Source organism: Melospiza melodia, chromosome 1 (assembly GCF_035770615.1).
Source record: "Melospiza melodia melodia isolate bMelMel2 chromosome 1, bMelMel2.pri, whole genome shotgun sequence".
NCBI classification, from domain to species: domain Eukaryota; kingdom Metazoa; phylum Chordata; class Aves; order Passeriformes; family Passerellidae; genus Melospiza; species Melospiza melodia.
In genome coordinates, this window is record NC_086194.1 from 48,787,127 (window position 1) to 48,931,305 (window position 144,179).

At 40.0% G+C, this 144,179-nt stretch overlaps 1 protein-coding gene and 1 long non-coding RNA gene across 2 annotated transcripts; one reads left to right on the forward strand and one right to left on the reverse strand.

The window, feature by feature from the left end:
• Positions 1-11,680: 11,680 nt before the first annotated feature.
• On the forward strand, positions 11,681-31,693 carry LOC134429767 (uncharacterized). The gene is made up of 3 exons (XR_010030644.1): positions 11,681-11,806; positions 25,537-25,602; positions 31,586-31,693. It is a non-coding gene; the product is annotated as an uncharacterized LOC134429767 (long non-coding RNA).
• Positions 31,694-34,255: 2,562 nt separating this feature from the next.
• STAC (SH3 and cysteine rich domain) lies at positions 34,256-106,261 on the reverse strand. The gene is made up of 11 exons (XM_063157156.1): positions 105,747-106,261; positions 82,402-82,678; positions 62,628-62,728; positions 60,373-60,454; positions 58,859-58,974; positions 54,455-54,536; positions 50,235-50,299; positions 49,235-49,323; positions 45,578-45,629; positions 45,315-45,452; positions 34,256-37,279 (listed from the first exon to the last, which is right to left on the reverse strand). Exons 1-11 carry the CDS (start codon positions 105,861-105,863, stop codon positions 37,181-37,183), a joined length of 1,218 nt encoding a protein of 405 aa, XP_063013226.1. The 5' UTR covers positions 105,864-106,261; the 3' UTR covers positions 34,256-37,180.
• Positions 106,262-144,179: the final 37,918 nt, after the last annotated feature.

A 144,179-nucleotide genomic window follows, 5' to 3' on the forward strand; every position in this document is an offset into this window, starting at 1 on the left:
TGGTTAGAAATGTTTTGAAACCCTCATGCCCTAGCCAGTTGGAAAAATGTGAGATAATGGCATTACTTTTCAAAACCTTATTTGAGGATCATGCTTTCTAAACTGCTGCAAATTTTTGCTCATTTGAAGCATTTCCTCTTCCTTTCCAATAAGTTTCTCAGTTAGCATCAGCTCTCGTTAACATATTGGAAGGATAGAAGGGCCATTGAATTGGCTAAAGTAAGCCCAATTTCAATTTAATATTCTTTGAATGCATTATTTTTAAATACCGAAGCCTGAGAATGACAGCATCATTTCCCCAAGAATTTTACCATCATTTCTCACAATTTCAAGAATCTTCACAAGAATGAATTCTCACAAGAACGAATTCTTGTGTCCATCAGGTGTTTTTATCATTTCATAGAAAATGCTATTACTAAAGCGTCAGTAACTAACAGATTAATAAGAGTTTGGGATGAGAGCTAGTAATTTGATGGATTGCTTGTGAGCTTGCCTCATAGCTGTGCAGTAATAACAGAAGGATGTGTTACTGGTACAACATCCCTCTAGAAGATCAGTAGGTGAGTTTAACAGTGTGTGGAGGGCAGGGTGATGGCACTGCCTGTCCAGCTGCAACGTCACCCATCAACAAACTCTGGGTGAAACTTCACAGGCAGGATTAGTGTTTCCAGGGATTAGCCATGGGAGCACTGGGTGCTTGCTCAGGCAGCAGCTCTGAAGGGATCAGGGTCAGGAAAATACCGTCTGCATTTTTAAACCTGATAGTTGTGTCACTCTGACTGACAGCATTGAAGTTTCCTGGTGCACCAGGATGCCGTGGGGAGTAGGAAGGGCACAAGCCATTTTGTGAAAGGGTTCTGTAAAGAACTCCTAGCCTGCCATCCCCTTTTTCTTTCTTTTTTCTGGAAAGTACATTATTAAAAAATAGTGATTTTTTCCACATTTTTGTCCCTGCTGGATGGAAACCTTCCATGTATGCCTTTCAGCACCTTTTATTTACTCAAAAAATGGGAGCAACTGCAAGTTAAAATCAACCATTTCTTGTTTCCAAACCGAAATGTTTCTGCCTAAACTCAAAGCATTTCTGGAATGCCACTCTTCCCTACATTACAACCCTCATAAGTCCAAACCCCTCTCCAGTGCCACAGTTATTCTCTGGCTCTCAAAGCTGCTCTCTAATTGCTATCACTTCAAGTCCCTTTAGAGCAGCAAGAGACACTGTAGGGAACTTTGGGAGCTATAGCTTGATCCAGCCAGCATAGGCTCTGGGAAAAAATAAGAGGGCAAAACATCCAAAACACACTTTCTCCTGGGTATCACTTGGTATTTCAGTTTGTGGTTTAAACAAATAAAAAGGGACTTTTTAAAAATTATTTTTGTTTTTTTTTTGTTTTTTTTTTTTTTGTTTTTTTTTTTTTTTTTGTTTTTGCTTGTTTGTTTGAGGTTTGATTTTTTTTTCAGTTAGTGGCTTTGTTAACTTATTTCCATGACTGAATTTTGTATGGAAGTACTTGTGGAAAACTACCTTAATACATACAAATATACATGCAGAACTTTGCATGTGCCAAAGGATGACAAAGATACTGCAGGGAAATGGGCAATGATTATCTTCCACCTTGATTCAATGTAACCTTCCTCTGATGAAGGCTTCAGAAACCTCTACAGGAGGAAGAGCAAAACTGGGGAAATATGACAAATATCTTGGAGTAGGGAGTTTTTTGGTTCCACTTTTATCTGAGCATGGTCAAGCCTGAGAAGCTGGAACTCTTTCCTAGAGGTGAGACAGAGCAATTTCTATCCTTACTTCATTTCTTCATGTTAGATAAACAAAAAAGACCAAAGAAATCTTCCACCCTGCTCCTCACATGCAGAGAAGGATTCATTTTGATCTTGTGTAATATAGAGGGATTGACCCTCTATCAAACTCTGGTTCAAAAATATTTCCATGAGGCCCAAGGAAGGGATTGAGAACTGGGATAGTCCCAGTTTGTTCCTAGCTCTTTGAGAAGGGGAAATCAGACAAACTCATTTGGTATTTTCATGCCTCTGCAAAATGGGGAAAGATACATTATTTAGAATGAATAAAGATAATTTGTGAATATATGAAAGGAGTTTAAGTTCTCTACATGCGAAGAGTGGTAGGACATGTAAGAAAAGTAGAAAAGAAACACTATTGTGCTTCAGTAAAATCTTTCTTTCACCCCTTCAATCAACTAACTTTGCTCTAAAATACCTCTAACAACCTGAGTGAAATCTTTAAGTGGGCTAAGTCACCCTTGCAAATTGACCTGTGTTCTTTGGAACAGAATGGCCAGTGACAGACAGCGATCTGTTGTATGGAGTAATGGGTGCTTGGTGCCCTTGGGGAAAGGAAAGTTTCTTAGAATAGTCAAAAATGTTTTCTGGCCCATGGTTTCTCAGCTGGAAAGAATGGAAGTGAAACATTAGTGACAGGACTAGCACAGTACATCCCTGAACACATTCCTGCTTCCTAGCGTTATTCCTGGTCAGTTTTCACAGGCTTGACTAAATACTGGAAGTTCCTGAGGAAAAAAGGGAAATGAATAAAGTCTCACTTTCCTCACATGCTCACAGCAGATGCTGAGTGTGTCTCTGTACCTTGCAGAAGGGTGACAGATCCAGCTCTCTCCCAACAGCTCTGCATGCACAAGTGCAGTGTGTGTGCTTGGATACTCCCTGTCAGCAGCTCTGTAAATCATCCATGGGAGCATCACAGGGGCTGTGAACTGCCTTGCTGCTGTTGCAGGAAACAAGCTGGAACAGCACCTGGACAGTGCCCTGATTTACAAACATTTCCTCTCTAGGCCAAGGACACGTCCACCTCTACCTCTACCAGGAGCTGATTTCTCTTCTGTCTACCCTCTCTTGGCTGTAAAAGTTCCAGTCATTGGTAGCTCTCGTTGTTCAGCTCCTGAAATTTGTTGCCATCACTGTGATGCTGTGGACCTTTTCTACATATTCATGACCTGAGCAAAGACAGAATGCACTGACACTTTCAGCTCAAGTTGTTCCTGCATCTGTACATGCTCACAGTGTTCTCTGTGACTCCTCACTCACATCTGTTCCAAAGCTAACAGGAATCACTGCAAAGTTATTCTTCAGTGAAGGGAAAGAATGCACTCGGTTTTCTCAATCTCGTCTCACACAGCAGTGCAAGGAATAGAGCCCCAAACCTGCAAAATTATAGTATTAAAGGCACACCCCTACTAGGAGTGGCAGGTCCAGTGAAGGCAGGAAGTTATTCCTCCAAAGAGGTTATTCCTGATGGCAAAAACTTCTCTCCTTTGTGTCCTATGGCTTACATTTTTTTCTTCATTTTCTCTAACGTGCGCCCATCTGACGCACTGACACAGTGAGCATCTTTGCTTATGAGTACATTTGCTCCCAGCCAAGGTCCAATGCAGGATAGTTGCATTTTTGAGTGTTTTCCATCAGGAATGGTTTCCCATTTTCACACTGGTGATTATATTGTGTGTATGGAGGTCATGATATACCCTGTAGTCTGGTATGTAGGGAGTCTTTTTAATCTTTGCTTTGTGTCAGAAATGCAAATGAATGAAGTAATCTTCCATAAAAAAAGACTTTTGGAAAAATCCTCACACCATTTAAATCTATCTGAATGTGCAAATGCACTACTAATCTGTGCACACTGCCTGTAGAGACAAGAAATTGTACTATTGATGAGTTAGATATATAGAGAATCTGCACATGCTCTGAGTAAAATGTCACTTTTAATTCTCGTGAAATAAAGGGTACTTAAAGAAGTAAGATTGTGCAGAAGATAAAATGATGCTAGATGGTGGCTAGATAAATCAGTGAAATATCAAACTTTGTGATCCTGGATTTTTTTTTAAAATGTGACCCTGACCATCTCCTGAGGGAATTGTTAGATTCAGAATATTGTGTTAGCTAGACTTTTGGTCTGACCCACTATCCTCACTCTTCTGTGTTTAATAGCTTCAGCATAATTGTTTGCACTTCTTGTTTGAAGAAGACTTGCAGAGTGTGAGCAGTCTCAGGCAAACAAAATGTGTCTATTGCTCTAGAGCACAGTTGCATTGTTATGTTAAATCATCTCCAACAGGGTGGGTGAATTTTTTTCCTTCCCAAAGGTAAAAGGGAGGCACTTTTGAAGAGCACTCTGGCAGAAATGCATAAAAGGAGTGGCACGAATTGCATTATGGAGATGATTCTTTGTCAGCTATGGAGGGTAAGCAGACAGCTGCCTAAAAATAACTGCCTAAATTTTAAATCATAAAACTTAGGAGAGAAGATTTTTTTTTTTTTTTTTTTTTTTTTTTTTTTTTTTTTTTTTTTTTTTTGTAGTGACATTTGTCAGGTACTCTCTTTTAATGGCAGGGAAAAATCCAGCACAGGTCCAAGATCTAAGCTGTACCATGTTATGGATACAAGATGAAGAGCATGCCACTCAAATAATGTTATCCTTTGTGTTTCTGGGAAGTATTTCTGGTTAGTTCTTGTGTTATGTCAAGTATTGCTCTTGCCCTGGTGTTGAAATTTGCTGAACTGGAGTAAAGTGTCCTTGGATATATCTCATCTGTAATGCCATCCCCTGAATGTCAGGGAGAGGCTGATGGTTGTTTATTACCCCTTGGGAAATTGCTCTGGCTAATTTATGTGTGGAGCTCTGCTAGATGGGTAAGAATGCAATCCCATCAGTCTCAGTGTGGAGGGGAAGGATTAAAAGACAGCCTCATCTGCTATGAGAAAACTTCTCTCTGACATCTGGGCCATTAAAGCAAATGACAGGTTTTACTGCAGTGTCCATCTCTTGGAGGGACATTGACAACTTGCTGCTTAAAACCCGAGTCACAGCAGAGCACTTAGGTGACAACTGAGACCTCGGCATCAATGGCCAATATTGATAATATGCAGCACAAACTCAACAGGAAAGGTGCAAAATGGCACAAAGACGTGCCTTCTTGAAGTAGGTCAACAAATAATGCTTCCTGTTGTGTTGTGCTCCAGGGAGAGAACCTTTTGCTCTGTGCGGGCTAAAGACAAGGAGGTAGAAGCCTTGCTTCTGTTTTTATTTATTCCTGACAAACGAGATTTATGAATTAGAACACTTGCTTCATTACTGAAAGGATCTATCTGCTCAGTGCCCTGACACAATGATTTCCTTCTGAGATTTTCTGCCCATGCATTTCCTAGCCCCATTTGTACACTGTCTTGTCAGTCCAATAAATCATTACAGATAAGTAAATCCTTCTCTTAACCTTCTGGGTTGATAGCATTGCTAACATTTTCTGAACATATATTAGTCCCAGCCTTTCTAAAAGGAAAGACATGTTGCTTTGTTGTGCAGCACAATAAATACAAAAGCATACTTGCTCCCCTTTTGGGTCAAATTGGTAGTTTTTAACCCTTTGCATTGGTTGCACTCAAAGTCTTTTAAGTGCTCCATCAAAGCTTTGAAACTACTTCTGAAGTGCATGTGTGCATCATCATATTTGAGTGTTTTATCACTGAATACAAATACTGAACAGTGCATTAAGCTTCTTAGCAATTTCACAAACTGTAAAAAAAAAAAAAAGAGAAAGGAGTCTGTATTTTTAAAGCTTTTGAACTCCTCTCTCTACTAGCAGAGTAATTTGGTATACAGTAACATGGCATTCAAAGTGCTTTAGTTTTATCATAGTTCTTTTGCAAAAAAGCTACAGGTCTGCAACATGATTAAATTAATTTGACTTAGAATAAGAAAATAAAGCCTGGAGGTTAATGCAGTTTCATTCATATGAAATGAAAATGGAAGTCAAACTGGACTGCAGAAAAATTGCAGCAGAGACAAAAACATTCTGTTTGGGAAAAAAACCTCAAGAAACATTACATTGCCTAAACAACCTTTTCAATATTTCTCAAAAAAATTTATATTTTGGGGTGTCAAATGATTTTTTTCTCTTCCATAATGCTTGAGTGCTCAAAGAGTGATAGGATTCTATTTTTCTAGCTCACTGAAAGGTAGCCACAACTTTCCTCCTCTGTCCAGAGAAAAGATAACTTGTTTTAATTTCTTTCCTATGACCTTTTAACAAATATGCAAGACAAATCTCTCTTGGCCACCTTTCACAGTGATATCTCAGCCCCTCCCTTTGAAGTTTCATGTCTCCTTTGATGTCTGTGAGTAGCCAGCTAACCAAGCTGTGACATCAGTCTGTGACATGAATTTATTCATGGAGACAGGAAGAAGACAGGAATACAGACATTCCCCTAAGCATTAGTGTTTTATCAGAAAGCCAACCATGAGTTTATCCTTGACAGTAAGTTGAAGTGAGGCCTTAGGTATGTTGATTACCTCTTCCTTTTTGCCAGGGATTCTTTTGCAGCTTCCTGGGCTCAGATGGCCCACACAGAGATGAGCTGCTGCAGCAGTTTGCCTTTAGAGCAGTAACTGTAAATCTGGGGGGGCAGGATGGCTGCATAGCTAACCAGGGGCCAGATTCTGAGATGCTTTGAAGGTGTGAGGACATAGCTGAGGTGATTTAATTAATTTCCCTGGCTTGCTCCAGTAACAAGGTACCACACACTGTGAGCACAGGTCACCCATAACGAGAGCAGTTGCTATAATTAGCTGTCATCATTCTGAAATACAAGCACTAAAAAAAGATCTCCAGGCAGGATTTTTTTCCCCCTCTTTTCTCCCTTTTTTGGCCTCACCCTTTCAGATGAATAGGTCTTCCCTGAAATACATCAAAAGACTGTCAAGCTATGTTCCACAAGGTAATGCAGCAGGTTTCTGATCATACTGGACTTTCCTAGCAGTGAATCTTTCAACCCAGTGCATTTTTTAAGGCTGAGACACATCACCTTATCTTTCTTCTTTCAAGGTATCCCATCCATATTTAATGTTTCCTGGGACTTCATCTGTATCCAATTTCCTCTGCATGTCTTGGCCTAAATAGTTGTCAGGTAGCTGCCATTCACGGGACTTTTATTCTATTTTCTGTCTTTTCCAATGTTGGGTGTGCCAATGCTTACACTTTAGGAGCAAAACTCGTCCAATGGTGTCCACAGAAGTTGTAGAAATGATATTTGATATACTCCATCTATCTTAATCTAATTGGCTAGTGATGAGTGAAGAACGTAAAACATGCAATGTTCACATCTTAGAGATAATTTGTAACGGAGGATGAGTATGCTTCTAAAAAAAAATAAAAGAAGTAAAAAGGTAGATATGTGATACCTCACTGCACAGGCATCAACATGTTCCAGAGCTTGTTGAACTCTGGGCAAGGAGCCTTAACAAGTGAAAGCTGCTCAGACTGTGGTGTTGCTCTTGCCTGTGATCTATCTACAGGGAGGAAATAAGCATTGGGTGCTTGAGAGAAGTGTTAGTTTCCTGTGGGATGCTGTGGCTCCTGATTGTCAGACAGCTAGCTAGAGCAAAGAAGGTGCTTGACTCTGTGACCTGTAGCTTTGAGCAGTAAGCATGCATTTAACTTTCTGGTGGCAGAGGAGATGAACCTCCATTGAAAACACAGCTATTTACAAACCTTATTGAAATTGCAGCAGCCAAAATTCTGAAAGTAGAGTAAAAAGTGCTCTTTACAGGGAACAGAAATCCATTCTACCATTACCCATAGCTAATTATTGCTTGTATTTTCTCTTTGAAAAGGAAAGATGAAATTAATGGCAATGGGATCAGATTTTGTAAGCTCTAATGCATGAAAATATCTACATGCGAGTCCTGCTGAATTTTACTGGAAAAAAACCCAGAAGTTATATAAGGCAGAAGTAATTCTGGAGAAGCATTAAATCAATGACATCCAATGAAAGTTACTGCATGCTACTTTCACTGCTCAAGGACAAATAAGAAATAGAGATCTGTTCTGCACTATCTGGGAAGGTCAAAGATGCACAAGACAGCAGTTGTGCCAGCCACAGCTGCAGAGATTTCTTGCCAGTGATGTAGAGGCATCGGGCAGGTGCCAGCAGAGTTAGAGAAGGGAATAGAGGTGCTCTGTGGAGGTAGGTACCCAGATGTTGGCCAGTGAGGCCTGGGTTGCCCTCCACAGCTAGAAGGAGAGAGGGTGAGAGGATGAGCTGGCAAAGCAAAATTCCTGGTGTGCAGTGTGCCTGACACTTGTGTGTTTTGGAATGTGGACTGTTTAACTGCCTGCTAGACACTCCACATCCTTCCTCTGGATAACAAAATGAGGTTAAGGTCTGGTTTGTACTGTCAAAGACTGGAGTGAGAAAATTTGATATTGGTACCAAGAAAAAGAAGGTTAAAAACATCTACCATTTAACATACGGTGATGTTTTTAGCTGGCATATTTTTTTGATGGTGGTAACTCAGATGTCTATCAAAAAGTGGAATATAATGCTCTCTAAAAATATGAAATCCTCAACACTATCATACTCTCAGAATTACATTACTAGTAGCACTCCACACTAACATAATAATTGCCATGAAGCTGATCACACATGCACTTTAATAATTGTTATTGTGTCTGCTCTGCTACTGCATCCATAGGCACACTAGGCTTATATTGGAGTTTTTAAATAAGTTTGAAGAATATTTGAGTCATTCAATGCAGACATGTTGCACTAACTGAGGAGGAATTTCTAATGAACTGTTTTGTGATAAAACTTGAAAGGTTCTAACAAGCAGAACATGACATTCACACTCTCTGACATAATTTTATAACTCCTCAAAACTTTTCTGTCATCTAGGCAATGGAGAGCACTGCTCTGTTAGTGTTTGTGTTCTTTATTCCTCTCCTAAGTGAATCTTCTGGTACTCATATAATTTTATTCCAATCTTTTTTTTTAGTATTTGAACTGAACAGTCCAGTAAAGCCCCAGTGATGGGTCTTGGGTCAGGCACGTGCTCTGATAATTTTGGTGCCATCAGCAGTATTGTGAACTCCTTATGCTTTTCCATTAATGCATCCTAATTTACTGCTTGACTGACTTAAACTCCTCCTCTCCACCCTCTGTTGAGGTTGTCTGTAGGACTCTTCTTTAGCACTGTTTTATTCTTATTAGCAGGCAAAGTCTAAAGTTGAAGATTCCCCTTTTTGTTTTGTAACAATAGTGAAAACCACTTGGGCTGTAGAATCAGAGGAGTATGTGACAGTGTGCAACAATCCAGAACCACAGAAGACATTGGTTGTTGCTCTAAGAACATATGAGGCTCTCTTTCACCCTTCCAACCTGTGTGGTTTTACCAGAATTTCTATTTCACTTATTCTTACTAGACACCAAAGAATTTCTCTCAAATGCAAAACATTCAAAACCCTTGGGAGACCAAATCAGGGATCTAATTTGGACATTGATCAAAGGTCATCCAGAAGAACCATCAAGTAACTATCTCCACAGCACTCCATGGAACAAAAATCCAGCAAAGATGATGGAAAAAGAATGTTCAACAGATTCTCCACATTTCCTTTCTGTGAGACCTAACTCAATGTCTTTCTACTTTTGTTAGCAAATTCTAGGTAAAGACAGAAAAAGAAAAAGTAATATAGGCATGGAAAAACTCCAAATTTCCCTCTGTTCCAATGGGTACTCAAGCCTATTTAAGACAAGGTTTTTTCCACAAATCACTTATTTTACACTCCAATAATGGAGCAAATACAGCTGCATTAGGGCTGTCCTTTGCCTGGGTGAAATAGTTCCATCAAGATTAGTTTGGGATCATATAATTTCAGTTTTACTGAGCCTGGGATGAAGGTAGGAGATTGTTTCCATGCTGCTTCATTGCACTGTATGGTCTTTGAGTTGTGCTCTGTCCCTCAAGCCGTAGCAGCTTCAGTCTCTAATTTCCCTTTCTGCCCTTGCTTGACTAAAGCTTGGCCCTGATTTAAACAAGGCCAAGTGCTGTCATTAATGCAGCTGCCTATTGATGTCCATGACATGGGTAGTTTATTCTGCAGATGGTATTCAGAGTGGCATTGACTTTTGGGTTGCTCTCAGCACCTCATCCATCAGCTGAGCACTGCATCAGCAATGCTCTGACACTTATTAAATTTAGAGGGTTTGGGATTTTTTAGACAGCTCTATCTGTCTTGGTAGCTTACAGAGAACATGTGTTTTTGTCCTACCAACAAAACAACTACTCTGTTTTTCTCTGCTTGGATGTCTTTGGGGAAGGAAAGGTCAGGACAGGATATCATTCTTAGGCAGAAGGACACAGGCCAGGTGACTGAGACACAAACCAGATTAGTGGACCCTATAGGACCCCTGTTTGTCTGTGTTGATGCAACAGAATTGTGGGGTAAAACTTTTAGAAGGTCTGAGTATGTCTCTTGATGACTTGACTTCAAGGTGAAGAGAATTTTCTAGAAACTGAGGAATGGAAATATTTGGAACCAGGCTGTAGAGCTGTAGTTTGCTAAGCAAGGAGCAGAGCAGGAGAGCCTTTCCTGTGATTTGAGAGGGAGCTGAGCTGGATCCTCTGTCTTAGGACAGAGCCTCTCAGGTTACTCAGTGACAGCTTTGCTCTAGAGATCCCCTTCTTTCCCTGCCTCTTTCTTTCCTCACGTGCTCCCCTTATTTCATTCAGAAATGACCAGAAGAACAACAGGAGGTCCCAGGCAAGTAAACCCTTGCTCACATCTTTGTGCAGGGCAGTCCCTGCCCCCCAGCCTCGTGTGCTGCTCCAGGAGCTGCATCCATCTGTTTAGCTGCCCTCTGACAGCCCATCTCTCTCATGCTCAGCCTCCCTGCTGCTCAGTGGCCTCACAGCTGTGCTGTGTTGGTCCCACTCTCATCACCAACAGATGTTCCCTTTCCAGTTTGCTGCCTGAGGTGGGAAAAGGCCACTGACACAGCAAAGCAGAGAGGGAGCCAAGTGATGTTATTCACTTGGGCCATTCCTGCCCCTCTTCTCTATGGACTCTGGCCAGTGAGGACACAGGGAGAGCTGTGACATGGGATCAGGAAGCCAATCCACCTGACCCTTTTTCTGCCTTGAACATGGGTTAGCTGAGGTCCAGGAGGCAAATTGCTTTTGATGCAGGCACTGGGATTGCTGTGAACAAGGAGGATTGTGGATTTCCTCGCACGTGCCAAAGCAAATAACAGAATCATTGCTCATCCAGACTTCCCAGCTTTTTTTTCCTGTCCCTTTATTCTGTATTTTGTAGGTTCCCCAAGTGGCCAAGCTTTTTCAGGTGTCTAGGTTGATGGGGTGGCATCACAGTCTGGCTGCAAGTGCCTCCTGTCACAAGGGTTTGCCCTCTTCCATTTAGTCCCTATAGAAATGAGCCTGTGTGAGCACGCTCTCAGAGGATGTGTCCACCTACCTAAAAATTCTTTGCCAGCATCAGTCATATCTGACAGAGGTGCATTTGTCTCAAAGTGTCCTACAAGGCTTATCAAAGTGTCTTGTGGAGGAGAGGGGTGCATTCACAGAGGAGAGGCTTGTGCTACACTGGCATCAGAGGGTCACAAAGGTAAAGAGACACTGGAAACACTGTTCATGAGTTTTATTTCTAGTATTTTTAGAGTGGAATCATTGCTATTTAGGCAAGAGGGGAATTTTCCTAATGACTTGCCTACTTTTTTCTGCATCTATTCATAATATTGTTTATAGTAGTTATTTTTGTTTTGGTGTTGCAGAGTGGCAAAGATGAAAGCACATATTTTCAGCGCTGTTCTAAAAACAAACACTAAAAGCAAAGCACTCACAGGCTAAAGTAATACAGGCCTTGCACAGCCCCCTGCAAAGATGAGCTTGGTTTAATGGAGCACTCAATCAGCATTGGCTGTGTATTATCTAAATACAGGAGTTCTGCAAAGGAGCCCACAGACTAAGGTATGTGTATCACTGGGATCTGCTTGAATACAGAAGCTTGGGAATAGTCCCCTCTTGCATTTGTCATCTGACCATTCACAACTTTTATTTTGTTTTTAACATTTAAGATGATCTATTGCATTGTGGGTTAGTATCTCTTCTATCTTTCAGGTCATCAAAGACCTCTACCATCATCTTTGGATTCTGTAGATGAGCCAGGGAGCACATGAGGCTCCTGATGGCTGGTGCCACAGAGCAGTCTTGAATTAAATGGGACATTAATGGGGTTCCCATAATCTGTACCAACATGCAAGAATGTAAAACTGGCTTTCTCTGAGTGCTTTGTGCATTATGATCTGTTATCAATTTTTCCATCTGCCTGAGCTATCCTCATGGGACCTCCAGCTCCCCAGCTCCCCTCCCTGCTGTACTGCTCTCACTGACTGTCAGGCTGGGCCATGTGGGATCATGTCCACCATGAAATTCCAAGTGTTTGGGCCAGCACCAGGGCAGGAAGGTGAGGACAGAGGAGGAGAGCAGGACAGAAGGTTGTGTTTCACTCCTGGCACTGGTGCAGATGTGCTGTGCCTCCAATGACACATTTTCTCCCTTGCCTTGCTGGGACATGCTCAGCTGGGTCTCTGGGAAGGAAGATGTGGCTCTGGGGATGTCTGATCCAGCTGGGGCCAAGGTTCCATGGGGAAAATGGGAGCAATGGGGAAATGAACTCCAACTCCAGCAGTGCTCACAGAGCTCAAAAGCAGCAGATTTTCCTTTTCATGTGGCTGCAGATACAATGTGTGTCTTTCCTTTTGCTAATTATAAAACAAACAGAGAAATAAACAAACATTGGGGATTTTTCTGATTCTCAGTTCAACAATTTACCATTTTCCAGTGGAAGCATATATAATTCCCAGAATTTGTAACCAGCTGTCTGCTATTTTCAATTTCCTTCCCATGATGTGGAGGTGCACCCTGCAGATGTGCTTTCATCTACTCCTTAAAGAAGTGAGTATATCTCACTGTAAATTAGCCAGACTTTTTGCAATTTGTCTTTTGGAAATGATCTGTAGTCTTTTTATATGTGGCCCTTAGCTGCAAAATCCTCTTAAATCTCTGTCAAATAGGTAATAATGAAGAGAATACATTTTTATGCAGCATGGACCTTCTGACTGCAGCACACAGTTATCTCTTACCCTCCAATGTTCCTGCAGTACAGTGAGCTGTCAATCATCAAATGACCTGATGAGAAAAAGGGAGACAAAGAAGCTGAGGAAAATTCTGGTACTTGAGTGAAAGTACATTTTGCCAAGAGATATCTAATAAAGATTGCTACAAAATGTGCTTAATGGCAAACTAAATTAGCAGTATATGCTTAATTTGGATCTGCTAAAACTGATGTCTTCCAAAGATGCATCCCTGCATGGAAAAATTCACATGCAGCAGAATGTCCCTTTTTTTAGCTGTCTGTGAAGGTACACAGCTACACCCTTATCCATCTCACAATGGACCTTGGTGTTCCCTTGGACATTATGGATGCTGTGGAGACCAGCCAGAGCACACGTGCTGTGCACATCTCCAGGGGCTCTGGGCAGCTGTGTTGCCTTCACCCAAAGATGTTGCAGGTGGGAGAGGCTCCAAAGGGGATGTGTAGAAGTCAACAGCAATGGGAGCATTCACTGGTGTTGGCCAGCTGAGCTGGTGGCTGCTGAGGACTGCAGCTGCCAAAGTCAGCTGAGGGCTGCTACGGGTAGGTGGGTATTGGCAAAAGCGTGAGGCAGACAGATGCTGACAGAGATGAGGAGAGCAAGCATGGATGTGCCTGTTCCTGGTAGAACACAGAATTTTAGAGGTATTGCAACTGGGCTGAATCTCCAAGTACCAGACTCAAGACAGTCTTATCTTCAAGTTGTCCAAGAAGGACTTTTGCAGGACTGATTTTGGCCAGTGAGTGAGGCAAGTGAGGGGTGTTGAAACCAGATCAGGCTGTTTGTTTTGGCTCAAGTTAAGGTGTCTTACTGTTAGTATGAAGGGTCACCCCACACCTTTCATGTCCTATTGGGAATTTCACTGGAGAAGCTGTGTTTCTGTGAGGATGAGCAGAGCACAAAGCACTTCAGACCCTGTCTTGTGATGAACGCTCAGTTTCTGAGTATCCTCAGGAGTCAAAGAAACTCTTCATGCCCCACACAGGTCCTGTGTGGGAATTGCCCTCTGTCATCCAAACCAGCCTGATTCTCTCTTGACAGGCTCCAGAAATAACTTGCATCTAGTCAGTGAAAAGGAAGATCAGGAGTTTCAGTTTCCAGGTGTCTCAGCATCAGTGGGGCTTAGTTTGCTGTTCTCAAAGTGTCATATAAAATGTTTCTCACTCACATGCAATATTTAATACATAACTCACTGCTTGTACATATGCCAGTAACCCTTTAGATTCCCAGAACTAAAATACATATTGTTTTTCTGACAATGTGTGCTGTTGTCAGTACCCTATTTTAATATTGTAGGATCATTCTGAAGTCTCAGGTCTGTGGAAAATCTGATTTCTGTGCTTAAGAAATCACTGAAGCAAGTGATGTGAAAGTGCCCACATTATTTCACGGGCATGAAAACAGGGAAGGAAAATATTAGCTCACACTTTGAGCCTTGTAGAGCAGTCCGCCTGTGGTTTCCTTCTCTCTGCTCACCAACCTGAGTCATCTGTAAGTACAAAGTAATTACTGTCTTTATATGGACAAGCCTCAGATCAATCTCTCTGTTCCAGACCCATCTGCTTGTGTCCAAATGGAATTTCAGCCTGTCTGTCTGGCATTTCCTCTCGATGTGTCACCCCCGGCTCCAGTTCAAGAAAGCTAAAACTCAGCTGTTCATCTTTCATCACAACTCTTAGCTGTTATCAACAATCCCTTTTGGGGCAGCTCTGCTGTTTGGTAGGTTGCCCATGTCTTGTATTTTTCCAAATATTTTCAGTTTTCTGCTTGGCCTTTCCATCTTCACATTTAGAAGATACTTCTTAAGCATCCAGAAGAGTGATATTTAATCTTTTTGTTGAATCTCCCAATAAAACTCTCTTTTGTTAGGACACCAAAAAGCCCTCAAAAAACCAAAAACAACAACAACAAAAAAAGTCAAGAACCTCATGAATAATTAAAATGACTTGTGCTTGTTTTCTTAAGCTGAGGCTCAAATAATTCAGATTATTTTTCTGAAATTTGCTAGTATTGTTATTTAAGCAAGAACTTGGCACTTGTAAAAGCAGTGTGATTTGGAATGGAGAATAATTCTATGATTTTCACTATAAATTCAACAACTGTTTAGATAGAAAGAGATTTAATTCTTTCTTCAAAGGCCTTCCATGGCAAGAATCTGATGGCAACAAAAGCGCAGCATCAGAGTGGAGAAAACACCAGTCCCCTATCTGAAATCAGTCCTTCAGATCCCTGCACTTAGCTGTGATTTGGCATCCTTCTCTGGCCAGGCAAGGGAGCTCTGCAGTTGTATTAGATCTGTGTCGCATGCCTCTGAATTTGTGTTTTTTCCTTGTATGGGGCTTTGTGGCTACAGCTACAATTTGCAAAGATCAGTGTTTTCTAATTCACTAATTTGCTTGTTGCTGTTTCCATGGTGCTCTTGTTTGGCAGGCAGGGAGCACTCCTAACAAGTGCGCTGAAGTCAAGCTGGAATTAATTTCTGCTTCTCTCTGTTTCCCTTCCTTGCCCCTCCAGTGGAGAGGTGTGGAAAGGGCCACCAGAATTATTTATTCCAGTTGGGTGGGAAGTAACTGAAACTGGAACAGGGACACTCCTGCCCTCAGCAACACACCCTGTCCCCCATCCTGCAGCAAGCATGTCCTGGGGCAAGAAGGAGGGTGAACCTTCCCACACTGACCTAACCCTGATGGAGGAGCTCTGCTGAAGGAGAGGGAAGGCACAGCAGAGGTGACAAGAAACACCTCAGTGAGGTAGGAAGGTGTGATGTTGGCCTGGGAAACAAAGAGGTGCCCCTGTGAGCACAGAACCCAGGGCAGGAGGCAGACACAAGCCCCTGCCACCAGAGTGTGGCTGTGCATCTTCCCGGTCTGAGGTGGGCTCCCATGAGTCTGGAAAGGCAACTAGACAACCTGGTCAAGAAACCTGTTTCATTCCCTCTCTTGAGGTCAGGGTATTCACCCCTTGCAAAGCTTATTTTACTAAATTGTAAACTGGTAAGTAGACTGCAACAGATCTAAATCCCTGTGCTTTCATTCTGACCAATATGTGTATTTCTCCTTTAGTACTATTTGCTCTGTTTCCTCATCAACCTTTTTTTCCTTTTTTCCTAAACTTGCAAATAGAATTTATTTTTTTTTTTTTCAATCAAACTTATAAATTCACTTCTGTGGTACACTGCCACAAGTGTCCTTGCTCTCCAAACCTCAGATATGGGCAGAATCTGTCTGGAAAGCTGTCCAATGGAAAAGAACAGCAGAGCCAGGGCAGTGATTATTCCCTCGCACTCAGCACTGATGAGGCCTCACTTTGAATCCTGTATCCAGTTCTGGAGCCTCACCACAATAAAGATGCTGAAGTGCTGGAGCATGTCCAGAGAAGGGCAACAGAGATGGGGGAGAGTCTGGAGAAAAAGTCTAATTAGGAGAGGCTGAGAGAGCTGGGGTTGTTTAGCCTGGAGAAAAGGAAACTCAGGGCAACCTTACTGCTCTCTGAAAATACTTGAAAGGAGGCAGTAGCAAGGTGAGGATCTGTCTCTTCTCCCAAGTAACAAGCAGCAACACAACAGCGCAGGCAGCTTGAGGAAATGGCTCAAGTTGCTTTAGGTTAAGATTGATATTAGGATAAATTTCTTCACTGAGAGGGTGCTCAGACATTGGAACAAGCTGCCCTGGGAAGTGGTAGAATTTCTGTCCCTGAAAGTGTTCAGTGAATGTCTGTGGCACTTTTGGACATGGTTTAGTGGTGGACTTGGCAGTGCTGGGTTAATGGATGCCCTTGATGATCTCAGAGGTCTTTTGCAGCCCTAATGATTCCACAACTCTGTGATTTTCAGCTTCATGTGGCTGCTTGCTGTTGTCGCCCAGAATTCACAGGCGCTTTGTCAAGTTTCTGTGCAGGTGACAGTGTTCACATCCAAAGCAATTTGATCTGACTTTAACAGTGAGATTTTGTGACATGGTATTAGATGCTTTGCAAAATCACTGCATATCATAGTTGCTCTTTTGCCATATTTCATACAATTTTTAAAATATTCCTTTGTATTGACTCTCTTCAGTATTCTGTTTGCCTGGTGTCTTCCTTTCCTTCCTTCCACTTTTCTGAGACCTGCCTTGTGGTTACTGGGAGTGTAGGATTCTCTGCCCCTCCCTTCTGCCTTCCTCACTTTTAAAAAAAAAAAGTCAAATAATAATGATTACATGATGCTTCAACTTGGTTAATAAATATATTAAGAGAATTTATTAAATACGGAGAACATGTTGCTAAGTCAACTCCACATCTTGTAGCACAAGCCTTAATTATGTAAATAATCACCCCACAAATAGTCCCTTTGGGTTCAACAGCAGTACATGGACAAGGGAGGATTTCTTATTAAACATTCAAAATTGGGTCCAATGCACAACATAATGAGACTATATTATGGTAATGATGCCTGCCAAGGTAAAAATAGGAGAGGCAGATGGTAGAGGAGAGAAAAATGCTGAATATTTATCCCATTAACAGTGTGAACCAGTTTGAGTCTTAAAATGAGGGCAGGGAGAGGCAGCATTGTAAATCTTTTCCCTTGGGGGATCAGTTTCAGTTCTCTTGGTCATTAATGGTCATTAATTCCATTAGCAGCTGTATCTCCACTTCTATTATGAATAATGCCACATGAATTCTTACTGTACAGGTTCCTATTTTCAATTTAGTTCCTATGATCAGATCTATATTCCAATTCCACGTTTAAAAAAGCAAATGGACTGTGCAGGTAACTGAAGCCTCCCATTAAGAAGCTAGCAGTATAGCCCTTTCTCTTGTAAATTCGATTTTCTTGACAGCAGTCTCTATTCTGCAGCTCCCTTCTTGGACAGAATTCTTTTGGGAGGTAGAGAAGAGTCAGAGAATGGCAGGTCTTTTCAGAATTTTTGGTTTCAGATCTCCTTGAAATGGGATTTGTGAAGTTTTTGTGATCCTCAGTTGATTTTCTGGGTTTGTCAGTGTAACTCTGTGAGTAACATGGTCTGTCATCTAGCCAAGGTAATTAGCTCTCTGTACAGGGAGTGAATAGGAAACCTTGAAATCCAAGCTCTAAGCAGAGTGCAGGATCAGTGTGAAAAGGAGCAGTGGGGATATTTTAATTCACTGGACTGTATCACTTCAGACAGCATCAAATAAACTGATGGTGAGAAACACAAGACTGAAAATGGGGTAACCTCATGGTATCCAGACCTCAGATGGAGAAGAGCAAGAATCTTGCCTTGTTTTCTTTCATGTCTTCATGGCCACTCAAATTCTTGGTTCTTCTCTCAGTTATCCCTTTTAAAGTGAGTCTTCTACCACCCCTGTGGTTATTGAAGGACTACATTGTCCTTCAGATGGGGAGGATCTAACCTTTTCTTGTTTCTGCCCATCATTCCTGGTCAGTTCTTCCCTTTCAACAAGCCAAGTGGCTGCACTGTGGCAGAAGCTCTTACAGAGCCACTTTCAAGTTTCTTTTTCCTATTGGACTGACTTGGTTACCTCTACAAGAGTTTGCTCCAGGTCCAGCTCGTGTAAGACTTGTTAAAGACTGAGGATGTTCAAGATGTTCAACACTGTGCAGTGGTTTAAATCCAGCAGTCACAGTGCCTGAGAAGAGTTGGAGTGAAAATTTTACCAGGATTTTGTCTGAGATGAAGAAAGTTAAATTGAAGGGGAGGGGAGTTAATAGGTGTTAGGAGTATTGCAACAATAATTAGAAATACTAGAAGCCCTGTGCAAAATAAATTAATTGACCTCATACCAAAGATTGCTTTTTAATCAAACTGCTTTTGATTCACTATGTTTAAAAATATATTATATAGCAAAAGGTGTGGATCTGATCATTGTAAAAGTACTATAAATAACTTTCAGTTCTTGGAAGCTGCTCAGTTTCCTTAAATGAAGTATTCCCATCTTATTTCAGGGAAATAAGGGTTCCCATTTATTTTTTTCTCTCTTTCTTTGTAAGCTAGATTTTCTTCTCATTTATGCAGATCAGTTCTACTGCAGTCAGAAAGGCTGCATTTTATTCAGAAGTATCAAATAGCTGCATTAAATGCACTTGATAGTAAAAGAAAGCTTCTGTCATGCCCTGTTTCTATTAACTTACACTCTCCTCTCCATGGTGAAATAGATTGATTTCTGCACATGGATTGTAAATATCAAGTATATTCTGCATTAACTTAAATTTTCAGGGATGCAGATTTTTTCCAAAAGCATCTTAGGGAAATCAGGGATGCAGTTAGATGTAGAGATTTATTGTGACTGAGTGACTTTACGTGGTCAAATTTTACAATACCAAATGTCTGTGCAAGGCAAATCCCCCCTAAATCAGTCCTCCTCTGAGACCTCTCGTGCCAAGATTAGTCTTAGAGCAAATATTCATTTGTTCCCCATCATCTAAAAACTTATGTGCTTTCTCAGTAGAAGAAGCTGATAATATTGTGGTCCACAGCAAGGCATGAAATTTGGCTCCCTGAAAGGATCTGGGAAATTGGAGACTTGGAAACCTTAAGGTGAATTGGTGGTTTAGAATGTTTTTCAATGCCTTGGTCATTTGAGACATCACTTTATCTCCCTTGCTTTTTAAAAATTTCCTTTAGTCTCCCTCTCTTTCTCTTACATAAAAGCAAAGGAAAGGGGTCAACAAAGGGCTATGGCTCAATTTCTCTATGAGGCAGGTTGGATTAAATGGAGAAATGAAAGAGCTTTGTGCCTTGTTTATCCTTTTCATAAACAGCTGAAAATTAAATCACACGTATTCTTGGTTTTCAGTAGCCAAAGCTGAAATGATAGATTTCCATCAGGCTTAGTTTGTTTACTGGTGCACAGGCTGCAATATTTGGAGGTCATGTTGCAAACAGACTTTGCCTTGAAACTGATGCATATCTCACACTCCTGTTTCTTTACAGTGAAGAGATGGAAAATCAGCATTTGAATTGAAGAATGTCTTGTATTTCAAGTAACCCTACCCTGCAGAGACTTTCTTGTCTGTATTTCAACAAGTAGCAGGGCTGATTATTATTACTGAAGGTTGCTGAGACAGTTGAGTGTTTGTGGATGTGCTCTTGCTTGTCAGAATGAAAGAAGAGGACCATGTCCAGCTCCCATTTATCTAGGCTTGTACTGTGGCTCAGAATGACAGGGATGTGACTGAGATATTCGGAATAATAAAATAAGAGGGTGTCAGCACAAATTGGAGGTGGGGGATACTATGTTGGTGAGGGCTCTTATGAACAAATTCAAGCAAATATTAAGATTTGAGGAGAGATGCAAATATGTACTCAAGATGCATATGTGACCTGTGGCATGAACTGAGCACATAAAGAAAATTCATGCTTATTCATAATTAAGATCCAAATTCACTGTTTACCTTCTACATGCCAGTGAGCTAAATGGTTATTTGTTATTTGTATGCAACCTTGTGATAGAACACACTGGTGGAAGCCCATTTGATTGTGGTCTAATTGATGTTAGTCCAGGGTCTCCAAGTCCTGTGAATAAAACAGGTTAAATAAAATTTCTGTTTAATTTTTTTGATGAAATAGCCTCTAATAGCATTTAGGCTAATTTGTGCTATCTCCTATAATAGACAGTGAAGTGTATTTATGGGTGGAAAAGCAGTCCTAGTTGACTTCCCTTCCCTGAATGCAACATTCACTCTTCCTCCCTTTCAGGAGTGAAGAACAAAGTGCTGTACAGCAGCTCCTTGGTAATATCAGAGTTCACAACAGTTATGTCTGCAGCCTGGTGAGGCAAGTTTTTGTCCCATTCGCACAAATGAAGATAAATCCCAGTTACTAAGGAAAGGCACAATAATGTTTTAATTATTTTTATTTTATATTCAGAAACACCTCTTTTAAAAGAAACATCAGTGTGGGTACTGCAAACTGAGCTAATGTGATAAGGGAGATACAAGACAAGATAAGCATGGTAACTCACAATGATCTTGTTTCCAGTCATGTTTCAAAGATTTCTGTCACTGTGCACCTGAAAAGAGACCTATCCTTTCAAAGGCTTTGGGTAAAGTTCTGGTCATGCTGTCAGAAATGTGTGGATGTTTCAGGGAACCAACACAATTCAAAGGACAGACATTAAAACACATTTTTAGCTATGTGGGACCTGCTTCCCCATTCCCATATGTTTAGCAGATCAATATTAGCTCCTCTACAGTCAATAGAGCTCACTGATGTAAAACTGCTGTGTGCATGTTCTTAATGATTCATAGTTTTGAATCCTGGCCAGTTCTATAATTCAACCCTCACAAAGGCAAACAACCTCCTGCCAATCTGCCCTTTCTTCTCTCATCCTGTTATTTGTGAGGCGTCTGCAGCCCATTAGCTGGCTTACTATGGTATTAATAAGTGATATAATTATTCATAGCCAGATCTGCTGATAAGAAATCGAATGCTCTGGTAAACAACTGACTCCTTTTTTTCCGTGACATCAACAACAAAGTCAAACAGGGTACTGGAAAAAGGATAATTCCCAGGACCATGCTAAAAGATTGCATAGTTACGTAGAAGAGGAGAAAATCTGCTTTCAAAGCACTGATCAGGAATGTTCTGTGTAATTTCCAGCAGACACCTGCCACCATGTCTTCTGCTCCCACCGGTGACACAGGAACTCATATGGCTGATCACTCCATGCCAGGTCTGGCCCCCAAGGGAACCTGTCTGGTCCCACCATCTTTTCCTCCCTAAAACCAGTGCCTCAGGGTATAGGAGAGCACAAGTTGGATTGTTGGATTAGTTTGTCGTACTTCCGTCCAATGCCAGTCCTACAAGTGCTTGCTGAGCCTCCCTGGCTGGGAGAGTGCTTTAGTGGGAAGCCCTTTGCATATCACAGGACTGGCTGGCAGGTGTCTGTCAGCACCCAGGGCTGCTTCTCCCTGCTGCTGACTCGTGTGCCAGTCATGTTGGCATGGGCACAATCCCCACAGTTAGAATATGGATGGTTTGCAATATGTGTGTGTTTTATATTAAATGTGCTTTACATTATTGGGGTTTCTCTGGCTTTGCTAGGGTTGCTCTGACACCCCGCGTGGCATCAAACCCTTCCCCTGCTCCCCTTCCTCTCCTCGTGACTGCTTGACTATTCAGTGGTTTTGAGGCTGAGATTAACTGTGGTTAGAGAATTGAAAACTCTGGTTAATGCTGTAAACACTTGTGCAGCTTTTCTTGACAAAGTAAGTGCCATCTTTGGTGTTCAAAATAATTTAAACTTCTTGTTCTTTTTTGTTCTTTGAATACTCTGAATAGGAGTAGGGATACTTACAGGGAAACACCTCTCAGTGATTGAACACCTTTTAATATTTCAGGTTAATAACAATGATTTTCAATGGTAGTTCAGAGGTTAAGTTCTGACATGACCCTTATACTGTCTGTCACATTTCCTGTGTTACTCCTGGTCTTGCAGTGTTGCTACTTTTTTGAGGCTACAAGCTTCTGTGCAGAATGAAGATAGTTTTCTAAGTCTTCTCTTTGTCAAACTCTATAATTTTTCTGGCATCTTATCCAATCAGTCAGTTACCCTTGCAGCTCAGAACATTTCAGAAAAATCTGAATTTTTTCTAATCTTTGTGGTCTTGGTGCTTTTTATGTCTTCTTTGGCTGAAAGAACTTGTCACTGGTCTTGGTCTTGCTCTCTGAAAGCAATAACATCAAGTGAAAAAACTCACTCAGAAACCATGTTTTTGATGAGTTTCTGAGTAACTGCCTTGCTGAAAGTAATTTTTGATGTGTCTGACATAATTTTTTATGCCTTTTCCAGCACTAGGTTTTTCAGCACCTAAATTGCAACTAGTTCTGTAGCTAGTATTCAACCTCTCTGTGTTGCCTGCACAGATAACACAATCTCCCTTACAGTGGGTCACATATTCATTTTTAAAATGTGTTCTAGGATCTTTTATTAAATCCCTAGGGCTTCCTGCTGAAGCATCTTTTGTGCTGGTGGGAAACCTGTGGAACTTACATTCTTTTCAGTGAGTTCCAGGATGTGACTGAAGGTCTGTGGTATCTCTAAAGGTCTGTCTGGGAGAGATCTTGCGTCTGTGGCCTGTCAGAACACAGCACGTTTGCAAGGGTCTGTTTACAGGTGATTCACCTCCTCGTAGTATCTCTTGTTTTGGCTTTCCAAAAAGATTAGAGATGTATTTGCCTAGTGCTGAACTGGAACTTCAGCATCAACATTAGCAGTTCCGTGGGAGCCTTTCAAGACTCTCAAGTGACAAGTGAAGCAGGATTAGGACCTGTTTGGTCTGAGCCATGAGCTTTTGACAGTTGAAACTTTTGCCTACACAAAACCCCAGTGGCACCTCTGGGACTTGACTCAATGGGGATGAAGGCCATCATATTGAAAGTAAGGATGGAGCACAAGTATTTTATTTATTCTTCTGGGATTCCACTCTTCTTCAGGATAACAGAGGCCATTGTCAGTGTTATTTTACTCTCCGTTGTTTCAAGGGTGGTCAAAGCTCAAGTGCTATGGGCACTGCTCAAAGAAAGACGTAACCTGCTCTGTTGGCTTTCCTGTGGAATTGATATAACAAAAGATGTCTCTCAAGTGGGAGGGTGAGTGGGTGGGCCAACACAAGATGACTTTCCTGGGCACATACATCCTGGCATTTCTGAGAAGAGTTTTAGCACTCAATTCTGAGTATGGAAAACAAGGAAGAACAAAAGGGCAGGTGGCATGACCAGTGAAAGGCTAAGGATAACAATGCATGAGTTGCCTGGATTTAGGTTTCAGTGTTGTGGCAATTTGGGCATGAAAGCTTATCAGCTCTTACAATAACATCTGATTATGTTTTTTCTAGAAGGATGCTTATGTTCTGGAAAAGCCATTATGAAGTTATTGTTTTATTTTAATTTAATTTTAAAACCATCCACCCTTTTATAACATCAGCCTCTGCTTCTTGCTACAGTGATAGTCATTTGGGAAAAAAAAAAAAAGAGGCCTGATAATTAACTTAGTTTTGTGGGTATATCTGCAGAGCCACTACAGCAGCAAGAGGTTAGAGAGGACTGTTCCTTCTCTTTGTTTGCTTTCCAGCTGCCAAACATGCCATCTCTTCTGTTCTCCAAAGGAAGAAGCAGAGGTGGTAACTCATGCTCTGCTCAGCTCATGCACTGTGCTCTGCATGTGTATTCCATTCAGTGTGAAATACTGCTAGTAAAAAAATCTTTTCCTTAAAAATGGGCAAAGTTTGTACAAATATTTATTAGTTGTAAGCAGTGCTTGAAGTCACACAATGCCATAAGAGACCCCACCTGACAAACACAAAGTTCATAGGAAGAACTTTGTAACAAGTGTTCAAGTCAAATGATTCAATAAAATACCTCAAACAAACCACCAAAAAACCCATAAAAATAATTGTGATGGTACTTGTACCACAGAGATCTTTACTGTGGGGTCAAATCTGGACTGCAGCTTTCCTCCCAAGGGAAGGTGTGTGGCTGTTCTTGAACACACCATACCCAGAGCAAGCAGGAGGTCTGCTCTGTGGGAATGGGTTGCAGTGCTGATTGCTGAATCACTTTGCTGTGAGTCGCTGTGGGTGTTTGTCCTTGCAGGATGCAGGGGGGGCGAGCTACCAAGGTCGGTGGTCTGGGATTGCTGATCAGAGGACTAAAGGCAAGAGGATGCTGGGAAAAAATACAAATGTTTGATCCTCAGGTACCAGCACACCTGCACTGGGTAGCAGGTGGCCTCGTGCTGCACATACAGTTATGTGACTCTTCCCTTAGGATACTAGAAAGATAAAGTGTGTCCACAGCCCACTGCTGGGGTTGGGTGACAGGCTGAAACTTATCCTGAGACATCTCATTTGTATGCTCCAGACATGTCTGTCTATTGAATTATTTATTCCTTTGGCTTTTCCACTTTAATTTCACTTTTCAGAAGCTCAATTTTCTCTAGCTATCATTCTGTATCATGAGTCATGCCCCATATACTGAGCAGTAATAGTGCATGCAAAAAGAATTGTACCAGCTAACACATCAGAAGAAAACATCGTTTTTGGAAAGTGGAATCTGCCATGTTGCAGCAGAGCTAGTTTCAAGTTCCCAATCTTAATGAAACTGCCACCTGAACTTTTTTTTCCCCTAGATTTATTTGCAGTTCTTCGAGATTTATTTCCAATTAATGAAAATGTGATTCATGTGATTACAGCAGCCTTAAAAGACATCACAGATCGTTGCAGAACAATTCCCCTCTGCAGCTAGCAGGACTGTAATTAGTATAATGTCCACTAAATGACAGCCCAGTGTGTGAACCTCAGTCACAGCTGTTTTGGGTGTTATCAGTCTTTCAAGACTTAGAATGAGCCAAGTCATGCATAAATGGTGTTTATCTTTGCATTGCAAATATGTCTGAGAGCTTATTATGAATGTCTCCAATTTCCTCAAGATTGATGCTCTAGATGAACCTGGCTCTGCATGCTTTAGCCTAGGAGCCGAACAGGATATTTATGCAAAAATTATTATTGCACCACATATTGAACTTTGAATAGAAGATTTATCAAATTGCTCTTTTATTCAACAGGATTTCAAAAGTCATGACTGGATTCTTCACACATGTAGCAGAGGAATCTCTTGTCAGCTCCAAGAGGTGGGTGGATGTCTTTTTATTAAGCCACCCATCTCAACTCAAAGGGGACTCTTTCAGTTGCCTTTTTTTTTTAAATGAAGGTGAACTTCATTACTAATTTAGTAATTCAATAGCAATTATTAATAGAGTAATTACTAATTTATCTGGAAGCCACCACTCCAGGACCAAAGTCTGCTCCAAGAGGTAACTTCCTAGAGGATCTGACCTTTGATGGTTGCATGCCAGAATTCACTAAGAGGTGGACATTTGGGATGCAGAGAAGATGCAAACTCCTCTGCCCTAGTTTAAAGGCTGTGAGTTATTCAGTAAGAGCATGGAGAGAAATTCTGAAAATATGGCTGTCTCTGAAATAAAATCTTAGTTCTGTTTCCTCCTTTCTTCTAGATAGAAACACTATCTAGAAGACATCATCAGCTGATGATATTTATGAATTTATAATTAATTTTTCTTCCTGGAAACTTTTCCCTTTCTCAAGTTTCCTCTGAGACCAAAGGGTTTTTATGACAGCTGCTCCAATGGCAAATTTGGATTGTGTCAGCAGCATAGTGTGTTTTCCCTGTGTCGTACCAGACCTTTGCTGAAAACCCATAGTCTCAACAGGGAAGAACAGCAAACCCTGGAAACTGACACCACATAACCCTGTAGCCCCTACATTGTCTTTAAACATCTAAGTAAAAAAGAAACAGTATCCATTGTCATGTTAAATTTTTTTAATGCCATTTTCTTATAGAAATGGCAATTTGTAGTAGCTGAAGTTGGGATTTTTTGAGCTTCCAACTTAGAATATGCCATCAGGAATTTTTTTGCATTTTGCTTGGGTATGGTACACCAAATTTATTTAGTAGAGAATGTATTGAACTCAATGAAGAGGTGAAAGTAACCCATGTGAAAACTGATTGCAGTTAAATTATTGCATGCTGGTCAAATCTTATCTCCCAATTACTTTTCTAAATGCAGCCTTTTTATTGCTGATCACGGCAAAAAAGATTTCAGCCCCAGTTGTTCTTAACATAAGACTTTTCAGAGGAAAGGCCTCATAGGAATCTTGTCAGTATTTTTAGATTGTGGGCAGGATTTATTGTGTTGTCCTGGCTCTTCAAGGCAGCCCATAGCCTCAGTTTTTTGGCACCTTCTTCAGAAAGGACATAAAAGCAGGAGGTGTTGCAGTCATTTTGTCTGCCCAGTAAAAACCCTCAATGTGAGTCTTCAGGAATCCTGGGAGAGGTGAGTGGTCAGCAGGAGCTTCCCAGGGAGACCTTTCCACACAGGAAAGCTTGCATGAAGAGAAGGCTGGCGGAATTGTTGGCAGCTGTGCCAAAAGCACAGGGTAAATAAAACCACCAAAAGATAAAAAGAGAGATCATGCAACCCAGCAGCTGCAACATTCCAGGATATATACCTGCAGTTTCTCCAGAGTCTAACTGGGAGAGAAAGCTTTGCCACAGATGTGCATAATGCAATCACTGCCTGAAGTGCTCTTCTTTGGGAGCCTGAAAGGTGCTGCTGTCTGGCTCCCACTGCTCCATCTGTGTAGTACTGACACAGCTAACATAATAAGGAGGAAAAGCAGAGCCAGATGTTTCCAGCTGAATAATTTAAAACAATAAATAAACAGGGATTATCACTATAAACTTTTTTCTCCATTCTTTAACCGTTTTTTTCTTTTTACCTTATAACTAATTTTCTACTTTCCATCTTCATCAGCTAAGTTTCTTCACTGAATTTTTCTTAATAGCAGTCCAAATCTGTTGCCTATCACCTGCTACTTACTTTCAAATGAAGAATCTGTCCCCATTTTACTCATTTCAATTAATTGTCATGCTTAAATGATCTTCTCCAATCCTCTCTAACCCCAAGGCTACTCCTATATGCAGTCTTGAGAGGTGATTAATGACTTTCCATTCTTGGAACCAATGTGAAAGACAAAAGAGAAATAAGACAACCAAGAAAAGACTCTCTTTTTTAACCTTTCTTTCACCTCAATCATTTCAGGAAGGAAGACAAGAAGCGTAATAAATGTTTCACTCTTCTTCAAGGAACATCAGCTCTGTTGGTGCCCGGTGTTAATTACCAGAAAAATATTTAAATGAGGGTACACAACTTAAAAAGATTAAGTTCTTTTCTCTTGTCAAGTTGGAGTGGCAGCACAAAATATATTTCTTCTGTGCCTGTTGACAGTGTTAACCCACCTTCCTTTAAGTTCTTATGCTGTTCCTCAAAATCTAAATAAGCTTAAGAACAAGAACAATGCTTTTTCTGTGTGTAACTTCAGAGTTAATCTAATTCAATCTACAGTGATTTATAGAGCACTAATTGCTGCCCAGTGTCTGTTATGTGGTAACACTTTGGAATTAAGAGGTACAAGAGTCAAAGTGCTTTACAGTCTGAACTCACCTTGTCCCATGCTTAATGGATTTTTTTTTCTTGTCCACTTGTTCTTAGCTCTCAGTAGCAAAGATGAACAGAGATCCAAACTTCACACAGAATACAATTGCTTTTGTGATATTCCATGCAAGAAACAGGGGATTAAATTGATTCATAAAGTCTTTCTTCCCTTCATCTTCTCTAGGGCAACACTGAGTGCTCAAACATATCCTGCCTATTTGAGTGATGATCTGTCATCTTGGGCATTTTTTCAAGTGCTTGACTGTGATTTGACAATCACCTGTGGCTTTTGCATGCTTGAAGGCTCCTTGTGCCATTCCTTCCATGGTGAGAGCTGCCTCCATTCCTCAGTGCCACATAGTCTGACCAGGTGAACACCAGCTGGGCCCTCCTTCCTACAACAACCTCAAACCCATGGTTAACCATATTATTCTCAGCCTGCAGTTGGGTAGAGAGTCACCATTCCTCAGCAGCTCTGTGCAAAGCTGGTAATTCTGGTTTGAGAATAAGGGACTTGTGGTGACATGAATGATTCACGACAGATTCTCAGGAAGCAGGAATGGCATATTTACTTAATTAAGAGTCTTTTATGTCCCTGTTTACAGTTCCTGCTGGGACTCCCACTGTTTAAGAGAACCCTTTAGTACGGCTTTGGTATCACCTGCAGTTATTTGGTTTGACTCAAACCAGTTCATTTAATATTAGTCTGTATCTGGTGTGCCAAGGGGTGGATCACATAAGCTGGCTAGCAGGTGCCACTAATAAAGCAATGAACCCTAAAAGTAACATCTGTCTCATCCTACTCAGGCTCTCAGATGATAATTACATCGCCAGCTATATTGCTCATTAGCACTGTCAGCTCTTCCTTCCTTGGCTCCCAAAATGGTGGGGGAAGGCAAGGCACATACCCCACCTGTGTGTGGATTTCCACTAAGCAGGTGTTGACTCCATCTTTTCATGGAGAGGCTCAGAGACTACAACATTACATTAGATGCTGCTCTGCCTACTTGTCAGGAATTTGCTTGACTGGCTGGTCAGAGACCAAGGCAACAGTGATTGATATTGCTTAAAAGAAGGTGAAATCTGACTTATAAAAGGGTAACATTTTTAAAAGCTGGCTATGAAGGTAGTGTTACTCTGAGGGGCCAGAGGGTATCATCCGAATCTTTAAACATGCAAAGACCACTACCTGGTGATGCTTGCCTTCAGAAAGGACTTTTAGGGGCTGACAATGTGGCTTCGTCTGGAGGTGGAACCTGGAATCCTCGCAAAAGAATGAGAGCAAAAGTGACAATTGTTATTACCTTTACCACCCAATCTACCCTGATCTGGCAGCAGAGGAGTTCACTCACAGAGCACTGAAGACAAGAGGCTCCTTTGATGCCCCTGGTCTGCTGCAGATTGTTTCATTAATTTCTAGCATTAAATGTGACTAGTGAGCTAACTCTATGAGGGGCGTAATGGGAGCACTGAAGCAGGAAGACTTCTTAAAGAGCACTCAAAACTCAAGAAATTAAGGTGCTTCCATCTCAATTAGCAGATCTCATGTAACTGAAGTCTGAGGGGTGAGTACAGTGCAGTCAGATGAAAAACTGTGTGTCTGCTCCAGCATCTGATCTCCCAGCTCATGTGTTAGGGTGATTGGGTTTGTGTGCTGGGAGGTGCATTATGTAGAGAAGCAGACTGTATTTTCACAAACTTTACTAATGTCACATGAGCCAACATAAAGGCCACAGGGATTTTTTAGAAACCACCAAGCTGTAGCATCATGGCCTGTGAATACAATATGGACAACCCTGGGCAGGTGCTGCCTGACCCCAGACTGCGAAGTAGTGCCTTCTACACAGCTAACATTGACCCTGCACTCCAGCCCTGCCGCAGGGCAGCTGAGACCTAACCTAAGAAAAAAGTCTGTATCTTCATAGATACAGGTGTGCCCAGGCTGACACCTTTTATTTGATCAAAATGCATGCAAATGTGCAGGATACAGAAGTTGTGCCCATCAACGTTTCATTCAGGCTAGCATGTCCCATTGTAATCCTGATGCTTGAGTGGAGGATCATCACAGGTTCTTTGTGATGTCTCTGGGGTCTTTAGGGAGCTGACCCCTGCAAGTGATGTGGAGGGTAGCACTGCTCTTGGTGCTGTAGTCTTCAGGAAGAAATGTCTTTCTTCCAGTCTGGGTATATGGGAGCTTTTGCACTCCTAAGGAAAACTGCAAAAAATGCCTTAGCATCCAATGAAGATTTATGTAAAGGAATTAAACAGATTTATGTTCTTTCCATAAAGCACCTGTGAGTTAGTTTCAGGATGTCAGTAAAGCAGATTTGCCTGCCAGTTGTACTAATAATACTGTACTTACAATAACCTCCAGAAGCCACAGGACTGTATGCATCTCTACAGAAAAAAGTACAGCAGGCAGTTTAAAAGCTGCAGGTATAATATGAGGGGTAATAATAGCTTACTCACTATTAATTTTGTCTTGAATATTTTTGTGCATTTACCATTTTATTTATATGGTAAAAGGCTACAAACCATATAAATACCAATAACACTAATGGAGGTCTGATCACACTCAATTCCACAAGTCAAATAATTCAGCTTCTCAGTACTCATCTAGGGTCTACTTATGTTTAAGTGGTCCACCTTGGAATTTTAAAGAACCCACTTGACCTATGTGGCCTTGCAGCAGGATGAATTGCAAACCAGGTGGCTGTGCTGGCCATATTCAGCCCTGGCTGAGATAAAGGTGTATGATGTTGGATAATATACACAGAAAGCATCACCTGTGACAGGAAGGGAAAAGCCAGGGAGGGGAGACCTTTGCAAGACTGAGCTGAAAGACACAAGGCAACAGCTGATTGGGATGTGGAGTGAATGAAAGAGAAAGCAAGAAAGGTTTGCATTCACTTTTCATTTCTTGAGCCCAAATGTGATGATACAAAGTATTAAAGAATGCGGACTGGCTAAAATCAGAAGCTGGTCTCCCATGTTTAGTATGACTCATGCAACACTTGGGCTTGGAGACACAGATTTGTTCCAAAGGCTTAAAATAAGATAGTTTCCCCCTTCCATACTTCATCACATTGAAGTGGACCCTGCGCTGGTGGGGATGGGGCTCACAGCAGACCCACACCCCTCTGAAAGAGGCTTTTTCAAGCAGTTCATAAATGTCCATGTGGGAAGGCTGCTGAGCCAGGGCCAACGCCAGATTTCCCTTTTTTGGGACAACTAGGTCAACAGCAAACATTTAGCAGAGCAGATGCTTTGGATAAGCCTGAAAGGTTTCTCCTGGCAGAACAGAGTGAAACTTAGTGGGTGTAAAATGAGGATAGCTTGTGAGAAAGATGCTGCAACCTGCCCAGACAGAGAAGGACCAGGAGCAGAAGAGGTGAGTGACACCTCTCAGGAAGGCAAAAAGAACCACCATTTTTTGCAGGAGGGCCACACTCCAAGGTTTTGGGGACTGCTGCTTTGTTTGGCTGCTGTTTTCCTTGGGATCATTATCATCATTGTTACTATTATTATTATTATTATTATTATTATTATTATTATTATTGTTGTTGTTGTTGTTGTTGTTATTGTTTTCCTCTCCTAGACACAAGGGCAAGCAGTTGGCAGCCAGAAGCTGAACTGTCATGACCCTTGAAATGAAGAATGGCTGGAAAGACAGTGGCTGAAATGAAGAGTGGCTGGCTGTATTGGCAGGGGTGGGCAGTCTCGAAAGAGCCCAGCGCTCTGCTTTGCAATTGTGCCCATGTTCCTGTAGTGCTGCCCTTGGAAGAGAGCAAGGGGTGGGATCTGCTGCCTGGGCCTGCCAGGGAGAGAGGGTTACATGGAACAGACAACACAAATTGAAGGTTTTGGTTAAGTACCACTCCTGCCCTGCTTCTGTTAAACGTTGAATTTTACTCACAGCTATGTCTCATTTTTTCCTGTTTGTGATGCAAAGCTGAAATAACTCTCATGGTCTCTCAGTTTTGTGTTGTCAGCCTCTGACCCTGTCAGCTGGAAAACTGCTGGTAGCATAGTAATTATCCAGACATTGATTTACTTCATTCTAATGAAGGTATACTTAGGTGTGCTTCTCATGGTGTGCTTGTGTGACTGATCAGCACATTTTAAAGTCTCCTGGCTTCCTCTCCTTCAGGTGTCCCAGGAGAAGTAATTCTTTATTTTCGATATCTCATTATTGTGAGTCACTGGGTCAAAGCAGCATGATCTACATGATGTTCTGACAATGTTTTCAGGCTGCCAATTTGTACATGGCATGCAGTCCTCTGTCTTTGCCTGATGAACGATGTGCACTTCAGAGCAGTGAGCATCTAGACTCTGCTCAATGTATTGCATTATTTCCAGTTCAACTGCTGCAACTCTGGCTTTATATATTACACATTGTCTGATACAGATAAAACTTCTAGACTTTGTCCATCTAGCTGCCTGTCTCAGTACTTACTGGGCACCATCCACTACTGTAACTTGGTGCTAAGCACAGTAAGATAAGGAAAAATTCAGTCATGACAGATTATTTAAGGGTATGTACTCTTGCAATTGGATTGATGGTAATATATATGACATATACATACATATTTATGCATGTGTTGCTTGTAGGTACATTAATAAAATAAGAAATTAATTTAGGCTCATTTGATTGAAAAAATTACATTATCGTAGGCAAGTGCTGTGCAGAGTTTCTTGGGGCACTCAGGAGATGGATGTACATGCTGACCTGCAGCAGTCCTACTAAAAATTTTCTGGGCCTCTTTTGTACCAACACTGCCAAGTGTTCATTCTCCAGGCACATAGCAGTTTTCTATATAAAGGATGGTTTTAAAAATAACTTCCATGTACCTCTTAGATCCAGATGCTCTTTTTAGCTATGGAAAACTCAACATTGTGATGACATATATTCCCACTGGGGAAAATATTTATTCTCCTTGCATTGCAAAATGCAGTGTGCAAAATCTGGATGATAATTTGGGACCGCATTTATTATGAAATGCCTCAAATATGAAATGAAACACTTGTGTTGGTCTGATCCTATTTGTCGTAGAGCAAAGTACAGGAGTATGCATGGGAATATCATTCACACTCCTCCCTCCTTATATTTTATGTGTTCTATTTAGGAAGCGACCCTTACCCACCAGCCAGCAAAAGAAATTCTATAAAAAGAAAAAGGGGAAAAATGCATCTCTTTCCTCATTTCTAACAATAATCATGAGCAGTACCTTCAGAGTTACTGTAAAAAGTACAAGATATGTGGTAGTCAGGTGTCATCTGGTACAGATATAAATAGATCAGACGAATGACATCATTGGTTTTTGGGAGAAAAGTAACACTGACGAGCCTTTTGCAAAATAATGAACTTTAGTCCCTATGGCATTCAAGGGTTCTTTTTTACTTTGGATTTAAATAGGATAAGATTGATATGGCATACTGCATTTATTCAGCATCCTTTACGGAAAGAAAGATGTCTTTTAAATGCTCAATAAATCAGACTTGTCTGCACATATTTAAAATAAATGAGTCGGGTTAATTTTACAAAGACATCTGTCTAGTTCCATTTTAGAAAACCTACATGGTCTCCAGTGGCTTCTTTAGAAGGTTGCAGCTCTTCCAAGTCTCCCATGACACTTTCTGCCAACCCTGTGCGTGCTCCTCTGATGGCACTGAGTGCTGTATTTAGTCAATCGAATCTCAACAAATAACTAGAAAAAAGGGCTGTAAGTATTTCTAAGGTATCCAAAGTTTGTAGGCATAATGTGGTAGTTCCACTGGGACAATGAACCCACAGCTGAATGGTGTTGTGCTGCAGCACTCATCTCCAGATGGAGTCACTGAGTCCAAGTGCAGGAAGAGGTCATAGTAAACTGTGATAATGTGTTATTTGCTGAAGGGAGAAGATGACGATTTGGGCAGCTCAAACTCAATTCATGTTGTTCAGCTGTTCTCAGCACATAGGAAAATATTCTATAGGCAGTTTTATGCTGTGTTGAGATGTTGAATGGCTAAAACTACTTTCTGATAAGCCAGAAACAAGTGTTCAGGGTGGCCCCACCACAAAACTTCCTTCTGAATCCACACGTTACATACATTGCAGAAATACGTTAGAAATGGTTTGCTAAATGTGGCAAGTGCAAGTGTTGTAAATTTTAAATGGAAATGCTCAGTAACATCTGTTGCTGATGGGTTTAGTGACTGTGCTTCAAGTTGGGTAACGAAAATTCCATAGTCTGATGCAAAAAAGCCAAGACACACACACTTCTACTCTCCTTCCAACCATCACATAGTCTTTATTAAGCAGAATATTAAATTAAATCTGAGCAGCATTTATCTCCTAAAATTCAGTTTTTCTTAACATATGTCATATAAAATCCATTCCATCTTCTGTCTGATTTTTAACTGCTTGCTAACACAGTACCTATTGCAAACTGCATATGGTAGTAAAAAAAGTGATGAGATACTTCTCTGGATTAAGAGTAAGGCATCCAAAATAAATTTGAGTAAAATGACCTTAATTTAGCAAAGTACTTCAGCTTTAAGCATGGAAATAGCCAATGAATCACATGCTTAAAGTAAGACTCATGTATGATATGTGCTTCTTGCTAAATTAGGCATAAATTACATCTACATATTGAATGGCAGCAAAAGCCCAGTAAAAAGACAAAAGCAAGCAAGCAAGCAACCAAAATCACAAAGAAAACATAAACATGAAAGCTTTGGTTCAGAAGCAATAGTTTCTCAGATGTAATGCAGTCCACATAAGGCCTGTTTTGTTTTTACTCAGTCACTTTATTATTTATTGCTCAGTATCAAAAGGAATAAAACTGACATTGATTAAAGGCCATTGTGAATTGTAGGTAATATTCATATAATTCTTTGAATAGTATGATGCACATTGTAGGGATAAATCAGAGTCATAGAAGACTGAAAAAGGGGGAATCACAGTATGACGCAATCATGTAAACAACAGCACATATGTATAGATTAATACAGATTTCCTTTTCTCCACTTGACAGGCCTGATCAAAAGTAGCAAATATTTCAGTTGTAACAAACATTTGAGTTTTTCCTTTGAATGGGTGAATATATATATAAAAAATAATCTTATAAAGCAGACTGGATTAATATGTCTCTACTGCTTTTCCTCTTGATCCTTAAGGATTATCAGAATCCTCTCCCACTGAGTTTATGAGTTGTTTAAGAAAATGAGCTGAGCAAATGTTGTTTGAAGTGGAAAAGAAACCCCTGCTGATATTCCCATAGAAGGTATCAGATACCTTTGATCAGCCAGGAGTTTGTTGATAATCAGTATGGACTGGTTGCATTATAAAGGGCCGTGTTTCAGCAGCTGGCAGCCCTGCAACTTCTTCTGCAATAAAGGGTGCATAGCAGCAGCAAAATATGTCTATAAGAGACTGAAGACCAATCTGCTCTGAGAACTTCTGGTCAACTGTAGAGTTCACCTGGATTTTCTAAGGCTTTGAGCAAATTCAGCAATTCAAATAGGGCAACTCAGCTACTGAGACCTGGGCTATGCAACACAGCTTCAACCTGACTCAACACATGGGAACAGGATCAGCAGCTGCTGTTTTTAGAAAGAGCATCAACTTTGCAAAGGCCTATACTAGCCTGGCATGCAGCAGCAGGATTTAGGACACCAATTTGTGGTTAGTCACAGAAAAGACAGGCATTTAGTTTCAAGCTAGTCAAAGAAGGCATGAATTCAGCAGGGAGCTTTAGGATAGGGCTTAATCTCTACGTCATAATACATGCTAAGCTGTTTAAGTGTATTTGGTGCAATTACATCCAATTAAATACTTGGAAATTAGGTTCCCTGTCTTCAAATATCATAGGCCCCTGCTTTACAACAGAATTGGCACCGACTGACTTGTGTAATTTAGTCAAGACTCCCAGGTCCCACAGACCGCTCCCTGAAAGGTTCCTGTGCCCAGAACACATTTGAAGATGGACAAAAGAGGGATGTCTGCACAGTCTCACCAGCATGGAAAAGACTCAAGGGATGATCATGGTGGTTTACACCAAGGAAAAATTTATGTTGGTGTATTTACTGCTGAATCTGCAAAACTTCTATTTAGCAAATGGAGAAGAGAGCTTTGGTGTGCGAGCACACCACCAAGACACTCAGTGCCTTTCTGTCACGAATTCTGCATTTTGATAATTACAGACTTCAGTCCTGTGTGCAGCCTGCCCTTTCCTAACATTTTCAGCCTTCCAGTGGGTTATATAACTGTTTTATTTTTTTATAAATAGGATTAATATATAAAATGTTTTAAGTGCAATAAACACAGAAAAATATAAAATGTTTCAAGCCTGTGGCTGTCTCCCAGCATTTTACCCATTTTCTGTATCACCAGATCAGGGTGAAGGAAACACAGAGCGATGCTTCCAAGCAGGCTTGTGAATCCAAGGATCAGCTATTTTTGTGACCTATGAGAGCAGCCAACACACACCCAACATACGCTGAGAGCTTTTGTTCATATACAGAGAAAACAAAGGACACACAAATTCGCTACTCTTTCCTATGGGAAGATTGCACAGAAAGAGAAAGTTGCCAGCTTCCAGGGCACAGTGCATTTCTCGAACTGACATTCACACGGTGTCTCCAAACTGATTTGTTGTGAGACTAAACACCAGGACTAAATGCTGAAACTCGGGTGGTATTGGGGACAAATCTGTAGAACCACAGCCACACTCTACTACAAGCATTGGACTGTAGTACGAGGACAGTTTGAACGGTATTTTCCCCCATTCCCCAAAATACACACTTCAAACAAGAAAGCAGTCCAACAGTTTTCTAAGACACAAGAACAGGACGCTAGTTTAGTCCTTCAGAACAAGCTGTCTGTCTCCGTCAGGGTTGTAGCAGCCATCCTGCACCAGAAATCAGCCCAGGCTTTGCTCTTCTCCCTCCCTTACCTTATTCCTGTTACAATTCAAGGGCCTCTTATTTCCCTGGTGGTTTCTGACTACATTTTCTTTCAAACATTCAACTTTTCATATTTTTTGTGTTGCTGTGGCAGTCTAAATGTCTTTTTCTTCGTGTTGTTGCAGTTTTCTCACAATTTCCCTGAACATCTGCAAGACAGCCCATCTGGGTTGACACAGTGTGAGATGAGGCAGACAGGCATTGCCAACAAAGGGCTCCCACTGCAGGGAGTGGGCTGTTGGAATCAGATGTTTTCCAAGACGTCTATGGGGACAAAGCCTTTCTTCTTCCCGCTGTATACCTTGATAAAGCCATCGTGTTCCTTTTCAGAAGTCACACAAATCTGAATACAAAAAAGGTATCAAAATGTTAAACTCTTTGCCATGATCAAAGACACAAATTATTCCAGGGTATGTATCAGGCAGGCTAGATATCCTGCTAGTTACGTCTATAAGTAGAACAATCCCTGTTGGACTCTCATTGCTTTGATAAGAATCTCAGACTCACATATTTAGAGACTTACCTTTCCCCTATCTCCCTGAAGTGCCACATAAGCATGAGAGATATCAAAATTGTTAAGGACTTTGTGGTGGATAAAAGATTTTGAAACTTAATGTTGACTTCAGCCTACTGCAATGATCATGCTGAAGCTGTCTGTGTATGAGAAAAATGGGTATTTCAGATCGTGAGCTATCTGACTCCCTCAGCACCTAATGGTGAAAAGTAATCAGGGGTCCTGGTAGCAGCAGATCTGAATGCAAGCATATTCTCTTTTGCATGTTAAAGGAGCCCCAGTACTTCTGAGACAAGCAGTGGATTATGATATTTACTCAGCCCTCACACCTGCCTGTTTTGGATACCAAAGTGTGTGACCCAAATCCAGCTCTTTGAGAGTGTTTCCATAACACCTGCTCCACAGGGAAGCAGTCATGAAACCATGTGGTCTTTATAACAGCACAAATATTACACTGTGGTAAAGACTTTCATTTCCTCCTGACCTCTCTCATCTCAGGCATTTCCACTTTAAGGCCCTTCTTGAAACATCTGGTAATGGCTGAGCCATTTGAAAGCCTAGTGGCACAGGCACATTAGACTGGGCACAGCACCACACCAAATAAAGACTTGTTTTCAAACGTCTGTGCCAAAGAACTATATATTTCCTATTAGTCAAACAAGGTTAAAATATAGCTGGAAAACTGACAGTCCTATTGAGACCACTCCACACACTGATTTCTCATGATGTCAGCGCCAGCCCTCTATCTGGACTAACACTCATCTCTGTCTGATAAGTATTTACAATGTTTATTTACAATAATTCACAGGATATGAAATGAACAAAAATAGCTCTAATGTATTCCTGGATAAATCCATTTCAGCATTACTATTATGGGTGACACCTAAATACCATGTCTGAATTCTAGGCCAACTTGTCCTGTTGCTGCATAAAATTTACTAGCAGCACTGATGCTGCCAGAAGGAAATGAAAAGTTATAAGAAGGTGGTGAAGCTGCTTCACATTTACCACTTCTAGTGTTTGTAAATAGGTAGGTGGATCTCTGTACCTGCAGACAAAGTTTTGGAAAGAAAATGGACTCATTAATTTTCTTACTTATCCTGCCTACTCAACACTAATGGAATTGGATCCCTGGGGCAGAATGACTGAGCACACCAACAGGGCTGACATGCAATTAGAAAGAATAATGTATTGTTGTTTGGGCTAAATCACATGGAAAGCGTGGGAGAGGTCTAGAATTGATGCTGTCTAGTTTAGGTTCTGTTGCAAAACAGCCAAGCTCATTTATGTCATGAATTCCCAGCACAGCATCTGCTTCCTCTGCAGTCCCATCACCATTCAAAACAGAGAGTGCAAAGCACATGGACAGTGAAAGATGTTTCTAACTACTGCTTTCTGTTGGTCTTTGTCCCTGAGAAAGAAATGATGAGAGAAAAGGCCTGCAATGAAGCACAAGACTAAGGGTGGCTAAGTATGGAAGACTATCCAAGTGTGGGAAGGAGCATTAGTTGCAAAGTTCCCCTTTTCAGTTGATCCCTACTGCCATGAGCCTTCGCACCTTCTCCATAACTAAAGCTGAATGGTTAAAAGGAGTGATTCACTACATCACTGCATTTTTCTCCTAACTGAAGATGTCTGCAAGACTTCTAGCTTTTTGATAGAATCCCCAAAATTATCACATCTCCAGCAGGTCTACATTGCTCACTAAACCTGGTGCATTTTTTTGCTTAACCTCTCTGGTGCTGTGCAGAACATATTGCAAGAACAGAGTGGTTTCCCCTGTTGTCTTGTATTGTCAGCAGAATGATTTGTGGATGAAAGAAAAATACTGAGTTTTTTGAACACTGTTTTTCTTTGTTTTTGGAGTGAAAAATATGGCAGATTTCTTCTATTTTCAGTGGAATGAGGTATTATTTTTTCTGTTTTTGCTCATTTGAGTGCTCCTTAATATCAATGTGTCCTGTGCTACAGTGGTAACTTCAGATCTTCACTGGGCATGAGGTGTACAATGCCTTTATGTGAGAACTCTACATTCCAATATCTGAATTCTCCCAAATTCCAGCTAAAATTCTCTCATGCTAAGACACTAAGCCTTGCATGTGCCAGACCCCAGATGGCAGAGTTTTTTCTCACTACTTTCCAAGGAAGGTTAGAGTTCAGGGGCAGAGTAAACTTGGCCACAAAATGTCACACTTTCATAATCCTGTGCCACTCAGGAGGTCTCCTGGGTCTGTGACAGCTGCTGGAACTTTGCAAAGCCCTGGAGCTGCTCCAAATTCTGCACTCTTCAGAGAAGACTGAATAAAATACCATCTATGGCCACTTCTGCTCTCATCCCTTTATGTATGCTGCCACGGATTTCACTCACAAGTTGTATCCTGGAGATCTGGCTCTTGATTTTCTTACATAGGTGTAAATTCAGAGTAATCCCGATGAGGACATGGTAGCATCCAGAGTTTTGGATTTCACCTGATGGACCAGCTGTTGTTGAGGATTAGCCTTAATGAGAGATGGCAAAGATGATGGTTGTGAAGGAATGAGGTGCCACAGGTACCAACAAGTGGTTATGGTTTTCTGAATTAAATTGGAAACTGCTTCAAATGGCAGCTACTCAGGCTGGCATGTTTTGGGTGGCAAGCTGCTGGCCTGACCACAAAAGTGAGCCACAGAAACCACTCTCCAGTGAATTTGGTTGGAACACAAAGGGGGATGGTTGGGATTTTCCCCCTGCACTCTGGCTCAAGAGATTAGTAGTGGAGTAAGCCACAGGGCAAGAAACCACATCTCAGGCTGTTTCTCACTCAAGAAGTTATCTTCAGAATTCTCTGAAAGTGGGATCTATAAAGTTACTTCCCCATTCTTTCATCTCATTAGCTTTAAAAAGTTAGTAAAAAAAACCCCCAAACATTCAGATTGTGACTATTGTCTGAACTTGTCAACAGCTGCCCTGAGAATTTTTTATCTGTCAGTCAGCCCTGAGCAGGTGGGGGAGATGAGCAATTAGGAAACTGTCCTTTGACCTGCATGGTCATTCCTGTTCTAAATCCTGTGCTTTGAATTTGGGCTTAAATGGCCAGTTCTCTTTGGGAGTAATTTTGAAATTGCTGTAGCTTTTTGCAGCTCTTCTTTCTTCCACATAATTAACCCATGTGACAGCCACAGACTGGTTCTGATGAAGTAGGACTTTGGTTATGAGGGCAGTACAGTTTCAAAAGCTATCTTGGAGCCCACAGAGAGTGCCAGGTCAAGAGGTCTGCAAGTTCAAGTCTTCTGTTTGCAAGAGTGACAGCACAGGGACACTGTGAGCTTCTGTATCTGCTGCTGCCAGTGCACCAAGGTCCTCGCCTGTGTGAGCCTTGGGATGGAAATGCTGAGCAGTTGACTTTCCATACCCATAGAGACATAGTGCAAATGATGATGAAGGGTTTTGTATCAGTTGTTTTACTAACTTTTGGACAGGGAACACGGTCTTGTTTTACCCATATCACCTAAGGTTTCAAAGAAGACCTGGACTAGACTGGATGATCTGTGCCCTTGTTTTGGACTCTTGCAAATATTCTGTGCCACTCAGCATCCCTGAATGAATGGGGACACCCATCCCTTCTCATTGACTGATGTCCATGAAAATCAGAGAGAGCTGGAAAACGACCCTGTTCCCTTTCAGCCTAGCTGTGAGGTGCAGCACTTAGAGATGGGGAGCACACGAAGATCTGCAACATCACTTTCAGTGATGAGTTTGCCTTTTAAGTGTTCTAATTTGAATGCATAAGTCACTGTGATGAAACTGGTTTCCAAAGGCAGCTGAGTAATGCTCTTAGAAGCTCAGCTTCTTTTACAGGATCACAAAAATATGGGGAGATAAAGTAACTCCTAGCAAATGAGGTGAAAAGCCAGGTAGAACAAAGCAACTGGGCTAATCAGAAGACCTGAGAGAGGTGGATTTCCTGGCTTTGTAGATCTGTCCTCCAATCCTGCCTTGTTATGCCCAGCCTTGTGGATATGAGACATTTGTAAAACACCCATCACAAAAAGTTGCACTGACTTCTACGTAAATTCACAGTGCACTCTGGATGAGGTAAAGAGCTTCTGATTCCCAGTTTGCTACAAATGCCATGGTTTAGGGTAATTTCTGTTGCTCAAGATCACTTCCACAATTTAAAATCAATTGTTGTTATTTAAATACAAAAAGCCCAGCTCTAAACTAATTTGTGTTAGTGTGACTGTAGGTGTCAGAGGCAGCCAGGTGTGAGGAGGATCTTTTTCAATGTAAAAACAGACATTCAAACAGCAGATTATTTTGAATTCTTTAAAAATAAGGATGATCAAACACCTTAAAGGCATTTTAAGAGATGCTTATCCAAATATTGATCATATATTCGATATTGTAATTTTTTTTTCTTTTGTAAATAGAGGTCAAATCAGAGCCTGTTGTCATGCAAAGAAGTATTTGTATAATGTTTGGTAATGAATTTGGGTAGTCTAGGGCAGAAGTTACAGGCTGGGGAAAATATTATATATATACAAGTGATGATACAATCGGAGTTGAAAATGATGCAGTTCATATTATTTGTGAGAACAGCTGGAAAGTGTGGAAACCCACTGAAATTGGTCAGATTTGGTTTCCTCATTGATAATCTTGATTTACTGATGACAGGGGCTATGCCTGCCTACATCCTACAGATCCCTGATCGAGCCTGGTGGTGCCCAGTCATTTTCTGAACTGGTTTGAAACTCAAAAATCAGCCAGTGAACCTTAAATTCCAAGATGCTGCCATCTCTGAAGCAGTACACTTTTTATCCTCCAGCCTGGGTTTCGTATTGTGTAGTGAAATTTTCAAGGGATCCTTTGTGAAGATTAGCTTGTGCATACTGCTCAAGATGGGTGAACAAACTGTGGTTATTCTTCAGCCCTCTCCCTGAATATTGGTTTTGCCAGAAAGGGTGCATGAAGCTTAAACTTCAAATGTTATTTCCATTTGATTTGAAACCAAATGATTGTAGAAAAAGTATCACTCACTGTGCCTCAAACTTTGAAAGTATCTCTGCTTGTATCTTAAAGTGGCTTTTTCTAGGATAGCCATGTAGGTTTGTTGATATGAATTTATTGCCTTTTGCCTTACAAGAGTAGACTCTTTACCCAGAAAAATTCATATAGGGCATGAGAGGACAGAGACCTGAAGAATAAACCATGGGAGGTATCAAGCAATATAAAGAAAATTATATTGGATCAGTTTTTCTCTTAGTGTATCATCCTTGCTTTCATTGTCAGAATGGTTCTGTGCTCTTTTTAGACCACATGGAAAGTGACTCAGTGAAGTAACTTTGCCGTCCTATAGTCACAGGGATTTATTAGACCAGTTAATGAGTTTTTCTAGCTAAAGTGAGACTTGACAGGAATAAGTAGGGATGAATAATCTCCCCTGCTTGCTAATCTGGAAGAAGTCAGTGCTTTGCACATAGTACACGTATTGCATTCACAGCAGTCTGAACACTGTGCCTGGAGACAGGTAACATGGCTGATGACATTCCACAGAAATTCCCAACAGACCAAAAGACAAACAAAAAAAATTGTGCCTAAGTTTTCCCAGACGTCCCATTCAGATAACTTTGTTTTTGCCATGCCTTCCCCTATTGCACCTCTCTCTCTGCTTCATGTGTAAAACAGTGGAGAAATAAAGGCCAGAAAATAAGAGAAATGGCTGAAGAAAGAAGAAAGGAAATTTGACTTTGGAAATATAAAATAAATTTTTAAAGTAAAAAATTCTCAATAACAATTAATCTTTTTTTTTACAATAAGAGTTTTTCCACAGTGAAGGCAGAGTTGTTTTTTATAAAAAAATATAAAAAATTGTGCCCAGTTTGGAGGGAAGCAGGAAGCAGATAAGTGTCCATGGCCTCACTGGGGCTGTCCCACTTGGAAATTACTCAAAATGACCTTCAAGCTACTTAAATGTCCCCCTTTTGCATAATTCGTGTGAGAGAGGAGCAGGATCTGTTTGCTATGCTCCTTTCCTCTCATGTCTCTGCATTCATGTGTTTGTGCAGTCTGATCTCTGCCCCCTGTTTCACAACAAATATTTATTTATTTCTTCCTCTGAAGCCTCTCCCACATGAGCAAGCAGCAGACAGCATTGATATTCAGCCTCAGTATTTGTGTGGGCTTGAGATAGAGCTGAAAAAGTTTTTTAAGGAAAGGAGGCAGTAGGGGTACAGGATCTATTCATCCCTTTCTTTACCTCCTGCCTTGCCAGGGAGGATGAGGCACCCTGACTCCGAGCTCCCTTAGTGATGCTATTGTGAAATAGGGACAATAGGATGGTCCTTGTGTTTAGATGAAGCTGCCAGAGCTGCCCACCTGGAAACTGAGTTTTTGTGAGAACTGAGGGAAGCAACTGGGCTCTCACTGCTTGCAGCAGCAGCCATGCTGACAGAGATGATCTGGTACACCCACTAATGAGAAGTGACACAGATCTTGACCATTCCCTCATGCTGGCATGCCATGTTCCAACACTACCATTTCCTACCTTTGCCCTTGTGTATTGCTTATTTTAGAACATAAAGCCTCCAAAAGCTCTTGTTCTGCTCTGGTAATATTTCTTTTTTTTCTGTGTGTACAGAGAGAAAAAAATTAAAAGAGATGTTGGGTAAAAAGAACGTAAGAACTTTCTTTCTAGAAACTGCAGAGCTGCCCAATGTACTATGTGTACAGGGGCAGCTAAAATATACTCTGGGCACTGTATTTCTGTGCCTTCCTTAAAAAGCTGTGTGCACCCAAGGATTGTTAGCACTTTTATGTTTTGCTATGCCCACAAATCAGCAGCAGCCAAGCTGTAAGTTAATATTATCCACCAGTGCAGTGAAGCATTAAAGAAGTTCTGTATGGAAAAATCTACAGCCCTCAAGTCCACACTGGTTCTGACTTCTTCTCTGCTTTATTAAAATCAGTGGCTGTTCAGGTTATGAGGCAAACCATTTCTGGTGATGTGACACAGTTGCCACAGGAAAGGGCTTTGCAAGGTGCAGTGAGAAAATCTACCTTTCTATTGCATCCAGATTTCAGAGAACTCAAGCTGTGTGTGCCCTTAGTATGTCATCATCCTAATTAGATGAGCATATGCCACAAACCTGTCCCTTAATGCAGGTTTTGGGTCATGGCTTGTGCCTAGTGAACCTATCCGAAGGACACAAAATAGAAGGAGTTGCTGAAAATACACCTGGGTGAATGGACCCTGCAAGTCTTCACTGTATGTATGTAGTACCTAAGCTCACAGGAGCACTTAAAGCTTAGAATAAATTACAGTCTGTAGAAAGGGTATTTAAGTGGTGACAGACACAAAAAAAAGGATTAAATACACCTTGCAACTGGATAATAAGTGTCACATTTAGGATTTACAGCTTTGTGTCATGCTGTCTTAACTCTCTTCCTGTTGAAGCAAAGACAATGGGCTGTGTTTAGATCTTTGGGTAAGTTAGGATCTGGAGAGGGAGGCACTATCTTTTATTAGATTAGCTCTACTAGTGGGGAGAAAACCAGATCATTTTTCTGGCACTCAAGGTCTACTGCTAAGACTCTGTGTTCATCTCTCTGAAGTCAGTAAGAGAATGAGAAATATATAAAGTAACACTATGAATGTCTGTGAAACTGAAAATTCAGGCTATGCTAGGCATCAAGTATGTGTTTGCACAAGGCAAACACTGCACTTAACTGGCTACTAGACACTGTTACCATTAAAATAATAAACCTTCTAAAACTGCAGTAAAAACATCTGCCTGTCCTCATGTTGCATAATTTTCCCTTTAGTCATTGGTAAGACTGCTGGATGCTCTAGTGAGTCCAGTGAGTGTCCAGCACAGAGGATCTTACCTGGTTCTCTTTCAGAGTTATCTGTCCCTGTTCCTTGCAGCCAATGAATGTCCTGATACACCTGTAAATCTTCTCGTTTTGCTGCACCCTCTGAACAAAGTTAGCAGGAAAATATCCAGTTCTGTCATCAATTCTCCCCTATGAAGGAAACATATTGATAGAAGAAGATTGTTAACAGCAGAAGCTCTAATACAATTTCAGTATTGAAAACAAGATATTTTTCCTTTTGGAAAGAAAACAGATATAAAGTGATTATCACATACCTTCCACCAGTCTTCATTAGAGTCTTCCAGAAGTGTGATCATATCTCCTGGCCTGTGATTAGAAGAGGAATAGGATGTAAGATGACTTACATAATTGTCATGTTGAATCAGCTTTCACAATTCCCTTCTAATAGGAAGGTGGTCCTCACATGGTTATTTTGTTTGAGTGTTCACTGAAGGTAGACCCAATAAGGTGGCAAGGCTTTCTTCAGTCACACATGTTAATGTAGAAAGGCAGTCTCTGTATCTTGGGGCTAGATCTATATTTTGAGACAACATCTATGGACTGGAAGTTTTGCTTCCTGTTTTTTAAGGAACTGTTTAAAATACAGTCCCTCTTTATTAAACACATTATTGCTTTATTTTAAGACATTTCACACTGTTGGGACACACTACTTCATCATCTGTGTTTTCAAGCTGTGATTGCAGAAGGAAGGCGACAGGAAAATAGATCTATTTTACTGACAAAGGCAATTAGTCAGCAGGGATATAATTCTGCCCAAGAATGTCTTTTTGATTTGAATGGGACATATTTACCTTTCTAATGTGTGGTGCTGAGTTGTAATTGCTAAGTATCAGCATCCAGCTGACTAGTTCCAAAGCAGAACTAGGAGAATAATTTGGCTGGAAACACTAATAGCAAAATTTGCTAAGATGATTTTGTGCAGGTAGTTGAACAGTTATTTGACCTTTTCTCCCCCACTGGTGGCACTTCATCAACATTCCTACATACTTATAATAGTGGTATGTTGTAGAAATTAAGTGGGAGACTATTTCCAAAGGGATTAACTCCAGAAAGCGCTGTCTGCTGGATAAGAGACATTTTGTGATCCTAATAAAATTAATTGTTGACCTCTAATTATTCAACCTTCCCTGTTAGGCTCAGTGTATTGTTGAGGTATCATCACAAGAGCCTGTAAGCACATCTGGAGCATCTGTTATGGTGGATAACAGGTCCAATTTAACAGGCTTTTTCAGAGATGCTTAGAAAATGTGGATCTGTCCAGCATGCAGCTGGAGGTGTGGTCAGTGGTGGGCATCCTTGGTCCACTTTCCAAGTGGCTATCATTGCTACTGACAGCTGGAGAAACAGGCATTTAGTCTTCTAACCGTGCAATCTGAAACAGGATTTTTTTCAAGCCCTCCTCGAGACCCTGCTTCAATGTGTTTGGAATAATTAAATGTTACTGAGGTGAGGAAGGAAGCTAGAGAAAATGGACAATTTGGTATTCCAGTGGAAAAAGATTTTTTTTTTCAATAGGAAATAATATATGAATCCTTTGCTGCAGTTAATATTTAGTATGAACACTCAAATAGGTAACAGCCATTGGAGCTGTTACACTTAAAGGAAAAACAATTTCAACAAGAAGGATTTAGAGAGCCTTGTCCAACCCATACTCTTCAGCCTGGTTCTTAGAAAATAACCCAGAAAATATAAATTTATTTGGCTGTCAGAGAAAGATGGCAACAGAACCTAAAGTCTCTCCCTGTCACTTGCCTGAGCACAGAGAATTTCAGGTTGAAAGCCTGTTGATTTTGTTGATTTTCTATTTCCTAGAAGAGAGCTAATATAAATGTCTTTAATCTCCAAAAAGGACTCAAAATAGAAATCCCATCTGGACCTGTTATTCTTGCACCCTAGATTTAGGCTGCTAATCTCTGATAGGGGCTAACCCACTTGGTTCTTACTACTAGTTGAAATAAGTGAGATCTCATTTTTTCTTCTGTAAATCACAGCTTTGGATAAGTTGTCTGCTCTACCTCAGTGATACAGGTTTCAGGAGGTGACAAGGTGCCAAGTCCCTACAGGGACTCCTGTAGGTCCCTTCCAACTATTCTATTCTATTCTATTCTATTCTATTCTATTCTATTCTATTCTATTCTATTCTATTCTATTCTATTCTATTCTATTCTATTCTATTCTATTCTATTCTCTTCTCTGCAGTGTCTGAAACATGGTGTTGCTTGTCTTCAGGATTCTCTCTGGTAATGTAAGGCCATCTCTTAGAACAAGTGTAGTACTCCAATGTCCTACTTTAATTATGCCAGAGCACTGGAAAATCCATCTGACTGCTCCTGCTGTTAGGGAAGCAATCCAGGTTGTGACAAATTCCAATTTCAGCTGAAATCAGGGCTACACATCTTCACTGCAGTAATCTGCCATTCACTGTATCCTCTCAGAGATGAGCTGAGAAATCTGCCCTAACTCTTCCTTTCAGCTCAGGTCCTTCCCCAGCTACTTGCCTTTGGTATGATGGAGCTGATCAGTGCCTGGCTGGTTCCCAGCTTGGGTTCCCAGGACAGAGCTTGACAACATTGCTCTACTGAACCCACCTCCAGCTAAATGGGAATTCCTGCAACAGAGTTGGATCCTGCCTGGCTCTGCAGTAACAAAACAACATTACCAGCTATTGGGCATCCCTTATGGAACAATGTTAACACAAATATTACTGAATTTCTGACCAAGGGACAAACAGCACTGCTGTGGTTGAGTACCACTAGTCTAAATCCTAGCTGGTATCCCTGGAAAGAGCCTGGTGTTCCATGAAAGAGAACGTTTCAGACCACAGGCTGCTTTTTCTCCTAAAATGTGGAAGAGGAAGATTTTGAAGGTTGATGTGTTTTCTGGATTTCTGTGTCTGGATGAGGATGGTAGTCCAGTGCAGGCTTGTCTGAGAGATTTTCTATGTCATGGAGGAAATGCACAAGATGGAATACGCTGCTAAAGAGCGGGATGCAAAGTGGAATCTTTCAAGCAGAATAGCTGGCAAGTCGCACTAAAGTTTGCCATGTATTGTGGTTATTTCCTGAAGAGACATTCCTCAATTAATGATCAGGAAATGCCATTAAAGCAGAATGATAGGAAAACTTGTAATTTCTGCATTACATCCCCCCCTTTAGTTCCAGAGCAGTGAGAAGGCACAGCTGGGAACAGGAAAAAGGCTTTCAGTGTTGGAGAGGCTGAGGAGAGGGACATTTCTCTATCAATTCCCTAAATTCTGTGGCACATGCATGATTATTTTGATACAGGGATGCCTTGAAGACAGGTGACATGTTTCAAAGTAAGAACTCCATCAAGACCATGCAAAATGTGAGCGGCATGAACAAAATAATTTCAGTGAAAGAAAAGATGTCCTTTTGCTTCACTGGGCTTGGATTGGACCTTTTAATGCAAGCAACTGATGCAGAACTGAGGAAGTAAGTGCTAAAAACAGCAATTAACAAAGTTATTTTGCAAAATTCTCACTGAAAACACTGCCATCCAGCAGCTGGACACCATTCTCTTTTTTCAGACACAACTGAATAAGAGGGAGGATCAAAGAGGACTGGTAAAGTTTTTAGCATTATCATGAGAAGTGATGGAGAATTCCTAGCTGAAAACTTCTGATTGAAAAACAAAGCAGCTGAGAACATTTTATAGCTGAAAGCCATCTTGCTCCTAAAGTGATATAAGTGTTTTTGAAACTTTTAATCTATTGTATCCTTGCCAAAGGAATTGGTCATCTGCTCTTTTTAACTGTAAGAACATCTTTGTATCTTGATGGCTTCATCTCTAAAAGTGTATATTAAAAATGTCAGAAGAAACTCTCCCTTCCTTAAAGTCATATATGACCATTAGTGCAAATGTGTAAAATCAATTAATATTTTGGAGTTTACCTCATCTCCAAGTCTTCATTTTCTTGTGGTACAAATTTGTACAAGGCAACATAGGTGTTCATTTGTAACGTGCTTTTATAAAATGGTCCCTTTAAAAAAAAAAAAGAGAAAGAGAAAATTTAAATATCTGCTCTGTAAAGGAATTTGGTTCACTTTGTTACAGACAGAGGAACCAGAACCTGATCTTACAATAAATTATCCGGAATCATCTCTCAGCTCTCACAGCTTGGAGGACTATGGCCCAGGTACATTGCAAGCCATTAAGGCAGTAACTATCTCAATTTAGAAAGAAGATTATTTGAACTCGAAGATCAAATTCCAGGCTTCCAAAGAACACAAGCAAAAATTTACACTGGTTGCTCTTTGGAACAAGATCTCAAAAATGAGCGTGTATTTTTTCTCTCAGTAGTACATATGGTAGCTCTTACGAGCCCAGTAGTGTAGTATTGGCATTATGTAAGGTGTCTAGTCTACAGTTCTCATTATGGATGGGGCTAGAATTGTACAGTGCACAGGCCCAAATTTAGAGCAGGAAAATCACTTTTTAAAAGTGATGTAATTATCTGAAGTTTTTTGTGTTTGGTTTTCAACAGAGAAGACTGGCTACTCTCTCTTCTCACTTTTTCCACTGTTAATCTGGGGGAAAAGAAAGAAAAAAAGGCAGCTAAAGCAAACACTAAATAATTTTCAAAATCAAATCTGTGATTTTGACATTATGGGAGTTCTATTGTAATTACATGGCCTGCACACTGGATCTTTTGCATTCCCAAATCAATTTGCAATAAGCAGAAAAACATAAGGTGATGACAAAGGATAAACCAAAATCCAGTAACATGTATTGCTTCCAGCTGTGGCCAGTGGCCCAGAAATGGTGTAAGAACATGACTGTCAGGTATCAGTGACCTATCAGACCTAGTCAACGTCCTCAGACAGCCATAAAAACAAGAGTTTTACATGACTTCCCATTACCATTGCGTCATCACAAAATTTATGCTCATACCGGGGAATGTATACTTTTTGGTTCTTCTCCAAAGTGTTCTGTGCCGTTTTCAGAGTATGTAAACACTGAAATAAAGAAAACACATGACATTTAAGGAGTAGTTTAAGACTCTTCACCTAAACAGGATCACCTGGATTTGTTAATCTCTTCCCTTTCTCCCTTATTTTCTTTGAGTCCTTGTGGTCTCCTCTGAGCCCTTCTACACTCCCAACAAAACCTCAGATGTCATTGGCACATGACACAATCTCTGTCCTCCAGAATTTACAAGTGTAACAAACAAACCATTTTGATCAGATGAATGCACACAAGTACCGCACTACGAACAGAACCCAGGTACTGTAAGTGCATTACTATTTAAAGCCCAGCAGGCTTTTTCTCACGTTCAGCACTGGATTGTCATGTGTAGGATAAGCAGTATTACCATTTTAAAGCACCTGCAAAAGCTGATGATAATATATGAGAAATATTGGGAAAGTTTGTACGCAAAACCTCTTCCTTCCCCTCTTTGACCTCCAACTCCAAGCATTTGATAGCCTTCTTTGGCCCCTCTCTCCACTAGTCCATGGAATACACTGGATACACTCCTTCTCTCTCTGAATTTACAGGAGGTAACTGAATTGTTTTCAAATCAGGGTAGGTAAACTCAGACACAGGCCTGTAGATGTAAAAATCTGCTTTTAAGTTACTAAATCAGAAACTCATAGAATAAGACAACAGTCACAGCACCTAACATACTTGCTAAGTAATCAGTTACCCTCTGTTGCAATTAATTAATGAGCTGACTGATACGTGTTCTCAGTTATCTCCCTAGAAAAAACACTGTGACTTTATCCTTTTGACTGAATTTCCCCTTCACATTTTTAAGAATTGCCCAGTGTTTCTTGCTTCTCGATAAGAATGTGATTTTTTTAACAGCTGGAATCTTTGAGCAGTTAGAACCATCAATGTCTTCTGCTACCATTTACTTCTATAAGTGTTTTGAGGAGAAGCTGGACTTTATAGCCTCTAACAATTTGCCAGTCTCCAAAGTGGTAGTATCAGGCGACTTGGGGGCATTTTTTTTTTGTTTCTCTGGCATACAGTTACATGACTTAGGGGAAAAAAAGAACAGAGAACACCAATCCTCTGAATTTTTCTCCTGCTTTTTCACTTGCTTGTCCTTTACTTCATTTACACATATTTCTTGGACTAGTCTACATGGTAGTTGACAACCTAACAGAGTCTGTGGAGAAGCTTTATGAAGGAAATAGTAAGGTTCTTTGATAGAAGAGAGTTGTACTTGGATATTGAAAAACATGACAGTGTTCTTGTAACACATAAAAGACAAGCACACGGCAGCCACAACATGAAAGATTTGGTACAAAGTGACAGACATTCATGAGCACACACATCTTCTCTGACAAAATGTAAGACAATGTTGTAGTCATAAAGTTCAATCTGTGAACGTGAAGAGAGCATGTGAGCTGATACCTGCCACGCTTAGGGTGAAAATGTCAACACAAGTTGTGTCTGGCTGTCCTGACCGCAGTGTACCTGAGGCCTCAATATGCTCCTCAACAAGTCCTGCTGCAAAGGACTCTGACCCTGCAGACTATCATAGATATGAGAATAAAAAGCTAAGAAATAAACCCAATTTACTGCATCATTAATATAGGGGTATATACACATCTGGCATCTGTATGAAGGGGTTTAAAGTGCTGCTATTACAGATTGGCAGGGTTTAAGTCCTACTCAAATCACTATGCTTTGCTTTTTATGTTCAGAGGAACAGGAGTTGGGAGGCAAATTGAAGATGTTCAGGTGAGAATTGAGTTGGGTAACCAGGAGCCTTTTGGACTTGCAAAAAGTCATTCACTAAACTAAACTAATAACTAAAAGTATTTCAGCCTCCTGTCTGGAGTAATTCCTGTTTGGTGACAGAAAATAAAGCAAGTTACTAATGTACAGCCTCGTGAACTGTGGAGCTGACCCAGCACACGGGGAGGGGGCTGAAATGTGTCCTTGTGTCCTTGTGTTGGCTGAGAAGCGCTCTTCAAAACTGGGCTTGCAGGGAGGATATCCCATATTTGATTCAAGGGGAAAGTGCTCAAATCACTGTTGATAACAGGCTCACAGATGTCACCTAAAGTACATTTTGGCTATTGGGACACATAGTAGGTCACAGCATGAAAGAGTCTAACTGGCTTAGAGGAGGCTGAAGGGCTGGAAATTAAGTATGCCATCTCGCAGTTGTAAACTGGGAAGCTTTGCTTCATGGGATTTATGCCAGGGCCTGAATGAAAGAATCTCCCCTTGAAGTTGTTGTCATAGGAGTTCTACAGGGAAAATTACATGGCCATGCATGCGCTGGGTCTTTTACCCATCTGGAGGTTGTCTTTTCTGCTGTTTCCCTTTACCAAAGAGCATCAAATGTACATTTTCCCAAATACTTATTTGTAGAACAGTATTTTAATAGCAAAAAAATAACAACACAAACTCAACTGGAAGGGACCTGAATCACTGAGGCATTAATGTGCAACCTCCTGATAAAGCAGCAGTAGACAACTGAAGAAAAAGGAGGCATGAGTCACTTTGTAAAAACATTTTGAATGTACTTATATTTTTAATCTATGTTTAGTTTGTGGTGTCTGGATGTTAATAGGAGGCACTCGAATCTGAAAGTCATAGAGGTATGTGGTTCATATCTCCATACAACAGAAATCCATCTATTAAAAAAAAAAAAAAAAAAGAAAGGAAATAAAACAGGGATTTTTACATTCTGAAAAAGATTTTACCATTTCCATAGCTTGTGCAAACAGTGCAGGCAGTTTATTAAAAATCTACCAAGAAGAAATTTTTGGAGTGACTGATGCATAATTTATACTCTGAGCCCCTAAAGGATGGATTGTAAAAAAGCCAGTGCTGATCAAAGGAATTGTTAATGTGCCGAGGAAGTTATTTGGAGGTTTGACACATGCTGAGTTTTTAAACTAATCTCTTTAAGTAAGTTCCTTGAATGCTTTTCTGTGCATTCAGTGAATACAGATTTCAGAGAAAAAAAGTTTCTTTGGGTTTCAGAAATGAAACTATTGACTTGCAAAGAAATAAAAAGTTATCTGAACATTCAAACAGGGTCAATTCAATCTCAAGTGGCCAGGATTAAACAATGTAGTGCAGACTGAACTCTCTATCTTTAACCAGGTCAGGTCAACTTGCACTTGCAAGACAGAAAACTTAATAAAAATTTCAGGAGAAATCAGGTAATATGGATGAGATATTCACAAAACAAGAGGAAGGAAATCACAGAACACCGTGAGGAGAGATGATAGGACCAAGAGGGGAGGAAAGGAGTAAGGAGGTGGCATAATATAGGAACAGACAGCTAAAGCTGGCCCGTCACCTACATGAATTGGCAGCAGTATGTATGGAGCACTGGGGGTACCACAAAGAAAAAAAGTTATGCTCGGTGTGGTTTGTTTTTGTTCTGTACATCTTGTGAGATTCAGCAAAACAGATTTCAGGTGCTGTTAGAGAAGTTGCCATGATGGTTTGGGCCTGAATTTGTGCTGAGCAACAACTCCTTCTGTGCATGACTTCCACTGCCATGGCTGAAATCAAGAACATGGTCACAAACACCAACTCTTGGTGGCTGAGATTTCATTACTAAACCCTTGATGCTATCAAACCATCAAACCAAAGCTGCAAAAAAGATTACTTTTGTACTGCAAATCAAACAAAGGAATTGGGCCATTAATATTACTGGTACATACTACAGTTGTACTGAGAAGATGCAATTATAATCAAAATTCACTGTGTTGTGTATTTGACAGACACAAAGATCTTTTATGATTAGTTTTTTGTCCCAAAGAGATTATGATATACAAAATTGTGTGGAAAAATCAAACATATGGGAAAGAAAGTATTTTTTTGGTTCCACTTTGCCAATGTGGAAGTGAAGCATGTTAAGTCTACAGTCATGACCATGAAGCAAATATAGGAGATAGGGAATAGACCTGAACCTTGTCCAGTTGCACTTTTGGACACACCACATTAAGGAAGGTGTTGGCTTCCATTTCATCTGAATGGCAAAAAGCATTCCCCAAATTTTTTGCACCAACTCACCCCCTGCTTTGGAAACCAGAACACTGCCAAAACCTGTCCATGCCATCACCCCTGCTCTGAAACAGGCTGCACATGGGCCTTTTCACCGGGGGGGGCTGTCCTGGCCTGGGGGCACTCACCGCTGTTGCTGCGTTTTCTGCTTAGGTCGAGGGTGCCTGCAGAGCTATTGCCTTCCTCAGGAACTTCTACCAAGTCAGCTGTCTGCAGGGACAGAAACAGCACATGAGACAGGATAAATCAGAAAAAGGGACCAATGAAGTGAAATAAAACCACAGCAAAGACCTTTGGGAAACGCAGTACTTGAGTGGTGAGAGAGCAGAGCAGAGTCAGGCTAGCGGGATGGGAGGAAACACTGGATATGATGATGCACAGCACATACCTACTGCACAGGGAGCAGTGGAAGCCCTGACAAAAAATTCCAAACCAAGTTTGGAGTCTGGAGCACAAAAGATTTCTGCAGTATAAAATAAAGTGAAAGTTAAGGAACAAAGGATTATGTTGAGCAATGTGCTTCTCTGAACAAAACAGAATGGGCACGAGGGGATTTGCAGATTCTGCAGGTGTACTAAATAGCTATCATCCAGGGAGACTGAACACTAGTTGAAACTACTGAATTTTAATATGGCAGTCCCAAATACATTATTCAGTAAAATAACTGTAATGTAAGGGTCATTTTAATTCTGTTAAAATGCTGTAAAAGAAAGAGCTTAGAGTGTAATGAAGTGGATGAAGTCAGTCTTTAAACATCTGCCCTCACTTTCTTTTTAAACAGTCATCTGGCCAGTATGGTTAGGGAAATTGAAACCTAAGTGTTGCTTTTAGAATTACTATGATTTCTTTTCTGTACCATATTAATGTCAGTCATGATTAGGGACCCAGTGTTCCAGGGCATAGGAAAACGTGGGATGACATAATCTCAAGCCTCAGAAGTATACTCTGCATACAGATTCCTTGGTTGGGTAGTCAGCTTCGCCTTGTATAGCCCAACTGGAATTAGGAGCTGCACCAAACAACTCTGTGCAAGTCTGACCTTAACAAAACTTCAGTCGTTGAACTCTCTACATCTTTGAAAACTAGAAAAACCCCAAAGATTGAACTTGAGTCAGGTGCTTTCTCTAATCTGAAGAAATGTAAATTTATTGCAAATCATCTTTCCCAAGATTTATTTTTTTTCCAGCTCACAAATTTCAAGACACAAGAAGGATTTAATGTTATTGTACGACACTTTACAATTGTACTGTACACACAGTACACACAAAGCTCTTTTGCTTTGCAGTCCTGTATCACAGGAACATTTCTGTTTTTGTTCAGGGAGCAGAATCTGACTTGTTTTATAGATTTTACATGTTGTTTTGTTCCCCTTTTACTAGTGTTGACAGCAAAGCTTTTTTTAGAAAGGGCTTTCACAATTTTATTTCTCCTATCTAGTACTTTCCTAGCTATTTTTCCACAAAGGAAACGAATGAACAAAGGGGTTGAAAGTAGATTTGTCCCACAGGTGTCTTGTGGCTATCTTGTTTCCCTTGCTGTTTTAAGAATATATACTTTGCTGCTCTGTTGCTCCTTGTTTTTAGACTCAGCCTTTTGCAGCAGGTCATGTTTATCTTGCATCTTGCCCAAATAGGCCACCCGAGGATGAGGAGACATTGCAATAGCAAAGTTTACACAGATCCAGTGCAGAGCATATCTATGGATTCTGGTTGCTGGGTGGAGAAGAGAAAGACCGGCTTTGTTGAAAGACTAAGTCCCAGCTAATTTTCAGCTCATTGCTCTCATTGCTACAATATGTTCCTCAGTTTTCACATTAGCTTCATTATTGCTGATTAGCAATTAATATTATTTTGTTAAGTTCTAGTGCATATGGGATGTGTAGTGACTGTCTCTTCAGTATTTACTTCATCCAAAACCTTCTGAGGCAACCTCATTTACCCTTAATGATTTTTCACTGAATGACTACGTGACAAATGGTCTAATAGAAATGATAGGTGCAAAGCTGCTTTTGAGAGGACCTGCTCCACAAAAAAACTAACAAGAACTAGATTCACATTTGCATCACCTCAAGTGCCTTTTTGTATAAATGTGGGTTGCAGAAGCACAGTTTTGAAGCAAGCAGTAGGTAGTAAATCTGGAGCATATGGCCACTTTCTTTTATGGGAAATGCAGAATCCGGGCGGAAAAATCAATGAGTACGTCCACACAGCTCAGTCATGTTAAAAATACTTTGGCTAGTTTAGAGGAAGGTGGTTGTCTCTGCAGAGAGTAGAGGCTGTCTACATGAAATGCATGCAGTATGGCAGTTTCATGGCTGTAGGGGTAAGGTACAGCTCCTAAGCCAGTCACCTTTGCTTTTCATCACCTTCAACAGGAGCACCTCTGTTGTGCTGACCCACAGCAAGGCCTTGGACAGCTTGGACACCACCTGCAAGGTGAAGTAGTATCCCAGGTGTCCCCAGGTCCCTGGTGTCCCTAGTTTGGCGACATGGCAGAGCCTTGAAGCACATTCCATCTCCCAGGGCTGGGAGTCAGCACAGCCTCAAAGCTGCATTGCTGCTTCTGCTTGGAGAGGAGCAAAGCAGCCCAGAAGTGAGGATCACTGGGGAAAGGTCGTAGTCCCTCTGACCCCTATTAACTACACATGTTTCTAAGGGCTCTGTGCCACATCCTTGTGCAGCCACTGGTCAGTACCTACTCCCAGGTCACACACCAGTTTTAAAGGTCCTCAGCTCCATCATTTCGTTCAGGGTTGTGTGTACCCTGTTTTTTTTATCCTTGTCTTGATCTACAAGCTTGTGCTGGCAAAATTTATGGTTTCTCAGGTCTGCTTATTCAATTCTCTAATGTGCTCTATTTCCTGTATGCTGACACATGTTACATTCTCTCTCAGCTTCAATACCCTGGAGAAATTCCTGTAATGAGCTTGCGTTCCCAATTCTACGCCTACACCCCACCTAGTTATGATCTGCTCCCTAGAGTAAGTTGACGCAGCATTAGTGACTTCTGTGCTCGAGTTTTCATTTATAATTCAACATAAACTTTATTGATTTAGAATGCAATAATTACATTTGTAGAAATTTTGTTTCAAAGGAAATTAAATAATTGAAAGAAAGAAATGTAATAATGCGACAGAAGGTTGAGTCACTTTGGGTTTAAAAAAAAAAAGGGAATTAGCAAATTCCTTTTAAGGCACAAATGGGGGTGGATAGAGGACATGTCCTTTAATAAATCTCTTGCAGACTTCATTTAGTTCTTGCTTGAGTTTGTTTTCTTTCCCATCTGACATGAATTGGTGCCTGTTTAGAGTCCACCTATACCACCTGAGATTACACGTGAGCCATGTGAATGAGCATGCATTTAAATGCCAGGGAAATGTTGTAACAAATATATACAGATATTAGCATGACTTGATATTAAGCATATAAATATTTGCTTTGAGACCTGGAGACCAACTCTCATCATGTCTCTATGCCCAGTGATTTTTCTTATGAGTGTGAGCAGAACAGGTTGTCAGATAATGTGGGCCAGATTTTTAGAGATGACAATCAGCTTTAGCCTCCAGTGGATTCAGGCGTGGTTTTCTTTTTATGGTTATTTTTTTTGAGAGGGGGAGGGATGGCATGGGGAGGATCTCTATGGAATAGAAGAGAACCTCAAACATAGGTGTGAGTGCCTGTTTATAAGAGGCTGAGAAGGTAGGAAATGTTCTTTCAACACCATGAAGGAGCTTCTGATCTTGAGGATCCCAATACTAGGATAAGGAAGAAACTGGCAATTTTTACCGTTGAACAAGGTATGGATATAGCAAAGGCATGGCCACGGGAACTGTCACTTCCCTTGTTCTCTACCTCTTCTGCCATAGTCCTTAGGACAGTGACTTTTATGATTGGAGGGAGTGAATGACAAACATTAAGGCTAAAACCTCCCTCTCTGGATAGAACAGCCTTATCACACCTGTCTATTTTTATTTGGGGTTTGGAGAGAGAAGCCCCGGTCTGTAATGCCTCCCTCACGATTCTGCACTGGGAAGGGGTGGAGGTCCCAGTCCCTTGCTTTGCTGCAGTAGCAGTGTCTTAATATTTTCTGGGCTTGTATTGGGATAATGTACTTTTAAATCTAGGTTCTGAGGACTCCAACTTATCATTATCATTTGTATGAAGGGCAAATGGCCATCATCAACAACGGGCACTATGCATCTCCTCCATCCTGACAGTTCAATTATCTCAGTTACCCTTCTAAATGGATATACAAAATAAAAAGATTAATATTTCCTTTTCCAATCTGATAAAAACAGTTTACTAATTTAATTAGTATTTTTCTCTTTTTCTCAAAAGTCATCTAAAAGATACATAAAACTTGAATTTGCAAAACTAAGAAATTTTCTGGTCCCTATATGAAGCTGAGAGTAAGATTTTAGGGTTTTTTTACGGTTTGAAATACAAGTTTTGTGAACTCTGACACAATCTCATGTGAATGATTATCTGTTGCTCCTCCAGAAAGAAAACGGAAGAAAGATGTGGGATACTTACAGAGTTTCTGTTGGGAGAGTCAGACCCACTTCCAGAACTTCCCTTTTTGGTTTTCTGGGCTAAGGAAGTCCCAAAGCGAAGAGTTTCATACACAGGGTCAACCTTATTTCCACAGGCTGCAACAGAAGGAGCAAAACATGCATCAGTCAATCAGTACCTTGAGGATATCTTCCTGCTTACCTTGGAGCAACACATGCCTCTACCAAGAGGTAGAGCTGTATGCTTAGAAACAATTTGAGAGACCATGCTGATAAAAAGTGAGTGTTGAACTTAATGGAATTGCTATCAATTTTCTGCTGCCTCTCTACTCCCATAAAGATCATCCTCCTCTCATCCTGGCTCTTCCATTCTCGGCCATCGCCTTGTCTCTCTTCACCCGCCATTCTCCTCCCCTAATCATCACTGGTGCCACCTATGTGGTGATAAAGAAGACAGATTACCAGGAGGTTCTAATCCATGTTTGTCTCTACCAGTGACTTCTTGGATTGCTCTCAACAGTGGCTTTCCCTCGTAGCTAGCCACAAAAATAATCTCCCATGGAAGAGAAATGGATGTCTTTGATGGAAACAAGAAAATTCAGTTCAAACTCTCTTCTACATCATGCATTCTTAGACCTCAACTTCCCTTGTGACACAAGGCTGTGGGCATGTAGAAAATGGTACATTTGTAGAGCTATGCACAAAGAGGAAAATTTTAGCCAAAGTACCGGGAAAGTGCAACAGATTTTGGATTTTGATTGGAGGAAAGCACATGTCATTTTTTAGCCAGAGTTTATTTGAAATGTTTCTATTACTTCTGATAAAAATGATGGGTGTTTTTGAGAAAGAGAAACTTAGATGAAATAATTGTAATTAATTTTTTTTAAACTGATGACAGTAAGAATGCAAATGTCCTCAGACAAGTAGTTTCAAGCGGATTGTTAGTTTTAGCTTTGATTTTTTTGCACTTCCAGGTCTGCCTGATTAGAGTACTGGTGCGGAAAAATATTTTCCAGAATAAACTTAACTTCTCCATTTCAAAATGTTTCTTTTCAGAAATTTGTTATTACAGTGAGGAGCAAGTAGTCTTTCAAGTACTCAGACAATGTGTAGACATGATCAATAAGGAAAAATATGAGGAAAGTAAGAAATATGGATGAAAAAGGACAGGAACCTAGCAGCATCCCTCAAAAGCTGGACCAGTGATTTGAATGCCCCCTGTTATTTTGATCTCCCTGTCTTTTATCCATTTTTTCCCAGCTCAGACCCTCATTTCAATATTTCAGCGCTCCTTCACTTCTAAGTTCCTACCTTGATCTCAGGTAGTTGTTCTGGTAAGTAGGGTAATTGCTAAGAGGTATGCACACAGGGTTTTGAGTGAAACACACAATGAACACACCCTGTCCTCTTCCAGCTTTGTATCTTTGAAGTGATCCTTTCCTGAGATGGCAGAAGGGCATCCAGTCACTGAAAGGAGCTGGACGGAGTCTTCCCATTGCCAAGGGAAGACTGAATGGAAAAGCAGTCAAAACCTACCAATAGGCATCACTTCTTTGATGCAGCCAAACTGTTCGTGAATGAGTAGCGGCGAGCTGTAGTACCGTCGAAACCCCTTTGGCTGGAGGGAGAAAAAGCAAAAATGAGTGAAGTGCATTGCTTGCCTTGACTGATGAAATAGAAATAGCCTCAGCTCTTTGGTTAATGGTGGAACATTGTGGTGAGGCTGGAAATTTGCCTCCTGTTGTTCAGTCACTGTGAGGTGTAGAGATCAGATGTTTATTTGATTTTTTTGCCTAGAAAAAAAATCATTTTCCTATATTTGTGTGGAAGGACAGGCTCATTTTCAGCTCTCTTTTTTCTTTTGTCTTACACAAAAGCAAAACTAATTAATTGCAGCAGAAGTGCTGAATCATTAGAGGTTCTGGGAAGTTTCCCTATCTTCTTATATATATATATAATGTGAATTTGCATTGTATTGTATTTGTTAAACATGTGACTATCCTTCCCCACCCTAACTCCAAATCCTCATGCTCCCACATACACATATGTGAAACCCAAGAAATTTAGAACCTTCCTACAGGTTTTTCTAAGGTTTTCTGCTGACTGACTGCAGCTTCCACTGTTTTTTTTTTTTTTTTTTTTTTTTTTGTCTTGTAAGGTCAACAAGCTCTCTAAGCTGTTATCAGATATTCTCATAGTGCCGATGTGTAGAAAAATGCACCATAAAAACTCAAGCTATATCATTAAAGAGTACCATAATATGGCAAATAATGGTGCCTATACCGCTCTAAAAAATGTATCTCAGTTCAGGCAAAATTTTAGGCATCCATTCAAAATTAATGCCTTCAAGACATTGGAATTTCACAAATGGTCTCTCCAATTTCTAATGTCTGCAGGCTGTGAGAACTTCTAGTCACACTGAGAAGTGAGGAAGATTTGAAGAGATATGCATATTTTCCATATCCTCTATTCAGTGTACATCAAAACCTGACAGACAACCAGTTCTTCAGGTAATGAGCTGCAGAAAGGACTGAAAAAGACTGAGGAGACTGATAGTCTTGGAGTCTTAGAGGAATAAATTCCAGATTCCTCAGCCTTTGTCTGCACCCAAGCTAAATTCAGAGCATCAGCATGAGCTCACAAAACTCCTGCGACTTTGCTGACAACTTCCTGATGTAAATATGGTCTCTCTTTTTTTGTTTTTGTAAACTAGTAACCACAAGAGCTGAGGCTGGAATCAAGACATGCACGAATCAATTAACATGGGACAATATTTGCCTTGTCCAGGGCTTGTCATTCAGCTTTTCACAGACCAACTTCCTATACCAGAATGCCTCATACTAGAATTATGATTATGGTTTAGATACAGGAAGACTTGGGGATGTAAACAACAATAGCTTTCAGTGAGCCCTCTTGGACAGAAAAGATCTTTCCAGTGAAAGATGAGGTTTGTAGCACTTTTGAAGTCAGTGCTTGTATTTTCCCATCACTTAACACAGTAAAACTGTTTGGTTTTAGCTCAGTAGTCTCAAGTGTCTACAAGTCACAACAAATCTGAGAACATCTGAAACATGAATCTATGTATTATTCACTTTTCATATTCCAATTGGTATTATTCCAAGTTCTTTTACCAAAAGTAACCAGAAGGAACCATAGTCCCATAATAGTCAACAAGGTGGGTTAGAATTGTCTCAGACATAGTCTACTGCCACTGCCAACCACAAGATTTTGCTGCTTGGAAGGCAATCCAGGCACTAAAGTACTGTGCCCTTACAGGGACAGGCTCCTCCCAGCCCCTCCTGCAGAGAGATTGCTTCAAACTCTGCTGTGTCTTACTGCAAAATATCCCTTGATTTTCTTTTTAAGGTGAATTACATTTTTTTATTCAAGCTCTAACTGTGGAGAAAACAATAAAACATAACTTGAAGGATTTTTCATTTGTTAAACCCTACTGAAATACTATGATTAATTCATAGCATTCTTTGAGAGGTTTACACTACAGCAAGCACTGTTGAAATCAAAGTAATTAATTTTGTTAGCTACCTAAATTTGCATTTCGTAACTGTATTTTCACATCCACAAAGCAGACTGGATTTGTGCCTTGTTTTTGTTTGCATCCTTGTGCAGCAGCAATCGCCCAAACTGACAGCAGGGCACCACCTGGCTTCGCTTTTCCCGCCTCAGTAAAGCGACCTGGTGTGGGTTCTGTTAATGCAGCAGCTAAATGCACACCTGGGGTTCAGGCACACAAAAATAGCTCCAGCACAAGCTGCCCTGGGCTGCTCACTTACCAGCTTGCCCATGCACCGCTGCTGCCCGATACTGTCGGCACACTTGTGGTGGATGCTCATCTTGCACGCCTTACAGCGCAGTCCGTGCTTAGCGTTCGTCCCTAGGAAACACACAGCAAAGATTGAATTAGACAAAATCAATAGTTTCCATCCATTTAAACAAGTGACCTGAAAGAGCTGATGGGGTCAGCTGTGGTAGAGCAAATACTGGCAGCATTCATTGCCTTACCTGCTTTTAAAAACGCACATTCGTACACCCATTTTCTTTACAGCCTCTCCATTTTAGGCATTTGTCCCCCAGGCTCTTTCCCAGGCTGTTGTTGCCTTTAGATTTATACTGGATTATGTTCTGCTATATGATAATCTGACCAATAGTGTCTCTGCCTCATGAACACCAAGCAAAACCCCTCTGTTATTTTGAAAGGTCTTGGCGTGGCTGTGCATGGCTGAGGGAGCCACTGAAGGAGCACCCAGGCTCTGGAGCAGCTCTGGGGAGCTGGGCCATCAGTGGAGGCCCAGGTTTTGTGGATGAAGTTAGCTCCAGGCATATGTGAGAGGGTTAACCCATCTCCTTTGCCATTTCCAACTCACAGGCAAACACATCCCTGTTTGTATGGTTTCTTTTTCCTGCATGGTTGCTCTGGATTAGTGTGCTGTGAGGATTTTTTCAGTTATAGTTTCTTTTCAATTACACATGCTCAAAACAATACTGACAATTGCTCCCAGGGACTGCTGCTCTCACCATCCTGGGCCAGTGCTCAGAGGGTGCAGGAAGGGCTCCTTGCATGTCCCTGAGTGGGGCAGTGAGGGTGCCACAAGCTTGACCATACTCTACTCCCTTGACAGTAGAAAAGTTACGTGCCACAGGTAGGGGAGCTACAGCAGAACTTTGGCCTTAAAGAAGCAGGATTCTCCCACTAGGCCAAATGTAGTTCTATATTAGCTTCAGTGAGGACCTACTCTTAAGTGACAGACCCAAGTCTGCTTGCTTCCAGGCAGGAACAGTCACTTTTATTCATACAACCATAACACTTCCTAAACTATGAAGAAGCAGCGATGCTGCAGCAACTCTTTTATCCCCTACAGGACTGTGTAAATGGAATGAGTAAACAACATATCTGTTCATTATATCTACTGTGAGAATTAGTATGAAATGAGGTTAATAAAAAACCCTAAAAACTCTTGACATTTTAACAGGCCTCATTAGTCAGACATGATAAATATTAGTCAGAAGGATCCTGCATCTGAAAGCACTCATTGAGTTCATTGGTTATGTACATGCTGCCAGTTTCATTCAGTGAAGTGCTACCTCAGAAAGAAGCATTGCGGGGAAGGTTTCATTAAGTTGTTGCTAAAACCCAAGCCTTGTGTTCCACTTTCAGAGGAAGAGGTGTCTGAAGTGGCCACTTGCAAGCCAGGTAAGGCAGGCTGAGGTAGCCATGGGTTGTTGCAGTGAGCCAGGCTCAGATGTTTTACCTGTGTGCTTCCTTTAGGACAGGGAACCAAGATCTTCCCCACTTCCCTCTATAGACTGCTGGAGTGATAGGGACTGAACGGGGTCGAGTATGGGGGGTGCCCCAGGGACTTCAAGGGAGTGGAGTCAGTGCCTGCTCCCCACTTGTTGCCCCTTTTGGCAACAGTGAGTGCAGACATGCTTTCTATCCTCTTTTTCTGAGGTCTTTTTTCCTAGCAAACACAGGATTTCTTAGAAGAACACATGCCTGTTTATTTGTTTCTTTTTCCTGCATGATTGCACTTGGATTAGTGTGCTGAGAGGATTTTTTCAGTTATAGTTTCTTTCCAATTACACATGCCCAAACCAATATTGACTTCTGTGGCTTTGTGCTTTTATTACTGATGATGAAATGCTGAATCACCCTTCCTGGTGATCAACAATTGGCACTGAAAAAAGAGTATTTCCCTCACAGTTTTTCATTATATTTACAGGGCAGGATGAGAAAAGGAAAATGACATCACAGTTGGCCTATGCAACACGTCAGCGCTTACACCAGGTCTAATTCTCCTCTCATGCTGCTCTGTACCAATGTACTCCTAAGATTTAGCTGTGAAGAGGCAGACAGGCTCACAGTCCTTCCTGCTGACTATGTTATGCTTTTCCAGCCATTCCAGCCAATGCTAACTTTATAAGGTGGATGTTGGTCCTTACATGTTATAACCATGTGATCACAGAAGATACACATTTGTCAAAACAAGTGTGCGCAAAAATGATGTGCAAAATGAATGTGAAGCATCTGAGTTGCTTTCAAAAATCAAACCCCCAACTCTTTCAGAATAGGAGTCTGTGGTCATGTGAAAATGAGTAAGACAATTACAAAAGAGCAACACTGTATTTCCATTGCCGAGTGCCATATTTTTATATCTGAGTAGCTAAGTAGTGACTTCAAAGAGAGGAAAAGTATTTCTGTCACACACTTGAGTCTACAAGAAGGCTAAATCAAATCAAAATGAAACCCCTGTAACTACCAAAAGCTCCAATCTTCAACCCATTTTCAGTTCTAACTACTTGGTTTACAGTGGAGCTAGCTTGGAAAAAACTTCCCCGCGTCTCCCTGCCTCCCACTGAGGAATAACTATGGAGCTTGGAGAAGAATCATTTATGCTGTATTTATGCTAAATCACCATATCTCAAGGTCTGAAAATGGCATTTCTACAAGAAACATCTTTTTTTCCCCCCACATAACAATTCTTTCTTCAGTTTCTCTTCCCCATTACACTAAATCACTCAGAGAACTATGGCTAAGCTGTTTCAAAACTAGTGCATGCCAGGAATCAGATAACTACATACTGGCAATGTACCTGACCCAAAAGTTTCTGAGATTCAGAAATGAGGCACAATCACAGCTCACATCACAGATAAGAGATTGCATTCAGTACAGGTGTAAATGAGACCAGGGTTTGACTCATTGCATCAATTTCTGGCCTCCTATTTATGCACACTTATTGACCATGCAGATGCCTGAATGGGGCAGGTTTTAGGAGATATCTGGTAGATTAAAATAATGAAAAAAGCAGGCAGAACACAGATCTTGAAAGGATGTTATTTAAAGCTGAATGAGTACAGTGACAGTTCCACAGTCATGCATTGGTAGAAGAGAGTTATTTCATTATGCCTAAAGTAGTGGCACAGGATATAGTAATGTGTTGAAACATTATTTCCCAATAAATTCTCCTGGAAATCATAAGAAAGTTAGGAATTTGGTCTGAACATACATTAAATACTAGAAAATAAGTGGTATTAATGACTCATAAAAGTAAAAAAAAATAAATTACAGTGACAAAGATAGTAACAATAATAGCAATAGCTACAACCACACAATAGAGACTATTTGAGGATAATTTTCCTTTGTTGCCAGAGGGTACCAGGCCTTGTTTGAAGCTGAAAGCCTCTCTGTGGCGTGGTTACTCCCACTGGGTTAATCCTTCTGTGGATTGAAGCATAGGGCAGGGGAAGGGTAAGGAGAGGGTTCACACATGAGCTGGTTAAAGCACTGTCTGGAAGGTGCAGTGCTCCAATTAGTGAAGTCTCAGACACTAACACAGTCTCCTCAGGGACATGTGCTGAGCACACACTGATGATCTGCAAGCCTGACCATCACTGTCTAGGTTGATTTCTGTCTCCTTAAATAGCTGATGGTTTGATTGCAGCCCACTGTGTATTCCCACCAGCAGATATTCCCCTATACCAACCTTAAAGCAAAGCTGGAAGCTGCTGATGCTCACATGCAGTAGTCACTGCTTATCTTAGCTCACCTGGAATAATTTCAGTCAGTGGTGGATCAGAAATATAGGAACTGAAGGCTTTACAATTAAGCTTCACTTGGAGTAACCTAACTACTTTTTTCTCTGGTTTTCATTCAAAGGGGAGTAAACTAACAGCTTTGATAGCTTTGCTATTACCTTCAAAAAGTAATCATCCCTCCTACCTTCTTCTCCAAAAACCCTTACTAAGGTTACTTAAGCTGGTTGGTAAATACAGAACAAAATTCTGCTCAGTTGCTTTTTGGTTGCTGTCTGGGGATGTGATTTTCACTATTTTTATTCAAGGCACACTACTTCTTCATTCACCAAACAGAGCAGACAATGTTTGATGAATGGGCAGTTCTATTCAACACCTATTTTTTACTTTCCTCAGTCAGTGTGGGTCTTTAAGCATTATCTCTTGAGTCCCATGTTACCTTATTCCAAATACAAAGTGATTAACGGCCTCATGAGTTTTCTTATGGGCTCACTGTCTTTGTCCCTTGCCAAAACTTGTATGAGATGGCTCTCATTTAGGGGAGTAAGGGGTAAAACTGTCAGAGGTTGCGCTAATGTTATTTTGGCCCAGATGCTGGTGTTTAAGTTATAAAAATTGAAAATTCTAAAAGTGGGGATTTAGAATGGAAATTACTAGACATGTTTAGCTGACTTATAGTGTTCATGAACCCTTAACGTGTCCTCTTTGGTCAAAGAAGTAGTGTCTATGTGGTTATGAAATTCATACAGAGAAAAAACCACACAGACATTAGAATAAATGTCCTCTGTGTCCTAGTCATTAATGTATCAACTATCTCCAAGTCTGTAGAGGCTGGTATTCCTTTTTCAAACAGTAAAAAGGCAAAACTGACAAAAGAAACAGTATTTCACTGGAAAAAAAGAGGACATTTCAGGCCAGAATACTGAGTAGGTCTTAAATAAACTTACAAATGAGGTTCTGCCCAGTAATTTTCTTCAGATATCAGCTAATGTATCCAGGCACCTAGGTCTGGAAGGATGCATTGTTTTGAGAAGCAGGTCATGTTTAATAACACCTCACTAGAAATACTCTGTGACTGGGTCAGCTCCCATTTGAATATCTAAACCAGAGGCTAGGTTTTCCAGAACAGTCATGGAAAATTGAATCTTAAACTGTTCTGATAATATGACCTTAAATACCACTAAAAGGACACACTGCATCACTTTTATAAATTTAAATCTTTTTTGGAGGAAGCCTAAATGGAAACAGAACACCTCAATATAGGTGAACGGAAATATTTGTAGGCAGAGAAAGACAGAGGGAACAGGGCAGAATTTGATTCCAACTCTTTTTTTCCTGTGTTTCCTTACAAAAGCAGTTTAGTAACTACTGTGCATTTCAGGAAAGTCACATTTTTCCTAAGGAACTCAAATGACAATCCGCTGGCTACAGACACACAAAGGGAGGAACCTGTGTCATCCCCTTTATGGCCACAGCACTGCTGGCTGATGCTTTTTGCCTGTTGTTCCAAGTCTCAACATAAGATTAATAACCGGAGAGGGAGAACGAGCCCTACAGCCTGGAGAAATTTCAAAGAAAACTGCAGATGTTGGTAACAACATGATGTTATACTGGCTGTATAAACATAACTATATTAGGCACTTATGCCAAAGTGGGGAAAAAAACAGAAAGGAGAGGATAAAAACGTTCAGGTCTGTAAAAGACAGAATGAGGAAGGGAAAGAGACACAGATAGGCTGTCACCTCCAGCTAATCTACCTATGGCCCAACCACTATTTTTTTATTATTCCAGCTGTGAGGAACATACCACTCAGAAATTGTTTTGATTTAAAACTTTCAAAAAGAAACATATTTAAAAAAACATAATTTCTATAGAACTTCAACTTCTGCTGTGGGAGGCTGATAAAAATAATGAGTGTCTTGCCCCTTTCTCCCTAAATGCATTTACGGTTGTCACCAGAAAGCTTCATTCATGCCAAAGTTTATGGGAAATGTAGAATTTTAAGCAAGCTGGGCCAGTATTGCAGCAGAGAAGGGTTTAGGATGTCACCTTAAAAAGAGGAAATCCCCGAAATGGGACTGATGCCTCTGCAGTTATCTCTAAGCCTTTGTGTACTCTACTGTCATGCCCCCTTCTTAGATTTTAATTAATTGGTTTTGCATAAAAGCTCTGATGCTGAAAGAGACAACTGTTTTTAAAAATTCCTCTGTAGCAGCTTCCTGCCCCTGTGGCTGGCTGCTGCTGGACAAGCACTTCTCCTTCTCCTGCTCTATCTCAATTAAGAGCTGTGAGGAGATCAGAAAATGGCGTTTTCTACATGAGACATCCAGATCTTTAAAGTTAAAAACCTTGAGCCTAATTCATCCAAACCACCAGGATGGTATGTAAGAATGAGCTGGGAAGTCCTTTTCTCACCCTTCCTCAGCCTCAGCTTCCCTGAGTGCCTCCTGCCACCTTGGGAACTACACTCTCTCCTAATGCCTGGCACCCTTCTGATTATATTTTTTTTAACTGATGCTGCCCCATCACTTTCCCACGCTGGCATTTTGGAGAGTACAGAGGCTCAGATCCTCACCTGTTCATCAGGTGAGCCATAGATCAAAGCCTGAACACAGATTTCCCCAGCCACCCTAGAGGCCTGAACACTGGAAGTCATTGCTGCCAGATACCTGATTGAGAATTTAAATTGAGAGTTATTCTTTAGTAATGACATTTTTTTCTTTATTAAGTGGTGGGTTGGATTTTTTTACAGTTAAATCCGCCACTTCAAAAAGTACAGAGCTTTGGGCATGTTAAATTTATATTTTCTTGGGATGAGGCACATTGTACAAAGTGTACAAAGTGTCCTGTTCCCATGAGTTTACCTTGTGCCACTCTAAACCAAACAGGGTGTGTAGAGAAGCTGGAGCTTGTATATTCCTGTTCTGTAGAGTAGGACTTGATATCCAATCATGGTACCTATCCTTTCAAATGAATAAATTTTAGATTATATCTCATTGAGAGGTGTGGGTCCATTTGAGTGCCTACCCCAGTTTCTCCATAACAATATCCAATGTTTAAATAGCAAGAAAAGTTGCCTTATGTGTAGACAGGCTACATAACAGTGCATAAAATTAGAATTGACTTCCTAGTGGCATAGTTTTCTTTAGAAATGACATGCTGAGAAAAAAATGAGGCAGTAATAGGCAGGTTTTTCTGCAAGACGGTTATAGAGATGAAAAATATCCCTGCTAAAATAAAGCCTTTTAAAAATTTGGCCATAAGAATTTTTTTCAAAATGCATTTTTCACATATTCAGCAGCTTTGCTATAAAAGTCTATCCCTGAAAGGAAATATCCACCTCCGCACTTCTTAAAATATCATCTCAGGTTTTTGATCATCTAAATGTTAATTAGGATGCTGGAACACCATGGTAAATAAACCAACAGCTATTACTGAAAGAAAAAGTCCCTGTCCCCTAAACACTAAACATGCTAAATCATGTCTAACATTCCGTGCTTTGAAAAAAGTGGCACTGATTTATTGTTACCTACTCTTCTGGATAATTTTCAAGATTGATGAACCTGTGCTTATAGGTCCTTGAACTGGGCTGCTTTGCTGAAAAGGAAAACATTCCAGAGAGGACAGGCATAAACTTGGCTATGTGAGGAGATGGTGGCAGAACTAAACAGGAGATGGGAACATGGAGAAATTAAGCTTGGTGTGTCAGCAGAGATGAATGGCTGATCTTGGTCCCAGTAGTATTAGTAAACATAGCATCTGAAGTAACTCTTCCTGAGGTGAAGATGATGAAAGTTAGATTTCAAACAAGATTTCCACTTTGACAGGCTCAGGTTATTTACACCTGTGTTGAAATGAAAAGTCATTAGTTGCAGCCTTTTTTTCCCTGTGTTTTGAATGCTTTGAAAAAGCAGTTGAATTTTGTAAGGCTGCTCACACGTGCCAAAACCTTTATCTTCCAAGGATATTGTATCATTACAGAGGAGCTGAAAAACAGAAACCAGAAATCTGAACAAAAAACTATGATGTGAAACGAAGACCAGGACCATGAGCTTGCTGAAAATGTGGGAAAAGAATTACAGAACAAAAGAACAGTGCGTCCTCAGCAAAGGGATTTGATGTCCTCTCTTCTCTGCTAACGGATTTCTGACATAAGCCTGCCGCTTATGTGGCTCCATCGTCATCAGTGAAAATGAGAGACTGCTATTTGCCAGAAGATCAGAAAAATCAATTAGAACTATAGGACGGTTAGTTCCCATTATATATATATATATATATATATATATATATATATATATATATGTGTGTGTGTGTGTGTGTGTGTGTGTGTGTGTGTGTGTATGTGTGTGTGTGTGTGGTTGTTCACTGGCCTTCTGCTGTTTCAGACTTACTGAGGGGTTGGGCCCTTTCCTCCTGCACTAAAACCATTCCCTCACCAGTGCAAGCTCCCAGTGTTGTTGCAAGTCTGTGTTGGCACAAACTGACTGGCAGTGCCTGCTGCAGCAATGGGCCTTGCATGCAAAGTGCTGAAGTGTGACTTACCAGGACAACAATTCCTCTTCCTCCCTCTCTTTTCCATTTCACAGTAGCTAGTGATAGAGATGGGAAATGGAGTAAGAGAAGATAACAGAAGATAAGGTAAGATGTGACACCATGTGGCTAAAATCTAGCGCTTGGTCAGGATTTGGCCACATGCACAGATTTCTGTTCCAAAGCCGTTTCTTCCCTTGGATCACACATAGCTAAGGAGGATCTCATCAGAAGCTACAGATGCATTGACAGCATGATTTGCTTGGACTAGAGGGAATTCAGGGCACGACCATAAGTAACTGGCTAGTTACACCATTTTGGTGGGATCAGTTTTCAAGGAATTTATTTCTACAGTTAGTCACAATGTGCTTCTACCTTTCAGAATTTTACAACCACATTTTATAGCAAAATGTGTTTCAGTTTCTTTTCCATGTGAGGGATATACAATCACAGAATCAACTAGTTTGGGAAAGACCTCTGAGGTCAGCAATCCAACCTATGACCTAACACCACCCTGTCAACCAGACCATGGCACTGAAAGCTACATCCAGTCTTCCCTTAAACACCTCCAGGAACAGTGACTCCACCACTTGCCCCAGCAGCCCCTTCTAATATCTGTTCCTGTTTTCTGTGAATTCTTTCTGATTTCCAAGCAATGGAAAAACATTCAAGTGAAACCTTTCACACCAAGTGCAGGCTGGGGGAGAGTGAGGTGGGGCAGGGTGTTGGTAATTTTTTTCCAGAAATAGCTACTGATTTCAGTAAGATCACACAGGCTGGACAGTAAAAAAACTTCATTTACAACTGTCAAAGAGGCAATCTCAGCCTTCTACTCTTATAACCTGAAAGAATTCATTACTTGACACATAGCCGTACTGGCCTAAAGCACGCCCACAGGTACACTTCCATAAGGCACCAATTAATAATTAAATGAATAAGAAAAACTTCTGTCAAGTGATTTTACAGAAGTTTATGTAGCTCAGCAAAGTAAAAAGAACATTACCTGCCCAAGGGTCAATCTGGACAGTGAAAAAAATGGGGACATTAAGCTGAATTTTCACTCTATTGCTAAATAATTAAATCATTCATCAAAATCACCAAAGATCTGCTTTTTAAGATTTTGTCAATCAACATGAATAATTCAATGCATCACTCATAAGATGTCCATATTTAGACAGTATTTACCTTACCAGAATTCACCCTGGCTTCTAGTAGGAACAAGCTAAGCCAACACAAGCCATAGATCTTATCATCTACATATGATTTGGACCAGCATGGCTATGTGGTTTGTTGTCCAAAAATCTTAATTAATGTTGACCATAATTGGGCTACCACTATCAGGGTAGTGAAACCCAGAGGGACAGCAAAAGGCTTGGCAGGCATTGTGTCTGTTGTACAATTGTACAGTGTACAAAGCTGTAACATATAGCTGAAGTCCAGCAAAGAGCAGATCAATGTGTCAGAAGGTACTGGCACAGAACTGAACGTCAATACAGGTATTGAGATTTAGGAACTGTCACTGGCAAAGAACAGGTGAAATTGTGAACAGAACAGGCAGCAGGTAACTGCTGTGTAGGTGCATGGGTGAATGTATGAAACTGAAACCCTGAACTCTCAGACAAGAGGCTGCTGCTTGCAAGCTGCAACCACTATTAGCTGCTGGAAATGTTGATAACACTCTGACTAAACAAAAGCAGTGTATCTCAAATCCTGCAATTAATAAAGAGACAGGAGACCAGAGCACTAGTTAAAAGGCTGATTATGTGCTGTTCTTATGCACATACATTATTTAGACTGGAGGAACTGTAAGCTTGGTTTCCAGAAAGAATATTTGGTGCCAAAAGTTCCTGAAAGAAAGAAGTGTTCTCAGAAAAAAGAAGGGAGCCAAAGGTGAAGATCCTGGCCTGGGGTGGGATCTGGGAAATGCAGGAAGATCCTGTAGATGAAGAAGCCACGGACATCAATGTTGTACATCAGTGACAGACATCAAAGCCAGGTGATGCCCGGGAACTGTGCCTGAGATGGGCAACTTCAAGCAGCATCACAGCAGGAATAAAAAATGACTTTCTGCCCCAATGTCACTAGTAGTGACCCCTCCATGCAGGGAAGGGGAGACTTAGGGAATGAAAGGCTGGTGGGGAGGGAGGAAGTTAGTGTAAGAAAAAATAAATAGGGTAAAATCTGTAATGTCATTGTTTCTTCAATAAAACCTGGTACTCAGATGCTCTCCACATTAGAATTTTTAACAGTGTATTAAACACTGCAAGAAAGGCAATATCTCATCTGCTGTAAACAGATATTATAACCTGAGAGAATTCATTATTTGACACACAGCAGTACTGGCCCAGAGCACACCTACATGTGGCACCAATTACTATTTAAACAAATAAGAAAAACCTCTCTCAAATGATGGACATAGCTAACTTCATGCATGTTCTAAAGTAAACTCCAGTGAAGCCACAATTTTCAACTACATGTCATTTTTAACTGAGCCTGTCTTCAGAATTAAAAGCCAGGACTCATGTGTTTGCAGCATCCTTCAGTGTACAAGATAAACTTATGTCAAGGGGGAAAACTGCTCCGTATTGTGTATACCTGGAAAAATGAAATTTCAGCAGATCAGATAAGAGCATTGGTGAAGTTGCAGTAACTTTCACTCCTATTACCAAAGCAGGAAAACATGGGATGATCCATGTGAGCCGCAAGGATCACTGCTCTCTGAGACATCCTTCTATATTAAGGACAGCAACAAGCAAATGTGGGTAGGCATTTTACTCTACATGATGGCAGTGTGCTATTTCTTGCAGAAGCATTTCTGTTAAGTGCCTCCTTTTAAGATTTCTGCAACTCAGAGTAAGGTAAAGCTTCTAGTAATTTTGCTTCTGGATAATGCTTTTGTCAGCTATTCAGCATTGTAATTATCCACATAACAGTCACACTCTGGTAGATAAGGACTCTAAAGAGAAAAATTACGTTTTTACAAGAAGGTCAGCTTGAAAGAAGATGCACTTAATTTGCTTATCTGTAAACACCCAACATCCCATGTGAGCTCTGGAAAAGTACATAGCAGGACATAAAAACCGCACTTGCATTCTGCTTCATCCCTTGGCCTTTAAAAAACCTTGAGCTTGCCATTATGTTCTTCACTAGAGCTGATACCAGGAGCAATGGTACCAGGAGCCTACTCACTACTGAATAGGGTGTTTGGTGGTTTTAATGTATTTTTTGGTTAAAAATCACCATGGCTAACATATTATTAAAATATTAATTGTAGATATGCTAGAAATGCTTGTTGTTCTCCATCTAATTAAACAGCAAATGTTGGTCAGCATTTTTTAAAGTCTGTTTTGACAGAGGGATTAACTGCAGCTAGTTTCATATTAATAGCAATTTCCCCCAAATTAAAGTGAGCTTGAAAACTATCTTGTAACAAATGTGAAACATGTCTGATGCTGTTCAAGGACAAATTAGAATTTATAATATATTTCCACCCTCTTTTCTCAGCTAAGCAGTTCCTGATTATCCAATTTACTGATAACATTCTTGCCTCATCTCAGAGGAGGAAGCCCTCCCAGAGGATAAACAAACTAAACATTTTCTTTTCAATATTTGCTTGAGAGCATGTTTTAACTCTTTGTTAACAAAGAAAAGTAATGATTTGATGCAGGGATAATGTGTGGCTGCCTGTAGCATTTCTACAAATGTGGGACTGCATGAATTGGATACTTTTCCCCATGTTTATCAAAAAATAGAAGTAGATGGAGCACATCTATACTGCACATACCATTTTGTTTCTATGTTTTCACTTCTGTTTATTCCCACTTTATTTATTCTAACAGACAGAATATCCACTGTTGGGAAATTCTGGAGAGTCCAGATTATATTACCTATACTTGACTGGTCCATAACTAACAGTTAAATGCATGCTGTACAGTTTGAGTAAATTAGTACTTCATATTTCCAGAAGGCTTTTGTTTGGCCCTTCTTACAGGGCTCCACTCAGAAGTGGAGAGGTCTATGCTTATGGAGACATATTAACTCAAGAAAGAGACTGTAGGATAAGCCAGGTTCAATTTCACTCTAATAGGGTAAAATAATTATTTTACACCAATTTTTAGCAGATGTGTGTTAAAAAAATACAATGTTTTTGTTTCCCCTAAACCTTAGCACAGCAGAGGGAGATGACTTAAACAATACTCACACACTGACTCTCAAAAGTGCCCACAGCCATTCATTGTCATCAACTGAAAAGGAGTGTCCTAAATCCAGGAGTAAATTCAGTGGAAGGAAGGAGGAGGTAGAGGCAGGGATTGCAGACCACCTAGTAATATATGGGATGGCACCTGGTACCAGTAATTGAAAAGGTTACACAATGGCCCTTTTTCAATGAATCACAGAGTGACTGGGATTGGAAATGTCATCTGAAGATCATTTAGTCCAATTTCCTGCTGAATCAGGTTCTACTAGAGCAGGTTGCACAGGATAACGGCCCAGTGGGCCTTGAATATCTCTGTAACATGAAACCTCACAACTTCTCTGGACACCCTGGTCCAGTGCTCTGTAACTCTCACAGTAAATAAGGTCTTCCTCATTTTCAGATGGATCTTCCTGCTTCAGTTTGGACCTGTTGTCCCTTGTCTCTCCCAGAGCACTGCTGAGCCTGGCTTCATCCTCTTTCAAACCTCCCTTCAGGTACTTTTGGACATTGATGAGATCCCCTCTCAGCTGTCTTTACTCCAGGCTGAACAACCACAGCTCCCTTAGCCTGTCCTCTAAGTGAGATGCTCCAGGCCCCCAATCATCTTCGTAGCCATCTGCTGGACCTGCTCCAGGAATTCCATGTACCTCCTGCCCAGGGAGCCCAGAACTGGACACAGCAGTCCAGATGAGGCCTCACCAGGGCAGGATCACCTCCCTCAGCCTGCTGGCAAAGCTCTTCCTAGTGCACTCCAGGATACAATTGGCCTTCTTGGTCACAAGGACACTGCTGGCTCTTGGACAGCTTGGGACTGTTATCCACAGGGACCTGCAGAGCTGCTTTCCAGCAGGTCAGCTCCCAGCCTGCATTGATGCCTGGGATTATTCCTCCCCAGGTGCAGGACCCTGTGTTTGCCTCTGTTGAATTTCTGGATCTTTCCATCCATACAGCCCTCCAAACTGTCCAGGTCTCACTGGGTGTCAGCACAGGACTCTGGGGTATTGGCTGCTCCTCCTGGTTTTGTAACGTCAGTGAATTTGCTGAGGATGCATCCGTCCCTTCATCCAAGTCATGGATGAATGTGTTGTACAAGACTGGACCTGGTCCCAACCCCTGGGGAACATCACTAGCAATGAGCCTCCAACTGGACTCTGTCTCTACCATTCAACCAGTTCCCAATCCATATTAACGTCCACTCATCCAACACTTCCTGAGTTTGCCTACAAGGATGTTAGGTGAGACAGTGCCAAAAGCCTTGCTGAAGTCAAGGTAGTCAATATCCACCACTCTCCCCTCACCTACCCAGACAGTCATGGCATCAATAGAAGGCTGTCAGATTGGTCAGGCAGCATTTTATGATTTTTCCTCACAAATAAAAAAAAAAAAAAAGGATTCAGCAGCTTTTGAAAGTTTCTTTCAATAGGGAAACTCTTAATAATAAACAAAACAAATTTATGCTGTAGTAGTAATAATGTCTCTGGAGGATAGATGTGGGAAGGCTTGGCTGTGACTACACAAGCCCTGCTCCAAGGGTATGTCCCCCCTGGTGGAAGATCTTTACCCTTCTCTATAGGGCACAACTCTGTTCTGATGAAGTGGCAACACAAATTTCTTCCCTCAAGGTCATCTGTGTTGAAAGATGCTAGAGAGACTAGGAAGAGTGGAGGGCAGGACTGAATGAACAACATTATTTTTATCCTTCATCCTGCAAGATAAATAAAAATGTCTTTTTTTGTTTTTTCCAAGATCTCTGTCCAAAGAGCCTTCCAAACTACCACAGCCTTGGAAAAAGCCAGTTACAGTCATGCTTCCAGGAGTACTTCTACTTTGTCTTGCTGCCAAAAAGTGATGATCAATCTGTGACCATTTACTGCACCTTTGTCTACCTGGATAATGCTGGATATAGGCAGGTTTGGACCAAACCAGAATTCCTACTTCATGAAATGAGGCAGCAAGCTTAAAAAAAGTCAAGCATATTTTTTAGGAGAGAGCTGATCAGACTGGAGGCAGAAAGCACTGTGTCATAGTTCCTGTGAAATTTTTCTATATTTAATAAACATCCACATAAATTACAGTTATATAAACACTTCCTCTAACCATGGAGTTTTTCCAGTACTTATTAGTCGCAGTTACAGATAGTCTAAGAGAAGAATTTCAAATGCAGAATCTAACAGAAAAAGGCTTCATTGCTTCAATCTAGACCTCTTTCCTTCCTTTTTTCCTGCATTTGAAAAGCTTGCCCAATTTATCAACTTTGACCCTAACTTTCTGGAGGATTTTACAATACAGCTTTGGGGATAAAAGTGGTTGAAATTTCTAGCGGCCACAACTGCACAGTGAAATAAAGAAATACGGGTTGTTTCTAAAAGATGAAGTGAGAAAGAATTATTCATGGTACTTTTTTGGCTGTCTGAACCTCCAGAATGACTGGCTAAACCAGAACAGACGGTGGTAGGAGTGAGTAAATTCTGAAGGGATAACACAACTTCACTGCTTAAGCACTACTGATTAATAGACTGACAGGAAGCTATGCTACAGCCATGTCTTGGTTTTATCTTTTTTACTTGCTTATTTGTTTTCTCTAACTGCAATCTGGTTAGCTCCCCAAGAGGACAGGTACTGAGTTATTTACCTCCAGAGCTGCAAAGGCTCAGAGAATCTGCATACAAACCAGAAGCCCAGCTGCCTTGAGAACACCTATAAATGCATATAATTCAGGGGTGGCATGACCCAGAAGGACCTGGTTTTGACTTACTGGACATTGCAAACCACAATTTTTTCTGCTCTTCCTGCAAGTTTGTTCCAGGCAAACATGCTCCAACAGGTATGCCAAAAAACCCCAGGTGTTTGATTAAAATTTTGTGCCATAGTTAAGGTTAAGAACGGAGTGAAACAGTTACATATACTTTGGAAACACAAAGAAAGATACAATAAAAACAGGGATATATTTCTTTAAAACACAGCTTTGAAAGATTGACTACAAAGTAATATATTTTTAAAAGCAAAGCACTTTCTTTTTTTGCTTCATTACTTATATTTGACTTTGATGGGAATACATTAATTGCATGTAATATGCTTGGAATATGTGGAAAAGAACATTTTTTCCATGTGAATCATCACAGGAAATGATCTGCAAATGAGTAAAACGTTGAGAATTCTACAGATGGAGTTTTTTCTGAAAAATGCACAATGTTTTACAACTCCAGAGTACTGACATCATGTTTTCTTCAACAGCAAATTGTTACAGAGATGACTGATGACACACCAGAGACTGAAGCAAGAACTGGCTTCTGATCATAACAACATAAGACATAATAAGATAAGACATAGGACCATAATCTGAAGCAACATTAATTTAAGAGTATCTATCTTCGCTGCAGCTAGGTGGTTTTGCCTCCCTTAATTTGCCATTGCCAAAGCTTACCACATTCTTGCTAATCACAGAAAATGGTAGATAAGAAGGTATCTGAGGTATCTGACATGGTTTTCTTTTCACTGTGATGTAAAATAAAAACCCCATAAAACCAGTGTCTCCTAAATGATGATCTAGTAATACATTCCACAAGACACTTTGATTTTCAAAATGTTCCCTTGCTGGAGTTAGATATTAAAATAGTAATAAATACTACTACTAAAACCAGCAAATTAATGGTTTTCTAAAAGACATACTGTGAGAGGATGTTCAAGGGTGGATATGTTTAGGAAAATATGTAGCCCTCAATGCAGCTGAAACCCCAGTCCTAAACTAACCGATGCCAGGCACTCGCAGCAGCAAAACAGTGAGTGGGAGAAAGGAGTGCAGAGTCTGCTCCAACACACTATTGATTTGCTCTGAAATTATGTGAATTATTACTGTTGAATTCATTATTAGGAATGATGATTTTATTGGAGAATTGGATGCTATAAGAAAGCCCCATTAATGTAAAATGGATCCTGCATGCACTCATCAAAGCTCCCTCAAATGTGAAATTTCCTCCATTATTTCATTCAACAGAAAATTGCTGCTTCTGTATCAAATTTTTCTTCTGTTTACTGAGGTGGAACTTGAGTCTCAGTCTAGTACAATTAATAGGAACAGTCCAACTCCTGCCTTCTAAGTGCGGTATGAAGCACACTATTAATACTCTTTTTTCTTTTTTGAAATCACATCAATAAACAGATTTGCTTTTGAATATGTTGCATCATTGTACTCTGGGCTGCATGAAAAACATTTGAAAGAGTAAGTTTACTCATTCATATATATATATATATATATATATATACACACACATATATATATATATATACTGATTGCACTACATCCCAAAGGCAGTATTTGGCTCCTAGTGCCCAGGGATCAAAGAGAGATGATGCGTGTATTTTTTTCTAGTAAGATAATGTTTCAAGTTCTTTAATTTTGCTGTGAAAAGAGCAGCACAGGGAACCTGCTGCCTCTGCTCCATGTGTCCTGCTCACTCTGAAGCTACAGATGCATTCTGCCACATGAGTGAGACCGAAGCAGTCGCTGCATATTCATGCTGTGCACTGTTTTTTACGCTGCCATGTACCAAACAGAGCTGCTTAGTTCATGGATCAGAGTGCCATTTAAGGTGAGCCTGGAATTATTCTTGGTGGCAAAATTAAAGCCATCTAAAGTCAAGACACAATTTTCCTGGAGTCTTTCCTCCAGCCTTCAAAACATGTATCTGTCTTTGCCTTTATTCTCATCAATGAGGAATTTAAAGTCATAGACTCATTACTCTTAAATGTCACTGCCTGTGAAAAACGCAAATAGAGAGAACAAATCGGCTCCATGTTTCAAGCAGTCAGAGTCCCTGAACAGAAATGAGGCTTTTTCAGTCTGTCTTTGGGAGCAGGCTTGACAGGGTTCTCTGAAAGCAGCCTGTTTTGCTTTTCTATTCCTATAACCCACAGTTGCACAACCTATATGGATTAATTGAACAGCAACCAGTTAACATCGAGATTTACCATGCTACTTAAATAACAATACAGCAAAACCAGGCACAAATGCAGTAAGGACCAAAAAGAGAAGACGGCAGGAATAGAGAAGACGTTTGTCTATGAAAATCAGGGCATCTACAGTCTAAGGCATCTTAACATCTTCTCTGCCTTACCTCCAAGCAAAGATGAGCTGGAGGAGGTCAGAGCAATTCACCTGACTCAGACTGCTACCAGACAAAATAGGTCACATTAGTTTCTTCAGCAATTATAAGAGGCTTCTTGAGCTAATGAAGTGGCTAAGACACAGAACAGAAAAACAAAGCCCTCAGCAGAGAGAACAGAAAAAAATTCAGAAAGCACAGGGGGTTTAAGCTGATGTTTTGAAGCCTAGAGCTGTGCTTCAGGACTTTCCTATTCCAGGCGGCCACAGACTGCCCAGCAAAGGAGAAGGGCAGGAGTGTTTATGAACTGGATTTACTCTCTGCAAAGTTTGCTGCCAGCAATAATCCGTCATGAGCAGCACTATTTTGAAACACTAGTGCTGAGTCATGCAGATTTGTGATGATATTTATCTCCATACAACTTCACAAGAAGCTGCCAGAAATTCAAGGAACTTATATTTGCAGTATATATTTGTGAAAATAAGCTTTGATAGAATATCCATCCACATTACTGAAGGAGACAACTCCTGGGCCTTTCCCATATATAAAGTTATTTCAATTAACTACTTTTCCAGACTTCCTGTCAAATTCTGGACCGTGAACTTCCCTGATACTGATACTTTACTGCTTCTCTCTTTAATTTATTTTACCACTTCAAGTAGAAAACAACCTTAAAAGATTGGAAAAATGACACCAAAAAAAGTGATTAAAATTCCTTAGCTTCCTTGGATTCAGTACAGCTGTGGTGAAGTGAGAATATAAGTTAATTTGTAGAAGCAAGATTGTCTTGCATCAATTTTAATGTTCTGTAGACAGCTGCCTTTTCCAAAGACCACAAATTCCTCACAGAAGTGGGGAACGCTGAGCACCCTCATTTGAAAAATGTTGATCAGTCCTATCAGCATCTTTCAAAAGCTTACCATACTGTTACCTAAAAAGCAGTGACTTCCATGCCAGGGGATGTAAGCTTCTGACTGTAAGTTATACAAATTTTGTATAACAAGTTTTACAGACAATATTTTGTACTCAAAGGCCTGTACTACTTCTACATGAAGCTAAATCATTAGCACATTTACCTCCCTGTCCTGCCTAAAAGCTTGGAAGTTGTGTCACTCACTTTCACATTGGTAAATTGCCACTGAATTTACTCCTGCTCTACAGTGCTGGGACAACGAGATGGTAAGCAAGCAGAAAGACCAAATCATGTGCACAACACAAGCCACGAGGATGTGAATTTCCAGGATCAGATTGCTGAATAGCAGCTCCTGCAGCTTCCCACTGTGGTAGCCATGCAGGTACTTGCACTTCTCTTTTGACCTCTCCTTGCACAGCCCCATGGATGATCAGCATGAAGGCTGGCTTTTTAGGTCTTCACACTGCACTGAAAATTACCTTACAAGCAGGGCTCAGCAGGGAGGTTTTTTTCTGCACACTAGAGACAATAGCAAAATTTTCTCCTGTCTGTCAGTCAGTCAGTACCTGGCTGGAACTTCCGTACTCATGGACTGCTTCAGAGAGCAGATAGGCCTATCTTTCAAAGGTATAAAGTTAGTGTGAGGTTTTGTGCATAGGAGGGATCAGGTAGAATAATCCCAAGAAAGTCTGCAGTGTAAATTCAGTTGTTATATTTGGTTTTTGACCTGGTCTCCCAAAATATTCATCCTAGACAGCCAACACCCACACCCACACAAGCAGATAAGAGCCTGCCACCCAGCAGATGCTACTTCTTGTCCCTTAAGTGACATGTGGGACAGCTGGGGGAGGTAGGTATGGTCACCACAGTGAAAGGGAACTGGGGGTGATGCAGTGCGTGAGGGCAGACGTGAGGAGGAAGAAAGTTAAAATTACTGCTGTAGGAAAAAGTGAGGATAGTGCACACACTCTCAATATGGATTTCTGCTGCTTCTAGTGCAGCATACAACTTGTGCTTGGTGCTCAGTATAACCTGGATGACAGAAGAGTTTGATTCCAGCTGAATCTCTCACCTGTAATTTGTGATTATGGTATGTGTCCACAAGGCAAGACATCTGTCAGTAAATGTTAGCCTGTGGCAGATATGACACAAATCCAGAACCTCCCTGCATGAATATTCTCAAGGAGACTTCTGGGCTCACAGAAATTAGAGAAAGGTCAACCTGCAACTTCTAGCAGGGACACACATGAGATTTTAAATAAACTGTTTCTTACCAACAATCATATGGTTGCAGACATCACAGAAGGTTGGTTTTTTGAAGATGTGCTCCTGGAAGATGTGAGTCTTGCTGTTTTCTGGCAGCTGTTGGGCTCTGGTGGGTGAAGATGCCTGGCTGTCTGAGTTGGGGAGCTGCCCAGTGCTTGTGCTCACCTCAGGCATCAAGTCTACTTGCAGCTTCACATCACTATTAGTCCTCTGGAAGAAATTGTCTGCACTTTTACTCCGCAAGCTTTTAGTCTTGAAGGAGAGGGATCGCTTCAGTTTCTGCAGCTGCAACAAATAAACCAATTATAATTACTATCTTTTCTACTCTAAAAGCAATGCAAGGCTCCTGGTTTTGGGGTGTGTTGTTACCAAGTGAACTTGGGAGATGCTGTTAGACCTTAAACCACCTAAACAATAAAACTGACCTTAAAATTTAACCAGCAATTTCTGAGCAGAGAAAGCAGATCCTGATCAGAAACAACCTACCCTACATATGTTTTCTGATGGACAATAAACTTGATAGTCTTAAAAAATGTTTCTTTTGGTCTTTATTTGCAGGTACAGCAGCAAAGAAGTATTGCTGAAAGTTGTGGGCATGGGAGAATACACCCTTTGTATTCAAGCGTGAGGGAACTTAAGAGTATTATTCATCCTCTAAGAGTACTTAATCAGTCTGTAAAGCCATTACAGGAATAGCTGTTAAATGGTGGTACATGACAAGTGAATTCAGTGAATATATTTGATATACTTAAAGTTCTTGAATTTGGCAGAAACAAAGATTATATGCATTTTTTATCATAGATATTTAAGATTATATGCATTTGATTAGCATTGACTAAGAAATTCTACTTTATTTTTTTAAGGACAGAAGTCTTAACAGCAGTAAGAGTGTAATTAGTTGGCCAATTGATAGTTAATGCATTAATTAACACTAGTAAACACACATTCACATATGTTCTTGTATGTTGTATTGTATTGATTGTCAGATTATCAAGCACCACAATAAGGCATTACTTAATTGGAGTTGTTAACTCAAATTCTTTATCTGTAAATTCTCTTGTGCCATATCAGCCATCGTCTCATTTTTCATGCTCTTCCCCAGTTTTGTATAAGGCTGAGAGGGGTTCTGGATGAGTCACTGACATGATTAGGAAATTACCCACACGAATTTGTGGGTTTGTCAGCTCCAACATCCCACAAGGAGGGGCCAGGTAAAAGGAAAGGCAGCTCTGAGTCTGCTTTGTGTTTGCCCTCTGTGAAGTGCAATGATTCTGTATCACCTTTCACTCAGCATTATTCAAACCACTGCAAAATAATTTCAATCACCGCTGCTATTCTCTGGGTGACTGTGATGTAACAACTGAAATTTTCCATGCTGCTCGGGCTGTCTGTGGTAACCAGCAGGAATGGTTTATATTAGAAACTGTTTATGTTGGAAGCAATGATTATTTGGAATCATAATTCACACTAATATAAAGGGAGGGAGTTTACATGCTTTCCCAAAAAAAGCATGGAGCTGGTACGTCACACTGACATAGCGGCCTCAGAGTGCTTGCTCTCCCTAGATTCTGTTCCTTATCCATCCATTTTCTTTATGATGTGGCTGACAGCACACTGTTGGAGAGGAGAGTCGAGACACTGGGGGAAAGCATCTCTTCCACCTTCAGAAGCAAGCAGCTTGCTCCTGGAGAGGGAAACACCAGCTCTCTACCCAGTGTTTCCCAATAAAACCCCGGAGTCAAATAAATGGACAAGGAGCTGCTGTTGGCTCCAGTTAACAGTGTTTGGGTTTGCTACATGGGAGCAAACTGCATTCTACTTCCTGAGCTGTTCCTTCACAATGGTTTTGGGAGCAGGGAGGCATCAGAACCGGGGCCCATCTCACATGCACCTCTCTGCACCCACAATTCACTCAGGGTTCAGAGGAGGAGCCCTGGATCCAAAGGAAGGAAATACCTATTTGCAAGAAACTCTCACTCTGTAGGGGAATGTGAAAATAAGAGCAATTAAGTAATTAAATGCCAACTATGAGGTAAGTGCTGTTTATGGTTTCTGATGCTTTTTCATCTGAAGCTTAAGCCATGGACTGACTGAGCCTAAAACTCACTGTAAACTGCACCATGAGAATGTGAGATCTTCCCTTTTCCTCTTGGATGTTAAGTTACTAGCTCCTGAAGTCACTGAGGTTAGTCAGTTCTGAGATTACTTCATCTCCCCAGTGACAGCCAGGAACTCAACAATAATTCACCTCCTTGCTCCTGAAACATTTCTCACTGAAGGCAGACCTAATTAGAGTAGCAAAACACAGAGAATTACAATACCACAAGGTGACTGAAATGGCATACGTTATTGATTTGCCATCCATTTCTACAGTGCCACATGAAGCTAATTAAATTTCAAAATGCTGTTCCTGCCAGAGAAGGAAACCTAAGCTGTGCAATACAGTATTTGTTTTATCATGAAACAACAGTCCTGCTAGTTTGGATACTGAATGCAGTACATTTTAAGAAGCTTTGCATTTACTATCCTTATCCCATTCTCCTGTGCACAGCCATTTACCAGTTGAGGGATCTACCAGCAGCTTTTCCTCCCCCAAGCAGAGAAGTCAAGTTTTCAAAAAAGAATAATCCAGCATTCAGGCTATACCTGCCCAAACTTATGGATAAACACTAAAGGGTATGAAACTGTGGATTCTGTGCATTCCCTCCCAGAATGTTCAGAGGACACATCCCCAAGAATGAGTTGAGCAAGTTACCTTTACATATTTGGGAGGCACCTCTGCAGTTCTGCAAGCTGATAGCCCTTTCTGAAACTCATTGAGAACCATCCTGGCTTCCTGTGGTTAAATAATTCCCAGACAAGATGAGCGTCCATTTCATTAGCCAAAATACAGATTTCATGCCCATTTGCACTCAGACTGGAAGACAGCTGCACGTGTGGCTTCCGTTGCATACCTAAAACACGAGTGGAAGTCTGGGACTATTACATCCCAAACAGGTTATATGTGTGGAGAAGTGACTTGGAGAAAATGAAGAATATTGGCAAAATGTAGCATTTTGCACAACTAATTACACACCTCTACTGTTAAGAATACCTCTCAGATCAGGTTTTATTCTCTTCATGCATATTCTCTTCATACACAGGCTGGCATCAGGTTTTAAGATCAGATCCAACTTTCCTTTCTCATATTAGGCTCATGAGAGAATTTGAAATAGGGCAATGGTATGTGATTGTTTACTTAGGAAAAGTTGGCCCAGGCAAGGGCAAGGGCTGGTTGTTATACATATTGTATAAACTATAAAACCATAAAAGCTTAAGTAGTTATTAGACTACACTTGAGTAAGCATCGCTTCCCTTACCTAAATATCACCATCTTCTCATTTTGAAATTTGCTGTGGATTATCCCCATTCTTTTATTGCCAGATTTCAAATGCAATTAAATACAGGTATGTAATATATGTCTGGTTTTGGTCTGCTGTAAACTGAGTTAAAGCACTTGTGATGCTACAGCTGCTATAACATTCCCCTGAAGTGGGAATAAAATCTTTCAATAGAGAGGAACGTATGCAAATTTTAATATTTACACTTTATTTCTGCAGAGTGAATGAGTCCAAAGTTAAACCTTATGAAGACACATCACAAAACTTTGCGAAAAAGCCCTGCAGATGGGTTTGTTCTACACTCAATACTTCAACTTCTCAGTGAAAAAATCATGTATTGAGACTGAAACAACCCCTAAACCAAGCACAAGAAGGCTTTAAGAAACATATTTGAAATAAATCTCCTAAGACTTTCACATTTTCTCCATTGTGAGCAAGGCTGCAATTTGCTTTCATTTAAATAAAAATAACATTCTCAAAAGCACAGGAGGTTTTCTAGACTCGTGGTAGCATCACGAGACTCCACAATGTTGACACTTTAGGAACATGAGCCCTTAATATTAAAGCCAGGATGTTCCTGTGGTTTGAAACTAGAGTAAGGGAAAAATCTTTGTTTCTGGTTAAAAGCTTTTTATCAGCCACACAGATTCACAGTGACTGCACATACTAACCCCACAGGCAAGGTAGAGATAAGTGCAATAGCTCAACCTCAGAGCTTGATTAACCTTTTTTTTTCCTGTATCTTGCAGCACAATCTCAATTTTCCTCCAAGTCACTGAATGTTCAAGCTTCAAGGGATCAGGAAGCTCTGTTATCAGCACTCCTCCGTTCCTAATTCCCCTATACTACAACTCTTTAGCTGCTGTAAGCAGAAAACAGAAGGCAGTAAAAGAACAGCTATTCAAATTCATTGCTAGTGTTAGCTACATGCCACTGCTTTTGCTGTGAATGGGAATTGCACCTGCCCTCACCAGGACTCTATTTGATGTAATTGTTGGAAGCACCCAATGCTTTTCTACAATTTTCATTTAAGAAGTTCCCACGAAAATCGTAAAGATGTGATTTGAGCTGTTTCACAATCCCTAGCTTTGCAATTACAAAGATACGCATCCACCCCGCAGAGTACTTTATTCAGGCTCCTAAGTGCTCCCTGACATCTAGGAACAATTTTCCCCTTGATTCTCCAGCTTGCCTACATTAGCACCCAGCTCAGTAGAAGAGGCTGGGAGGGATGGAGCAGGGGCTGCTGAGCACCCAGCGTGCACACATCAGGTGATTTCCCAACAGGCTTGGTCTTGTTGCCCTCTGTGTCACTGCCAGCCATCCCTGGCAGCAGCAGAGGCTCCTGGGCAATGTGGGGCCTATGGGGAGACTGTTTGTACATTTCCACTCTTAACTACTTTCCAGCATAAATTAATAAATGAGTCCTATTTATCAACCCGAATTCACTGACTCACCATATAACCCAGCCCTTGTTTTCAGACATCAGCTGTTTGCTATATTGCTACTGGACTACCAATAAACAAAAAAAAAAATATTGCTTGCTGTTCTCTATCCCTTTCTTTACACTGGTGTAACAGTATCATTAGATCCACTACAAGTAATTCAGGGTATTAACAGAGCTGGAATGAGCCATCAAGCCAGCTTGAATCTTGCAAGCCTTATAAAATGTGGCTATTTTGTTTAGTACGCAGACTAAAAATGCTCTGTCAACAGATTTCACTCTGCTGTGAGATAAACATCCACCTTCTGTAAGGAGCCATTTTTTCTTCCTTGCAGCTTCTTAGAGCAAATTTCCAAATTATTTGACTCTCATATTGGTTTAAAAGAAGGACTTCAACACACATGGTTCAGATGATGTTGTGTAGATTTGCTAGAGACAATGTCAGGTACAGGGGCTATGACCAAAAGGGACTCAGACCAAAAGTGTTTCAAATAAGGGAGAGAACAAAGCCTTGATGAATGGCATCTCCTCTACTGAGTACAGTCCATTTTCTGGGTCAAGGAACATTCAATTTGTATTAGCAACTCTCAGGACATACTTCAGTTGTTTACTTGCATTGTTGAAGGACTGGATGTTACCAGGGTCTAAGCTACCCTGGCGGCATTTCTGGGCCCCAGCTAGCTGTGCTGATCTGGAGCCAACAGGGAACCAGCTCAAATAGGAGTGCTTACTTTTTGTGAGCAGGAAGGCTAATGATTTTCTTCTTAAAACCGAGAGATACAAAAGCAAGTGATTTTTGAGGACAGACAAGAGCGAGTTTTTTACAGATTTTGAGTTGAAAATGCTCTGCCTTGACATTTTAATGAGCAAAAATAAGATTATAACATGCCTAAAGGCAGTATGCAATTTCATAAACAATATGTGTGTTTGCCTGCTGATGAGAGGAGTATCATGTCTTATAACATTAACAAGATAAAAGGATATTTCTAATACTTAAGGGGCTGTATTGTTTATTGGCAAAGCACCCATGATAAAACTTGTAAGCAAAGCTGATTTCTTTTCTACCATCTTCTTTCTAAATAATAAATAGTCAGAGGGCTCTGCTAGTACAATTAGCTAAACTGACTTCAATTGAAGATGATTTATACAGTCTGAGAATCTGGCCCTATCATGCAGATGTGTTTGCTCTAGCCAGCTTTCTTGGAAGCTGTATCCTTTTAATCCACTACAGACAAAGAGGGAGTGTTCATTATTGCAGAATCTGCTACGTATTATATTTGTGTATTTTCCCAAACAGGTTGCTTAGCTGTTGTTAGAACAAATATGTTTGTTGGTGTTCTAAAAAGTAAATAATTCAATCTTTCTGCTTGAATATTGTATTGAAATAGTCAAAGAGGAGCCATTTTTCATAATAGCTACCAATAATATTATTAGTGATTCATTGTGTACCTTCAGCTACTCTGTTCGGCTCTCGCAGCTCTGATCATCGTCCTCAGATTCTCCTCCCTGTCTTATATTACTTTTTAAATCTGCTCACGGATTCCCAGACCTATTAAGAATATAAACCTTTCTAGGCAGGCCTCTTTTTGTGATTTTGTTTCACACATAGAGTCCTAAACTACAATGAAATGCTCTGATTGGCATGACAGAGCGTAGCGGCAAAAATCCTTGAAAAAGCCTCAGGGTTTGAAAGCATGAAATCTGAAGGGACGCCCAGGTGTCACTACCTTCACAAATGTCTGTGTGAATCCCATGTCCTCAGCCCTCTCCTGATGTACTGCATCCTTGCCAGCTGGGCATTTGCATCCCTGGTTAGCAGACCTCTGAATTATCCAGAGGTCAGCCTGCACATGTAGCCACACAGGCACTTTGCTTAGCAGAGCTGTTCATTCTCTGTGACTCTGGTTTGGTTTAAACCAAGCTAAAAATTCACCTGGTTCTCAACAATTGCTCCTCAACCAAGAACTGCATTTGGTTTGAACTTATCCTACATTTTAATGTGTGTCGTCTTCTAACTCTTCAAGGAACCAGGATTGGCAAATATGTGAGGTAAACATGAGATAAAGTACATGAAGTTTTAAGGCCTGAAAATATGAAAAGTCTCCTATGTGATCTGATTTCCTTTATATGTCTTCAAAATTCAGCTTCACATATGACAGAATAAGGTAATGCAGTCCAGTGAGTGACAGATTTGAGGAAACACAATTTATTAAGTGCATCAAGTGACTTCAAATCTCAGGGAAATTCTTTTCTCTATTATGTTCAGAACTGTCTACTTAGTCCTAAGATATAAAAAGGGTAGACACTTTATTAGATTGTCTGTAATTGTGACTTACCCTGAGATCACAATACCTTCCCTGCTAAATTATATTTTCATTGTAACTTCAACAGTCATTTAAAAAGTGTAAAACAGTTTATAAAAAGGAGGAAACATATGCAAAATAAATACCTGTATGAATGAAAATGAAGAAAAATGCAAGGCTTTTCTTTAATTAAAAACTGAGTAAAATCCACACCCAAACTCTCAAATTTTTTATCTGACATAATTTTTGCTTTTATGTTTTTCAACAGCTCTATTTTGATGTATTCCTTGGATTTCTTTTAACCAACTGTATTAGATAGAGTAATCTAGAAAGAAAGGAGTGCATATTACATTATCTCAATGAGGTCTAGTGTCTATCAGTATTTCTTCAAACTTCCTAACAGGTTTTATTCAAGTTTATTTTTTGTGGGGAAAATGCTTGTAATAACCCTCAGCCATGGTTTGCATTCACCTGCTTCTAGCAGAGAATCTTTCTCAAATTTGCAGTATTTCAAGATAACAAGTCACAGTACCTTTCAGAGAATCTGTACTGTAGCTTTCCGAAGTTTGTAATCCAATTGATAAAAATCAGATTATCAGTCCCCAAGTAAGATCTACTGAGCTCACTGATCATCAGTTCTCCCTCCTTTGTCAACATGTGCATAAAACAAAACACTTTGCAAATCAAACTAAAGAACACTTCAGTCATTATCAAATATCAGGGTTGCAAAATATTTTGTCTCTTTGATCTCCCCTGCTGCCTCACCTAACAAAAGACAGGCTGCTTCTCTCAGGAGCAAAGACAACAAATCCTGCAGCTACATCCAGGATTCTATTCTCCCTGCTGCTAAATAACTGTTTCCACATAGGTGGCAACAGCTGCAGGACATCCTTTACAATTCAGTTTACGAAAGGTGTCTGGTGCAGACTTTTATGTAGCTCCCTTTCACAGTCTGACAATATAACTGTCTCAACTTTTTCCTCCTGAAACCAAAATAAAAGCTCATGAAGAAAGCAAGAGATGGTTAGGAATAGTCCTTCCATAAAAATAATAATAATAAAAAAATCAGCCTGTACTTTCAATTTCAAGAAAGGTAAGTGTTTACAACATCTTGTTTTATACCTTGGGGTCCACCTCAGGCACCTGGTTGATAAGCAGCCAGTCATCTCCATACTTTGTCTCTATCAGGATGTTGTTATCTCTTGCCTCTGGATGTAGAAGGCATTTGGACTGTTATCTCTGAGTCCCTTCTGGGAATCCCATATTTTGTATCTCTTTTTGGATAGCTCTCTTCCATTTCAGCTTCTAAATGGAACATTTAGAACCCTTTGGTAACTCCTGATTCAGTCATTTATTAATCTTTGCTGTGGCGGATGTGGCACAATGAAATTTAGGAGATTAAAAGGCTGGGTTTCAGAGTGATGTAAATCCAGGCAGCCCTGCTGAGGTGAAAGAAGATACACTGGTAACTACCTGCTGAGAGTCTTCCAGATTGGTAATAATAGGATCTGAGTTTTGTTTCTTTTCCTTCTCATGAATAATCTGGGACAAATGTGATTGTGAATGTAAGATTAATCATCCTTGACTGTATCTCATGTCTGCACCTCTATGAAATGTGCATTACCTCTATGAAATGTGCATTTTCCCTGCTGATCCTCTGTCTCAGTATGACACCCTTAGACCTCAAAAAAATCCAACCCAAAACACAACAGTGTTCTGCTAAAAAATGCTGGGCTACCTACAGCAATAGTTTCCACTAATATGTTTATATGTTTTATAAATCAATTTTATTTTCTTTTTTTTTCTTTTCTTTTTTGTTAACAGAGACATTTTATAATACTTTAAATAATAGTTTATCTCTTGAAGCAAATATGGAAATACATCTTGCAGAGATGCTGATACTAACTAAGGGCAACTTAACATGAACACCACAACCCACATACTGAATTATCACATTTGTGTCATCTTAAAACAAAAAGGAGTCCAAGACCTGCTGGGAGTTGTTACAGTTAATACTCTGTCAGTGTTTCCACTCTTACTTCTGGGGCTCAAAACTTACACTGTTAAAATTGCTTTGCAATGAAGACATTCAAGTTCTCAGCTCTACAACAAAATAATTGTCACTGGGCCAAATCCTAAAGGTCTTTGCTTACTGCTAACTCCCACTGACTTCAGTGAGCTTGTATCCTCAGTAAAGGCTCAGGGTTTGGATGGGTTATTGAAGGTTTTTTGTTGTTTGTATGTTTTGAAAAAAAAAATTAGGTTTTATACTGTGTTTTATACTTTAAAATAAAGGATTTCTGCAAGCAGCATGAAAAAACACCTGGCCACATTTGGCATTCTGTTACCTGGCTGACTTTATCTACCTTTTAAGTTCCATCCTCTTTTTCTTAAACTACTCTTTTCTAAACTGTGCTGCTCTGAAACCAATTATAGCTAGACCCAGGTGATATCATGCTTCTGCTTCTCCTGTCCTTCCTGGACAATTGTATCAATTCGTACTTTGTGTGAATACATTCTGCCCAATTCTTGCCTAGCTACTGTGCTTTAACTTTGAGATTATATTATTTTGTTTTTCAGTCAAAGAAAGAGATAGAACATGAGAAATGCAAGAATGTGGGTGCTGTATAGACTATTGGCTTAAAAGAAGCCCACAGGCCATTATTTTGTCTTACATGATCCCACAGGTTTCTTCACTCATTTCTTTGCTGCCTGTTCACAAACAGGGATTCAAATCCAAATTTTACAATTTGTTTTTATGTTTCCATTTCAAACACAACTCCATGAGAGATGGCATAGGAACTTACACCTTACAGAATATTAGCACAGTTTGTTGGTTCCCTTCCGATTTTTCTTTTTCATGGTTCCCTTCCTCTTCTTGCACATAGTTTTGCAATCTGGTATCAAATTTGCCGCCTTCTATCTTCCTTTTGCCCCTCCTGAAGACTAACAACGTCTCATTGTGTGAACACTGCTTCTTGCCAGCCAGGGCATTTGGCCACCCTGGCAGTGCTGGTTCAGGCACCACAAATCTGACAGGATCCATATGGTCCTGGTGCACATTGCTGCCCTGAAACCACTCTGGCATGAAGTCCTGGATCTGGGGGCAGAGCTGGTAGCACACAAAGAGCAAAGCTAGTTAGTCCTCTGGGTTTCCTCATGCTTTACCTGGGAACCCACAGGGTGTCCTCCATCTCATATTTTCAGTTATTAAGTCCGACAGCAGCTACCACATACATAACAAATGCTGTGTCAACTAAAATTTTTTCTACCTTGATAACATTTTCCTTGTCATTTGTTCTGCATCCAGTTATCTTACTGTCCACCAGGACAAAAATATGTTTATTTTCAGATCCAGTCCAGATTTGGTACATTTTCCATTAAAGCTCTTCTCAAAGTGCAACTTACAGTATGCACTTATTCCTTTAAACAAATCTACTCTCTAATTTTCAAAAAGCACTTCAAAAAATTTTAGGGTAAAATTATGCTTGTAGTACCAGTTTCCAATGAGTCTTTTACTGCTACAGAAAGTTTCTGTCTAACTCTGTCTTTTGTCTTTTTGTTATGACTTTTTAGTCATGCCAAGCAAAACTTGCATTCAATGTCCTACATAAAGAATAGGCCAATTCTCCACATGGAAAATCTGTTTAACTCGGTGATGATATTGTCATGCAGATGACACACAGTTACTTGGTGCTTCTTGGAGACATCTGAAGGCCTAAACACTGCTTGAAGAAGTTGACAATGTAAACACGTATATTTGGAGATGTTAGTTAGCAAGAGTTGTTAAGTATGAGATTTATGATCTATCTTTGACTCCTTTTGCCTCAGGCTAATCCATTTCTTTTATATTTTTTCCTAAACCTCCAAGCTGCTGAACAAATCTTCAGCCAGCTACTGTTTCAAAATCAACCCGGCAAAACATTTTATTTTTATCCTCACCAGCTGCACAATTTTCCTTCTCAAATTACCTCTATCAAAATTTCAAGATTATAATGACTGAACTCTAAAAATGTGGTTTCATACTGAGATAGCTGGTTTTGTGTAAAAAGATGGTTACATACAGGATACCATATGAAGAAAAGTAGAGAATATAACTCTTTCTGAAGTACTACATTTTTTTCTGACTATGAAGACTTCTTTTTTTAAGTTCTTCAAAACTCTCTAAATTTAAACTGTTGCTAATGAAATCCTGCACAAAAACATCTAATAAATGTAATAATGTTTTTGAAAAAAGTTTGTAATACTGTCACGATGTTGTGTTCACCTAATAAATGAAGCTTCATAATTTTGGTATTGCAAGAGAAAAGAGCTGTTGTCACTGACATAAGTTATCAATTGTTTAATTTAATAAGAGTTACTGCTTTGATAGGAAAGTCAGGGATCTTAAAACTGTGAAGCCTTGTCTGACAAAAATGCTATCTGTGACTTCAAGAGGAGCAGCATATTGCATGGGGCTGCATGAGGGATTCAGACAGGCAGGAAAGAAGGGACATAAAAGGAAGAAGAAAGGCAAGTCACGTTAATAGAAAGAGTTTTAAAGAATGTGAATATGAAGCCTATAAAAGTGGGGGGGGGTTTTCCATGAAAAGATTCCCTTTGTCTCATCTATTCTACTGTTAGAGTAGGTGCAGTTCTTGAACTCTTGATATTATCTGAGTAACACTGAGTTATAAGGCATGTGAAATATTACAGCAGAAATACAGCTACTGTCTACTGCTGAACTAAAGAGCAAGTGCAGTGCTAAATTCTGAGATTTATATCAATTTTCTCCCATCAGTTCCTTTTTTTAATATGCAGCAGAGGCTATGTGTGGGACTGTACTGGTGAGATATTAACTCATGGAAAGGAGATTTTTCCTTTTCTAGAATTCAGCAGCTGGTAGTAAAGACAAAATGACATTACCTCCATTGCTACTTTGGGAATATTGTATTTATTACAGTGTGTTCCCTACAATGCCAGAAAAAAAATAGGCTAGCTTTCTCATCTTGTTTAAAAAAGAATTGATGCTTTTTTGACTGGACTGAGTGGCTACTTCTTATGGCAGCATCTAGTCATAGGTGCATTCTCCTCTGAGGAAAATCACTCTATTCAGATATTTTTTCATTTAAGGTTTGAATGTCATTTTTTGGACCTTTATGAAATGTTTTTAATTTTTCTACATTCTAGCAGGATGCTGTCTATTACAGCTGTTGGCATTCATGCTAGCTTTGATAATCTCTACGGAAGATGGCCAGAGCATTTTTCTTGGATGCCAGGCAGGTACTGTTAAAAAAAGCCAGTGCTGTTTAAGGGCAGAATTGCAGCCTGAAGAAGTCTGTGGGAACCTTAGCTTCTGGGGAAGGCGGGAGCTCAAAAGATTTTTCAGCAGCAGTGCACTTGAAAAGGGCTGTTTTGAGTAGCACTGGTCCTCAGTTATCTACCCCAAAAGGAGGGGCAAAGATGGGGAAACTAGGAAGAGGGCTTTGTTTCTTCTCCATAAGGAATGTTTTGTACTACCTCATTGTTCAGGGTTTAAATGTGTGTATAGTTTCCTGTATGGACATATAAAACCACAGTGAGTTTACATCAAGGGATAAATAGGTATCCACACACGAGGAACAGGCCATGTAAAACTAGAATATGTGAGGAAGTTAAATGCAACTGAAGGCATTCCTCTGTGAGTAATGCAAGTACAGCTTGAGTATGGGTGAAAGGGAAAGTACAAACTGTGAGGTTTGCTTTTTTTCCAAGAGTACTTCTGGCCTGAGTGTCAGCATCCACACAATGCTTATGAAAAGTCTTTTCCCCTAACAGAAGAACCACCATCCATTTTCTTAACAGAAATATCTAAACTTGGCTAAGCCTGGGAATGTGGAAGTTTTTCCTGTAAAGACTCATTGTATCAGAGAGCCTGGTCATGGTTTAAAGCATTAGTGTGAGAATAGGAGCAGAGAGGGAAGAAAGAATCATTGAAAGGCAGAGTGGGCGAGGTAGCACAAAAGTTAACTGGATCTTTAATGGTCAGGAGGATGAAATCCATCTGTCATTATAACCAGCTCCAGGAGGTAGATCTAACTGCTGTGAACCTGCCAAAGATTCCTGTGTGCCCATAGTTCGTGAAACTGGTACATGATTCATCTCGTGGCTACAGCTCAACAGCAGCACTTCACACTCTGAAGCCTGGACAGGTTCACACTTTGCTCTCTTTTTCTCATAGGTTCATAACTTTCCATTATAGGGCTGTCTGCAAACAGCTGTTTTGCTTAGCAAATATTTTCAAAGTTTGAATGATTTTATTCTGCTTTGGCATAAAAAAAAACCCAACTGCAGCTTTTCAGAATGTCTTTGAGAGACCTGTGGGCAGGGGAGGGGAAAGTCAGACAGACTAGCCATGCAGGGGGACAGACAGCTGACCAGTCTTTGTAGGCAAGGTTCAAGACCTCACTCTGACAGAATCTCAGTGGTGCTCACCTCACTTAAAACAGCTTTTAACTCGGCTTTAGCTGCCTGCTCTGGTCAATGGAAAAAAGATTTCTGCTCAGAGAGGCTAATTTAGATCACACAAAGCAGGCTCTTCCTCTAAGTCACCTTTGATAAAACAGTTTTGGTCTGTGCTCCATTTATAACAGAGGAGGACTGAACTACTAACTTACCTGCCTGCAGTTGGTCTCTAATTACAGGTGAGGTTGTACAATGTAACCTGGGATGCATTTTTCCCTCCTCTTTTGTCTGGAAATTTCACTTGCAATCAGGGAAAGCACCTTAGCAAAAGTTTACACAATTAAGAAACTGAAAAAATCCTCAGGACCAGATGTTTTGACATTGAAAAATAAGCAGTAAGTGCTTTTTTTTTTTTTTTTAAAGCACTCCAGAAGCATGCATTTCACTGGAATGCTCATTATCAGAAATATTTGGCAAATCATTACAAGTCACCTTATGTTTATTTGTAAATTATTCCTTAATTAGATAATTTAAATTAAAAGATGTTGTGTGAACATAAGTGAGAAATTATCTAATACCACTTATAAATAATATAAATAAGTACACTAAGAGATACAACAAAAATTTTATATGCCAGGTTCTTGAGTTGACTAATACTAGCTGATAAGAGCAAGTGCTTTTTAAAAATGGATTTGAGCCTGAAACCCCTTAATAACTGGATTCTCAATTGAACTGCACAGCAGTCAGGGACTCTGACAAGTTTACCATTATGAATGTTTTGTTCACTCATGAGCATAGAGATGCCCAGTCCAGGGCTGTTTCTCACTGTATGCACAAAGGCAAGAGAGGCTGGGTCAGGACTTTTAGACTCTCATTTCAGTCACAAGATATTTTGATTTTGGGAACCACAGAATTTAAACTGACAGGGAAAACACTGGCAAATCAATGACAAATAGTACACCTATATAAGTGACAGTTTAGAAGGTGACTTGTTTGCATTGTGCCAGAAATCTGATCCTTCCCTTGGCTGAAAAAAGTTGATGTCTCCCTTCACTATGAATGAGTAATTTTTGCAAAAAAAAAAAAAAAAAAAAAAAAAAAAAAAAAAAAAAAAAAAGAAGATGAAGAAGTTGAATACTGAGGTAGTGGGCATTTGTCTGTAAGACCATATTTAACAGTATTTGCTATACCATTTGCTATACCAATCTGTCAGGTTGACTCTGCCCTCTCACCTGCACCTGTGCCTCCAAAGCATACATTTCTTTGTCTTGCTCTGATAAATAAGTGAAAAAATTCTAAATGCATATTTTAATAGCTCTGTGAACACCAGTTTATAGTAATTTTTCTCCTTTCTTAGTTAAGCCTAATCATCAGTTACTGTAGGTCCTCTTCATTTTCCTTTTCTGTTCAGAATCCTAGACTGCTAAAATGATCTTTATTAATAAAGCATTACATGTGTGGCATTTTAATAAAGCTTTTAAATGGCACTCAGAGATGGAGCATATTGTGTCTACAAAAAAGTAAAGCATTAAAATTGTTGCTGTTACTTGCCTAAAGGACTGCAATTCCATAACTTGCAGCCTCCTGTGGCTGGGAAATGCCTCTGTCTCACAATTATTCATGCTATGGTATTTTCAACACCACTGCAGCCCCTAAACAGTAACACTTCCATTTGACAGTACTTAGCAAACCACTCTCATCACTTAAAAACTGGTCAGCTAAGAAATGCTGACCTGTCAGGGAGAAAAATTCCATGAGCCTCTAGTAATGTGAGACTTCAGACATGAAACTAATTTTATTTTAATAAATAAGAAGATGGGCAAGCCATTTGTCACATTTAACTGCTGATGTCAGAGACACAAGAAATCTGTTTTTCAGACATCCGTTGTAAATATATTTTACAGGGTTCCTGAGTTAAATTCCCTGACAAGGAGCATTTACTCTCTCAATTGGTTTACTGAATCAAAGGGAGTTTCCTCCAACAGAGGCATATGTCAAAGGAAAACAAATTCAAATTATTTCAGTCACTCACACATAGATTTCTCATTTTCACAGCTGGTTCTCTTTGCTAATGAACATGCAAGGTTTGCTTATGCTTCAGCACTTTCCTGGGAAGTGCTTATTTAACACTGAATGACTGCTTGCCTGTGCAACTGGAAGTTGTGCAGGACTGAGTACTGTGTTAAGAATATTCAACTCACGCTCACATCCATAAGCCTAGTCCTCTGCCTGACAAACATGAGTATAAATTTATCAAATATGGAATCTTATACCCATCAGGAGTATGCAGCAATGGGTCCTCAGAGCTGCCTTGAATGTGCTTGGATGTGTAAGATACATATAATTTCTCCAAAGCTGTTACTACTAATACTAATGCTATGAAATGAAGATAAATAGAAAGACTCTGTGAATGTGTGCTCTTGGAAAACTGCATGAAAATAGTTATCTCAAAAAGGAATTTTGGACTAAGAAAAAGTCTACAACGAAGGTGGGGAAGGGAACAAGATAACAAAAAAAGTAAAACAAATGCTGTGGAAATAAAACTGGATCTTTCAAGCACAGTTGCTTAGGTCAAAAGACATTAATTGTCAAGAAAAGCTGATTCCTTTGAAAATGTATTTTAGGAGATGTCAATGGACAGCTTTGGGCTAGAGAAAGAAAAAGAAGAAAAAGGCTGTGGTACAGTAAGGACTGTAAGGATAAAAGGCTGGTTTGGACCTTCAGCAAGCACTTCAGCTTACCTTCTTCCCAGAACCATGATCCTGGGGAAAAACAACTGGAACAATAGGAGAGAGATTACAGAAATTTATGGCATGCCATTAAAAAAGCAGTTCAATGTGTCTGTTGAGGTGAAAGGGAGAAAAGAAACTAGTTAAGATCTGTTATTAAATTTTACTTTGAAAGTCTAGAAACAAGTTTCCTTAACATGTTTTATCAAGACAAAAATGATGTAAAGTGAAATGGAGGTCTCTGTTGAGAGGCAGGAAATGTGATCACAGCAAATACAGATTTGTAGATCTGACCTCAACAGAATTTGACAAAACCAAATCAAAATGAAACAATAAAAAAAGAGAAATCTTCCTAGATCAGTTGTAATGAACAAGATGAACAATTCTATAGACAATTTTCTAGAAAATGTATTAGGTCAAAGGTAGACCGTGTCTACTTGGATTTCATTTAAATTATTGACTATGTTGCTGAAAGGGAATCTATTAGCCAAGACAAAAAAGGAGGAAAGTTGTAAATAAGTTTCGTGGAAAGTTCAGTGGGAGATGGATTCTGTTGAAAGGAGAGGTTGAGGGTTGGTCATTGGTGGAGTTCTTCAAGAACAGCACTGACATACTTTTAGGGTCAATATTGTGCTCTCTACTTTTATTACTGGATTTTTTGCAAAGATTACGCAGGTCATAAGGCCATTTCCCTCTGGCATTGTTGAGGAATGCATTAAGCACAGACAGCTTCATGTGTGCAGCTGCAGATTGTGCTCTGGGTGGCAGGACCCCAGGCAAGACTGTGAACTGATGCCCTTTGCATAACAAAGGGTATGGGGACCTGTGGCACGGCCTGGTGACCAGACACAGAGACACGGCAGGGCTGAGGACTCCAGGCTTTCCCACGCTTACCTGTGAAGGTGTGAACCCCCAGGGTTTCCTTGGCTTGGGGTCCCATCTTGGAGGCAACCACCTCAAGCTGTTATTTTGCCATTGCACCGTGATTACATTTTTTTTAAGGATCGAAACATCTAAGAATGGGCTACGGGAATTCTGGGGTCAGGTGGGTAAGGAAACCTGGTGTGACTGTTTGAGTGTGGGACGTGAAGCCGGGAAGAAGCCTTGGTCCCAGCTTGGGAGGTCCAAGAGGGACTGTGCCAGAGCGACTCCTGGATGGTCAGACAGTGAAGCTTCTTTAACATGAGGTGGGAAGCATTGTCACATATGAGGAGGCCTGGATCTTGAGGGATGGAGTCAGGGAAATGTGATGGAAGTTCAGCCCTGGAAACACCAACTTTGGTGCCTGAGACCTGATTCAAACCGCTGCAGACGAGGACAGACAAATGTATCCTGCCTGGATCCCCTGGAAATTCCAGAAAAATAGAATGGAGACCTCTGGTTCACCAAGGGGTGACTAGGAGACACAAAGGTTAGAAGCAAGGTTTCTGGGAATTAATGATACTGTGCAAGCTCTGAGAAAATACCATGCACAAACTCAGTCACTCTTTTTCAAGAAAGATTATTCAATACTGAAATGGAGGCACTGCTCTGCTACCAGAATGAGATGAAGAATGGTGAGTTTATTTTATGTCAGCCCAGATTATTTAGCATAAAAAATTAAAGGTTGGTAAGAGATATGAAAGTCTATTATGTGATGGAAACCTGCACCAAGAATGGAAAGGAGATGTTTAAGCTAAAGCAATATTATTAAAATTACAATGCCACACAAGCTGTCAAAAAAATAAATGTATGCTGGAATTAGAAGAGGATGAAGCATAGAGGACATCCCTTAGCCATTTTTAGACCATACAGGTGTTGGCAGAGCTTTTTACAAGTAGTGATAAAAGCTGAATTCAACAGAATTACTTTATGAAGAGGAATACAGTGTAAGAGACTGGACAGTGGACCGAACTCTCTTCCAACTGTGTAAATAATTTGTTTTGTTTCAGTGAAAATTTTCACTATTTTAAAAATCCATTTGTTTTTTTCTTACCACACCAGATTTCAGTCATTTTCAGTTGTAGAAATGTAATAGATGTCTTCTCCATTTTGACACCATTGAAAGTGTGAATAGAATGAACTGATCACATTTCTACTTTGTCTTAGATATCTCAAAGTACCTAGAAACTTATCTGACATATATCAAAGTAAAAACAATACCAGAGAGTTTCAATCAGAACAAGAAGAAGAAAGTCAAAATAAGTGTAAACACAAGAATGAGTCTGCTGAGGAGACGTTGATTGGTTAGAGTATTACTTTCCTGCTTTAATGAAACTTTCCTTTTCATAATTTCTTGCAAAACATGTAAAAATACTTAAACTAATTTCTTTCCCTTAGTCTTACCTTCACAGCATGTACTCACCATTTGAAACAGAGGCATGGAAGTAACACTGAGAAGGAAAACTGTTCTTTCTTCCTCTTTCATGGGATGTTTTTAAGCTGTTTGGTATTCCTTTGAAGACTAGAGCACCAGTTTACATGCTGTGTATTTATCACTGGTGTGGAGGGTGAAACACTAACTGCACACCATACTCCCTGCCCTTTTAAAATATTGATGAGTAACCATCTATGCAGCCTCATAAAGTATTAACTCTTTAAGTGGGGAAGATCTCTGCTTAACAGCATGGCACAAGCTCTATGTGATTTAAATGCCACACAACCCAAAGAGTTTCAAGCTGTTTATGTTAGTCCAATATCCAAAATTACACCTGGCTTTGAACCTCAAGTAAGCAATATCGCTCTATTGATCCAGCAGGACAGGTATGTAAGCTCAGTCTTTGTGATCGATGTGGGGATATTCATAAATGAAGTTCACACCTTGAACTTCAATGCTTAATCCTTTTATTGGCTTCCTACTCTTTTCAGCTTCCATTTTATGTACTGCTTATCAGGTTAGCTCATGTTGGAACAACTGTTGCATCTCCTGAATTGCCACACCTGAATTTGAAGATAATGGGCTGTATTTCCCTGAATATTGTCCACTAGGTAGTCAGTGTGTGAAAGTGTCAGATTGAGGCTGACTCATTTATTTTTTTAAATACATACTCCGGATACCATATATAATTGGAGATTTAATTTATCTTTTTCCTTCAATCTTTTTAGCTGCTCAAATTACCAAGCTGACCTGAGTGTGAGCAATTTCTTTGACCCATGAATTAGTGGTTCAGAGGAAAATTTTGAATCCTTCCAAACATGTGTGATTACAGAACAACACAATTATAGCTGTATTTTAGCAAATACAGTAGACAGAAATGGGAAAACTGTGGGGAAAAAAAATTGATCTTCACAGAAATTCATCAATATTTTCAAACAAGTAACTTTTACATGACAGATGGCCTGCTGTGGTAGGGGTAGGACTTGATAAACCCTTCTGAAGTATATGAGAAAGCCTGAAAGACTTTTAACATATTGACATGGAACTCTAATATCTTGAAGATCAGCACTGCTAATCTATCTTAGTGGCACTAGCTCAAACATTGTACATGCTCAGGTATCCCCTAAAACTTAAAAATGCTAAAGGAATTTTCAAAGATAACCCTATTTCCTAGGAATACCCCAGCCATTGCTCACAGAAGATGGATAACAACTTGATTCATAACTAAAGAAATGAGCAGAAGTGGGTTCTTTCCTCTTCGTATACAAATGCCAGTAAGATAAAACAAGAATAATGTTAATAATAAAGAATTATGTGCCAGCTACACTAAAACACAAAGAAATCACACCATGTGTAGGATTCCTTTCTTTGGACACATATTTATTCAAATTTTAGTTTTCTTTACAAAATTCCAAGGTACATTTAGATAAAACACATCAGGAACATGATCGCTACTTCCACTAGATTTCTGCTTATATTGCTAAGTTAGTGGTTAAATAAATATGCAATATGTCTTTAATTGCTACCATCCAGAAGAAATTTTCCCTAAGGATTCATTAACTAATGACTTCCTCCCTTGCTGAGTTGTAAATTTACAAAAGGCTTTGGCAAACTAGTAATTTGCTCTCTTGGAAACCAGATGTAAATGTCCCAAACAGGTGGGAGCCAGAACTACAACTACATAAACGTAAAAAATTTAGCAATTGCAATTTTGTGGTACCCTCCTAAAGTCATTCTCCTGGTAAACTTTAAAGTATCCACTCGAGTCATACTGAGGTGTGAAGTAAATGCTTTCAAGAGCCAATAAATTAGTTTAATAAATTAATTATTAGTTCTGCAAGATTCTTAGCCACTCAGGCTCTAGGGTTTTTAGCACAGTAGCAGTACATAAAGTACCACAGGATGGTTCTTTGAACAGCCAGGGCGTGCTCACCTGCAGCTATGCTCCTAATCCACAGGAAAAGGTGGTGGGAGGCTTTAGCATGTGTTTAAGAGTGAGCTGCTTGCCTGCAACAGAGGTGTGTGACTAACACGAGAGTCATCCTTCCAAATTTCAGCTACTTGGTGGCAGCCTGAAGTTCTGCTTCTCAAACTCAGCTCTAGTCAGAAGTTGCTGCACCTGCTCTCTGTCATCTTCTAAGTGCACTCTGGAGGGTGAGAGATGAAACTCATTTCTGGACTTTAATATGAGCAGGGATTATGTGCCACCAATGTCTATGATTACACTGGACTGGATGAAGCTTGCAGCTATTAGTTCTACATCATTTTTTTCAAAATTGCTAATCTGCTGAAGTGTTTTCAAAGACATTTTGAAGGTTGCTATCCTCCATGTTGGTTCTGTTTGTATATTTGGACTTCATAATAGGTGGAGAATTTTGCCAGAGGAAAAAAAAGTCAAGTTTGAAGTGTTTTGCCACAGAAAAAAGTCGTTGTGGGCTAATTAGATACTGCACAAACAGTTTTGCAGTAAATGCAGTAGACAAGAACTTGTTAACATGGGCACAGAGAGTTCCTGAAGAAAGCCTAATTTCCTGCGAATGACAGGATAGCTCCCTCAGCATGGGACATCACGGGATGAAAGCACTGACCTATGCTTCTGTCAGACTCTAGTTTCTGAAGTACCTTAGGAGTTATCTTAGAAAATAAAAAAAAAAAAAAACCCAAGCATAAACAGTATCTTTATGAAATCACAGAATTTTTTCCATCCCCCTGTTTTCTTGGACCAAAAAAAGAAAGCTTATTACCCCAGTAATCAGAAGGCTCTTTTGACTCTATCTATTGCAATGACAATACATCATGCTATCTGATCATATTTGCAATTCTAAAATGTGAACACACAGATTATTTGTTTGCTAAGAATATCTCTATCCAAGCAATGGAATCAACTTCATGGTCATAGCTTTTGCATATTCCAGTGTATTTCTTCAGATGCTCAAAAGACTGAAAAAAATTGATGATGATAACGTTTGATCATAAACTAGTTTGCAGCCTATTTGTTCTCCTGCCAGATGTGCCCAATTCCTGTTGTCATCCTTGGAAGCACACGGGTGCACAAACAGCAAGAGGGAACCCTCTGAGCAGCTCTCCACTTTCTCAGAGTTTTGGATCCATGCCAGCCTGTTTTGGGAAGAGCACTCTGCAACCCAGCGGGAGAGTCCCTCAAGCACCGCTGTCACCAAGGGGCACATGGAGCTCCTGAGCCACTCTGGCACAGGGTGAGGATCCCAGCTGGGATCAGGGGGAGCACACAGCCCACCGTGCACAGCCCACAACACTCGAGCAGCTGGTGCTGGCAGGGCAGTGAAGCCTGCAGCTACTTCTGGGACCTCACTAGGGGCAAAGCTTTCCACTGCCCATATAACACTTCAGTAATTCCAGAGAAGGGGACTCAGGGGGGTGGGATTTAGGTACCGTATCCTTTTAGAGCCCAGGCTTATACCAATAATCCATTTACTTTCATTTCCCATGAAACAGGGAGACTCCAGTAGCACTAAATGGGTACAGTGAATATTGTATGCTTTATTACTGGAAAAGCTCCTCTCTTTTAAAGAGGTTGTATCACACAGGGAATACCTCAGCTCTCCTCCTTGGAGTACAGCTTCTGAAAAAACATGTAAAATAAAAAAGCCCAAAGCCCGCGTCAAAACTCTACCCACACAGACAGATAATTTGAACTCTCCGGAAAGTGGAAAGCTGTAACTGCAGAATAACATAGCAATCTTTCTATATTAGACCCAGGCAGTCACTGCCTTTAAACACAGGCCAGCACAAGAGCTTCCCTTGACAAGCAGCTGTTTTGCTCACACCTCCTGAGGCTTTACCCACCTGTAAGCTCCTAGTGACAAGAACCTCCCTATTTTTACATGCGTATACAGCATCACTATGAAGCTCACAGAAAGATCTGTCAGGTGCTATCATGGTATAAATCATAAGTAACAGAGAATCAGTGAAAGCATATTATCCAACTCAGCTGCAAGGAACTTTGATTATGTAAGCTTACTACTTTGCCTTTTGCCTCTCTGTCTTCCAAGTAACAGCCTGGCAGTCAAAAACTTTTCACATGCAAGTCAATTAAAAATTCAGAGGCCATGCCATTTGAGCTGAAAGCTGATTTTCAGTAAGGTAAATTGAACCACATTGAAAAACTCACAAACAGAAAAAAGGCTGTGAAAACAAAAATCCTTTTCTTTGTGATGTACACGCGTTGCGATAAAGCTGTGACTTATCTCCAGCTTTAAGAGACTCATTAAACAGTGAAAGTTCACTGATGACTCTGCCAGAGAAGTAAAGCCAGGTGAAATACCCCAAGCCTCCAGACAAAATTATTTTCTCTGAACCTCTGAGGAAAATAAATTTTTCCAACAAAAACCCTTTAAGTGATCTGATACTTGGTGTGAAAATAGCTAACAATGCCCGTTGACAACGATCCCCTCCCTGAGCCCCGTCACTAGCCCAGGATGTCACTGTAACGAGGAGAAGAAAACAGGCAAAAATCCACCAACCCAAACATGTCAGCAGGCAGGTATTTTCCCAGCTCAGACTCCTGAGGTGACAGGCAGAATTCAGAAGCAGGAGTGTCGGAGCGGGCACCGCAGTCAGAGGTGGCTCATTGCACTCTGCCGCTGCTCCTGGCACAGGGCTCCGAATGAAAATCAAAGCAATACATCTCTTTTCAAAACAAAGAAAGAGGGGAAAAATAAATCTCATTCTCTGAGTACCTTTGATTCCTGGCTGGTAGTTGATGCTGGAGAGGGGGGCTGCTCCGTGCTCTCCACTTCATTCTCTTTCTCCACACTGTCCACGCTGACTTCAGCCGTGCTGCTCGGAGGAATCATTTTACCTCTGAAACACCGCTACTATCGGGGGGAAAAAAAAAAGCTACAGATGGTTCTTGATTTTTTTCATTTAGCGTCCTCTTTCTTCTCTGCTCTTCTAGAGCAAATGAACTCCGACCGCTTGGTTTCACTATATTTGCCAGACTAGAATTCTCTGGATTTTCTTTTTTTTCCCCCCCTTCTCCTCCTCCTCCTTCTCCTCCTTCCTCCCTCCCCTTTCCTATGCGATTGTGCTGCGAGGGAGTAAGTTATCGGTGGTTCTGTAGGTCAGTTGTGTGCCTGCTTTCCCCCGGCACTCCTCCCCTCCACACGAAGCCTGGAGGTGTGGAGCAGCGTCGTGACCGCCAGCCCCACCATCAGAGGGGAGTGAGCTGAAGCAGCGAGCCCGAGCCACGCACACACAGACAGACACACAGACACGCACACAGACACACACACACGCACGGCACTGGAGGGAGGAGTTGTGTTTCTAATGCTGTGAATAGCACTGGAGGAGCATGTGCTGTCATAGTAGTGAAAGAAAGTAACGCGTGCATGCACATGCACACACACACACACACACACACACACAGAGGCCGGCAGTGTGTATGAAATCTGGAAATATTTTACCTTTTAACAGACTGGTGAGGACAGAGTTGAAGGGTACCCTTATATTCTTTCATGTCTTTTACTGAAGAAAAAGAAGCCCAGCAAAAGGGTTCTAGAAAAAGAGGAGGAAAATTAATCTTTTTCCTTGTCCCAGAGAAGATTATTTTAAATCCTAGCTATTCAGTGTCTCTAAGGCTCCCACCTTGCCCACATCCCAAACTTGCTAGCAAATGACAAGACAGAGTCGGGGAGAGTTACCTGTGGATCCACGTGTTCCTCGCTCCCCTCCCAGGCAGGGAAGCCCCGCTCTGAGGCATGCACACGCAATCTGGGTCATCTGGAGCTCCCACTATCATGCACATACTATACCTGTAGGTTGTCATAGTGACAACACTCCATCAGGCAGCAGCAGAGCAGAGGCAGCCATGGGGAAGAGCCTGCTGGCTTCCCCCATGCCGTCATTCCTGAGGATGCAGCACCTGAAGTCATGCTTGGGTCTGCAGTACTGCTGGCAGAAGGTCAGTGTGACTTTGCTGTCTGCCTCAGATTGCTTTATGTTGCTTGAGGTTTGGCCTCTGATTTAAATCTGCTGCAAAGGTGCTTGTCAGCTCTCTTCCCTGCTGAATTGAGGTCTGTATTGTGAAGGGTTGAATGGATCTGCTTCCCACCAGATACGCTTTGCTGAGCGGGTGCCACTCCATATGGCTGGTGGAGATGACTCCTTCATTTAAAGAAAACAGAAAAAAGCAACCCAAATATGTTTCCAATAGCAATACTTGCATCCTGGAAAGTGAGAAAAAAAAAAAAAAAACAGTTGTTCAGTGGATCAGTACAGGTGTTTGGAGGTGATTTGATGGGGTCTAAGTCAGAGATGTGCCTTGTAGCTCTGGGAGAGGACACCAGATTCCCCTCTGGACCCGTCCCTTAGAAACACAATTGCTACTTGGAGCTGCCTTGCAGGCCCCCTTCACCTCAAATAATCAGTGTGTGAAAGTTAAAGCAAGTTTACAAGATAGTAGGGGTTTTACAGATGAAAGCCAGAGCAGAAATTGCCCTGCAGCCTCTGTATTCTTAATAACTATGCAGAAGTCAGAAAAAAAAATAAAAATCAGCTTTTCTTTGAATCCCCAGTGAATCTTCAGGACTAGAACTTAGATGGGGAAAAGGTCTTTATGTTTTTGAAACAGAGCATATAAGATACCAAAATCCTTAGCAGACAATAAAGATGAAATGCTGCAATGCTATTTGTACAGCTGCTTCAGAGCAAAAGAGTGTCTTAAGGGTCTGCCAGTAGAACCCATTATTTGGCCTGTAGTCACTAACACGATTACAGGGATCAAAAAGAGAACACTGTTTGCTCTTGAGGCAGTGGCAGTAACAACAGAGATTGAAGCAAGGAAATACACAGCTCAGAGGGGCAGATTTGGCAGGTAAGTAGAAGAATTTATTTCCAAGGGCTTGCTTTCTAAAATGCCGCAGTGTCTCAGACCATCCCCTTCAGTGCTGGAGGAATTCTCCAAGTGCAAAGGTAATTTCTTCACTCAGCAAATAAGATTTGGGCTTTGCCGTAAAATCATCCTCTTAGCAATTAGCAGTGACTCATTAGAGCCACAGTTTTGGAGAATTAGGGCAGCTGTGGGCAACAGAGATCTTGGCAGGGCAACAGCAATTGAAGGCTCCAGCCCTGGCAGTACATCCTTCCCTGATGGTCCAGCCTAGAACAGCCCAGCCATGGCCAGCACATGGGGTCTGCCCCTTGCAAGGACTGTTCTGAGTGCCCAGCAACCTGACAGGTGAGAATCATAAAACTGAATTCTGCCTGGTTCCCCACAAGTGTTGTGATCTGCTCTTTCCTAAGAGGCTCAAAAACATCTTATGGTGAACTTGCAGGTTGCCTTTGAAATGGGTGTGGAGTGGCTGGTTAATAGTTAATTCTCTGAGTGTTGTAAAATCCTGCATACATTTTGTATGAAGAGCTTGTAACGTCATGATTGTGTAAGTGACTATCATACCACTCTTTACTTTAATTGTTTTACCAAATTAGTACTAACACCTGCTGCACTCCTTCTCTTCCCCCAATTACTCACTTGTCAACCACGATGGATTTGTCAGTTTCTTGACAATTAGCTTGGGAAAGATGAGTCAAACCTAAAATTTTACCAAAAATGCAAAAAGGAAAGGAAACTGGATTTGTTACATTTTTATTTCCTTCCACAGGAGCTGGCTATGGAAGATCTAATATACAGTATAACAAAACAGACTGATCAAGTTAGAGGAACCAACATCTCTCATCCATGTTTCACTCCTGAGAAGCTGGACTTGTGATTACTGCCGAGTAATCAGTCTCTACGTGGAGGGGCTCAGAGGAAATGGGAGCACTGCAGCTCTGTGCTAAAACAAGAGGAAATTGAACAGCTTCTCTAGTGTAGAGAGGAGTGTAGATTTCTGGAGTGGGGAAAAGCAATTTGGATGAATAAAACATGAGCGCCAGTTCCCAGCCCCCAGCTGAAGTTTGGCTGTGTAAAGGCTGCTGTGTGTTGCCTGGAGTCCCTGCCAAGCATTCCTGATGCTGGCTGCATGGGTGCCATGGTCTGACGTTGGCTGCATGGGTGCCATGTCTTGTCTGCCTTCACTCTCTGGTCCCACACACAAAGGTGACAGGGTGTGGTGTGGCACAGCCCTCTGTGCTGGGCAGCAGTTCTTCCTAAGCTCTGGCTGAAGCCAGCCTGATAAGAGCATCCCTAAGATTCCTGACTCCAGGAATACATACACACTTCCACACTTCCTGTTCTGCCAAGTTCTACCTGCTGGAGACCTCTAAAGTGGCAAGATTAGGCTGGTGCTGGTGGGATCTGGCCCATGCCATGGTTTTTGCCTCCCCCCTTTTTTTTTTTTTTTTTTCTTTTTTTTTGCTTTTTTGGTATGAACATTCCTTTGAAATATTAAACACCTCTCTGCCAATGATATACATGCACAGTGCTGTATTTCACTAAGGGAATGATAAGAAATCAGTACTTACCAAATATTTTATTTCTGTTTAGACTCCCATGTTAGTAGAGAAAAAGTAACAAGGAAAAAGGGAAGAGGGAGATATAATTGTCAGTATTCAGAGCTTGATGCATGAACCATCCCATGCCTCTGAGCTAAGAGGGTCTAAGGGAACACATAGAGATGATATTGCTTGTAGGTGGCACTGGTTCAAATTACTATGTACCACTCTCTAGAAGTTTACAAAGCTTTACAAGTGAGGAATCAGTCTGGTTGCTGCAGTCTGGATTCCTCTAAAGCAGACACTTGAAAAAAAGCAGAATCAAGTCCACAGATTCCAACTTCCAAGAGGATGCAGACTGAGAGCCGCAGAAACCATCAGACACAAAAAGAAATGTTGTCCTAGTAGCACTTGAAGTGAAACTTGATCAGCCTCACCTCAAGCCCCTCAGTCCAATTTGTGAGCATTCCAGGTGAGAAATAGTTTTCTTTCTTGAATATTCCAGGTGAGAAGTAGTTGTGTTTCTTTGTCAAATAGAAACTGACGACAGGATACTCTGTGCCATCTCTGATGAGAATTTTACTTTTGGCATGGTGCTTTTGGCCAGGTGTACTGGTTGATATCTTTAGTGGACCCTTCTCTCAAACATCTGCTTCACCCACAGCTGGCTGCTAGACTGCAAGGACCATTGCTCAGAGTATCCTTCTGTGTTTCCAAGTGTCAGGCTAGCGGGCTCTCCTCTCCAGCAAACACTGGATCTGCAAAAAAACCAAGATTAAAATAGTGTCACATGGCTGGGTTTTTTGTTTATAATCACTCATCCCTTGTTTGCTTACTATACAATCTTGACAGTTCATTGAGCAGCTAACATACTAAAAAATCCCTGTGGATTCTGCTTATCTAAATGCCATCTGAGGGCTACAATCATCAGCTCATCAAGCTGGAAGCAAAAGCTGGTCAATGCTCTGAAAGCATTCCCAGTACTAATGGAACACTGGTGGCCTGCATTTTGACTAAATAATCTCAAAGTATATTTTAGAGGTAAAGTATTAAGCCTCCCACTGCTCCAGGGAGTGTAGCAAATGAGTAACTGTGGAGGAACCCAAACCAACAGATTTGTGCTTGTACTTAAGCGGGAAAAAAAAACAGAACCTCTGCCTGAGTATTAATTCCAAAGCCCTCTTTCTCTCCATCCACAACAATGCCACAGGGAGTGATGAAGAGATCATGCTGCATCTTGGGCGACGTGAATATTTCTTTCAGGGTGGTCATGATGAGATTGAAACACTGCTACACAGACATCTAGACCAGGAAAACGAAGAGTGCTGCATCCTCTTGTGACAGCGAGAAATGTTTGAGAAGGGGAGAAGAGGATGTAATTATAAAAGGTGGAATTTAGCCAAGATACAGCATGTAATATGTTCAGTCTTACAAAAAGCATGGCAATACCTTTAAATAACCAGCGACAGTCCCGACCTGATTTTACATCTCGCTGGCAATAAGATTCCTTCTCACTTTTTATAGGAATGCGATATAAAAAGAAGAATCAGTAGCAACATTTCCTGCAACGCACAGATGCTCCTAGAAATTCCTGCCTTTTAATAGCCATTTACTGATTTGGTCCAATATGACTGTTAACAGGAATGACCTGAACCAATTCAATGGGTTGCTGAAGTGCTGATTTAGCCATGTACTAAATCCTTTCAGGGTATGTCACAAAAAAAAAAAAAAAATTAAGGGAAAAAGAATTATGATAAATAACATAATCTCCTCTATTCTTTTGAGACTGTGCTTCACTTCTACTTCCTTGGATAGTCATTAAAACTCTTCCAGGTGACTCTCAGTAGCAGTCATAATGGCTTCACATAATTATACCATCTCAGCCAGGTCTGTGTCTCTTTTATCCTCAGCATTTTCCAGGATATGGTGGGAGGAAGGATCAACAGGGTAACCATGCTGGATCTCAATCTTTTTTTTTTTTTCTTTTTAGAAAGGTTTTTGATAGAATGGGGCTTCAATCACTTCTTTCTTCCCTCGACCTTTCTTGACCTGAATTGCTCCTTAAATTCCTTTGTCTGGTTAGCTTTTCCAGGCATGAGCTGGGTATTACAGCTTGCAGAGCTTTACTGGATTTGTTTCAGGTTCCTGTTCTTTCCATTTACTCTGGTGCTGAATACCGTCATCATGAGCTATTTCTTAACTAATGTCAGTGAAAATGTATTGAGAGCAATGTTTTGCTTAGACTGTAAATAGAATCCAAAATAAGATCTGGCAAACATTCCCAGCATAACCCATGCTGAACACAAGGATGTGTTCCATATATATGGTTTGCTTTTTTTTTTTTTTTTTTTAGATATCTTACGGGTATGCACCAATTTTTAACAGGCTGTGCATGCACAGTATTTCCTGTCTTAGGTAGTTACAGCACGCTTGTCACTGTAATATTTAGGCGCAAACATGCATGCTGAATGCAAAATGAACCTCACTGTTGACTGCAAACCTGCAACTGCTGTACTAATGTATTTTGCTTTGGAAGAAAAAAATATTTTTCATTGTTCTAATGACCTTGGTCATGGAAGGGGGCTTTTCTACAGGGTTTGTAGAACTCAGTAGTGCACCGCAAATCTTTTAAATGCCTTTGGACATTAAAGAATGAAAAGCTTTGTAGAAATAGAAGAAATTATTATCAAGATTAACATTTCGCTCTATCAGATTAGTGCATGTGTCAACTGGAATAGAAGTGTGTATGATGAGGGTTGCCTGCAATTACATAATTCAGTATAAAGATCTATCACAGCTCTCAAACAAGAATCAAGAAAGTAATTGTTCAGCCCTTTATAAATTGGATGAAACAGTGAACATCTTGAAGACCAAATATATTCAGTTTATTCCTTGATCATTGATAAGATGTAAAATTTAAAAGATATTGCTGGTAGCTGGGTTGTTAGGTCTCCACATATTTACCAATTCAAAAGAGAAATGGAAATAAAATTTTAATTGAGCAAAAAGTAAACTTAAAAAACACAGCAAGAAGTTATCTATAATGATTTGTATTGTTTTGAAACAATAAAAAGTCTTAGAGCTCATTGAAAAATTATAATAGGAAGGTAAGTTTGTCTTCTTAATAAAGACAAGACTATCACAATCCTATGAGCCTATGAGATATACCATTTTAGAGTATTCAGGTTAATTTACATAGAAAAAAACCAGATCTTACTATTAAGAATACAAGCAATATTTAAACCACTAAGCATTGCAGCTGAGAACCTTTAAAACCTGGTTTCTTCATAGAAATAACACTTACTTTTATTGTGCTTCATTTCATACACTTGTTTTATCTGTGATGACTGATGTCCATTTGAAATCTCAACACAGAGCAGCCTGGACTCACTGCTTCTTTTGAGAGTTACAGATCACAGCCTCTTATTCAAAGGTGTTAAGCTCAGCTACAAGAGCAAATGATTTTACTAGCGAAGATATTCAAGATTTTCAGAGTGCAAATGTCATAAAGGAGGAGAAATAAAAGAAAAATGAGGGGGAAATTGTCCAAAGCATGAGTGCCTTTACCTTCCTCATTCATAACTAATTTTTTTTCATTGGAATCAAGAAAGAATCACTCAAGGTTTCCTTATAAAGTTTCCTTATAAACATAAGGTTTCCTTATAAACATGTTAGTCATACCACCTGCTGTAAAACCACTCAATAATTGTCATTCTGATGTTTTAGAATCTGTCTGAATTCTTCAGGCAGAATGGGACTGCACGCTGGACACAGTAAGAGCTGGATCTTTCCTGCTGTTTCCATGGAAAGGGGTGTCTCAAATTCACATGGCTAATCACTGAGGTCTATGATTTCAGACTTTGAATAAGCTGGGCACTAAAGTATGCGGGAGATTTATCCATATAATTGGTCAAAATGATTTTTTTTAAGATAACTGAGATAGCTAAAGTTAATTAATAATGATTCAGGTAATATATCTCTATAATTACAAAATTCTGTTTTCATTTTGTAGTCCATAACTCTTATGTGTCTTATTAGCCTCTTTACCTGGACCATGAGGAAAGAAAAGCCTACTGAGCAATGAGCATCAGGATGTTTGAAATTTAGCCAAAGGCAGAACAAGCAGAACTGAGTGCTGGTGGTTGGACATATGTAAACACAGTAGTCCAAAAATTAAAGAAAGCAGAAGTTAATAGCAGAAGGGATACTCATCATCTTCTAGTGTAAGGGATTGTTTCAAACTAGGGCATTCCTCTGGAATGCCAGATACAAGGAAATCCAGGTAACTCTGAACTCCACGTTCAACATTCATGAGATAAGACATTAGGAAAAGATAATTTCTGTCAGAAAGAGACTTGGATTCACAGGAAAATATGAAAAGTTCTAGCGATCAAACTGGGATAGAAAGGAGGATCTCTTCACAAAGGGATGTGATCAGCCCTCCAATATGAACTTCTGCAAACATAGAAAATTTGTATGTAAACTGTGAGCTCTTCAAGATAGGTATTGTTCTAATTTGAGCATGTACAGAAACTAGCAGATAGTTGGGGATTCTGTCTGGTCTTAAATATTGCAGAAAAAATGCATTTTTTAAAAATGGATATGTTCAATCCCAGTGGCACTGTAAATCTAAATTGTGCAATAAAATGATTGTGTTCAAAAATTTTATCACCAAAAACTTTCCTTTTGCTGCTCCCCTCCTCTCAGTTTGTTATGATGAACAGAGTGCTGTTCTGCACTGACTACTAGAAACTGGAGGAAGAAAAAACCATTTTTCTTTTTAGAAAAAAAGCAGTGCTGTTTTCAAACCCGATACCTTAAGCAAAGACATTGAAATAAAAAAAGTGGAATCTAAACAGTAACTATATAGACACGCACTTCCACATATGTCCACATCCTGCATACTTAGCACAGTAGTGGCTTCATGTATTGTAGACATGTTGAAAGATAAGGAATTATGGTCAGGAGAGATGGGGGGAAAACTCACTGCACTAGGAACTCCATACATCAAAAGAAGTACTGTAGAGGATTATCTGATTTAGAAAAAAAATTCTGCTCTGTATTTTTTGACCCTCTAATGTGAGATTTGTGTAGGAAATCTGTTTTTATCTTCCACATAGAAAAGAAAAGAATATGGGGTAATGTGAATGATATGCTTTAACTGCAGAGTTGGTAAAGGTTTTGAGTTCTCTGTGATCTGTTTTTTTAATCTATTGCACCCAGTGGAATATAAGGATACTTGGAATGTGTCTTAACAGTCATTTCTCCATGAACTGTAATACACTGTTGTCAGATCATCCTGGGATTTTTCAAAAATGCTTAATGGACCTTTCTCTTATGCCACAGAAGTGAAACCTGCTTCCTTTGGCCTAGACCGAAAAGCTGGACCATAGTCAAGCACTTAGCTGAAAATCCTAACACCACTTTGGTCCAAAACACTTTCAGCCTATTTTTCAGGCTTTTATTATTATGATATAGTTTTCTTTGTTTTTGTTTTTTGTTTGTTTGTTTGTTTGGCTTTTTCTTTTTTTTTTTTTTTTGTTTTTTTTTAATTACAATTATTAGTCACCTAAAAATTCTCCCTGAACCCCATGCTCAGAAGCAAAAATAAAAAAGTAATATGCTGCTGGCTCCACTCACCTCATAGCCATATTTTTTTTTACTCCTTAAAAAATGAGGAGAAAAAGTTTTATGTTAGTGAACCAAAACTTGATCTAAATGCAGAAAATTGTAAGTAGCATAAAAGACATGGTAACAAGCAGCTGAAAATATTTTTTTCCAGTCCTTTATTGTCAGGTGGTGTTTATTTAGCAGTTGGTAAATAGGCTATTAAAAAGTCTTGGGGACAATTTTGCAAAAGACGTGAATGACACTCAAGTCCTGAACTTTGGTTAACAACAGACAGATAAAGCTAATATTTTAGTTTAAAGAGAACACATCTCTCTCCCACCCAGAGAGGCACATTTTGAAAATTACCATAAAAGCATCTGTGACAGTTCTAAGAAACATCTCTGAACAATACAGCTTTGCACATGAAGTTTCAGCCCTATTATTCTATTGACATGGGGGAGTCATTCAGATACAACTATATATATAAAAAAAATGTTGAAAAACTATTATCTGAAAAGGAAATGTTAAGGATGCATGCAAAATCCTGAGGCCACTGAAATCAGTAAAAGGTCCCAGGATTTCATCCTTTCAAACAAATTGAAGTGGTTCCAGTTAGGCATGTCTGCTGCTATCTGTGGGAACAAATTGGCTCCAAAAAAAAAGGTCATAACAGTTATCTGGCAAACAGATCAGACAGTGCTATTATAGCCAGCATGCAAGCCATTTTCCCTGTTAATTATATGCGTCTAATGTCAGAGATCTAATTATCCAAGAAAAATTAAAATTCCTAAAAGAGCACAGAACTGAAAAAACTGGAATACAGCCAAACATCCCTGAAGTTTTAACTCATTGAAATGTTAGCTAGAGAGATCAACATCAATTCTGATAATGCTTTAACTATGATGTGGGCTTTTTCCAAATGGAACGAAAAATAGAAAAAAAAAAACCCTTGGATTTATCACTCTCTAGTGCTTACTTCTTCTTAGTGCCTTTTGTACCATCTGATTGTACCAAATTAAGCCAATTTTTTCTTTCTTTCTGTCATTGTGAGAGAAGCATTTCCTGAAACATACAAATTTATTTTGTGAAACAGTTTTACGCCAGTGTTCATTTTATCTCTGAGAAGACCACTCAAAAATTCCCAAAGGCATGGAAGAATACAAATAACTGCTCTGTGGAAAAGTTAAGGTCATCAATTTTGATTAATATTTTAAACAGAAATTAAAATTTAGGTGAAATTTCTTCTTGAAAGCATAAGTTTTCTCTGAGTAGATATCCAGCTTGTTTTGTGAAATTAGTTAGATATTCTGATGATGAGTATTAATTCTTCCCATCTTCTGCCTGGAGGCTCCCTGGGCCAAGGACCAGCCCCCTTGGGAAGCACTATCCATGTCAACAGCACGTTTGCATTTGGCAACTTTGTCCCACTGTCTCCAGCTGAAATACCTCATCCTCCTCTTTAGTCAGGATGTGGGACTGTGCTTTTCACACAGAAAATGGAAAAAAATGAATGGAAGGAGATGTAAAACTCTGTGTATTGTCCAGGCATTGGGTTGGCCCCCTGCAGGAAAGAGGAGAGCCATAACCCAACTCGCCTTTGAAGACATATGTGGAAGTTTCATTTCTTTAGATCTTATAATTTTTTTAGCTCAAGCCTAAAGTCTCTGTTCCCAAGTTCAACTCCTCTTCTAGCAGAGGGTATAACACAAGCTGAGGGCAAGTTTGTAAAAGAATTCACCAAAAGGAGGAACAAGTATTAACTTGACATTACAGAAACTATATTAACTACATCACCTGGGACCACAGATGAGACACAAATTAATGGAATCACTGCTCTCATTTTGTAAGAATCTATCCACAAGGGAACAACTTGAAAAAATATCATTCACTGTTTTAAATGACAAAGCCAAACCAATTTGTTTTAGCTGTCAGACATTCCAATGGAGAAAGGACAGTCTCTGTTTTTAGCACACACATTCCTATTTTCTGTATTTTTCTGCATAGTCTATCTTACAAAGAAGTGTAACTATTTCAATGCATTTCAGCACAGTTTAAAAGCCATGTCCCTATTTCAGCCTCAGGGGTTCCTATTCATTCCATTCAAATGTTATATGTTAATTCAGGAAGCAAAGGTTTTCTGCTTTAATTAGTCACCTTATCAGCTCCTATTTCACTGTCTGTCCTGGACATGTAAATGGTTTATATATTCCCCACAACTGTAGCTTTGATACTGGGGGTCTTATCTAACAAGTGGCTTGCCAGGTCTTTCCAACAAATTTAAGCTACTATTTTTTCACTCAGATTATACTACAACACTATAATCCCTATTGGGATTTATTTGCCAATGTGAAGAAGCATGGTTGCCAGTTTAGGTAGCATTGTAACCAGCTGGCTAAGTTTTCCCAATGCAGAGGAGGTGAATTACTGCTCAGCAAGAGCATGGCCTATGTTCTGGCCCTTGTTAAAGACTCACTGGAGATCTGGAAGAAATCCATGAGCTGTAAGCCTTCTTGGGGAACATTTTCTAAAGGCATGTGAGCATTTGATCTGCTGCTTGAGGATTTTCCCTCTTTTCACAGATGGGGAAGGAAAGACCATGGAGTTATAGAGGGATTTGTCTACCAATGTGTTTGGTAGAGCCTGTGTTCACACCACGTGGACTCAGGAACAGAATGCAAGCAGATTTCAAAACAAGTTTAGGAGAAAGCTAGGGTTTGGTCAGTGGTTAGCTGATGGAGGCGAGGGGAAAAACTGCTTCCTATTTATTTAAAGTGAGCAGCTCTGCACCATAGACTCATTGGCTGTTTCAGCTTGATGCTAGCATGAAGGTCTGTTATTCAAACTGAAGAGAAAGAGGTGGTCTCTTATTCCTTGAAATTCTAATCAGCAATGTAAAGTATCCTATCAAAGACTGTTGAGCCTTCCCTAAGCTCAGCTTTACAGCTGTAATGCCTTAAGCCATGTAGGCATGAAGACTAACACCTATAATACTTATTGAGACACCAAACACAGCTCCTAGCTCTCTCACTCTTACACCAGGGCAAACTGCCCTCTCCCACCCACACTCTGCCTTGGCCTTTGACTGCAATACTTGTGCACAGTTTATCTCATCTCTTCAGACAAATCTCTGCACTGTTTAACATTTATGATGTGGACAAAGCCTTTCAAACCTGTGAGTAAATACAGCCTGGTCCAAGCCATGTAGGCGCATGAAAGGAGGAGGGAGTGTGCTTGTGGAAACGCTTAGATTTCTTATCTGTCATGTGTCTGAAGTAAGACCTTTTCTAGACAACTACTCATGAGCAGTGGTCTTTCTACAAAAGGAGGTGATGCACTGTGCATACTGTGTGCAAATGAGTTTTTAATTCTGAATGCAAAATTCTTTGTGGATGTCAGCTGTACATAACAATGTATATTTGAAACGGAAAATGGATGAAATTTTGCACAGCGCTGAAGCTGTAACATCTTCCTTCTCCTCCAAAATGAAACAATTAGATTTTTTTTTTGATTCCTTAAGAATAAACAAAGGTAAAAGAGCAGAATATTAAGAACTCAGTTTCTAAAAAGGAATGTGGGGTTTAGTTTTGCTGAGTCAGATACGTGGATGGTGGATTTAGTGCAGTGCTTTCAAAGCTAATGGCAGCACTCTAAATTTGCACAGCAGAACATCAGATTATGAAACACTCTCACATGCAATCAAATGAAACTGCAAAAAGTGTCTCTGATTTTGATGTAAATCTGTCAGGTGGTTCATCTCTTTTAGAGGAGTGATTTCTGCAAATTTTGATGCACTTGACATTAACTGTTACTTAACCGTAGCAGAATTTGGAGCCAGTAGAGCACTTGATAGTTTAAGGTTTAGAGATATTTAGAGACATTTTCATTACAAGGTTCAACAAAAAGGAACATTTGCCCATATTAAATTCACAGCCCATATTAAACAGCACAGCATTCCTGTGACTGCTCGTCAAAGTCAGTGGATAACTTGAAGGCTGTAATGTAAGAGTGTTGGTTTCTCTGAGAATAGAGCAATTGCACATTTAGGAGAGTTCAAAATCCAATCTGACATATATATATACATATATATATTCTGCAAATGCTGCAAGTGCTTTTCTAGGCACGGTGTTCTGAAATAATTCCTTTGAGTACCAAAATTACAGCCAACAGCAAATTAGCTCCTGGGCCACCACCATGGAGTGAATAAATTTCATTAATCTAAACATCTCTAAGTTTTGGATGTAAAAGATGAACTAATGCCTGAATTCTGCTGCATACCATGCAGCCTCCTTCTCTCCCCTGTTTCCCTCTTGGTCTTGCAGCACAGAAGTCAGGCAGCTCATTCCTGGCACAGCCCTGTCTCATCCTTCTACTTGCTCCAGCGTAACCCATCATCAACCTCCTCATGTGTTTTTATGATACTTGTACTAGAAAAATCTATTTCTTTTGCAACACTGGAAGCTGAGTTTCTGAGGCCCTGGAGGAGAATTGAATGGGATCACTGCGTTATGAAAGGGCTGCAAGAATTGCAGCCTGGAACTATATCAGCTGTAAGCTCACAACCCCTGAAACAAGTACAGTGGGCTTTTTGTTTATACCTTCTACACAACAGATTTAAAGCTATCTGGCATGGCCAAACTACCTTTAAATGGAAAATTAGTTTAATCAGCCTGCACTAATCTCAATAGATTAGATTCCTGTTTTATGAACGTCTATTCAAATCCTTAATCTTTGAACTCCAAGGCTGTTTTTTTTTTCTCTCTATGTAGCCACAACTTTAAAACTTCAAAACTAAGACCTCAGTGTATTTGTAGTGCAGCTCGCCCACAGCAAGTGAGAAGGATAGGTTTTATTTCTTCAGCATTACACCAGTCACGCATCTTTGCTTCAAGCTGGCAGAGTGGCTCACAAAGGGCCTCAGCAAGGTTCATTTAACACACAAAAAAGCAGTTAGAAATAAGGACACGGAGCCAAGCACACCTCTCAATCAGGTTGGCTCAGCGCTGTGAACCAATCAGCCTAATTAGATAGATGTGATGAGGGGCTACAGACCTTTCTAGAAAGACCCAGCTGTGCACAGAGATGGCAACAGTAATCAGCCTTGTTGGAAGAAACAAAACACTAGCACCACAATTGCCATGCACGGACACTCAGGTGCAAAACCTCTCTGTGTGTGGCACTGGGGCATTTTTAGGTTGTGGCAAAACTTTGCCCCAGTACCTAGACTTACAGAGAAAAAAAACAGTTAGAAGAATGAAGGATGTATATTAAGCTCTAGTGGAAATAATTGAAAACTTTCAAAACTGTGAGATGTTGAAAAAAAAAACCTCCAAAAGAGGCAATTATATACCTGCAGTTTTGTGAAGTTATTTCTGTGTTGATACAAAAAGAATTGAAAAAAAACTTATTTTAAAATGTTGAAATGAGACAGAATTTCTTTTCATGCTGTTGTATCTGCACACTTTTTTGAAAAATTACAGTTTCCAGTCCTTATGATTATGACTATAATTTAGAAAACATTAATTGGAGCACTATACAGAGTAGAAGTGTCTGCAGTTACTGCCTGAAACAATAGCTTGGTGGATATGAATTAGCTCATCTTGGAATATATTAACTCTGAAGACATATACGAACAATACAATTACCATTTTACTACTATTCATTTAATTTGAAATACCTAGCTAAAGCACATATCTCAAAAACTCAAAGCATAAACCCAAGAATTTTCTCTATGCATAAAACCCTCCTGACTATATTCTGTGTAATCAAGCATGAACACATGTTTTTCTTCCAACCTGTTGGTTTTTTGGAGTTCTTCTGACAGAAATGTTTTGTTAGGCAAATAGTTCATTTCAGTGCCTTTAAAGGGTCCATTTTAAACAAAATATGAACTTTGAATAAAGCTGAAACATTTTTTCTGGAGCTAAAGTTGACAAAGCCTGAATTTAAAGAGGCAGTTCCTTTCATATTTGGGTTGCATTCCTTGCCTGAGACTCCAAGGACCTAGAAAGCTGTGGGTCATATTTTCAAAATAGGTTTTATTTAAGCTTTGCTTTAAATGGTCTTTAAGTTCCTCCAGGATCTGGTTAACCTAGTTACAAGCTGCACCATCTTAGACAAAAGGCAGAAAACAGAAATGCCAGAAAAATGTTCACAATTTTTTTTTCTCCTGGTAAAAGAAGGAATCAAAGTGGAAGACTGTTTTCTTCCAGTGTAATTCCTCTTACATGTCATCTACTAACTATTGTTATTTTTCCCCCCTCACTTACATTTTCTTTCAGATGCAGATCTGGAAAGTAGTCCCGTTTCTAAATTTGTGTCACAGGCACAATGAGCCAGTGGGAGATGAAGGCAGCGGAATTCCACAGGCCCCCCACGGACTCCAATTAAAATGAGGGCCAGAAAGCAATTACTCTGTGAAAGTATATATATCTGCAGCCACCCAGGAGGGGTGCCTTAATAAAGAGTTTTAATGCTGCTGCCTAATTAGAGGGAGGAGAGCTAAGGTTAGCAGTTTTGCATGTTGCAGTGGTTCAAAAAATGGCAAGGAAGAGTGAGAAATAGTACTTCCAAGGTAAAGAAGGCTTCACTTTCAAGCTCAAACCAACTACCCTTTCATCTGACAGCTGTATGACAGATGGATGGAAAGAGTCTAAGAATAACAAAATTTTCTAGGTTGGGAAAGACCCCTACGATCATCTAGTGCAATCATTCAGAGTGTGTTACAGATTCTGGAAAGCTGCATCTTTAAGAAAAAGGAAATTCACCCCTATTGTTCCTATTAGGAAAGGACTCAATTAAGGTATTTCTTTTGAACTTCACTGCTATCCCATAATACTCTTCCTCCCTCCTCATGGCTCATTTTTGGGCAAGTGCCAGCTTAGTGAGGATGACTCTTCGGACTCTGGATGTTCTTTAAATTTTCCAGTGCTTTTGTTCCTTTCATAATTACATAGCAAGAACTTCAGGGGCTGAAACATCTATGTTAAACTTATCTGGACCACTGTAAATTAATTAAAAGGGATCATCATCCTACTCTTCACACTCAGCTCTCCCTCCTTGGACTCACAAAGTGAACTCGATTGGTGTCCTGCCAGGCAGGTTGGCTTCATTCCCCATCCCCTCCTCTCAGTGACACCTGTACGAAAAACCAGACCCTCACCTCTTCTCGAGGAGGGCTAGAAACCAGCTGTTCAGCCAAACTGAGCTGTGGTACAGGGTTTATTGGAAACTTTTCCTAAGGGTGCTGCACTGCCTCCTCTGCCTAACTAGACTGCCTTTTGCTGTATGACAAGCTGGTCTGTGCCAGTTTGTCAACACAGCCAGGTTCACTGGATCGTGTTCAGTCTGGATAGAAGAAGAACTTGAGACAGACATTACTGCAATCATCCTTACTAGAATGGATAGGAAACTCCACTCTCATGGCAGGATATATGAGAACATGCTCTGCCTGCTGTTTTTCAGAGCCCTTGTTTTGAGTGTTATAAATCTGCCAGTGCATCCAGAGGGAGAGAGTCCCTTACAGCTAATTTGATCATTGGTGAATTTGAGGTAGAAGCACACATATAGAAGCATCTCTTCCTCCAAGGTTCCAGATTTCAAACCACTTAACACCCACCCTTACCTTATCTGTATTTATAGAATTTTTTGAGGCCATGGCCCCCTGGACTATTTGTGCTGCCTCTGCATACAGATCCAATAGGTTTATGTTGGGCAAACTGGCACTGTAGGCTGTTTATTAACAGAAATAATTGCTTCTTGTGTGCTAACTATTTACTTTGCTACTGGAAAACATGCCACCCTAATATCAACATAGAGCAGACAGCACATAACATTTACACTGAGCTTTGAGTCATTTCAGGTACTGCCAAAACATGTAAGAATGGGAATCTTAGAAACAGCTACTACTGTAATATATTTAGAGAATGACCAGAACAAGTTCAATTGCTTTCAAATGCTAGGATCTCCTTATATATGGTCAGCAGGGTTAAGGGTGATAAAGGTAGGTGTATATATATATATGTTTTTCTTTTCCTCCTTTGCTGCACAATTAAAACAATGTATACACACATTACAGTAAGACTGTACAAGTCGAAAGCCCCAGGGCTGACATCAATCAGAAGGATAACAGCTCAAGTGCTATAATCCTTCTGTACTACCAACTAAAAGAAGAAAAAACACCTCATCTACCTTTCTGACATCTCTAATTGCACAGTTTTCCTCCCTGCAACCAGCCAGCTGGGGAGGTCAGAGAAGAGAGATCCCTATATTGTAGGTCACTCAGAAACTATTCTTTCACTGTTACTGTCATGAAGGGAAAGCAGAAATCTTACAAGAAGTCTGGAGAAGTGACAGGGCTTTCTTCCCTTTTCACCACCCACACAACAGGTCCACACACAGGACAAGAAGATGCTTCTGACAGAGATTAAAAGCTTGCTCTCCCACTGCCTGTGAGGAATTAGACACCAGGGCACTGGCTTAAAAGCCACCATCCAGTTCACAGGCTCCTAAGTGCATGCCAGGATTCCTGTTGTTATGAAAAGTCCTCTTATTGATTTCAGCTGGAGCACAGCATGTTTTACCTGTGCTACCTTGCTGGGTACTCTGGACAAAACTTCTGTAGGCGATAGTTTGGGTTAAAAACAAACAGGGGACAGAAAGAAAACAGTTTGACTTTAAAAGAAATTAAAAAAAAAAAAAACAAACCTTATTGAAGTCAGAAAGATAGTGAGTCTATAGAATGTGAGCATATTGAATGGTGAGTCATTCTGAGTGGCTTTCTATTACATGGACCTGGATGATACTTGGGGAGCCCTGAGTCAGTGCAGGGTGTCAATCAGCCATGAGATAGTGAGATAGTACACAATGGTAGTGCTGAGTAGCTCATGCTCCTTTTTATTTTTTCTTTTTAACATTACACTATGAAGTGTGGAAGATTTTATTATAAAATAAGAATGCTACATCTACTCAGCATGTGTCTCTGCACCATGCTATTGTTTCAGCTCTAGCCTACCTGGCTTATTTTGGCTTGAGGCAAATGCTTCACTACAGCTTTGACTCCATTTTGAAATGCTTGCCTTCCATGCTGTTCTCACTGCTTGATAATTGTCTCCTGAGCAGCAGACTCAGTGAGGATGTTGCTACAGAAGCATTCCTGACAAATGGCTGTTAATGTCACCTAAAAGAATGAAAGGCAGGGGTCCTGAATGTGCCAGAGCCTACAGAGAAACTGAACAGAGTTTCTAACAGGGCATGTAATACAAACTGATTCTTACGGGGGAAAAGGGGAAAGATGGAAAGGAATTCGGGATTTCAAAATTACCTCTTTAATTTGCTGAAAAGAGAAAAAATGGTGCTCAGTTCTGTTCTTAAATCTCCTAATTCAATTTTTGTACATTTCTTCTCCATTTTTCCAGTCCTCATTCTTTCCCAGCTGCATACAGGATGTTTTAGATGCTTGATGGAGACCTTTTCTTAATGCTCCCACTTTGTGGAAATAATACATTTCCTCAATACACAACTGAAACCTTCCCCTCTGTAAGTGGAATTGAGGAACCATTCTCTCAATTTTTATCTTAAAGTTGGCATAATACCCACGGGTCTCTCAGGAGCTGCTGCAAACCACATTAGACTGTGATGCATCATGCTTGGGAAGAAGTGAGTCATTATCTCCAGCCAGCATCAGTACCTGCACAGTTTCCCTTGCCCCTGTAGCCCACTACCAGGACCCTTTTGGCCTATGATCCCAAGTGCAAACTTAATCCAGTACTTTGGGCATGGCTTATGCTAAAGCCCTGCCTTTAAAGGGATGAGTTAGAGATCCACACCACCTTTTAGGCCAGCCTCACTTTTTCTGTATCCCCTGAGAACCAGCAACTATTTGGCACAAAGCAGAGAATTTGCAGAGAGAAGGGGACTTTGAAGAGTAAATGAAAAGACAGGAAGCAGAAGGGGGTGGCTTGGTTACACAACAGTATTGATTGTTGCTCATTACCAATAGGTTATACAGCTCCTTTATGTAGCTTTATAATGGAATAACAAGCCCTGGAAAAAGCTGTCTGTGCCTTTACTTACAAATAAAAGACATCACAAATCACTGGAACCTCAAGGAATTGAAAAAGCCATCAAACAACTCCAACCAGACACGCTGGCCTCCAATTAAGCTAGAAGTGAAAATGTACTTGCCTGAACATTGTTTTGGATTGAAAAACAAGTTTTACTCAAATTCTGAAAAGTAAAATCTAGAAAACTTGGTAACAAAGGCAGATGAATTTTCTCTGCTGGCAGAATACACAAGACTCACAATTCTCTATTAGTGATAGGAAGAATTGGGTTTTCACCAAATATATTGAACGATCAATCCAGGAGTATTTGCAGTGCTATTTCCAGGAATTACTGTCTGCAAATATAGGATGATTTTTCAAATTCTCTCTTCTCTTATTGAGACAAATAACTTTTTTTTTGGTATGTTGTTTTGAAAACTAGAAAACTCTCAACATCTTGCTGCTGGATTCATGGTGTTATTTTAAAAATTTTACATTTACACTGAACTTTGAGTCATTTCAGGTACTGCCAGAACATTTAAGAATGGGAATCTTAAATGTAAAATTCATGGTGGAATTTTAAGTGTCTACACAGTCCAGCTTCTTGAGCTCTTTTGAAAACCCATCCTCTTAGCCTGGTGCCTAAATACTTACTGTGAATTAAACTAACTTGCAGAATCTGGCCTGAATATGAGGACCACCTAACTTGTGTTCAGATTAGATTCACAAACATCTAAAGAACCACTAAAGCAGGCAAGAGACACAAGCACTCTAAAAACCAATTAATCTGTCATTAAACCAATAAAAGGAAAAAAAAAAACACCCCAAAAACAGTTTAGCCAAAGAGAGGCTGCTTGCATATCAGGGAAGACCACAATGATTAAATATTTCTGTAGCTCTTTGCCAGAAGCAAAGCTGTTTGAAACTATTACAGCTCTGTGGTTTGGGGTCTGCTGACGAGGATGAGAAGGGCAGGGTTCCGGCATCCCATGTGGATGTGTCATGTTCCTTCTGTGGGGAGGGCAGCTGGAAAGGTGCCTGCAGAAGGCTCAGCTCTAGCAGAGAGTGGCTGGTGCTGTCACAGCCCCAGGGCTGCCCAGTAAGGCAAAGGGTGGTCCAGGGACATAGTTGGTGCTTCATGGCTGTGCTCCAGGAGTGCACGGCCCCAGGAGGGAGGAGGATCACAAATCATGGAATAATCTGGGCTGGAAGGGACCCACAAGAATGGAAAGGGGACTTCTGACTTCTGTCTTCAGCCATGCTGATCTCACCAGCTCCTATTGCCAGCACAACAGGGGCAGATACACCAAAAGTGTCCTCTGTGGACTGCCAGCATGCCACATGGTGATGTGCTTGCATGACAGAATTGCCAGAATTTCACAGCAGGCAGACAGGTGAGGCCCTTGGCCTTGAACCTGCTGCTGGGGACTTCTTCTCAGGGCTATGTAGCCACCGTCACTACCATGAAATGTCAAAGCAATTTTCACTTCTGCAGTTCACTACCACAAGATTAAACAGCTAAGTCCCAGATACTCTTTTCTACTCTTTTCTACTCTTTTCTCTTTTCTACTCTTTTATAACTCCCAGAACTCTTTTCTAAACTCTTTTTCTTTTTTTTTTTTTTTAACAGCACATTGGGTTTTATCTGTTGGTTGGTTGGAATTTGTTTGTTTGTGGTTTGTTTTTGTTTTCTATGGTTTTGTTTTGTTAGTTTCTTTTGTTTTTAATCTGACAGCTGATTTCTGAATAGGCTGACAAGGAAATTATATGATGAACTCCTGTTATTGATTTTTTTCTCTCTTTTCTTTTCAGTAGCCAAAACAACATATTTAGAGAAAAACAGGAAAAGAAGATTAAAGAAACAGACTTCCTATTATAGCATTTTTTTATCACTTCAGAATCAAGAAAACTTTTTAAAATGGCTTCTCTTTTCCTGAGGTATGTGATAAAACACATAGAATAATTAACCTGGACATCCTGCAAAAAAAACCCAACATAAAACAACCTAACACTTTATATTTTTCCTACAGCTCATTCTTCTTGGAAGAGGTAGACAGGAGGAGATTCTTTTGACTTAAATGAAACAGGTTCATCAAAGGTGGCAGAATCATTGTGGTTGGGAAACTCAGGAATCAGTTATGGCAGGATGAGCCTTTTGAATACTACTCTGAAGGTCTTGCAATGTTTTGGGTTTGGGGTGGGTGGGGTTTTCTTGGTTTTTTTTTTTTGGGGGGGGGGAGGGGTTGGTTTTGTTTTTTTTAAATTTTCGTCAGTTTTGACAAGTTCTCCTCTGTGTCCAGTAAAAACAGGTCATCTCACATGAGTTTCTTAGACACATCCTTCTAATTCCGTACTTAAAAGCAAGACATTAGGCTTTTCTCCTGCTGTTTTCCAAATTCTGTATGAACACTGAACACTGGAGTCCATAGTTGCACGAATAATTAATGAAAGTCTCAAATATATTAAGCTGTTTTTCATCACAGCTCTTGGAAAGATGGAACTTCAGAAATAATTGATTATTTTGGGCTAGTAACTAAAACCATAAACTAACCACCAACAAATAAAATGTAGTTTGCATAAGGTGCTATCCTCCTCCAACTCATCACTAAATTAAAGAAAAAGCATAACCATTTTTGTTTTAGAATTTAAAGCTACACTTTTCTATTAGTGCTGGTATCCCTTTCTTAAATTTTAATTTTGTTTATCATGATCTAAAATGAGGATTTGAAGAAGAAATGTTTTCACTTTGAAAATCCTGCAAGAAATATGAAAAAGAATATTATAAGATCCTCATTTTTCCTGAAGGAATTATTTTTTTCTGAACTTAGTTCCCCACTGGGAGATTGTTTAGGTCATGCAAAAATTGATTTTCCATCTAGTGAACAATGTGACTGAAAAGTTTTGCTTTAATCTAATATTCCATCCAGTTTTATCTCAAACAGTTCAGCAATCCTAACCTCATTTCATAGGTTACTTTGCAGATCCCCTAACATTTACTTAAAGATAGATAAAATCAGGTATGCCATTCAATCAAGTAGTAATTGCACATTCAACTAAATCATATGTTTTTCAGTAACCACACGTTTTTATGAAGTATATTAAAAGCTTTGGTCTTTTCTTATTGCACATTCCCTAGAATTCCCTATCATCCCCAAGGAGTTAACACACTGGGTCCCTCTAAATGTAATCATATAACATTTCATATATTTTCATATATGAAAAATGTACAATCATGGAAGAAAAAAACATTTCTCCACGCACAGTAATGTATTTATAAAATATGCTTACAGACTGATGCCCACACTTAGCATTCTGTGCACTTTAAACGTGTGGTGATGTCAGTTAGGGACATTTTAAGAAGAATACCAGGTCGCAAAAAAATATTTGCATCTACAAAAGTGCAGTGCTGGAAAAGATTAAAAACTACCTGTATGCAACAATGTACAAAAATGCAGCTGGTTAATGAAAAAATTAGGAACATGGTAGATAGTCCCACTATGGCTGGGAGAGGAGGAAAACACATTAGGAAGACAAAATGGAGAAATAATTTGTAAGAATATATTTTGGGGGGTTTAAAGAAGAGAGGATAAAAGGATTATAAAACTTTATGTCCTGGCTCTGAGCTTTATGGTAGGTACACCATAATATGTTTCTCCTGAGAAAAACACCTACACATATAAACAGATAATTAAATAGGATGACATTTCCCTGCCTTTACCTGAAACTCACTGATGAAGCTGAAGAACAATGGTGTGTAGCAGAAATTCAAATGCTCTACCATAGTCTTGGGGCCTATTGAGCTTTTTTGATGTAAATCACAGCAGTTTCTGTAGCCAGGAGAGCTATTTTGTTCTATTTGTCCATTTGAAGGTGTCAACAATCTCATTAAAACTGACAAGGTTGTGGCTGATATTACCAGCTCATGGAGGCAGTGCAAAAGAATCTTGTTTGGAGAGACAATTTCTTATTTGCCCTAATTATGACAACTTGCATGCTGCAGATATATCAGGCAACGCAAGAGAAGATACCAATGAGACCATGCCTGAAACACACACCCAGGTCGTGGTCATCAGCAGCAGGGCTGGTTGCATCTGCTGGGAATTAAGGAAGATCTGAATGCTTCCCAGGAGGTGTGAGTGTCCCATCTTTGCTCTGCTATACCCTGGGAGGCAGAGCAGGCTGAGGGCTTGCCTTTCCTGGGAGCAGCACAGGGGAGCTTTGCAGCTCAGCACCCCAATCCACAGCCAACAGCTTCAGCTGCTTGAAGAGAAGCTGCTCAGGGGCAGCTCTTGTCCTCGCTCTCCATCTTGAGTTTGGAGTATTTACTCAAATTAGAATTCTGTCTCTACAAGCCTTGGGTTTATAGCTTTTGAGCCGTAAATTTAACTGTGACTGGGGCTATTGTTTTCCCATTGTAGCACATCTCAGTGATTCATCGTTTGAAATGATTCATTTACAAACTCAGGACATGCACAAGGAATTATTTTTGGAAATGGCCAAATATCCAAGCATTGCAGTAGCTTCCTGAGGAGTTACTTATCCAAAGGCAGAGGAGATGGCTGGCTGAGGGATCATAAGCAGCCAGTAGGAGGAAGTGCTCCTGTTTGTATGTCCATTTATCTGCTAATAAGAAACTGAATAAGGTGGTAAGCAAAGCAGTGACATGAGTCATTAAGGCCACCAAATTGTTTTCTTCACCACCTCAATATTTCCCCATTATATTTTCAACTTTTTTTTTTTTTTTTTATTTTGTGACTAAAGTTTAAAGAAAAAAATAAAGAGTGTTAGAGAAGAGACATGGCTTTTTGATTTGAAAGGATTTTTGATTGTGTTTCCCTCAAGGTAAATAATTCTTTCGAACTGTTCCCTAACTAGCAACTCACATAAAACCCACTAGTGATCCATGCTGTTGGACTTGGAAGAAAAGCCCTGTCAGTAGAGAGGGAAAAAGCCCTGTCAGTGGAGAGGGAGCAACCTTTTTATTTCAAAGGGGTACGACTCAACAGCCCTCCCTGGGTGCAGTGGATCAGTGCAGTGGAGTATGTTCAATGCAACACCACTCCACTCAGCCTCAGGCAGACAAATTCTGCATTTAACGAGGGGCACGAGCTTCTTGCCCAAATCCCCACAGTATGAAAAAATGAATGGGGACAGCAGTAAGTGTAGGAGTAGTCCTGGTTTCTCTGTCTTGTCATTAGAAGAGAAATAGCTATTGGCAGCAGAAGAGGGAAGAACACCAGTTTGTGAAGCAACCACCCTCTCTCTAGACTGAAAGGAAGTTTCTCACCCTCATAACTTGGTTTTAGAGCCCTCTTGATAGGTTTTTTTACCCCTGGGATAAAGCTGTGCAAAGTTACAGTACTTTCTTCACAGGCTGCTTTGCAATCAAAAGGACAGTGCCTCCCCACAAAACTCTCCTCAAGTAACCTACCTGAGCATTACTATAACTCTGAGTCTGAGCCAACACCAACTAAGGACATGCAGGAGTCAGCTCAAACCAGAAAAACCTCATGAAGATTAATTCTTGCTCGGAAGAGGAGGAAGAATAAAATAAGATGAATTTGCTGTATGTTTCCTGGTAATAAGCAAACACATGTCAAGTGAGAAAAGTTTGAAAGGCTCATGAATACAATCTGGCTCTCTTTATAAAAACAGTTTTGAAGTGGAGTGGTTTTTGTTTAGATTCAGTTTCTGCAGTTAATCTTTTGAATCTTGGATTCTCAAAAAAGTTGCATTTTCTCATAATCTCATTTTCTATGCATATCTACCTTTTGTGTAGGACATGCATTCTCACGTGGAAGGGCACATCCTTCTGCCTACATTAGGAGCTCCTGTAAGTGAATAATGTGTCTTTCTGAAAATGGATTCTTTCTGGTTTCTTTCTTTCTGGCATGGGTCAGGACTCCTTTGACGTTACACAAATAGCAGTTTTATATTTCTGGTGATTATAATTCTCTCACACTGAGCTTAGGAGTTTGTGACTCTCATGCAGTCTGTCCACTCTCTATATTTAGACACATAAAACTAATATTCTTCTCTCAGGAAATATCACATTCAGATCTGTCCTTTCATCCTCTGAGAATTTCACCACGCTGCAATCATACAAAAAAAAAAAGACAGAAAGGCTTGGTTTTCCCCTATATTTAGTCATGGGACAATATCATAGTCTGAGCTGTCTTTTTTTTCCTAAAAATTACAGCTTTCAGTAAGTGACTCAGCTGCTTTGCCCCAATCCCACTGGAAATTCTGCTGCTGATTTTAGTACAGGAAGAACATTTCAACTTGTTACATCTAAATTTGATCAAACATGAATTATCTTTAGGATACCACAGTGATACCACAGTGATATTAACTTTATGCCATTATCTTTTTTTCCACCACTGGTCAGTAGTTTGATGTAAGAAAAGACAAAAATTATTATTATGGCTTTTGAAAAATGTCTATCTAAGGTACCGAATTTTAGAGCCTTCATGGCATATTGATATTTATCTAGTGCAACTGAGCATTCTTGTCATCAGCTGAGATGGAACATCAATAATAAGTAGTATTAATTTGCAGTGATGAGATTGTATTTTCATTCTGGAGAGGAGTGCAGCATTACTCTCCACTAATTGTTTCCTGGGGTGCATACACACTTGCTGGAAGCTTCAATCAGAACCTAATAGAGTATCACCTAGGGTTAAATGAGAGTACAGATAATTAAGTGCAATATTTATTTTCCTGGTTTTAAGTACCAGTTTATTTGGTGATTTCATGTTTTTTCACCAGACTGGCTGCTTAGCATAGGACAAAGCATGGAATGTACTCTCTAAACACAGGTACCAAAGATAATCACAGGAAATGAAAGTCAGAGACACTCAGCTGTAATATAACTTGAGACAGCTATACATCATGCCTGGAAGAGAAAACTTATCTTACAAAAAGAAAGGAGGAAGATGATCAAGGAAAAGAGATATTTAATTTGAAAGATACTCATTAAAATCAGATCTAGGATAATATCCAAGGCATGGATTACAAAAGCTACATGCAAAAGAGAGAGATGTGTTATATGAGGGTTCTTTCTTAGCCAAATGAGAAGGTTATTTATGGATAACTTTTATGCATAGTGTATGCACATAACCTATTTTTACACATGCACACAGCTGGAAAAGTACCTGAAGTAAAATGAGCAAGAGCTTTCTGCTCATCACATACTTCATGTGACTCAGGTGGTTCTTCCAAATCTAACTTTTCATGGGAAGAGTGCATGCTGGAAACTCAAATAAAGAGTCTTCTATAACTTGGGAGGCTTGGCAGAAATCAGTTAATATTCACAAATTGCAAATCTCCATGCCCAGGAAGGACAATACTCTGATTTCCTGTTTATGTCACTGTAGACCAAGATTACTAATTTAAATGGATGAAAGCTCACAAGAGAAAAGGCAAGGCTGGATATTGAAGGTGAAATATTCAAAAGATTTCTGGGAAAACTGAAAGTGGAACATAAAAAGATACAACATTAAAACCTTATCTCTACAAGAACCAAACTGAAACACAATTTCCAATGCATTCTCAATGTGTCTGTCCCAGTTGTGATCTTGTCAGTCCAAAAGAGTACTAATCCCTTTGCACATCTGGAAAAGGACCATACCCAGAGAGATGTATTTGAATGGTTTTATACATGAAGGTAGAACTGCATTTTTATTTGATGCACTTACCAAGAACCTTTGGATTTGCTATGTCTATACTAAGAAAAAAAAAATTCCCACACCTGTGGTAAACGAACAATCACAAAACATGTTTGAAGGAAGTGTTAAGTCCCTAAGCAGTTGGCAGCAAGGAAAAATCACAAAGAAAATAAACACATTTAAGCTGAGAACTCTGAACACAGCAGTAGGGAAACAAGAATTATTAGACTACTTTGAAAACAGCGAGCTGCATTCATCTGGTATTTTACTCTGAGTTTAATCTGAAATATGAACACACACACGCAAAAAGTTGTAATAAAAGTGAGCAAAAAATGGATTGGTAATTGCTCTGCCATACCTCACCTGTTGAGACCTGATTTCTAGCAGATCTGCATCTGAAGTGTGTTAAATGGGGTAACAGAGTGCAAGTTCACCACCTCTACCAGAGTGACACAGTCTTGAGCCTCCCTCTCTCACACAGCTTGTTGGCATGAAAAAAAGTTCCAGGTATCTGGCAAGTTTGCTTAAGACTGGCTAATGGTGTCACAGATAAGTGAAGGAGAGGATTGGTAGTCAGAATTTTTTTTCAACACTTTCTTGACCTAGGAAATACAGAAAAAAAAAAAAAAAACCAAAACAAAAAAGAACTCTGAGAAATTGTTCTCCAACACCATTTAATGGAGTTAAGCATTAAGTTTAGCATTACTGGGGCTGTGTTTATCCTTTGGACCAGAGTGACGGCAGAGAGGAGTTTGCTACAGCTCCAAATAAGGATTCAATAGCAGTATCACAGGCCATTAGATATCTTGGTCCAATTCTGCTTGCTTAGCCAACGCAGGAGCTCTCACACCAAGAGAAATTATTTTGGAAGAAATTCTGTCAGCTCTACTATCTCATTATTAACTCTCTGTTTGGTAAGTAACAATACCTGTCAAGTAAGCATTAGATGAGAAAATAGGGTAGAAACTGGATAAGTAGGCAAATGCAAAATAAAGAAAGTATGGTTTTTCAGCAAAGTGGAATTACAGAGAGGGCATCTCAGAGAATAACAGCAGCAGAGTCAAGTGTTTTGCAAGTATGTTTGAGACCCCACTATCAACTTTAATTACAGTGCTTCTTCAAAACACTGTATAATGCATTTGACTGTTCAGAAGTAGGCAGACATAAGAAAGTAAGATGTGTTTTTCTAGAATATTGCAAATAGAAGTGAGGAAAAAAACCCCTAACCCTTAGAAATATTTTGATGTCTCTGTCTCCATGTCATTTTAGGTCCAAATATAACAAAGTAGGACAATTTAAATCCTAAATGACAACCATGAATCAGTTTTATTGGAACATTCCTGTCTTCCTATGAAATTATTTGGTAAAAAAAATCTCAATTAAAATGCAGATCCTTGAACTGTAATTATAAAAATTTCTTTCAATATTTTCCCCTTGCTGTCATGTAGGAGGCTGTAAACTAATATTTATAAAACATACTGTTCCTGTAATTAAAGAGATCACAGTGTTGGTAGTGAGAGGGCTGAATGGGTTTACATCAAAGTGTTCCTCTCAGAGCCCTTATTAATTTAGGAGGTTAAGCTGTTCATATTTTTTTTTCCAAGTTTTGAGCAAATTTTTAAGCACTAGGAAATAAGAGGAAAAGCTCTTTTTCCCCCCTAAGCCTAAAATGCTATAAATGCAAAAGTTTTAATTAGTTCAGTTAACAATTAATATGAGTTATAGTAACCATTATTTCCAGCCAAGGGTTTAAGTGAACCTTTTATGTGCTTCATCTTTGGTGTGAAACTTTGGTTCTTTTAGCTCTGCCCAAAACCTGGCAATTTATTTGTTGCTTAAGCATTGAAAAGCTGTCTAAGGAAACGTCCCCCTTTTTGTGCCCAGGTGTCGGATTCCAGGGACGCCAGATGTCGGAGTTTCATTTTTCTCTTTCTCTTCTGTTTTATGGTTGATTTATGTTTGCTGGTTGTCGGTTTCTCTTCCCGGCTGTTTTATGTCCGGAGATAGCTCAGGGATGCCACTTGCTCGGTTTCTGCTCTCTTTTCTCGGCTGTTTCAAAGACCTGGAAAGGCCCAGGGTGGCCTTGGACAGCCCGGTGCTTCAAAGGACGAGGAGAGACTTCTGATCTTGTTTCGGTCTCAGTGTTTATTAATTGTTTATCTAAAAGATTTTCTTTCAGCCCGACAGAGGTCTGCACAGCAGTCAGCCATGGGCACACTCCCGAGCCTCCGGGGCGGTCACTTATCTTTATACCTAAAGTTACGTGTACAATATTTATGATTTTTCCCCAATACCTTCTATTCTTATTAACCGGTGCACCTTTAGTAAAGACCAATCCCAAAGTGCCACCATCACCACAGAAGATGGAGGCCAAGAAGAAGAAGAAGAAGGACAGGACACGCCCCAATTCCTCCATCTTACTTCTCTAGACCCCCCTGTACAGAAATCCTAAACCCTGTGTATTATACTCTAACTAACTTATCCCTTCACCATTCACCCCAGTGAAATCCTCCCAGTCCTCATACAGATGTTATCTCCTGTGTAGGATCAAAGTCCAGCCACCAGACACTTCTGGCAACATTCCAGGACTCCCGAGCCCCCCAAGGGTGGTCTTGGTTGCTCTGCACCCTCATCCTGAGGTGCTGAGATCCCACACCCAGGTAGAGAGCTTTGATTTTGAACTTTGGTCCTGAATAAAGACAGAAGATTTTTGCAATGCAAAATGGTCACCCCTTGTTTACCACTACACAGGGCACAAAGGATCACTTAGACCTGTGTTGGAGATGTTCCAAACCCATACTTTTTCCTACAGAATGAAGGTGAAAATTATAGCAGGGGTTTCTGCCATGTTGTGTAACAGTCTTTAAATGCCATACTAATGTGCTCAAGGGCTCTATGGGCTACTTGAATGCAGTAAGTTAAACTGAACATCTCATCAGCCTCTCAGACTAAATGTCCCATTCCCAGGCTGCCTTGCCTTTGAAATCTGCATGAGAAAATATCCCTAAGCAGGAGAGCCAATGAATATAAAATATGTGGGAGAACACCACCCACGACAAAAATGCCAACTTAAAGTACCCACATAGACTCGAGAAACCTTGTTGTGTGCTATGAAGATAAGGAAGATTGCCTTAAAATCCTCAGCATACATCCACATACTGCATGGAGAGGGTGCCAAGGGTTTGCCCTGCTTCTGTATAGAATGCATGCTGAGGCTAGAAACTTGCAGATAAACTGTGTGAGTCACTTCCCAAAGCTGAGAACTCAACCTGGTGGCATTTTAACTTTAGACAAGAAGAAGATATTTTTCTGTCTTCCATCCCCTTGCTGAGCTTTTCACAGAAATGGGAGCTGGGCATGTGGGTCACAGCCAGGCTGCAGAGCACCAGTCCCTCCCTTGTCAAACAGCCACAGCCCAAGTGCTGAGCCTTTCTTTTCTGTATCACATTCACCCCAGCCTAAAAGAGCTGAGCTACAGCTGCAGCAGTGTGCTATGCAAATCAAATGAGAAATTGCTTTAATATTCCCTTTTCACGGGCTCTTTTAAGTACTGAGGTCTCCTTTTCCCAGTTTCAGGAAATGTGCTGCTTGGGTTTTTGTTTTTCAGGCTCAGTGTTATATGTTGTCCACAAGTGAAAAAACAACAGGTCTTTTCTTCTTTGTCTGCCTTTTCCTTAATGTGACACGAGAAAGAAAAATTAATAAAAATCAACATTTTGACTGACTTACTTGAGGCTTGTTCTTTACAGCCTGCTACAAACAATGTTGAAATGAGTTCATTTTAGTTCATTCCCATTTTAGGGGTATTATGAGCTGCAGCACCATCTCTCCTCTTAAAATGTAGCACATTCTCTGGATCTGGCTAAGACACCACAAACACCATTTAATGTGTCCATTTTATTTATTATTTATATTACTTAATAAGAACCAGTGGGGAAATTTTGACTTGAATACATTTTTGTCAGGAATTTTAGCAGGAGGGGAATCAAGGGTTTTCCAATATGAAAAAAAGTCATTTTACATCCAGAAAATAAACTATTGAGGCTTGTGGCTGTTCAACTAAGAATATTTCAGTTTATCCAGTTCATCAAGAAGCATTAAGCACATATAATATTTGATAAAATCTTATGCTGTTCCTCACACTACAGCACAGACTTGAGAAAAATGAGTGTAAGGTCTGACTTTTTCCCCATGGTGGTGCATTTCCTGGAAGTGTAATTCTTTCAGGGAAAGGTTATATTGTACTTTTCCTTCTACAGCAAAAATGATAGAAGATATTCCACATCTGCCGGTTTCTGTCCTCCACCTCCAATGCCATTCACTCAGAGATTACACTCTAACCTTGGTGATTGGACTGGGTAAGATTTTGTACTGGAGCCCTGTTCTTAATCTGATTTACACTGTGGCCCCCAAAATCTTCCCAAACACAGAGGTGTGGGAAGAGGAGATGAGTGCCAGAACATCTCAGTCTGGCTTTAGTCCTAAGTGCAGCACACCCTCAGGCTATTCCTATGCAATGCCCCTGCAGCCATCCATCTAGCTCCTGATTCATAAACATAAGGGTCGTGAATCAGAAGGTGGGATTGTAGGAGATGCATCCCTACATGGGAAGGATGCTCTGTTTGGAGGGAGATGCTGAAAGATGAAAAATTCAAAGGGTTTTTTTTCCCTCTTTTTTAAAATTCACACTGATGAGGAAAATGTACGGTGATAAGTTGCTCCAAAGTATTATGTGATTTCAAAGGAATCATCCTTTGAGAATTTTAATTGGAACAGCTGAAACATTCCTAAATTGAATGACTTTTGAAAGCTATTCTGATTTTACCACTTTCACCAACTGACAAAATATTCTATACTTTTCTATGAGATAGGAAACCTTTGGATGTTCATTTCAGTATCATCAGATGTCATATAGAGAAATACCTTATAAACCTTTGTGTATTTTTTTAAAGTTAGATAAATACTCAAGGAGTATAACAATATAAGCTGCAACTGAAATAATTTAAAGCAATTTATCATATTCAAGGGTTGGACTCAACACTTCAGTTCTATTTTGATTATTTAGACCTTTCCAATGTTTTAGGGGGTATAGAAAGATCTCTAGCAAGCAAAGACATTAAAAAATAATCTCAGATTTCATCAAAGTTAATTGTTTTCAAAATGTTAGTCACATAAAAATATATTTAATGTGAGGCACTATCAGTTTGGAAAATGTCACTCCAAGAAGCCTCAAACAAAAGATTTAAATCTCATTTTGCTTTTCTTAGCAGTACAGCAAAATAAACAGGTTTGGAAAATGAATTTGGTCAAGTCAAAAGTACAAATTTTTTGGGGTGTAACATAATTTAGGGCTTTTTTTCCCCTTTTCTACTCCAGCTACTATTTAGCCATCAGTGCACATGGCTGATGCATCTAGTCCTAAAGACAGATGTTGATGATTCACCAGCAAAAATGAAAGATAGAAATGGAAAACACTTGCCATACTCAGGGATGCTGGATAATTGTCCCTAGTTCATACTATGGCAAGACATTAATCTTATAATGGCAGAGGAATAAGTTTAGATTCCTGCTGGGGATGTCGAAAGGATTATACTTCTAGTCCTTCCTTTCTTCACTATGTTGGTATAGAGGAGGAGTAAGCTTGACTATAAATCATCCTTTGCATATATAAGCTTAGAAAACTCATCAGGTTTTGACATGGTGTGTCCCTAGGCGTTAAAAGAAAATTTCAGAGAGAACTGACTATATTGCATTAGGAAAACTAATTACCTAAAGCACAATCCAATTAAGATAGGGCATTTAGGGGACAGGATCCCAAAGCTAGGATTGCTTGGGGACTGTTAGTAAAACACTGAACAGGGAGCTTCTGTGAAGCACCATATCTCCTCTATACCCCACATTAAACCAGTGCCATTTGCTACCAATACTCCTGAGAAATCTCTTCTCTGCTTGAGGTCTTATATGCTATGCAATTTCATTGTATAACATAATGGCTCTAAAATATGTGTATTGAGCATAATGTAGGGGTTTCCATTTCTACATCCTGAGGACCTATGTCCTTCTATTAAAGGTAATATAAGCCAGACATGAGCATGGATATAATACAAATAGTCTGTATAAAGCCAGTCTGGGTATGTAAATAATGATACTTTGCAATTACTCTTTAACAGCCTTCACAGAACCAGCTCAGACTTGGTAAAAAAATTTTAAAAATGAGCCATTTTTCACACCTAATTTGCAACACTTTATAAAAAGCTTGGACGTACAGCTTTTCCAAAACCTACTGCTCTCTGTGGTCTCCTGCTAGATACCCAAGTCAACAAAAATCTCACTCTTTATAAATAACCATACATCGAAATTGCACTTGACATAAATTGAAAGAAGGGAGCAATAAATCTCTCAATATTATTTTTTTTTTTACTTGAGTGTTCATGAGAAAAAGTTGAGAAGACTTGTTCAAAATCTCAAAGAACATTTCTGGAAAGTGGACTTTGTGTCTAATTTCAATACTATGCTTTTAGCCATTGAACTGCCCCTCCTGATGGCCTCAATACATGAAAAACTACCATGCATGCTTGTCATCAAGTTGTGGTGTCTCACTGAATAGGTGGCTCAAAAAGTTAGCAGAAATTAATATATTTAAATGATAAAGCGTAGAGGGCACTTGCAAGAAGATATACTTAATAATTATTGAATAAATGATTAAGAAATGACATTTTTCTTAATGATTAAACCAAGACATTTCCCAAAGATAGCTATTTCACTAGTCATTTACAATGTAGCTTAGAGATTAAGAAAAAAAAGACAAAAAGAAATATTGCCAGAAATGTTAAAAAACCCCATAAAATATAAAGTGTCCATAAAGCAGTGACTGAAATATGATCAGAATATTTCTCCTGGTTTTCCCAGGGTTTGGTGGTTTGATTGTATAGGTTCTTTGGGACTGATTTACTGTGTGTCTGGACTTTGAATACGCTGAGCATGGGCAGATGGATATAAGAGGAACACTGTATCCATCCCTGCATCCCTGTCAAATTTTTTATTGCAAATTTTGGACAAAAAGTTTTAGAAAAGTCTTGAAGTTGGCCTATGCTGTGGCAGGGTCAGTCTCTAGCCAAGAAGAGAATTACAGAGCTGTCAGCAGCTCCTCTGTTGCTTTTGTATTTGTTGACAGAGGATATTTGGGTCATGCCAGAGGAACTGACTCGAGTAACAAAAAAAAAACCAAAAAAACCAAATAAACCCAAACCACCAAACAATTGTAGAGGGGAAGTTGTGGTGAGAAAATGAAGAAAGAGGGAAGAAATGTACCTGGAGACTGATTTCATTATTTAAAATAGTTTTCAGATTAAAAATCTATTATGCATCAGATACTTTAACAGTATCTGTAATACATAATACATAAAACTGTAATACAAATCAGACTGCACAGGTTACTTAAATAATGGTGTAAAGTAATAGATAAACAAAAATATTTCAGGCTTATGCCATCAATGTAGAATAAGCCATAGCAGTCAAGGAGAACACTATTGATTTTTTAAAAGTAATTGTCCTGATGTAGCTGATACATCCCTAAACCTTATCCTGAGATACTCTTCCCTAGGGTCACACATAGTGCCTTATGTAATTCCTTTAATTGTCTCTCAAACTCTTACTGCCCACAGTAAGTGCCACTCTTAAAGACTGCAGTTTGTTCCTGCATGTTAATACAATATATGCACTGGAGAAACTACAGCAAAAGAGCTCTGAATGGGCATCTGTATACTGGAAATCATTATGTTTTCTGAGGAAATATGGAATATAAATGTTATTTTGCACACTAATGAGATTTTGCTGGAGTTTCAAGTCTACTGAGATATGAGATTTATTATCAAGATGACCTAGCTGCTACCTAGTTTCCATGACATTTTTCTAAGTGGGCTGAACTGAAAATTTTGTGTGTAAGCAAGAGAGCTTATTTTTAGGAAATAATAAAATAAAAGCAAAGTTTTATTATAGGGTAGAGACACACATTTATTCTACTTCAAATTAACTCTACTTAGAGTAATAGACTGTTAGGAAATGAAATTCCTGCTGCCAGAACAAAGCCCCAAAATCATGATCAGTTAAGTTGGCAATTCAAATATCCACATTGCTTGCCCAGAGAAGAACAATCTTGATGTGTTCCTAGTGAGAATACCCAAATAATGCCTTTATTTTTTTTTCCTAGCTTATTTATTTTACTTTGTCATCTTCTCTGTCTTTGTGATACTCCATTATGGTTTGTCTTGTGACAACTGGAAATATCATTTCTCCTATTTTCAGTCAGCTCTTTCCCAGCTTATGCCTGCACAAGCCTTTATCTCAAATTTTATACAAGAGGAAAGATTTAACTTAGCCTGCATTGCTGCTTTTCACTGCTCCCCTGGTAAATATGAAAATGATCTTACTGTGTGCTTTCTGCTATTCTACATCTGAGGGTTGGGGAAGAGCAACCTATTAATAACTGCAGTATTACATTCTTATCTACATCCACTGACTTCCCTAAAACTCTTACTTCAAAGGTTACAAAAAGGCATCTATTCCTCTCCTGTTTCCTACAAATTCACAACTAATCTTGACAATTAGACCACAGATATGTTAAATGCACCCATCATCATCCAAGTATTTCTTTGCATCTTTAAAATTGTCTTTATCTGTCTTCCTTTTCTATTCTAAATTCCAGGGGGGGGAAAAAAAATCTTTCTAACTATTTATATAGCATACAAAATAAGGTGAGCCTAAACCATGCCTTGAGATTCTAACCACTGAGTTATACGTAATGTCCTCTGACCATGAAATCTCTTCCCACACTTAAAATAGCAACAACTGCAACAACCTCTTTTACACAGTGCTTAAAGCATTTGAAATCTGGGCTTTCCATGTATTTCACAGGTATTCAACAGCATCCTACATAATGAAAAAATGGCAAAACACAAAAGCTAATAAGTGTACCTGTTATAGCAAAAGTGATAAAGTATGAGATTACACCGCGGGGTGTACACATTTTTGGTGACAACTTGCTGTTAACTCCTTCATCTTGCTCCCACACTAACTCATGGATACCTCTGGGAGATACTCTGTGTGAACAGAACTCAGCCATGCATCTTCTCTCATTTAAAGATTTCCCGTTTTAATTTCAATACTGAAGTGAAACACATGCAGATTTTGTTAATTCTTTATGATACTTTGCAAAATTGATCACCTGAATTGGAAATATTTTAGTAGAAATAACTGGGGATGAATTTCTTCAAGGTTTTAGTGTTCATTTAGATGGCAGAAAAGATGGCAAGCTTTTCAAGTGAGTTTATCATGGTGGATACTGAATCAGCCTAGAAGCATAGCCCTTATTTATAGATGTGAATAAAAAATTCTTTTGAAAAGCTTGCTGTGAACACTTTAGAACAGTTTACATTTAAGATGGGGGCATTCACAAGTTCTCAAAAACTGAGGCTATGGTACAAGGTTGCTGCAGCTAGCCCAGACTGATGCAGAATGAGTATAGGAGTAGCAGAATAGTGAAAAAGTAGCAAATACACAGAGAGGACATAAAAACTGTTCTTTCTCAATGGTTATTGTCATCCATAATGATGTTACAACATTATTACATCATCATTAAAGGATCAAACACAAGACAGGAGTTTTCTTTAAAATAACTACTTCCAGCAATTAGCAGAAGTGGTTAAGATTAAAAAAAGAAGGAGGCACAAAGTAACTTTAAAATCATAAAACTCTATTTTTATGAGCTAAAACTCTCCTTGAAGCTGCTGTAAGAATGCACTGAAATAATGAACCCAGGAATAGGAACTTCTAAAAATTTCTGCTTCTATGGAGAGCAAATTTGGAAGCAAAATTGTCAAAATCCTTCAGTCATTAACTTTACTTAGGGGAAGCAAAAGAGCAATTAAAGGGTCAGCTTTTTACTGACATCCATCTTCACAGACAAGTATAACAACAGTGAAACACTTTATGTCTTCACCACAGCTACAATAAGAGTTTTCTTATGAAAGTTTCCTGTGGGATCCAGACTTGCAGAAAGGTCAGAGAAGATGGTATGCAAGAGAAAGAGCCACCTCTCCCATACCTGGAATAAAACTGAGGGAAACAGATTTCAGAGTAGCTCAGCCCAGAGGAATGCCCGAGGCAGCTGATCTGATAGTTCCTTGGCACTATGCAAAACCGTGTTGATTGTCAGCCATGGCTCTTCCACAGACTTGGTACTTGAGAATAAGCATTGCTACAGCTTCAAAATCAAAGGCTAGAGCATGTTTTAACCATGCATATGGTGAAAAATATGGAACTATTTTCCTTAGAAAGTCCCACTTTTCACTTAAAAATAACCATATTTCTTCATGTAAAGATAGCAGCATGATGGCCATGAAAACAAACCAGCCTCTAAGTCAGTATGTAACCACAAGGCCTAAAAGCCTTTGCAAAAATGCTAATTTTTTTTATACCTTTAGTACTGTAAAGAAATGAGACCTCTAAGATAAGGATATATGTGAATTGACAAACAATGAAAGGTTGCAAACATAAGCATTTCTTCTTTCAAGTATTTGTCATATCATTAATTTTTCTAATGAATGTATTTCTCAGAGGACATTTCAGTATTTTTTTGCAAAATTCTTTGGCTTTGTTAAAATAAATAAATCAGGATTTAGAACCACAACAAATCACCAGTTCAGTGGGAATTTGTTTGTTTGTTCAGGTTCTTTTTGCAATTATTATAACTAAACCCTGTTAAAACACCTCAAATTCCCTCATGGAAGATGGATGATAATTTCTCCTTCTTTGCAGTGTACACAGACACAAACACACACACACTGATGGTGTCAGGCAACATTTCACATCTCATCTCCAGAAAGAAGATACATATTTACAAGGACATCTAGGGACAGCATTGCCCTGTTTGCATCATTCATTTCCATTTTTAAAACTTCAAGTAATTGTCCCTGTGGTCTAATTCAAGTTTTAGTAACAAATTAAGAAAGGACCAGCATGATAGGTCAAATGGAACAAGAAGGGAACTATACATACTTGAAATCATATTAAAACATAAAAATTTTATCCCTGTGTTTGCTCCTAGGTCTTTATACCAGTTGACAAATATTCAAACACTTGGCTGTTTTTCAATGTGTAGTTTCAAAGAATTAAATAAGAGCTAATAAAAATTTTTGTACAATATTATCTGCTGTGTGATGCATGTGCTCTTTACCAAATTTTTAAGAGCGTTTGAACAATAGGGTAAGTCTCTTGCAAAACTACAATACTATGAGACACAGATACACTAATATTAATTTTAAGGCTACCTTTTTAGTTTAAATAATTCAAAAGCTGTCTAGTGTATAGTTGAATTCTCATCTGTACATCAATTGCATTAATGAGTTCTAGATCAGAGCAGCCT

Excerpts from the sequence above, each read along its gene's own strand:
- STAC (XM_063157156.1), bottom strand. The coding sequence starts at position 105,863 with ATGATTCCTCCGAGCAGCACGGCTGAAGTCAGCGTGGACAGTGTGGAG. Across the intron at positions 62,729-82,401 it reads CTGCAACCATATGATTGTTG|GGACGAACGCTAAGCACGGA; the intron begins GTAAGAAACAGT and ends TGTGTTTCCTAG. Across the intron at positions 60,455-62,627 it reads AGCGGTGCATGGGCAAGCTG|CCAAAGGGGTTTCGACGGTA; the intron begins GTAAGTGAGCAG and ends TTCTCCCTCCAG.